Source organism: Podarcis raffonei, chromosome 5, assembly GCF_027172205.1.
Source record: "Podarcis raffonei isolate rPodRaf1 chromosome 5, rPodRaf1.pri, whole genome shotgun sequence".
Classification (NCBI taxonomy): Eukaryota; Metazoa; Chordata; class Lepidosauria; order Squamata; family Lacertidae; genus Podarcis; species Podarcis raffonei.
Genome location: NC_070606.1, coordinates 50,519,966 through 50,664,144, shown reverse-complemented (window position 1 = coordinate 50,664,144; position 144,179 = coordinate 50,519,966). Strand labels below are relative to the sequence as shown.

The window sequence follows — 144,179 nt, the reverse complement described above, 5'->3', positions numbered from 1 at the left end:
TCATCTTAAAAAGCAGAGACATCACCTTGCTGACAAAGGTCCATATAGTTAAAGCTATGGTTTTCCCAGTAGTGATGTATGGAAGTGAGAGCTGGACCATAAAGAAGGCTGATCACCGAAGAATTGATGCTTTTGAATTATGGTGCTGCAGGAGACTCTTGAGAGTCCCATGGACTGCAACAAGATCAAACCTATCCATTCTTAAGGAAATCAGCCCTGAGTGCTCACTGGAAGGACAGAGCCTGAAGCTGAGGCTCCAGTACTTTGGCCACCTCATGAGAAGAGAAGACTCCCTGGAAAAGACCCTGATGTTGGGAAAGATGGAGGGCACAAGGAGAAGGGACGACAGAGGACGAGATGGCTGGACAGTGTTCTCAAAGCTACTAACATGAGTTTGACCAAACTGTGGGAGGCAGTGGAAGACAGGAGTGCCTGGCGTGCTCTGGTCCATGGGGTCACAAAGAGTCGGACACGACTAAATGATTAAACAACAACAACAATGCTGAGAAAATACGGTACACCCACAACAGAAGCACAACCTTGAGGGTTGGTATATGGACAGTGCACAACACAGGGATAACAACTGCATTTATTTAGCTAAATGCAACATCTGAAATCAGAAATATTTCAACAAGCATGGTTCTCTGTCAAAGAGAAAGGAGTCCTTCTACACCATCTAGTGGCTTGAACTGCTATGTAAACATTAAATCCCAAATCTAGTATCCTCCATCTGGTACATGAGAAACAAGACCAGGATTCTCTGAACCAGCCATATTCTGAACCAACTGATATTTCCAAACCATCTTCAAAGGCAGCACTATGTTACACCAGTTAATTTTAGATGTTACTAGAATATCCATCATCATTATATCCAAGTTATTTCTGTTAAGGAAAGGCTGTAGCTGATGTACTAGTCTCTGCTGGTAAAAGGTGCTTCAGGCTACTGATGATACTTGGGCATCTGGGTCTAAAACCACCCCGTGCTATGTCCTGTTCTTTAAGGGATGGGGGGAGGTGCAGCTGGGATAGCTCAGTTGGTAGAGCATGAGACTCTTAATCTCAGGATCATGGGTTTGAGCCCCATGTTGAGCAAAAGATTCCTGCATTGCAGGGGGTTGAACTAGATGACCCTCGTGGTCCCTTCCAAGTCTATGATTCTAACTCTGATCTATAATGTGTTGGCAACAAAAAATAGTATATTTGCAGGTTTGCATTTTTATATGATGTTTTATTTTAAAATCATTTTAAGACAGGCTGTTTAAGATTTTGCAAGAAAAGGAAGAGAAAGCTAGAATCAAGGTGCCATTCCCCTTTCTGAGAGATATAACACCACAGCTTCATCTTAGATGTTGGCTGATGTATATTCATGCTTCGCTAATTTCCATCTGATGGAGAAGAGATTCTGAAGAGGGCAATGGATGGGCCTTTGGTGTTCATCATACTCTTTCTTTAGAATGAAGACATTTGCTTCCTGGCCACTGCGAGTAACTAATTTCACAAAGGACAATTTCTTTCTTTGCCTATATTTATCCCACCTTTCCTTTCAAAGAAGGCCAAAATGGCAAGCAAAATTAAACACACACACACCCCACCATGGGTCTTTGGCAGAGAGCCATAGAACTCAGTATTCCAGGGGCAGTCAACATGGTGCACCCCAGAGGTTGTCGGACTCCAACTACAATCCGCCCCATGCAGCGCAGCCAATGGCCAGGGATGCTGGACCACTGGGTCCAACAGCATCAGGAGGGCACCACACTGGCTGTAGTGGATCTTGCAGTAGCAGATCTTGTGGTCTCAAATTTCAGTGGCATCCTGTGCAACACCAAAATTTGATGCCCCTCTGCCTCTCACACTCCATTGTAAATCATAGTTGTGGCACCCTCAAGGCTCCATGCCCACTGCAACCAAACCAGTCGCACTTCCCTAAATCTGCTACATGTATTCTGTGGAGGAGGACAAACACAACAAAAAATATCATAATTCAGCTATACATAAGAACCTAAGAGCCTGCTGGATCAGGTCAAAGGCCATCTAATCTTGCAACCTTTATACACAGAGGCACCATGGGAAACCCATAACCAGGACATGAGTGAAACAGCAGCCCCATTTTGGTCTTTACTTCTACAGCAGAGCTGGCAAACATTTTATGTTTGGGGCTGCATCTCCTTAGGGCTAATCTGCCAAGGGCTGCAGAGCAGCAGTGAGTAGGGTTGGAGTCAAAAAACAAGCAGTGGGTGGGCCCACCCCCTTTTCTCTCAACCCCCCTTCACCCCTTCTTGCCACCCAGATGAAATGAGGCTATGGGCTGCATGTCACCCATCTCTTGCGCTATAGGAAAGATAATAAATAAAGTTCATGAAAGGATGCTGCAGCTTCCTCTGGCTTAAGAGATAAAAAAGCTTTCTTAAAAGTAGGCCAACAACAGTTTTGAGACTAAATTGTGGTGCAAACTATCCTGAAAGAGATGGAAGCAATTCAAAGCTTCATTGTTTAACCCCCTCCCTTCAAGAATCCACTTATCCATGAAAGCTCATTACTGTAGTAAAAGGCAACAGGCAAAGAAACAATAAAACAGAAGGCAGGCATCCAAAGCTCCAAGGAAACTGACAGAAGCAAAGGATGAATTTGAAACCAGAAGTTATATTCTATACAACAACAAAAAGTTGCAATTGTATTCAAGTGCTTTATTCAAGATTGCGCTGAGCAACACTACTCAGTAAAAATAATTGAACCATTTACTGAAGACGGTCTTGCTGATGAAATAAAATGACTCTGTGGTTTATGTCTAATAGTTGATATGTTTTATGTTTTCTAAGGCTGCAATCCTATACCCACTTATCTGGGAGTAAACCACACTGAACTCAGTTGGACTTACTTCTAAGGAGACATGTATAGGATTGTGCAGAAGGTTTCCAGAACAAAGAAGAAAACACATTAGTTGGGGATGAATCTCAAAAGGCAATCTAGCAGCAAGTAGGAGTTCTCAGCAGAATCATCCTATCACCTCGGGGAAGCTCACAAGCCACTACCCAAAATCCCTGCATCAATGCAAGTTTGGCTAAGGGCAAATGTAGATTTGCATTTGTAATGCTTATTTGCAAAAATGCAAGAACAACCACTGGAGGGAGAATGATAATTACTGGGCTTGCAGTGAGAGCCATAGCTAGGTGATCTTGTGCCCCTGGCAGAACTGTCCAGATTGCGCCCCCTTGCCACTGACAAATTGGCTGTTCTTTCCACCTCTCCTTCCAACCCCCCCTTCAATTCACCCTCTATTTAAAACCTTTTCTTATGAGGCAATAATCAATATTTTTATTTATAGACATATTTATGGACATATTTTTAGTGGGTTTTCCAACCTCCTGCCTGCGCCCCTGGCGGGGGCCCAACTCACCCCCCCCCTAGCCACGGCCCTGCTTGCAGCTGGTGGAGAGGGGAGTTTCACTCTTTCATTCCCTATTGTGCCCCTGACTGCCACCCAAAATAGATTCACCAAAACGGCTACTTGCTTTGGGAGGGGAATTCTCATCAGCTTAAAAAGTTCCCCAAACATGTCCAAAGGGCTCATACACATTATCTTATAAAGATGTAACTGTGTCTGTTTGTTGCCACAAACCAGAGCTCTGTTGTTTTTGCTGCTGCAGCATGGCTCTTGTAATTGTCACAGCACCTGGTAAAGCTGATTGGTATTACCATCCCCAAATTGTGATCTGAGGCTGAGAGGCTGCCTGGCCTAAAGCCATCTAGCAAGTCATAGCAGAGGCAAGATCTGAACCAGACTGGTTATAATGCATAGCTCACAGTGCAATCCTATATATGTTGACTCAGAAGTAAACCAAACTGAATTCATGGGGGCTTATTCCCAGCTAAGTATACAGAGGACTGCAGCTAGTAAACCCCAATAGATTCAAAAGGTCTTAGCCACTGCAGTGAGCTTCTGATAGATTGCTTTGAAAGGAAATGGGAAGCCCTAGTTACTGCAGTCGCATTCCCTCCTCCCTTTAGGTTTGTCCAGATCAATGACCTTAGGGTGCATCACTCCACCCATAGTGCATTCAGTGTGATTTTTTTCTCTCTCTAACTGAGGTAGGAGTACTGTAGAGAAGTTGAGAGATAACGTTTTGCTGTCAGCTTGCAGAACGTTACCATCTTAAAGTGTCAGCAATGTACTGTCCGTGTAATCAGTCAAGATGGATGACATATACTTCAAGATAAGCAGCAGCACAATGCTGTTAGCGTAATCTCCATCTAAAGGGATATAAATTTATCATAGCATTCAAGATATTGAGTGAACCTCAGCTCCAGCACTCTCTGCATCCCAAATGAAATGCCTCACTTTCCCTAATGACAGAGAACACTTAGAATAAGTATATGTAGGTGTACTGTCTGGGGTCTCTGATGGAAATTGACAAGCAACTTGTCTTTGCTACTAAGGCTGAAATTAATGCTCTTTGACAGAAGGCATGACTGTTGCATCTGTCCCTGCTTGTTCTTGTTATTAGCTAAACCTATTCAGCAGCTGTCAGTCAGTTCCTACTAATACATTTCAAACTTTTATGAAGGGAGCAACAACTGTGTCAGGCTAGGGCACCCAATTTCACCTTAAGTATATATTAGGAGCAGTGACGTGGAAAACACTTGCATTTCTTTGGAGATGTGCAACACTCTGCTTCAGAATGTTTGCCACTATATAAGGGATGCGGGTGGCACTGTGGGTTAAACCACAGAGCCTAGGACTTTCCGACCAGAAGGTTCGCAGTTCGAATCCCTGCAACAGGGTGAGCTCCTGTTGCTCGGTCCCTGCTCCTGCCAACCTAGCAGTTCAAAAGCATGTCAAAGTGCAAGTAGATAAATAGGTACCGCTCTGGTCGGAAGGTAAACGGCGTTTCCGTGCACTGCTCTGGTTCGCCAGAAGTGGCTTAGTCATGCTGGCCACATGACTCGGAAGCTGTACGCCGGCTCCCTCAGCCAATAAAGCGAGATGAGCGTCGCAACCCCAGAGTCGGTCACGACTGGACCTAATGGTCAGGGGTCCCTTTACCTTTACCTTTAAGGGAAGTCTAACTCTAATACAGTGTTTCCCAAACTGTTTTTGGACTACAGTTCCCATGCTCCCTAACCACTAGTCCTGCTAGCTAGGGTTGATGGGAGTTGTAGTCCAAAAACAGCTGGAGACCCAAGTTTGGGAACACTGCTCTAATGCTTCCACCCTTCCTTCTGGGCCATGGCTAGAATCCTCTTATAAAAGGAAGGTTATACCAACAACATAAATTGCTAAACCCTGTGTCCATAAGCTTACCATCTGAAGTAGGCAAACTTCTTCAGCCTCAGGGCTGCATTCTATTCTGGGGGCTGTGTGCCAGGAGTGGGTGAGGCCAGAGACAAAACTGGGTGGAACACTCGCCTTCTTACAATAGGATAGTTTCTGCACACTCATATACCTCTCTGCCCTCCATCCAAGTATTATCAGAGTTCAAGGCCATAGCCCAGCCCAGCAAAACTCTTGAGGAGGTTGGAGAACAAAACCAGTGAGGGTTGTGACCTGGGGAGAGGGTGTGTAGCTATCAAGTGGGTATGTTCTGAAGAGAGCCTTGGGGGCCAGATAGCGAGGGATAGCTGCATTTGGCCTCTTGGCCTGAGGTTCTGAATACACGACTTACATGATTAGAGGTAACCTAATCCATTAGCTGATACAATTGTCAAAAGTGAGTGGCAGAGTAGGGTGGCAGCCACCACCAAACCTCCAATACAAGAATGGAAAATGGGATGGGTGAAGCACTAGCACAGCCAGCACGGTGCAAATGCACCAGCAGGAGCACCAAATCGGCCCTGCCAATGCATTTCCGCCATGCTGACCTCACCACTGCCTTGCCCCTCTCCCTCTCTGCTGGGGTATGGAGCAGCAAAGCAGGTGACTGGAGGTCAGGTGAATGCCCCCTCCACCACCCGCTGCTTCCAGTAACTGTCCAACAACACCTTGATGTCCAACAACACAGAAAAGGATGAGAGGGCCAGAATTAACGTAAATGCAGCATTTACATTCACTGCTATTACATATCACCACATTTTACATGTCTCAAATGCAATTCTCCTGACATTATTACCATTTTAATGCCAAGTCATCTGCTGTAATGTCATCAAAACCTGCATTGTCTTAGGGAAAATACGCATGTAAGAGAACAAGAAAGGGTTTTTGCAGCTTAGGGACTATAAACCCCAGGAGACAGTGTGATCTGAAGTTAAATATATGTGAGCAGGACTCATACAAAACTTCATGCATTACACTTACAAGTGAGATTTTGCACACTAAACTATCACAGGGCTTGTGAATGACAAAGCTTTGACAGAATGGAAGTGCAACCAGAACAGGCTAAAAATGTAATTTGTCAAAGGACTTTCTACATAAATCCACCACTCAGGGACAGGAAAACAACTGAAAACCAAACTCCTGCTGCAAATTACGCACTAGACTAAATGTGATATTTAGCAATCAAAGTCTAAATGACACTATTTAATTGGAAACATAATAGTACTGACTCATGCCTACAGGAGGCTGCCAATTTTCTTATCTCTGGCAGACATACAAACTTGTTGAGTGAAGAGTGTCATTTTTAAATGCTTCACTGGCAAGGGGTGTGGCGTGTGGATAATCCTTTCTGATACATTACAACATGCATTCAATACATAGGACTGTTTACTATTCTGCAGCAATTTACCCTTGGATAACAAAGTAGAAGCTTTTAGGATTTATTCATTTTATCCTTAGGTAAATTAATTACTCCCCCCCCAATAGGGTATGAGAAGGATTATTTTATTTAATCTTCTATCCCCTAAATTAGAACTCTTTGCCAAGTAACACCTAGCTGCAAAGGGCTTGAGAGACATAGAAACTTAGAATGGGACCTCTTTACCTTAGTTCTTACTTATTATTAGAATTCCGCACCTTATTGTTATTTCTTTATTGTTTCAGTATTTTATTAGGTAGAAAAAATAGGTTTTCTTATACTGGTTGTCTGAGATCCCTTTTTTCTTTAATATACTGTATTTTTCCGTGTATAAAATGATTTTTTTTAAATTAAAAAATGTTAACAATTGGGGATCATCTTATACACGGATAGTGCAGAGGAGGGACGGGCAACTGGGGTTAGCTGCGAGCATGAGTTTGTATGCGGTGATTGGGCAGGTGATTGGTGGCTGTGGCAGGGCCTGCTGGTGATTGGCTGCTGCTGTGGCAGTTGGGCGGGTGATTGGTGGCTGTGTCAAGGTCGGCTGCATCCCCCTCCCAAAAAAAGCTTAACAACTCTGGGCAATCTCCTCCCATTTCCTAAATTTGGGGTCGCCAAAAATAGGGGTCATCTTATACACGGGGGGGGGGGGTGTTACACACGGAAAAATACGGTACTTATATTTCTTAGCACACAAAAGATACTGTGAGCTGACATGAGTCCACCTAGTGGGGAAAAGTAGAATATAAAGTCAGATGCAAAATGTAATTCAGTGTGTGCATTATGTGGATATTCTTGTTGTTGTTCTTGTTTAGTCATTTAGTCGTGTCCGACTCTTTGTGACCCCATGGACCAGAGCACGCCAGGCACTTCTGTCTTCCACTGCCTCCCGCAGTTTGGTCAAACTCATGCTGGTAGCTTCGCGAACACTATCCAACCATCTCGTCCTCTGTCGTCCCCTTCTCCTTGTGCCCTCCATCTTTCCCAACATCAGGGTCTTTTCCAGGGAGTCTTCTCTTCTCATGAGGTGGCCAAAGTATTGGAGCCTCAGCTTCAGGATCTGTCCTTCCATTGAACACTCAGGGCTGATTTCCTTCAGAATGGAGAGGTTTGATCTTCTTGCAGTCCATGGGACTCTCAAGAGTCTCCTCCAGCACCAAAATTCAAAAGCATCAATTCTTCAGTGATCAGCCTTCTTCATGGTCCAGCTTTCACTTCCATACATCACTACTGGGAAAACCATAGTTTTTACTATACGGACCTTCGTTGGCAAGGTGTTGTCTCTACTTTTTAAGATGCTGTCTAGGTTTGTCATTGCTTTTCTCCCAAGAAGCAGGCGTCTTTTAATTTCGTGGCTGCTGTCACCATCTGCAGTGATCATGGAGCCCAAGAATGTAAAATCTCTTACTGCCTCCATTTCTTCCCCTTCTATTTGCCAGGAGGTGATGGGACCAGTGACCATGATCTTCGTTTTTTTTATGTTGAGCTTCAGACCATATTTTGTGCTCTCCTCTTTCACCCTCATTAAAAGGTTCTTTAATTCCTCCTCACTTTCTGTCATCAAGGTTGTGTCATCTGCATATCTGAGGTTGTTTATATTTCTTCCGGCAATCTTAATTCCGGTTAGGGATTCATCCAGCTCAGCCTTTCGCATGATGAATTCTGCATATAAGTTAAATAAGCAGGGAGACAATATACAGCCTATTATGTGGATATTTGCATGTGCAAATCTCAGTCTCAGCTGCCTTTGCCTTGTCAAACCAGCTGTACCATCCCACCCTGCTGCCATGTTCCTTCCAGCAATTGATCACAACAGCATAGGGTGCTTTGTGGCTCCTATCCACAGGCGTTGGAAACTTCTCCTAATACAGTACCAAGAAGCAGAAGCAGCACAGCAGTGGAATCAGGTGGTGATGGCTCTAGGCATGGAAAGGGTGGCAAAATCTGTTGAGCATTAGTGGAGATCAGAGCTAAGGTTGTAATCCCCCCCCCCCCGCCAGTTAGACTGCTAAGATTTCTCCAGAGCATAAAGTACCCACCTGCTCTTCAGTTGTCCCACTTCCCTCATGTTCTCTGGAAGATCATGCATGGTTAAAAATCAATAGCTAACTAGAGGGGACTAAGCACCGTGGCTGGAAGACCAAGCCCTTTCCGGGCTATATATCTATATTATCTACAATCTATAGTCTATATATCTATACCAGTAGGACTAAAATTATGCTGCAGTATCTCAAACTTCTTCCACCCCTAGATAATGGTTGTTGAGGAGAGGAAGGCACACTGATGCAGGTGGCAACTGTATTTCTGTTGATGTGTATTCCACTGATGAAAAGAGGCCACAACATGATGCCCTTCAAATATATATGTGTAAAAGTATCTATGATCTGTGAAAGGTCGTGGGGGGCAGTGTAGTGAGTGAGACCGGTCTCATTTTACAGACTGTTCAATACAAACTCCCTTCCCTACATGTGGTTCCCTCCAAAGAACTTGTTAGAACCTGAATCTTGCCTGTGTAACAAGTCCTCGCTGCTGTGCTGAGTTGCTTATGTTGCTCATGGATAAACACAACTACTGAAGCTCAGACTCCTGATGCTTCCTGGTATTAGGCAAGGTTTCCTCACACAATGAGGATCTTTTCAAAACTCACGGGATATGGGTGGCCATATGTCCAGTCCCTGTCCAACTTAATGATGAAGAACCCTAACAAGGGAGAGTGGGAGAGCCTCTGAAGTTGCCCATCATCAGTGAGCACCTGGACAGCAAACTGAGTAGGCAGGCACACAAGTCACCAAAGTTACAGTTTCCTCCATGATGGTGAGATGTATTTCTATTTGTATTGCTTTTATTGTACACTGACATAATTTTTTTAAGAGTTGGCAGTTTAGAAATAATCTTATAAGTAACAAATAGGTAAATATTTAAATTATAGTAAATGTGCATCTATACACATCTATTAACATATGCACATTTTATACAAATCTGTTTCCTCTTTTGTCCTGTTTTTAAGTGACGCATCAAGTGTCAAACAATAACTCGAGATGACTCAGAAACTTTGCCATTATAAAACCAATGACATAATTGAATGCCATTTCAAAAATAAAAACAAGCAAGACCTAATGTTATAATTAAATCTATGTATAGTTCTGAAGACTCATCATATGTTGGCTGAAACACCTGTGTGTATGTGTGTCCCTAAATTGGACCTCCCATAATTCTCCACTTTTCAGATATAATTTGCCAATATTTTTTAATGTTAGCACTTTACTGAAGATACTATAATCTGCAGTGTGGCATAAGACCCACCAAGTGGCAGTACAGACATGTATCTAGAGAGAATTTTCTGCATTAGCAAATTGTAAGAGCTTTGCAAAATTCTGACCGGAAAGATTGCTCAACTCTGAGAAGACCTAATATGTAGAAAGTTCAACAGTCCATAAACTGTTCACAGTCTGTTTTTTGTACACTGTCATTGGCATAGATCTGGTTGAAAAGCTTTTGAGCAAACTTATGTTTCTGAACTGGTGTCTCTGATTTTGGTACAGCTGCCTAAAAATGGTCCCCCCATTTCAAAAATTTTATGGGCAGAAAGGGGTACAAAAATGTTGGGGAACACTCCCCAAAACATTATTTCCTTTTTGTTGCTCAAGATGGGGGTGCTTCAATCAATCAAGAACATTCAGATACCACTCCTCGCCGAAACCTAGTTCTCCTCCACTATGACTTCCCAAATCTAGGGCATTCAGGCAGTGATTGATCTCCAGAATAAGCTCTTCACAAGCTGATTGGCCTTCACTGATGTTGCACAACCACATCTAAAGGCAATTGGTGAAGCCAACAGCAGAGAACCAGCAGGCAAACAGTAGGCTTTTGGAGAGGGGAGGAGAGGGAGAGGGGTTCTCATCTTACCTAAATATTTGTGGGGGTTTTTTGGGGGGGAGGTAGCAAAAATGTTCTCACTGAACATTCAGCTCCACTCCGTATTCTGCAGTTTGTGTAGCTCATCTCTATTCCTGCATATTTGTATGTTGTTTTCATTTATTTTTATGGACGCTTCCCCCCTTTTGTACACATATTTCCCTGGTGGATTATGTAAAAAAATTCAGAGAAATGTGAAACATGAATTTTTGGAGGCTCATAGAATTGTAAGGGCTGGAAGGGATTCCCAAGGGTCATCAAGTCCACAATGCAATGCAGGATAACTGTGTTCAAGTTTTCCCTTTTTTTCAGGAGGTGCAAATTAGGATATGTCCCCATTGAAAGAGGAATTGATCCAAATCTCTGCCCAACTCTTGTGTAAGTGCCCATGCAGTACGAAAGTCTCATCTGTAGGGCAATGGGTCCAGAGGCTTTGGCAACTGACATCTTAAGGGCAAAAGAATAAAACCAATGCATATTGAGTTTTTATAGTAAGTTTCTCTCCTCTTTTAGATAAGAGCACAAGGTGATCCTGCTGGATTGGGCCAATGGCCCATTGAGTCCAGCATCCTATGCTCAGAGTGGCTACTCACAGAATCATAGTGGCGCGGGGGGGGGGGCTAGTCAAGTTTTTTGCCCCAGGTGATGCCTCTAGAGGGGTGTCATTGAGGCTCCCAGTCCCCCCCTCTGTGTGTGTACACAAATGCATTTGGGGGAGGGCTGCCAAACTGGGTCTTTGACCCAGGTGAAATAAAGCCCAGTTTCAACCCTGGTGACCCAGGTGCTCACAGGAAGTCTGCAAGGTGGATGTAAGTGCAACAGTGCCCTACCCACCCACCCACCCCCACGATTCCCAGCATCTACTATTCAGATGATTTGGTGCACTGTGGGCAAGGAGATCCTGCTGCTTAGCTATAGTTTCCCCATGCCCATGTTGTTGCTCTGTGTGTACACAACACGTTATCAACTACTTTGAAGATACAAATCACAACCTGATTACAGGCAGGCAGCTGGTTGTCAAATATGCCTCTCCCTCGCCATAGGCAAGTACTCCCTCTGTTTTTGTATAGTTGCCTTCTGTGCCTTGTAGTGCTGCTTCCTGAGTTACAGTGCAGTCCATGTACATGTCTACTTGGAGAATTAAGCCCCATGGAGTTCAAGGAGCTTTCTCTCACTGAGATGCTTATAGAGTCATAATATTTGCTCTACAGTGGGGTGAGTGGTATGCAGGGTCTTGAAACCTTAATTTGCAGCCGGGGGAAATGGGGAAAATGGAAACATTACTTTTTAAGACAATTCTCCCCTTCACAAATATTTAAAGAAGGGGTAAGATGGAGGAGAGGTAGAGAGATTAGGGTAAAAGTGGGAGGAGGTGGGTGGGATAGATCTTGTTGATTACACTGAGGGCCCTGTCTCCCCCCTAACTGCTTGAAACTAGCTTTGTGACCTCCAGCTGTTTTGGACTACAATTTCCATCAACCTCAGCTAACATGGCGACTGACTGATAAGAGAAAATAGGAACTGTAGCAGATTGAGAAAGGCTGGACAAAACAACTGGACAGTATGAGGTTGGGGGAGGCTGTTTTGGAGGGAAATGATTGCTGGAGAAATCTATGGAAAACATTGGGCTCTGATGAACAAATTCAATTCATATTTTGAGGAGTGAGTGCATTATAATTAATAAGGAAAACAACCTGCACACCTGTGTGCTTTGAATGTAATAATTATGATTAACAGTGTAGTTATTTATGTGGGTGGAGTCTTGTGGAAGCTGGTCTGGACCTGTTGAGTGTATCCTTTAAAATATATTAATACAGATCAGTGAGATTTGATGGAAGTGTGGAACCTTGTGCTCACATGAGAGAGAGAGAGAGAGATCAGAGACAAACCTAATAACTAAAGGCAAGACTAAAAATGGCAGACTGGTGGGTACTGGCACAACCTTTGTTTCATGGGATTGCTCTCTGCAGGCCTTATGCATAGACAACAGGTATATGACACCGGGTCTGTTTGTTTTTGGAGCATTGCTCATTAGGCAGGGTACAAATATGTTTGTAGCACTAGCCTCTGCACTTTTACTCAGAAGGACTTATGCTCAGTAGGGCTTATTCCTAGATATCTGTGTTTGGGTTGCAGTCTTAATTATTAATTAAAACCGTTGCCCATTGTTGTGGCAAGTGTGAATTTAATTGTGTTCCAGAATGTTAAGTTTTCTTTGGAATTTAGGAGTACTTGAGTTTATTTGATGCTAATAAGCAAGCAGATTTCTCTTCTCACAGACAGGAACATAGCAACTGCCTTATATTGAGTCGGACCATTGATCCAGCTCACTCAATATTGTCTACACTGACTGGCAGCAGCTCTGCAGGATATCAACATACATAACTCAGCCACAAACTTTTGACAAACTGCCCGCTTGGTTCCATACACTCACCCCCAGTGCCCCCCTACACTATAAAAAGCATTATTCAGAATAGTGGTTTGCACAACCCACTAAGGAAGATAAGAAATTCAAATTCAAAACAGTAACAATTAATTGCACATCTCTTCAAAATCCTATTAAAATTATTTAGTTTAATTAACTCAACAAAACCGATGAACTTCATCCAGTGATTCCAGCTTTTCAAAGTCTGATAGTCATGTAGACCTCTTGCCACCCCGTTGCCTCTTAGAGCTCACCTAGGTAATTCCTCCCAGTGAGGAAGTTATGGTTTATCTAAAATGGAAGAAGTAAGATAATGGTCTTCATGGCCTTGTTGTAGGAGGAGAGAGTAGGGTCTGTGAACTTAAGGCAAGACTCACTGTGGCTCATCTTTGTGCATTTGAATCTAACCATTGTTTTACCAGTACTGTGTATAGACATAAAGAGGCCTTATACAGTGGTACCTCGGGTTACATACGCTTCAGGTTACAGACTCTGCTAACCCAGAAATAGTACCTCAGGTTAAGAACTTTGCTTCAGGTAGAGAACAGAAATCGTGCAGCAGCGGGAGCGGGAGGCCCCATTAGCTAAAGTGGTGCTTCAGGTTAAGAACGGTTTCAGGTTAAGAACAGACCTCCAGAACGAATTAAGTACTTAACCCGAGGTACCACTGTACAAGGCAGCTGCTGTATACATTTCAGTGGATAGGGCAGCTCTGTGCTCTTCAACTGAATGCAGTCTGCTGGGGACTCTGTGTGCATTTTGGAATACCTTTGGGGTATCAGATTTGTGATACTGTATTAAGGCATTAATTGTATTATTTAGGATTATCTTACTGCACCCCAGCAAATCTTGACTCTACAGGCTTCCTAACCTCTGATGTGGGCAAGTTTTTTTTGTACTGCACAGGAATCACAATGGATGAAATGTCTTTGCATAAATGCATAGAGTCTTTAAAAAGAATGTGCTGTGCTTATGAGATTAACATCATCTGCCTACAGGCAATTATATTTAAATACATGAAGCTAATTCCATATGGTGTAGCTTCTTTACGTTTAATAGAACATTAAACCACTAATCTGTGTGAAGATTGACGTTGAATTGCCTTTTGTGATTGTAGCCCAAGGACTAAAAGCATGATTTTGCATTTTGGGTACAGCGTTTATCATTCTCTCTAATAGCACTACCAGTGCAACCTGAAGGTCTAAGATGAGTTGATGAAAGGGAGAAGACAAGTTTTCCATATTATTGAAGTATACTTTCGATATTTTTTTTAAAGGGGGGACCATTTATTTATCCTGAAAAATATTAACTCAATAGTTGTTGTTTTTATTTGTAGATCTTGTATTTTGTATTTTGATCAGGCTGAAATTTTGTATTTTGACTACACTGAAATTTAGCAAAAACTTGCACTTTGCTGAAACACACATGAGCACTTTGCATGAAGCACACATTTTGCCAGCTGTAACTGAGAATGCAGAATAAACTATTTTTCCTTTATAGGTGTCATTGGTCAGTTCTTTTAAAAATGGGTTCCCTTAAATGTTTTGTTATAATCATCACTAGAGTTATAACTTTCAGAACAAGAGGGCCTTAGATGGCCCATTGCTCGAGAAAGGTCCAGCCTTAACAACCACAAAACCTTATGCCACCATAATATTTTTACTAATCATGCAGGGGTTTTAAAGGGTTTTTGGTTTAGGTATTTTCAGAGGCGTAGCAGCCAGTGCTTTTTTTCTTTAAAAAAAATGTTTAAGGGTACTCTAATTTTCCTACTCATATTCAAATACTGCCCCTCAATGAGGCCAAACTTAGATTCACAAAATGTTATGGGGTATGCATCCCCGCGTCCCCCCAGAAAAAAGCACGGCGTGTAGCTGGGGTGGGGTGGGGCGCACTGCTTTTTTGAGCAGTGTGGGGCTTGTGCCTGCCTGCCGCCTCCCCCTCAGCCACTCTACAGCTCAGAGGGCGGGGGCGGGCGGACTCCCTGCAGTCTCCGTGCTGCTCGAAAAAGCAACATGGGCCTGCAGGGCGCCAGAGCAGAATGCAGCTGGGGCACTGAGGGCGTCTCACCCCACCTCCACCCTTTTGTGCAGCAGATGCGCCACACTGGACACCCAAGTGGATAGCTACGCCGCTGGGATTTTTGTTGTTTTGCTATTGTAGGTTTTTACAAAAATATTCTTCCTTGTCAGTTAAATGCATCACTTTCACCACTAGAGGGGCCCTTCTCCAAGTATTTCATTTATAAACTTGTAAAATGCAAGTTTTTCATTTCAACAAGTAATCGTTTCAGGCTGTCTCCTCATATGGATTGCATGCCCATTAATATTAGAACAGCTCCAAAAGACCCCACATTTTTAGCTAATGCATTTGTGGTATCTGAGGCTTGGTTTAGACTATGTGTATGCAATAGACACCTGTTTTTCTGCTTCTCCATTGTGTATCTCTATACTAGATGAAGGAATGCTTCATAATGTTTGACAGGGAAAGGCATAACTATAAATACTAGAAAGGATATCATGGAGCTGTAGTGGGTCATGTTTCCCCCCTCCCCAGTGCAATTTTTCTAGAAAAAGAGGTGCCAGAACTCACCATGAACCCCTCTGTTGTTCTCTTATAACGGCAATGTCACCCAGCTGAGTACCCAGAACTGTCTGGCAAGTTCCAGCTGGGGGAAAAATCCCTGTCATCTCCCCCACCATACATCCACCAGGAGTTTACAGATATGTGTACTATTTGAAATTGCACAGCTGCATAAAGTCTCCATTGCCCTAAGTACCTTAAAGATAATACTGAGAAATGACAGCTCTTCAGAGCAGACATAAGGGGAAAGTCTGTACTTGCTTACATACTGAAACAGCTCCTTGCCATCGGAAACGTTTCATTCAAGCAGGGAGACCAGGGAACAAAAGCAGGGTCTGCAACATGCCCCTGTTTCAGTTCTGGGCCCTACTCTTACTTTAGCAACACTTTTGTTAAACTTTAAATATAAGCCAAATCACAGGGAGTTAATTCAACTGCCTGTCCCTCAGTGTGGCACATGTTTTATTGCAATGAACGCCACAGAATAAAGCCACAGTGTTTGTTTGTTTAGTCAGTAAGCATTCTACATGTTTTGAACTCAGCTCTTTACAAGGCAAAATCTACAATACGCTGAGGAAGAGAGTACTTCAGGTGAAACTGCCTGAAAGATAATTGTGGGGCTAATGAACCCTAAGGTGGTAACTCAGGCATTTATGAAAGAGCTGCCACACTCAAAATGCAAATAAAGTTTTATAAGCACTGACTGACTTATTTTGTGTCTGAGCTCATTGTACATGCCTGGCTACCTGAACTCTCTGTGACAAGTTGAGTGATCTGAGGGGTGGGGTTATGTGTTGAAATGGCATTCAGATACACTATGAAATGGTCACTTGAGCATTCTACCAAAGGCACAATGGCTGGACAGGAATTAAAACAGCAGCCACACACTCGAGAGAAATATGCATTCGTCTTGAGTTTGTCGCTATTTTAGAAATGGTAGGCTTCTGTGACCCTTCTCTAGATGGATGGAGCCTTACCTTTTGGGGGCAGATGACTTGTGCTTGTTTGTAGTTATTTTGTGCATTGTACCTATTTCTCATTCCCCAGGTTCATTTCTCCCTTGATGAAAATGATAAGACTTAATTATCTGTTGGTCGAAACAGGTATCCCTAGCAAGGCAGATAATGTGTTTAACAAGGAGCCCCATACCGTGACTGTTGTCATATCAGTGTTGCATGGGTGAGGTTATTAGGCTTCTATCAGCATGACAAACAGAAGGGCGTGAATGACATCCTGAGGCTTACAAAGTATTGCAAAGAAGCAAAGGCCTCATTAACCATGGGAACAGTTGCAAAACCTTAGGAGACCGTATGCATCAGATGTTTGTAAGTTTTAGGGCTGACCCAAGGTGAAAGGCAAGATGGCATCCCCTCCCAATTCCACATTCAGAAGCCAGTCAGACTGGCAGCTGAATCTTCCTTCAAGACTGACGAAGGCATTCTCCACCATATCTGTGGGCAGTGTGAGGTAAACTTAGGACAGCCCACATGTAGTACACATAGTCCTGTACCACAACATCTTAGTATCACTCACTGCTCCCCAGTGTCTGCTGCCTGAGGAAGACACTCCACTTTGTCTAATGGTGAGGCCAGCCCTGGGTATTTTAAATGGCACTTAGGACATTCATACAGTTGTTTACTATCTATCAACTGTGAGACAGGAGATGTAACCTCCGCCACCCACACTCTCCTAGACTGGATGGATGTCATATAATGCCCAAAGCAAACCAGTAATTCGAAACTGCAATACTACACATAAATGAAACACACTAAAACTCCATACAAAGAAAAATATGAACATCATCTCCCCCTTCCACTTCCCAGATGTCAAATAAGTATTCTTATTCATATTATATTGTATGATCCTCACTCAACTTTCTTCACTATTATCCGCTAACTGGGGATTCCAGTGTGGATGGCTGTTGCTGCATGGTGCCTCCGTAGTGGGTCCAGGGAGGCTGCCATCTTCCAGTGCGGCCAGGGGAGGAGATAGCTGACACTGCCAACCTCCAGCTGCATTGGGCCCCCTTGTAAGGGTGGGCAGTGACCACTTAGCCAATTTCTCATTCCTTCACCAGGGATCTTCTGTATCATATTGTTACACACCACCTGAATCCCCACTGAGTGACTATATGAGATTCCAGGGGTTCCAGATGCTTATTATACATTATACCCCAAGAGTGTCTCTCATTGGTCCTCTAATAGCTTCAGCAAACTTAAGTGCAAAGCAGTCATGGCTCCCAGTCTCTCAGTGCAGCCATCTCCAGCCGGCACTGCATGGAGTTCTGCCTACTTCCTCCTACTTATTCTAAGAAGTCTTTGCAGAAAACAACTCATCCTGTTCTGCTTCCAGCACCCCACCATCTCTCTGTGACCTCCATTTCAAAAGACTCCTACAAAAGGCACTTTTTCCTGTGGAGACATCATGTCCCCTGGTAGCCTCCCCTTTCTTGTCTCACCTTTTGTCAGGGTAATGGCTCTGCTATCACTTGCCTTTGTTGTGAGTCGAGGACCCACCACCCGCATAGGGATAAATAAGGCACAAGGACACATGTATTTTAGGTTAATGGGCTAAAGAAGGCCACAACTTTATTGGTTACAGCATGTGAGTAGTATTGGCTTAGGCAATGGATCAAACAATCTATATATGACTCCACCCCGCTCAGCAGGGAGTCATCCGAAGGTTAACAACCAGTGGTAGGAGCTTGTTGCTGCAAATACAACTGGAAGCTCCCCCTGATGTCACCGGGGATCGTGCCATGGCCTTAGCCACCAGCAGGGCATCGGACAGGATCCATGACTGCCGGATTCCTTTAACAGAATACCCAACAAAGGGAGGGGTAGGTGATGGCCACAACTTGCCCTCCAACACATAACACATATTCCAATGCCTAACCACCAATACCCGAAAAGTTGTGGCGATTTGCTACGAGGTCGGTGAAAAACCAAGAGGCTGTTGCCAGTTTGCCAAATGGATAAAAATTCCTACCAGGCCCCCAACCAGGGCAACCAACCAAAGTCCATAGCAAGGTCAAAAGCATAAATATGACCTAAAGGGAGGGTGGGCAGGTGATCCGACAACTCCAGGCAGCAGGGCACGGTGCTGCTGCGGCCGCTTGAATGTGGCTAAAACCCGCCCCCAAGCCAGCCCTATTGGCTGGATGATGGGCGCGGTGCGGCAGCCGGGAAACTGATGCAGTGGGCCGAATACGCCCCCCTGCCAATGCGGGAACCGGCTCCGGCTCACAACTCCTCCCCTCTGGTAGGAGGAGAGGCTTTCTTAGACAGCACCTCTCTAAACCAGCTCCTGAGGAAGCTGCCTTGACTTCAAGCCCCGCATTTACAGTGGAACCTCGGGTTGCAAACGTGATCCGTGCGGGAGGCATGTTCGCAACCCGCAGTGTTCGCAACCCACAGCACCGCATCTGCACATGCGCGGGTCACGATTTGGTGCTTCTGCACATGTGCAAAGTGTGATTTTAGTGCTTCTGCACATGTGTGATCGCCGAAACCTGGAAGTAACCAATTCCAGTACTTCCAAGTTTGGCGTGGTGCGCAACCCGAAAATGGGTAACCTGAAGCGTCTAGTACAGTGGTACCTCAGGTTACAATTTCAGAAATTATGGGGAGAATTTGGCACCCAGGAATTTTAGTGGTGATCCTTGCCCCCTGCAAACCCATAACAATATCATAAAGGTAAAGGGACCCCTGACCATTAGGTCCAGTCGTGACCGACTCTGGGGTTGCGGCGCTCATCTCACTTTATTGGCCGAGGGAGCCGGCGTACAGCTTCCGGGTCATGTGGCCAGCATGACTAAGTCACTTCTGGCGAACCAGAGCAGCGCACAGAAATGCTGTTTACCTTCCTGCTGGAGCGGTACCTATTTATCTACTTACACTTTGACGTGCTTTCAAACTGCTAGGTTGGCAGGAGCAGGGACCGAGCAACGGGAGCTCACCCCGTTGCGGGGATTCGAACCGCCAACCTTCTGATCGGCAAGTCCTAGGCTCTGTGGTTTAACCCACAGCGCCACCCGCGTCCCAAAGCATATCATAGTAGTCTTCATAACCCAAAGGAGATAAGGCACAAACAAATAAACATAATTTTAGAAAGAGAAAGCAATCAGGAAGTCCAGAGCTGTACTGATGCAGCAGGCACAATGTTCTCCATTTTGGAAATATTAACATACAATATGTAATAAATGGCCACCAACTCACAGAGAAAGCATCTGGTTTCTTTTTTCCCCTTCAGTATTGCTACACCATGAGTTATTTTCTCTGCAAGGGCTATTCACAGCCGAAATTATTTTTAAAGGACTAGGAAATTATGCAACCACATCTAGAAACATAGAAAGCTGTCTTATCTTCTTTGGTGATCGCTTGTAGCTGAGTAGGATTGTCTTCCATGAAAACAGTCTTAACAGTGAGTGAGTCTGTAAGTGACTGTGGAGGCCAGTTTTGGATCCACACGTCCTTCCACAGTGGGGACATAGGTTTCTGGGCAGAGTTGATCATTGTGAGGGTCTGCCAAATGTGCCTTCCTATTAGCTCGTTTCTCCTTTTCGCCCTGAGCTTGTTCAGCTTCAAAGTCCATGACACATTTGGTAAAGCCTGTTCTCCAATTGGAGTGCTAGCAGGACAGTGTCTTATACTGTCAAACTGTTGGCCCACCCAACCCAGGATGGTCTACACTGTGTGGCAGTCCAGGATTTGAGACAGGCCTTACCTGGAGAGGCTGGGGATTGAACCTGTTGCCTTCTGCAGGCAAAGCAGATGCTCATACCACTGAGCTACAGCCCTTCCCCATTAAAGTTTCAAAAGTAGCACAGGCCCTGGGTCCTAACTGGATAACTTTTTACTCATAGATGAAAAAGCATTAGGTAACTCCATATTTCTCATCCCCACAGTCTCATTCATCAATTTAAATACACATGTGACTTCAGGAAGTATCATACAAAATATTAGCTCCTCCTATGTCTGTTGCTGAAGTAAATGGTGAAACTTCAGAGGGAGTCGGTCCACAAACAATGAGTCAAAGATGACAGAGGCAGGAGGATGAAGCAAGCAGGAAGGAATAGCAGAAGCCCAAATATTACAAGCTGCCTGGCTGTTCCATGCATATAAAACTGCATGATTAGCATCCATAGAGGGAAAATACACTCCTACCAACTTGGATCTTCTCCAGGCATATCATTTCCGGAAGAATATTCTTTGTCACTTCTCTCTCTCTGCGATTCTTATGTGCACAGGAGATGGAATAGCACAGCAGCAGGAGAGAACCATCTGAAAGGGGATTTCACAGCATTTTTGAACTTCAGGCTTTAGAATGGTAAGTGAATGGTTATACATACTGATGTTCAGGGTAATTTATTTGATGTGGAAAAGACTATTTTCTGTAAAGAGAATGGAAATGCAACTGGGAAACTAGGTTTTATTATCCAGTCTTAATATGGAAAGACAACCAATGATATTTTAATAAATAGAAATAGAAATATCTTTATTGTCATTGCCCCCTCTCAGGGACAACGAAATTACTTGACTGCTCCATAAAAACACTAATTAAAACAATACAGTATAATACAGCAAGGAAGATTAGATGACTTTCAAAGTCCAGGCTTCCCATTCAGGGCTGAGATCGCTCTGGAGAAGAAGCTGTTCTTAATACAATGGTACCTCTAGTTACGGACTCAATCTGTTCCGGGGTGCCATTTGCACCCTGAAAAGTCCGTAACTAGAGCAGCGCTTCTAAGTGTGTGGCGCAATAGAACACTTCTGCACATGCGCAAAGCACGCAGAACATTTCTGCACGCGCACACATGGTGAAACCCGGAAGTATACACTTCTGGGTTTGCCGCGTTCACAAGCGGAAAAGATGCAACATGAACCTAGCGCAACACGAGGTATGACAGCAGTTTACTGCTGTAAACTGATCCAAAAGGAAATGCCAGAATTCCTAGCATTTGAAGGTTATATGGAAGACTATGTGGAAGACTAAGGCTATGTGGTGGTGAACTAATGACATCTCCACATTCATGTGCCTTCTGATTCATATCAAATATTTTGCAGTATGATTCTCACACCCACCCCATACTATGCTTCTTAATTGCTATCTTGGTTCAATTCCAAGAAGCACTGCCATAGTGTAGGAGGCCAGGAATGAGGATTAGGTATTTCATGTACTGCATTTGATACTACTGCCTGCCTTGGTTTACAAGTGCTTTGCTGGGTTTTACAAGCCCAAAGACTTTTGCCACACAAGAGGAGGGTTCCTTTCCATCATACAATACAATAAAAAATAAATTAAATATAAAAAGTAAAGAGCAAAGAAAATAAAAAGTCCTCCCTTCTCACAGGTGAATCTTAACTCTTATCCCACTCAGAACTCTCCCAGCTCTCACCTGGGAGCTTCCCTTTCTTCTTCCAACTTCCCAGTCTGAGATATCTTCCCTACCCTGCCTCTCACACATGTTCCTTTACCTTCATGTGTGTACAATCCCCTCAATGACCCAGAGTAGAGGACACCAAAACAATGAAAAAAGAAGAAAAAGAAGCAGGAATATAAAAATAATAAAATAAATAAATAATAATAATAATAATGGCGGCTAAAAGATTGGGGTTGAATCCTGACAAGACAGAAGTACTGTTTTTGGGGGACAGGGAGCGGGTGGGTGTGGGGGATTCCCTGGTCTTGAATGGGGTAACTGTGCCCCTGAAGGACCAGGTGCACAGCCTGGGAGTCATTTTGGACTTACAGCTGTCCATGGAGGCACAGGTCAAATCTGTGTCCAGGGAGCTGTTTACCAGCTCCATCTGGTACGTAGGCTGAGACCCTACCTGCCCGCGAACTGTCTCGCCAGAGTGGTGCATGCTCTGGTTATCTCACGCTTGGACTACTGCAATGCGCTCTACGTGGGGCTACCTTTGAAGGTGACCTGGAAACTGCAATTAATCCAGAATGCGGCAGCTAGACTGGTGACTGGGAGTGGCCGCCGGGATCACATAACACCGGTTCTGAGAGATCTGCATTGGCTCCCAGTACATTTCCGAGCACGATTCAAAGTGTTGGTGATGACCTTTAAAGCCCTAAACGGCCTCGGTCCTGTATACCTGAAGGAGCGTCTCCACCCCCATCGTTCAGCCCGGACACTGAGATCCAGCGCTGAGGGCCTTCTGGCGGTTCCCTCATTGTGAGAAGTGAGGCTACAGGGAACCAGACAGAGGGCCTTCTCGGTAGTGGCACCCACCCTGTGGAACGCCCTCTCATCAGATGTCAAAGAGATAAACAATTACCTGACATTCAGAAGACATCTTAAGGCAGCCCTGTTCAGGGAAGTTTTTAATATGTAACGCTGTACTGTTTTTAACACTTGATTGGGAGCCGCCCAGAGTGGCTGGGGAAACTCAGCCGGATGGGCGGGGTATAAATAATAAATTATTATTATTATTAATATTATAATAATAATTTATACCCCACCCATCTGGCTGGGTTTCCCCAGCCACTCTGGGTGCCTTCAGATGTCTTCTAAAAGTTTGGTAGTTATTTCTCTCTTTGACATCTGGTGGGGGGATGTTCCACAGGGCGGATGCCACTACCGAGAAGGCCCTCTGCCTGGTTCCCTGTAACTTGGGTTCTCACAGTGAAGGAACCGCCAGAAGGCCCTTGGCTCTGGGCCTCAGTGTCCAGGCAGAACGATTCTTCTTAAAGAAGAAAAAGGGAAAGAGGGAGAAATAAAAAGGGCTTCCAATTCTCTGTCAGTTATATACATATAAAGGTTATTCAAAGTATTCATTCCAGAATGAAATGCAGCTGTTCCTCGTTCTGCTAGGTGATATTTTCCCAGTCTCCAGATGCAGACATCTCAAGTTGGTTCACTTCCCCTTTCAAACAAAAAGTCTTAAAGGGCTTCTCCAATTATTATTATTGATAAGTGTCAAAAAGTCTGCCCCAGTCCAGCATAACAACTATACCTCCAAAAACTTCAAGATCCATTCCTCCATGTTGAAAAATAATATATCCTTCATCTTTAGTCACCCAGAAGTCTCTCTGCTGTGGTCTTTTATTAAAACAGTGATCCATAGCTAAAACAGTGATCCATAGCTGGACTGTTTTTGTTTTTTTAACTCCTTCCATTTTCACTTCTTTCATTCTTTTTTCAGGAATGTTGCCAGAGGCTTGGTAGCTTTTCCCTCTAAATTCACTCCAAATTGAGCACACAATGCTTTCTCTCTCAGCTCTTTCTCTACCAGCTCAGAATATTTCTTAATCTCTCCATCCGTGGTTTCATTGCACTCCTCTAACATCGTAACTCCACCCCTTGATTGGTTCACTCCTCTAGGCACCTGTGTGAAGGTCCTCTCCATTTCACCATCTAATGCCTCTAGCTTTAGCATTCCACTCTCCTGTTCTGGCAGTCCTTTATCAATATTATTCTCCAAAGGATATGTGTCTTCTTTAACCTCATCTTTTCTGGTCCATTTTCATTCACCATCTTGTCCAGTAATTGCCACATGATGCAAACAGTCCAACAGTGTTTTTGTCATACTAAGTATTCTTGGTATTATTAACAACTCACTCTCCACCTTAGGGACTTACAGTTTCCGCCTTAAAAGCTTGAGTCTCCCATCGAGGCAGGTTTTGTTTTTGTGTGTCACATATCTAAGGCCCAATGCATCCCTGTTATGTCTGCTACAGAGAAGAGAATAAACAGCACCCACAGTATTTCATGTCTAGCTGGGAAGGCTATAAGGTCATGGGGGAAGGGGACCTTGTACTGTGCTGATATTGGCTGCACTGTTAAGCAACTTGTTTCAGCAAATGAGTGGTTCTGGAATACTAAAACTGCCATTGCATAGATGTGTAACATCTATTGCATAACATATATATTTAACATTGCATAACATGTATATTTAAATTTATTGCAGATTCCTGTAGTTTGGATTGGTGCTTTCCTCCTCCTTGGCACAGCAGAAGGTGAGGCAATACTTTACACATTATGTATTTCAAGAGAACAATTTCATGATTAGACAAACTAAGCTAAAGCCTCTCCCAGTTTGCCACCAATTGGCATCAACATCCTTTTGACTGGCAGAGAACCAAAGACTGAAACTTTCTAGAAACTCACTTTGCAATTTGTGGCATGGCAATGTGACATTTAGGGGATGCGCCACAGCTCAGTGATAAAACGTCTGCTTTTCATGTGGAAGTTTCCAGATTCAATCCACTAAATTGCTAAAGCAGGACTGGAAAAGAGTCCCTTCCTGAAAACCTAGAGAGCCGCTGCCAGTCAGTGTAGTGAACTAGATGGACTGGAGGCAATACTTCTAAGATGTTTGACTGAAATTTAGTGACAACCAGGCTCTTTTGTTACAGTTCTGTGTGGACAACCTTTATTCCAGGATAGTAAACATATGGAGGAAGAATAGGCTTTTATGGTCAACCTCTACACATTTATTAGGCTTCTGCATAGAACCTATGCATGTACACATTTACAGCATCCAACCAGAGACATCCTTAAAATGATCTGTGGACACACATTTAAACATATGCATTCTTACAAGAGCAATGGGTCAAATGCAGACTATACTTAAGTAATGTCTAGCCTATCCCATTGATTTTAATGGGAATTAAGATATGGTTAACTTCTTTATAATTTATTTTAATTCAACAGTTTCTATATTGCTTAATTACAATTGTCTTTAAGTGGCACACAAGAAACTCAGTGCATAAAACTGTTGATTATGATTGGTTTTGGTTAATAAAAGAAGAATTTCCTGAATCCCTGTCTGGTAAGAGAGCTACAGCAGAGATTTAAAATCACAAAACTTCCAGCAAAGTAAAGATGAGAATGCAGGTAGCTAGACTTTTAAAATATCCCTTTTTAAGTTATTTACAAGGTTCCCCCTGTATTCCCCTTTAGCACAGAAAAGACCATGCAGATTGGAAAGTTTAAAAAAGTTTTTTACTTACAAACACTTCCAAAGGTCAGATTCATGTGCTTTTCCATACAGCAGCAAGAGAAGAGAGGCAGTAAAGCTTAGCTTCAAAACTGGTGGTAAAATGGTTCTAAACATGTGGTCTGGGCTTGGAGTGATTAGCCCAAATGTCTTCTCTGGTCAGATTCACATGGTGGAAGGGAGTGAATAAAGAAACTTGACTTCCTTCGTTCCGAGTTAAGCGGGCGTGACCTAGTTAAGTCTAGCAGAATAGTTTGATCTATGGTCTTAACCCTTTCATGCATTAACTAGAGCTAAGCATGTTGGATATATGAGGCTAATTTATACCACTAAAACTTAGGCAGTAGTCCTAACCACATTTACCTGTAAGTGTAGATCAATCTCACTATAATAATATGAGACATTTGTAATATGTGATGCTATAGGTGATACAATGTCTGGTGAATGCCATGTACTTAACAATTTGCCTTGCATGCTCTCTAGCCAATGAAGTCTGCTATAAAGATCTAGGTTGCTTTTCTGATAAGCCCCCTTGGTCAGGAATACCTGGGAGAAAGCTGTTTGGCTTACCAGCATCTCCTGAAAGCATGAATATATCTTTTTCGCTTTTCACTAGAGAGACTGGGAATCTTTCACAGGTGAGACAACATTTTTTAATTGTTTATTTAATATCTGTGTATGCCTGTATGTGTTAGGCTTGATCCTGTCTAATCAGACAATGGCATTCGCTAAGACAGAGGTTCTCAGCCTCCTTTTCTCACCATTTGTATAACAGCAACCATCTGACAGGGTTGCCATGCCTGTGAATGACAGAAACTATGAAGCTCTTTCCACATTGAAAATGGGATCTCAGGCATAGGCAAACTCGGCCCTCCAGATGTTTTGGGACTACAGTTCCCATCATCACTGACCACTGGTCCTGTTAGCTAGGGATTATGTGAGTTGTAGTCCCAAAACATCTGGAGGGCTGAGTTTGCCTATGCCTATGGTATATAATTGCTAATGAGGGATGGGAGAGACAGTCAATTCAGTTCTCATTTGAAAGTTAACTCACCTGTCACGCTTTCCAAAACAAATCACAAACTGAAATGCAGCTGTGCTTTGAAATTCACACTCCTCTGAATTTTGCAATGCAGTTCTCCAGCCAAGAATGTGCACAGAAGTGCATCTACTCATGTAAAGTGTGCACATAATTGCATATATTACTGAAAATAACATAGAAAATGCATCATAATAGGAGAAAATGCTTTGGAAAAATGTGTACTTTGGGCAAATTGCATACAAAAATGTGCCTATTAGGAGAAATTGGCACTAAAATGCTGAAGAAGTTTCATGATAACTTTTTTATATTAAAAAAATAGCTTGCAAATGTGGAAATATGGAGAGCTGAAGACTGGGAAAATGAGGAACTGATATAGACATATTCACTCATCCTGATGGAGAACTAATCATTACAGTGGTAACTTGGGTTAAGAACTTAATTCGTTCTGGAGGTCCGTTTTTAACCTGAAACTGTTCTTAACCTGAAGCACCACTTTAGCTAATGGGGCCTCCCACAGTTGCCGCGCTGCTGCTGCGCGATTTCTGTTCTCATCCTGAAGCAAAGTTCTTAACCCGAGGTACTATTTCTGGGTTAGCGGAGTCTGTAACCTGAAGCGTATGTAACCTGAAGTGTCTGTAACCCGAGGTACCACTGTATAGGAATTGAGATATATACGCTTGTAAAGCAGGCTAGAGATGAGCTAGCACTGAAATCTGTATTGCCAAGGAGCATATGAGGCACTTGAGGATTTGGAAAACCTCAGATTCTAGGATCTTTTCACAAGACATTAGTGCCAACAGTTGAAAAATCAAGCACAATTCTAGACAGTAGAACTTTGAGGATGTTGGTACCTGAGAATAAGTGAGAAAACATTCTTTGCTTTGAAGATCCTTAAAATAAATTAATTTTATATTTTAAATTCCCAACAGAAACTGTTATACACCGAAAACTCAACTGTACAAAATTCTTATTTCTCTCCATCGAGGAAAACTCGCTTTGTTATCCATGGATTTACCAGCACTGGAAAATATGGCTGGGTTGTGGAGATGTGCTTGGTATGAGATTTATCTTGACTAGTTTCCTTCTTCAGTTACAGAATCTAGGACATGGGGAACAGGTGAACATTATGCAAACACACAGGCTCACAATAATAACAATGGGAATCAGTAGGTCATTTTGCCTTCTTCAAACTCGGGGGATGCATTGGTTTGCAAGAGTCTTTGGTGTCTTGCTCTAAAATCACACCTTACTGTACAGTTGCTGTCTACTTGTTGTGCACTGTGACCTGGATTGTGTAGGCTAAACTGTGGAAGGTGGGGAGAAGACTAGCCCTGCTTCTGGGTATGAGATTGGACTACCTAGTTTTTGGATCCTTTGAAACTGGTGATCAAGTACATTTGAAAGAACCTCCAGTGTTTCTGATTGCATTAGCAACCTCTAACATATTACTTTTTCTGAAACATACATGTGATGCAGCTGCTGGTGAAGGTGGAGAACATAAACTGCATTGCTGTAGATTGGGAAGATGGTGCCAAATGTACCTACTTCACAGCCGCAAGCAACATTCGTGTTTTAGGGGCTGTAACAGCTTATCTTATCAACACTTTAGCAGTAAGTATGATGTTAACGTTTCAGAACCAGATACTATATCCTACCAAATCAGCTCTTTTAAAAAAATATATTTTATGTTTTTCTCTATGGGTATAGAAAATAAAAATGCATATAGTAGAAACATTATACATGCAAGAAGATTCTAAGCAGATAGCAGACCCAAGTATATTCAAATAAAATCCCAAATCTATTTTGTTATAGTAGCACCAACTTTCCCATATGAATTCAGCCAGGTCAAATGCAGGTGCACCTCATCTTACGTAAGAGTTCAGTTCCAGGGATTATGCATAGATGTGGAAAATGCATCTTGCCAAACCCTTGGATCCACCCCACAACTAGTCAGCCTGCCTTCTATAAGGGGGGAGGGAAAGAGAGGACCCTCAGCATTCCCACAGCCAGTGTGCTAAGTGGGCATTGTCCCACAAGCAAGGCTAAGAGCTTCAAAGCTCTTTCCACACAAGGACCGCTTGGAGTTACCCACTGTGAAAAGTGCTTTGAAGCTCTTGGCCTTGCCTCTTGGGGAAGGCCTGCTCACTGTGCTGGCTCTAGAAGTGTTAGGGATACTCTTGCAAGATCTTGCAGGAAGTCGAATTGTTCCATGGAGTCTCAAGAGAACAACCCTACCAGTCCACCTTCAACTGTGTATAGCCGAAATTGTGCAAGTCAAATGTACTTGAGATGAGGTATTACTGCATGCTATAAATGGATACCAACTTTGTATGTAGCGTCCTAGATTTCATTCCGTTCCCACTTTATACCCTTTTACGTAATTTTTGCATTCATTTTTTCACATTCTGTTTTTATTGCACTGCCAACAAGTTGCACATACTGTACAGTTTTATTCATCTTTTGAAGCAAGGGCGGTATGTCTCGTTTCACTGCTTGAAGCAAAACAGGAAGTGCCCCCCACCTTGCTTCTGCTGCCCCTGCCGAAGAATCCTTAACTTATCCAGTTCACTCAGTGCAGCCAGTGTGAATATAAGCCCTGAGTCCATGTCAATTGCATTACAGTGCTTGTGCAAAACTCTTTGCTGCATTAATGTAAGAATGATGTCTCCTTTACTGATCATTTAAGCTTATATATTCCCCACCCCCATTCTTGAATCACTAGAAAGTGTATCACTATTGTCCATCCAAGATCCACCTCATTGGTCATAGTCTTGGTGCTCACACTGCTGGAGAAGTAGGAAGACGACTTCGAGGCACTGACAGACAATTTTCAGGCATTGGCAGAATAACTGGTATGAATTCCTATGAAACTGCATTTTAATCTGTGTTGTGTATACACCATACATTTAAAGCACATTTTCCCCAAAGAATCCTAGGAACTGTATTTTAATCCCACAGAGCTACAGTTCCAAGCACCCATAGCAAACTACAAATCCCAGGATTCTGTTTGGGGGACAAGGGATGTGCTTTAAATGGATGGTGTGAATGCCTCATGAGAAAGCTTAATTGGTGAAAGGTCAGTGGGAAAATGTGGGATCTCATCTGATTGATAAAGGCCAACCAGATGCTTACCTATGGCCAAGCTCGTTCAGATGCAACATCACTAGGAAATGCTGGAAGTATAAGGACCATTGATAAAAATGCACAGTAACACAATTGCAAGGCAAAGCTTTACATCATATCAGTATAGCTGACTGAAAAAGATGTCCTACATTCTGCATTTCAGCTTTCTCACCACATTCCAGCCATGCAGAAGATTGGCAAAAGAAGGTGGGAGTGAAAAGAAAGGAGCTAGGAACAGGGAGTAGATGTGCTTTATCCTGATTTTTAGGACAAAAGATACTGGGTGGGCAAGGAGGTTTCTATAGTTTCATGTGATAGCAGCATCTTCATTTTGAGCCTTGTTTACTGTGTCAGCATAATGGCCTGGTGTAGATGTTACTGTTGAAGAAATTTAAAAGGGGTTCCTAGACCGGAGGTAGCGCTTCCAGAAACCCAAAGAAAAGGGTGCAGGCTGCATGTGAAAATACAGGCCTTCATTGAAATAAAAATGTTCACAGGGACAGCCGAAAAAATAAAGAGGCTATGAAGTGACATACAGGAACATGAACTCTTATACACTTCTATGCTAGCCTGTGATTACAAACAGCCAATCAAAGGATTAGAACAACTTTCCCATAGCAATTACAATCCATAGTCATCATTCTAAATCAATCAGAGATCCTTAGCTAACCTACCCCAACCTTCTCATTACTGTATAATAATATGTCATTAAACATTGCCATCCTTCAAGAACTAATTTAATTAATTTCTGATTAATTGAACTATTCTTTACCTTTCTACAAACATCTGTTATTAATAATCTATTATTAATATATCCTTTCTCTATGTTAACTTAAAATTAAATGATACTGTTTCACCTAGCCAATCTCCTTTCATCTATTCTCAATTTCCATCCTTTCATATTCGGATACAGAATTTTCTTAATCTCCACTTAAAACAATCTGTTTGTTTTTTTTCTACTAGGAGGAGTTGGTGAGGGTTCATATACGGTTTGCTACAGAGCACTGCTAATATGTCTGCTCACGTTTTCCAGTGGGTGGTGTTGCATCCAGGCATCCAGGCTGCTGCAGTGAACTGGCGGGGGGCAGAGATTGACCCCCCCTCGTGCCATCCCAACCACGTCACGGGCACTGGGTGGAGCCACACCCAGGGGTGGCCCTGCTGTCCAATCAGCACTGATAGGGGGTGTGGCCGTGAAAAACATAAACCACAGTACAGCCAGGGGCCTCTCCTCTCTCGCCCTTTGCCGAATCTCCCTACCCTCTCTTTTTTATGCTTTGCAATGACACAACCTTGCTATGGACAAATGTTGTCTGCAATACTGTTGGGATTGGGTAGGATTTTTTTCCACTTGGCAAATTGGCACCAGCCATTTGGTTTTCGCCTACCTTGTAGCTATCGTCACAACTTTGTGAGGTTAGGCATTGGGTAAGCCTTTGTTTGGATGGAGGGGAGGTTGTAGCCTCTACCTGCCCCTCCTCATTAAGGGTATCCGGGGGTGTGGATTCTTTCCGGTGCCTGGACGTGGGCTAGGGCCATGCCATGACCCCAATGGGGACCCCTCAGGCTGTCCATACTTGATGTAAGTCATAGGGCTCCCCCTATTGGTGGTTTACCCTTAGATGGACTCCCTTCAGATGGGCAGGAGTAGAGATATAGTCTGGCTATGCCCAAAGTCTAAGCCAAACCACTCACATCTGTAACCAATAAAGTTGTGGCCTATTTGAACCCATAAACCTAAATACTTATGTCCATGTGTTTATTAACCACTAGGGAAGTGTGGGTCACGGAGCCTTGGCACACAGCAAATATGGAGCTTTAACAAACCAAATAGAGTCCTAACACAGAGATAAAGGGAGACAGAAAAATCTCCTTCATTACCATTCCTAGTCAGGATGCAGAAGTGTCTCCCAAGCTTGGGATCTCAAATGTTGTTGGACTACAACCTCCATCAGCTCCAAGCAGCAAGGCTAATGGTCAGGGATTTGATGGGTTGAATTCTTGGACCCAGAAAAAAACAAAACAGGTTTGCTAATTCCTAACTGGATTATTTTATGTTTATTTAGGCTTGGATCCAGCTGGGATAGGTTTTGAAGGTTTCCCTGATATGGTCAGGCTGGATCCTTCTGATGCTCAATTTGTGGATGTCATACATACCAATGCTGGAAACTTTCCCACGATAGGTAACTGCCAAACACACATGAATTTTGTGCTGAAAGTTGAAGCATGGACCAAACCATTTATTGCCCTATGAATCTGTTTCAGGATTTGGTATGTTCAATGCCACTGGTGATCTTGACTTTTACCCCAATGGTGGAAGGGTTATGCCGGGATGTGATGATAAGAATACAACACTAGTTGAAACTGACTTTGAAGGCTTTGATACAGGTAAGCCTGTCTGCATTGTTTATAGCAGGGGCTGCCAAACTTTTTGGACCAGTCGGCATAGTTCAAGTTTTGAAAGTGTGCTGGGGGCACCCGTCACAAGTATGGCTGCTATGGGGAGAGTGTCATATCATAAAATTAGAGAGACAACCACCCTGACAACTTTATGTTTACCTTGGGAAGTCAGCTGTGTCCTACTGGTTCTAACTGTGGAGATCACATAATAATGATTACACACAGAGGTAACAACAACACCAAGAAGGTGGTCACATCACACACATTCTGATTTCACAGAAATCGCTTAGAAAGTACTTGCACATTTTGCACCATAACTTTTTTTCTAGGAGGGCTAGAGATTTGAAAGAAAGAAAGAAAGAAAGAAAGAAAGAAAGAAAGAAAGGTCAGAGTCCAAGGCAAAGGAACCAATGAAGGTGTTTGTGGGTACCATCTGCCCTGGTGAGCCCTGGTTTTTAGCATATACATGCAGAGTCTGCTTATATAGCAAGCTTATACCAGAAAGGGGGCAACTTGCTCCATTCCATGTGTGGCTTCTAATGTATATTTGTAATTTACTTTACTTGTGCTTTCTCTGCCATATTCTGTGGTTTATAGGAAACAACTCTGCATCCTGAGCTCTAGGATGGTGCTGTAGCATGCAAAATATGCTATTCTTACATAGAGCCTTGAATTTAGTAGACAAGATTTGATAAATAGAGCACAAAGACCATCCACCACACTTAAATGTTACATCCATATTTGTCCTGTATTGCATAATTTGTTGTTTGTTGTACCATGAGTGATGTTGGATGGGGTTGTAAAGCTCTTCACTGAGGCTTGCAGCTTTTCTTTTTTCTTTTTGGCAGAAATGGAGGGTGTTGGAAACTGTCACCACTCAAGAAGCCATGAGTACTATAGGTACAGCATTCTCTTTCCTGGAGGATTTCTTGCTTACCCATGTGAATCATATGAATCCTTCCAAGAGGTAAGCATGGTGGTCTAGTTTGATTAGATTATATCAGAATAGCAGGGCCAATGCCAGACCTGGCAAGGGAAACAGGACTTGGCACAGTGCCAATGAGGGGCCCTCCACCCCACTCTTCAACTAGGGCAGGGCCAAGCATGTACTACAGATCGATGAAATCAATAAGTATTCTGCATCTAAATTTTATTCCATAGAAGAATTGCATTTTCAAAGCTTTACTAGCAGAACTCAAGTTTCAAATATTAATCTTACAAAACTTTCTCACAGACTGAGCCCAGTGTGAGACTTGAGAACATATTTTACTAAAATGTAGTTAGGAATACAAAACACTCTGTCTCTCTTTCTCCTTCCTGCTACATGCTGAGCCAACGCCCAGAGAGAGAGAGACTACACATAGTTTTTGCACACACAAGCAATTTTATTAGCATATATAAACATTTGTAATGGTATCCAAACCTTGTGATTCAGTCACAACCTCAAGCTGCCTCACCCTGAGTGGAAAAAACACCAGTTCCATGGAAAAATACTGGCCATTTGCTTAAACATTCTTTACAGTAACTTGAATACAATGCATTTAAAATAGCCAACATTTTATGTAATATTAAACATAAACTTGCACAGACTCCATACACATCAAGGGTTAGGCACAAAGACTTTCAGAGCAGAATGTGAGTGTCAGGCAGCCTTGAATACCAACACCTCTCACTGTAGAAATTAAGGCAATTCAACTATCCCCATCCCATCAGTGCAAGGATTTCTGCTTGCACAACAGGACTTCCCCCTCCCTCTCAGATCTGCCCTGGAGAGTTGGGGGAACCACTAGAACAGAGTTAGGGAGTGTGCAGGTGGAGGAGAGGGGAGAATGATCCATTGTGTAAGCAGAAACCTTGTGTTGATGGAACAAGAAAGTTAGAAGTATGTTGGTTACAATCCCATGAATCAGCTGCACTCCAAACCTTGTTTACCAGGGATTAAGTTCCATTGACTTCAACCAGACTTGCTTTTGAATACTCAGGGTTAGGATTGCAGGTATTGAGTACTCCAGGTTAGTATGGGGGAAATTGCAGAACAAAAATAATAATTCATACCCCTCATAGTTTGAGACAATGAGGCGGAACAGCAACAAAAGATACTTGAACTGACACCATAACAAATGTTTGAATGGAAAAAAGCAAATTCTCTCTTGACCAATGCATAATTTTCTCCTAGGGAAATTGCTTTCCATGCCCCAGAGAAGGCTGTCCAATGATGGGCCACTATGCTGATCGGTTCCATAATAAACTGAGGAATAACAACCCAAAGTACTTTTTGGATACAGCACCTAAGAAGCCATTTACCAGTAAGTGCACAAATTAAAGTCAGTTCAGTACAGATACACATGGGTGTCATTGCCGTGAAATCTGTTGATATACAAGACTCTTTTCAGCAGTCCATGCAGTGATCACAGTTTTGGGAATCAAAACAGGACACATTGCTGTGACTTCCCCATTGTTTTCCATGCAGAGAAATGAACACGTTTTCAACTGGAATCATTTCCAAGTGCCAACACACTGCAGGGAGGATTGCTGTGGATTTTCTTATCCCAGGTGACCTTGTACAAAGCCCCAAGAATGTGTTTGAAGTTGCAAGGAACAGATTACAAAGTTCCTGGTCAATTTTCTCTCTCTCCAAGTGTGAAACCTTCGATAGGAAACATAGAAAGCTGCTTTATTCTGAGGCAGACCATTGGTCCATCTAACTCAGTACAGTCTTCACTAACTAGCTGTTGCTCTTCGGGGTTTCAGACAGAAATCCTACCTGGAGATGCCATGGATAGAACCTGGGACCTCCTGCATGCAAAGCACGTGTTCTGTCACTGAGCTACAGCATTTCAATGTGTGAAATGATTAAAGATCACATATCAACAAGCACAGGAAGCAATCACATATGCATGGATAATATTCACACATCTTCATGCTGCAATCCTAATTATGCATAACCAGGAAGCATATCTCTCTGACTTCATTGAGATTCATTTCTTAAACATAAAATTCCCATTCCTAATTAGGATTGTCTAATTGGGCAATGTTGATGATCGAGGTACAAATAAATGCTGTTTTTCATGGGCAAAATACATGGGGAAAGGCAATGAAATACTTCACACATTTGGGCACTGCACATTTTCCTTTTTTCCCTTTCTTTTTGCTAGTTTTAAAATTCAAGAGGGGGGATAACTGGGCCAAATATAGCACCAGCTTCTTAACAATTAAAGAAATTAAGCTCTTCCCACACTGCAGTGGATTTAAAATCATACACCTTTAAATTTATTTTAATAATCTAAGCTTCAAACCAACACAGCAACAGTGGCCTGGATCCAAATTTCAAGTAATGAAAGTCTTGTTCAACTCGCCTCTTCCCAAATTTCTTAAATTAAAGGCTTTTAAAGTAACCACGGTTGCTTTTTCATTTGCCTCAGGCATGAATGCTAAATGCATAGAATTCTTCCTCTCTATTTGCAGTTCTTGCTCTTCCTACTTTCATATCTTGATTTATTATATATTTATTGTGTAGGCTGGCTATATAATATATCGGTCAAGCTATCTGGAATGACAGGCGTGAAGGGAGAAATGGACATAGCTTTCCAAATGAAAGATGGAAAGACAAAAGAATACCAAATTGGGAGGTATGTTTTATGATATAGTGAAATAGCAGGTTTTGCAGTTTTGCTCATACATGAATCAATTAATCATCATTATACATGTTTATAAGTTATGTGCAGATATTTCACAAGTCAGCTGTTCTGTTTATATGCTGTGACGTTAATGTACACTTAGTTTCAGTTGCCTGTCACCAGGGCTGTCTTAAGCATATGCGGCGCCGGGGTGCAAAGATCCGCCCGGTGCCTAGTCAGAGGAATTGGCCACTCTCCAGGCACCCGGCTTGAGTTCCTTGTTGACCTCCCCGTCTGCGACTCCCGGCAAGATCAGGCGAGATCTCAATCGGCAATCCTCCTCTGACGTGAGAAGAACACACCACTCCTCCCCTCTTCCCTGCTATCCCCAGGGAGGGGAAAGAGACAGACAGAAATGTATTTACATGCCTTTATTTCTGTCTTTCCAGCAGTACAGAGAATCGTGTCTGCACTCTCTTAACACCAACAGCAGAGAGAAAAAACTCCTCCCCTGTACTTCCAGTACAGGTCAGATGACACTCTGAGCTAACATCCGGTGCTCAGAACAGTGAATAGACTGTTCCTTTGTTCCCACGGTACAGTCCCAAGCATCAACATCCTGTTTGGCTTTCCAGCCATCTGGAGCTCGCTGCTGCATTGCTCCTTTTTCATAACATCCTCCCCCAAAAGAATCAATGCGTGTAGCGGCGAGCAAAGCGTGATCCAGAGAAGAAAACAAACAGTTGTTATACACATAACACTCCCCTGTTGTTACAGTTCCACCCTTGGAACTCCTCGCCACTGGTTTCCCCAGTGTACCTCTCTGGTTGTCTGGCTTCCAAGGAATGAGTGCATCTGCATTACCTTGGCTAGCAACTCTCTGCTGTGTCTTTGTCTCTGACTTAGAAACAGCTCCAACCTGTCCTCGGTTGTGTACAACAGCAACACATGCAACAGCTAAGTTAGCAAACTCTTTTGAGTACCTCTTGGGTGGTACACCCTTTGTAACTCTCTCAGACCTTCGTATGAGGTGCTGATCTTCTCTGCTCACTGGTTTAGCCTCTGGATTCTGTTGAGAACCAGTACCAATGGTAAACAGTGGTTTATCCTTCACCTGTGAAGGTCTATCCATTGTGTGAGATTTCCTCTCAATGACTGTGTCAGCTGAGCTCTTTGAGCTACCACTGTCATCACTCTCAGTACCAGTAAAATCATCATCATCATCTGAATTGTCCTCTGTGGGAAATGTGTGTACTATCACTCTCTCCTGTTCAGGAGCACTCTCTAGAAATTTTGTGAGAATCACCTGACCAGATTCAGACAAAATTACTCTGTAGAGACCCTTTTCATATCCCACAAAAATGCCTCTGGCATTCTTTACTCCACTTGGAGCTTCTGTCCTCACATGAGACCCAAAAACCTTGAAATGGGCAACAGAAGGTTTTCTATGGAACAGTTTCTCAAAAGGAGAACTTCCCAACTCTTTTGAAACCTTTCTCAACCACGTATAACAATACGACATTAGCGACTCCGCCCAGTACTCATGTGGCAGATGTGAACTAAGCAATTGCGCATTCATCCCCTTTTGCAATTCTTTGTTCACCCGTACACAGACACCCCTGTTCCACGCTTCCGCTGAAACAGCAACCTTGTGTCTTATCCCTTTCTTCTGCAGGAACTCCTGAAAATCCTGTAAAAGAAAAATTTGCTTCTCATCTGTGAAAAGACAATCAATGTTAGCATCATGCATATTTTCAACCTTGTCATAAAACTCCTGAAACCTTTCTAAGGCTTCTTGTGGTTTCTCTAACACAGAGACAAAATTAGAGAAATGATCCACACACACAAGATAAAATCTTGCATTGCCTCTAGATGGTGCTAGAGGACCAATCACATCAGCATACACCCGCTGAAATGCTCTGTCGACCCTGGTCACCTTCTTGGCGTCCGTTTTGGTCACACCTGCGAGAGAAATCAAGTTAGACTCAGATGAATTACATTCCATGTAATCACTTTGTTCATAAGTCAACAAATACAGTCCATCTTTCTCTCTGGCAGAAAGATACAACTTTCCATCTTTGAAGATCTTGCAGCTCTCAGCATCATAGGACAGTTTCAGTCCTTTCTTTGCAATCTGTGAAACACTCAGCAGATTGAACTTCAATTCAGGAACCAAGTAAACATTGTTTATAGTCAAGTTCAGACTCTCAAGATACACAGTCCCTATCCCGGTCGCTTCCAGCTTCTGACCGTTGGCCTGTTTCACAGCGAAGCTTTGCTTCTTAAACGTTGAAAATAGTTCTCTGTGTGGGGACATATGAACGGTGCAACCCGTGTCGATTACAAACACGTTCTCAACATCTGGCGTGGTTCCTTTCGACATCAGAGCCTTTGCAGGTTTCACCGTAGACTTGGTATGACTTTTGCCTGATGCCTCAGGCTTTGCTGAGCGGCCCTTAGCTCCTTTTGGCTGGCGTGGCTTCTTACAGTTCCGCTGAAGATGCCCAGCCTGTCCACAATTGTAACATCGGACAACGTTCAAAGCTACAGCATTCTCTCCAGTAGCAACATCAATGGGGGAATTAGAACTCCGTTCCTCCCTCCCCCTGTCCTTTACTTCCAGTGCAGCAAGCCAGTCGTGTTCATTCAGAACAACGGCACACACTCTCTCCGTGGTCAAATCGTGGGCCGGTAGGGAACCAAGCTGACTGGCAACGGTTTTGTAAGTCCGATTTAGGCTGTTTATCATCATGAAGCAAAACACTTCCTCCTGTAGACAGAAATTGCGTTCCACCATCTGTTGGCGCAGATATTTCATCTCCGTCAGGTGCGCTTGAACATCTCCATCAGGCGCAAGCCTCAGATTGGTCAGCTTCTCAAAATACAGCAACGCTGAAGAACCAGCATCCCTCTGATGTGTTCTACGCAGCCTTTCCCAAATCTCTCGCGCATACTCTAAATTCTGAATATGCACCAATTGGCAATCTGAGACACACAGAATTATAGCCGTCCTGGCCTTTACATTCTGTGACTCCCAACCTCGCGTTGGTGCTGCAGGGATGGGGTTCTCAATCACCTCAAAGATCCTCTGATTCTGCAGCAGGGCCTTCATCTTTACAGACCAAGATGAATAATTGTCATTAGTCGGGGGAGGTGGATAAGGTAAACCTCCCCCCTTCTTGGCATCCATTTTGAATCCAAGTCTCAGCTCTCACTCTCGAGCCTGTTCCTTTGTTCCCACGGTACAGTCCCAAGCATCAACATCCTGTTTGGCTTTCCAGCCATCTGGAGCTCGCTGCTGCATTGCTCCTTTTTCGTAACAGGTTGCCCAGTCCCAGGCATGCAGGAGGGCGGAGCCATCCATCCGCCCCAGCATCTCACTGGCTCAGTTGCCCCCAAACTTGTGGTGCAGAGCCGCCCGCACCAGAAGAGTCTGCTGCAGCGCTCTGACCGACGGGTGGGCTCTTCCTCGGATTCTACTCTCGGGCCCCAGACTCTCGGCCTGGCATCCCTGAGAGCTTGACGCCTGGGTGCCCCGCGCCCTAGCACCTATGGGTAAGACGGCCCTGCCTGTCACAGTTAAATAATTGCAGGTATGACAGCCCACAGCCTGCTGGTGCTCTGAGGAATGTATAGGGCTGCTATGGATACCAACAATTTTTAACCTTAAACATGGAAGCTACTTTTACTCTTTTGACTGTGCCTCTCTCTTTCTCTGTATGTGTCTTTTGCTCCCCCTTTCTACTTCACTTAAAAGAAATCCTAAACAAAAACAGAAAGTTGTCAGATGTAGAGAGGAAGCTGCTTCAATTTAAACTTATCATATGATGCCTAAATAACACCAACAACTAAAACAATTAAATGATCAACCAGTCCTAACAATGGAGAACGGACAGCACTGTAAAAGTTCAGAGCAGATTTTATAACACCTTGATGCCCTCTTTTAGAAGTTGGTATGTAATAATAATGTGCAACAATTTCGTGGATTTATTGGGTGATCTTTAACAAGTCAGGCTTTCAGCCTCACCTGCTCATCCATCTTGAAATGTATGTACATGAGTGACATGAAATGTGAATGAGCAACAATAATTCTGCAGATTACCTGACTATTAAATTGACAATTGCAAAGCACAACTGTTATATTGATGCTCTCTAATGACTTTCATTGCTTGCCCATTTTCAGTGGCAGCCTTAACCAAGGGCAAACCTACTCAAAGCTCATCAGCGTCGAAATTAATCCTGTAAAAGCTTCAAGAGTTGAATTTATTTGGCATAAGAAGATCTTCACTTCATTCTGGGCTAAACTGGGAGCTGAAAGGGTGCGCCTAGTCCGTGGAAAGGATGGGCATGAGTAAGTATGGCTATTCTGAATGTTTTGATTTCATGATTTATACCATCAGGGGCAGGAGGTGTCGTAATCTGGGCAGCCCAGGACCTCCATGCAAACTGCCCTGGCTTGTGCCCTAGAGAGGTCACTTTGGTGCTGTGAATGCAGCAAAAACAATGCAGGAGGCAGAAATTACAAGTTACCAGTCCCTGCAGTCACAGCATCCACTGAGATTCTTCAGTAGTCAGGGCCAGAGCTCCCTATTCCTGCTTTAAAGACTACTTGGATGATTAACAATTCTGTTGGAACAAACCACAACTTTCCAGTTAAGAAAAGCATGTACATTCCTTAACTTACCAGTCTTATGCTCACACTTGGCTATCTCTGCTTCTTTTCAACATTCAGCGAAATATATTGAGGAGGGGCAAGAAAAACTTATTGGAAGTGAGAGATTTATTGACATGGGGGTTTCTGCCTTTTCTCTCCCAGATCTTTCTTTTGTGGCAGTGGGACAGCAACACATGGAGTTCCTCAAATACTTACACCTTGCTGAGCATTAAAAGGAAGCAGATTATGTATATGTAAACTACAAGAACATAGAACTGCTTTTTTCACTTGGCCACTGAAAGAGCTTGAAGGTTTGAAACATAGTTGTGCTTCTTTCTTAGTCTGCTCTGTGCAAAATCATGGTTTGTTTTTAAAACAAGAAGTCATTGTTATAATTTCTATCTGCTTTCTAAATACATGAAAATACTGTACACATAAAAAATGGATGTTTTGATGTATGCTGGGAGTTCATTCCAGATCCAGAATTGAATTGATTGAGTTGATATGTCCAAATGGTTGTGTGCATGTGTGTATTTATATGTGTATGTTTAGTAGGAATCTGTTGCTCACATTTCTACAGAGACATCCTATCTCACATTTTGAGCATCAAGTAGCACAGCATGATATGTACATAACAATAGCTGCTCCAGACTATATTGAACCCTCATGCAAAATATTGTATTTAGTGCTTCGTAGAGATGGTATATTATTGTCTGTTACAATAGCTGTGTGCCTTTTAGCTGAAGATCAGGGGTATGTATGCATTTTTTCTCAGGCTGATTAATGAATGGCTGCAACCCCCCCCCCCCACAATAAAGGAATTGCAACAACTGAGTAAAAATGTTGCTTGCTTTCTTATTTTAGTACCCGTGATAGAATCCCAAACTCTCTCTACAAAAGTCTATAAATGGTGAGAGAATTCCATCTGTCTGTCTGTCTGTCTGTCTGTCTGTCTGTCTGTCTGTCTATCTATCTATCTATCTATCTATCTATCTATCTATCTGCTTCCTTTATCCAGTAAATTTATAAACTAATTCCTCATAAAGAAAGAAATTGGTGTACATATCTGATTACACATGACTAAAAAACATGAGTCAGTTATTCTTTTTATCATTTTTTGCCTGATTATTTCCATACACACTACCCACACATGTGCCCACGGGAGAACACTTTGGTGCTGCAGATGCAGCGTTTGACTTCACCCCCAGAGGTGCACTTCATTATCTCTCAAGACAGATGGATGCCAACAACAAAATCTTCAACACAACACAATAACTACAGTCCTGCCATATTTGAGTTTCAACTCCTGAAGGTAGTAGTCCATTACCTTCCTTCCAACATGGTTCTTTGAAGACTAGTTCCATAAACTGAAGGTCCTGTGGGACCTCTAGATTAAGTAACTTGGAGGGCACTGTAGCTTAAAATATGTTCATTAATTTCACCCTCTTTATTCCAGTACTTTAGCAACTTGGAAACATGTCAGGTATATTAGGCCACATCTTCAGAGTTACCTGCTCACTCTGCAGGTTACAGTATGAACTGTTGACCTAAAACTCCTACAAGTCAAGCGGGTGGGTGGGTGAGGGTTTCAGGTTTTTTTTAAAAGAGAGAGAAGCAGATAAGCTGCTTTTGTACATAGCAGAAGTCCAATACACGTTAATGGTTTACTTGCTTCCAACATCTGACAACAGCTGACAAATGAACATATATTTCGTATATATTAAATGATACCCTGTGCACGTAAGTTCAGATATTTTGCAGCAGGTGAGTTTTGTCTCTTCAGCACATACAAAAGCCCAGCGATCAATGACTTGCACTTGTTCCAAACCATTTAGCCCCCATCACATTGTATCATTGTGTAAGTCATGGGGCAGAGCACTGTGGGCAGAGCATATGCTACAAATAATCAATGCTAAACATCATGGGGGGCTTCAGAGGGTGAGCTCAGTCTGTCAAAATGCAAAGTCCCCTATTACCTTTACAGATTTTGATTTGCTCCTCATCAGGAAAAACAAAACAAAACAAGCTGTAGCAACATTTATGAACATACGGTTCTTTCTGCTCCTTGAAGACAGAGCCATTGATAGCCTTATCCTCCATGAATTTGTCCAATCCTTTTTTAAAGCCATCCAGGTGGGAGTGTTTTTGGAAGATGCTGAAGACTTATGTTTTTCAGTTGGCTTTCCAGGTATTATGTGTATTAATTAGGTGGCAGTCTGGTTGAATTATGTTTTTATACACACACACAAACAAAATGTTGCTGAGTTGTGGTTTTCAGATTTGTGTTCTTTTTATATGTCATTGTTTCAAACTATAGGTTGCTTTTGAAGGACGTTTGACCAGAAAAGCAGTCTTAAAATATTTGCAATAATCTTAGCAACAACAAAGGTATATTTTGAGAAAATAAGGTGAAGGTCCTTCCATACTTGCTAAACAACAGATGGAATAAGTCCCTGAATACAAATCAAAAACAGCCGGCTGGTTTTAATGGAACTTTTCTTATATAATTTGGCAGCTTCGTATTTGTGTGCACAGGTGGTGTCCTTTTATTCCTTCACACATCTAGTGACTGGAGCTACCAAAGCCTGCAATAAAATGCAATTCTAGGAATACTGCTTCTGGCTATAAGACCACAAGTGAAATTGAATCCCCTGAAAAAGAGGAAGGGTATATGTACCACCTTATCCCAAGCATATCAGTGGGGTGTGAGAATACATGTTTATTGTGTAGTGCCTCTGTACAGGATATTAATTTGCTGTCATCAGATCACAATTTTGCCTGATCTTATCCATGTTTACTCAGTTGAACTTAATAGAATTGATGTCTAGATAAACATGCAATAGAAGTGTATTCTTACAGCACAATCCAACACATGGCTACTCAGGATGTAAGTTCTATTATTACTCCCAGGTAAGTGTATAGAGAATTGCAGCTTCAGTTATTTTTTTAAAAAAACTTTCTTCTTCCTTAATTCTAAAATAAAGCAACTGGGAAAGTCCTCTTTAAATACTTCAGAAATCCTGTACGTGTTAGGTTTTTTCAGATGAATGCAGGTCCCCTATTACTATGGTAGGATGTGAGACTGATGGTTTGCAAGCACAGGCTGAAAACTGACCCCTCCAAGTTTTAGAAGCTTCAGAAGTGAAAGCTGTGAAGAACAGTCAAGTATTTTTTCCAGTAGAACATTTCAGCACCTATTAAGGGAGTTGCAGCAAAACATGCAATCCACGTTTTTAAAAGGTTACTTTTTGCTTTCTTCCTTACACATTGTGGAAGCAGAATGTATAGAGTTGGCATGAAAGTGAGAAAGAACATGAAAGAATGAAGAAGTATGGAATGCTGGAAGTTTTGACTTCAGTAATGGTGCTTCTTCTGTGTTTTTCCTATAAAGCTAATTTCTTGTGCTTTCTTATTAACTGGGTTGTGATAAATTTGTGATCACTATAAAAATGCTGTTAGCTCACTTTACAATCAGAACATCACATTGATCAGTTGAGAAGAGATTCTGACTGATTGTGGTCTTCTCCAATGCCATTGCCTTGTCTTTATATACAGTTTTAATGAGGCCTTTAATCAGGAGTGTGAAGGCTTGATTTCCCCCCACAATATATGACACCTTGAATACTCCTTCCCATAGGCAGTCCTGCTGATTGCCACTTACATTCTTGATATTTTGACCATGGGAGTGCAATGAAAGGAACTTAATTCCCTTTTAAGAAAATCACACACAAAAATAGAAGCTGCTCTCTTAAATATGCCGGGGTGGGCATATTGCAGCCAGCATGCCCCTGCCCCAATTGGCCTAGAGGGTCAGGCCAACCCACCTGTTGGCCTCCCTGGACCACCTTCAGCCACACCGTGCAGCAAACCCCCCCCCCCAGAGCCCCAGGTGAGTGGACAATATCACTTTCCCTAGCAAACCAGGATCTTTGCTCTTACATTTATATGTAATTCAGTAATGTTGCCTGGTCACTCAGCCCATTTTATCTGTGATATGCTTGCCGTGCTTTGTGTATTTATGATAACCTTAATCAGAAATACACGTCAGTTTCTATCTTTGTACACTTTTTTGCTTTCAATAATAGCCCCCAAGGATATGACACTTTATAAAAAGACCATGTGTAGGTAGTGAAGACTTGGCTGGAGGGATTCATCCAAAGACGGTGCGGTAAGTCACATCTTATCTCATCAAGTCAGCGCTGCAACTGATGCATTTTCACTGTATGCTAAGGCTATTGTAACAGTGGGAACAAAATCAACAATTTCCATGGGGTAGCTGTGCTAGTCTGCAGCAGCAAAAACAGGCAAAGGGCCTGTTGGTCTGTACTAAACGGCCTCGGTCCAGTATACCTGAAGGAGCGTCTCCACCCCCATCATTCTGCCCGGACGCTGAGGTCCAGCGCCGAGGGCCTTCTGGCGGTTCCCTCATTGCGAGAAGCAAAGCTACAGGGAACCAGGCAGAGGGCCTTCTCGGTAGTGGCGCCCGCCCTGTGGAATGCCCTTCCAGCAGATGTCAAAGATATAAACAACTACCTGACATTCAGAAGACATCTTAAGGCAGCCCTGTTCAGGGAAGTTTTTAACGTGTGATATTTTACTGTATTTTTGGTTTTTATGGAAGCCGCCCAGAGTGGCTGGGGAGGCCCAGCCAGATGGGCGGGGTATAAATAATAAATTATTATTATTATTATTATTATTATTATTATTATTATTATTATTATTATTTGAAGACTAAGTGCAATACCAGGTTGTTTGCATTATTAATTGTCACTGTAACCCTTTTCCTTTATGTAATTATCACTGATATCAGTCTTCTAATATATATGTGCATATATTTGTCTTCAATGTGCCATTGAGACTCTGACAAAATTAATACTGTTTGATGCCTTCTTTGGCCCTATCTTTTTACTCTTTTAAAAATCCATTTCAGATGTTTGCCTTTTGGAGCTTGGCACTTTTACTGCTCGATGCAACAGCAGGTGAGATCCAATTGTTACTTTTAATGTGGCATTGCATGATCCCCAAACTAATGTTGGTTTGCAGCAATGTGCCTCTGAGATACAGTGTGTCAGGGAAAGGGAGCTGAGCAGTGTGATACACATCCCAGTAAGTCTGCTGAAGGATGCCAAATTGAAGTAATACTGTAGTAAGACAGACTAAATGTTTTTAAAAAATTTCTTTTGGATTTTTTGTATGTGGGGGGTGGGGGTGGGATGGATGTTTGGTTGGGCTTGGGGAATTATTATTTTTATTTTGATGTTTTTGTAATTTTTACATTTTTTGTTTGTATTGTTTTATTGGTTTTGTTTGTTTGTTTAAGGTGTTATTTTGTTCTTAGGGGGAGGGGTCAGGGCTGCCGGGGAGTGGGCCCCAGCCCACAAAATGGCTGGGGCATGTTCCACAGGGGGGGATGCACTGGGACAACCGATCTCAGTGATCACGGGTAGGAGGAGGAGTTACGCTAAGACTAGACCATGTCATTACAGAGGGGGCAGGTTTAGTCGTTGTCTGAGGACTATTCCTGCCTCCGGGTCTGGTCCTGACCGGATGGATACTAGAATCAGCAAGGGATACCCAAATGACCTGAAGGTGCTGCTGTGCAATGCCAGGTCAATGATTCATAAGACCACTGCCATCCATGACTTGATCATGGATGGAGGACTTGACCTGGCATGTGTAACAGAGATTTGGTTGGATGAAGCAGATGGGCCTGTCCTTGCCGCTGCTTGTCCACCAGGTTTCTCTTGCGCACAGCAACCCAGGTCATGTGGGCGGGGAGGGGGGGTTGCAGTGATTTTTAGGAAGTCATTAGTTTGCACCAGGCGTCCTATTGGGAAGACCCAGTTTTCCGAGTGCATGTTTTGGAAGTTGGGCAATAGGGGCAGTACAGGATTCCTTTTGGTGTACCGACCTCCCCGCTGCACCAAGGATTCCCTGCCCGAGCTGCTTTAGGTCATGGCGGATGTTCTCCTGGAGACACCTAGCTTGGTCATCCTAGGGGATTTTAACATCCATGCCGACACGACCTTACAGATTCGGGAAGAAGTAGACTCCACCGTGGGAGCAGGGCCGGGGCGGGAGAGTGCTAGAGTTCTGTCTAGTCAAGTTGAGTGGGATCAATTCCAATCTGTTACCTCTGAGGATGTGGACAGGCTGCTTGGACGAGTGAAACCAACCACCTGTCTCCTGGATCCTTGCCCATCCTGGCTTATAAAAGCTAGCCGGGAAGGACTGAGCGATGGGCTTCGTGGGGTAGTGAATGCTTTCCTCCGTGAGGGAGCCTTCCCAGACCCGCTGAAAGAGGCGGTTATTAAACCGCTTCTTAAAAAACCATCTTTAGATGCGGCCACGATGGCCAACTATCGCCCAGTCTCAAATCTTCCATTCTTGGGCAAGGTGATTGAGCGAGCGGTTGCCGAACAACTCCAGGCACGCCTGGAAGAAGCGGATCATTTGGATCCCTTCCAGTCGGGATTCAGGCCTCATCATGGGACTGAAACTGCCTTGGTCGCACTGGTTGATGATCTCCGGCAGGCTAGGGACAAAGGTGAGAGCTGTTTCCTAGTTCTGCTGGATCTCTCAGCGGCGTTTGATACCATCAACCATAACATCCTTCTGGACCGTCTTGAGGGGCTGGGAGCTGGGGGCACTGTCATACAGTGGTTCCGCTCCTTCCTCCTGGGCCGTGTTCAGAAAGTGGTGGTGGGGGATGAGTGTTCAGACCCCTGGGCTCTCACTTGTGGGGTGCCTCAGGGTTCTGTCCTCTCCCCCATGCTTTTCAACATTTACATGCAGCCGCTGGGAGAGATCATCAGGAGGTTTGGGCTGGGTGTTCATCAGTATGCGGATGATACCCAGCTCTACCTCTCTTTTAAATCAGAACCAGTGAAGGCGGTGAAGGTCCTGTGTGAGTGTCTGGAGGCGGTTGGAGGATGGATGGCGGCTAACAGATTGAGGTTGAATCCTGACAAGACAGAAGTACTGTTTTTGGGGGACAGGAGGCGGGCAGGTGTGGAGGATTCCCTGGTCCTGAATGGGGTAACTGTGCCCCTGAAGGACCAGGTGCGCAGCCTGGGAGTCATTTTGGACTCACAGCTGTCCATGGAGGCACAGGTCAAATCTGTGTCCAGGGCAGCTGTTTACCAGCTCCATCTGGTACGTAGGCTGAGACCCTATCTGCCTGCGGACTGTCTCGCCAGAGTGGTGCATGCTCTGGTTATCTCCCGCTTGGACTACTGCAATGCACTCTACGTGGGGCTACCTTTGAAGGTGACTCGGAAACTACAACTAATCCAGAATGCGGCAGCTAGACTGGTGACTGGGGGCGGCTGCCGAGACCATATAACACCGGTCTTGAAAGACCTACATTGGCTCCCAGTACGTTTCCGAGCACAATTCAAAGTGTTGGTGCTGACCTTTAAAGCCCTAAACGGCCTCGGTCCAGTATACCTGAAGGAGCGTCTCCACCCCCATCATTCTGCCCGGACGCTGAGGTCCAGCGCCGAGGGCCTTCTGGTGGTTCCCTCATTGCGAGAAGCAAAGCTACAGGGAACCAGGCAGAGGGCCTTTTCGGTAGTGGCGCCCACCCTGTGGAACGCCCTTCCAGCAGATGTCAAAGCGATAAACAACTACCTGACATTCAGAAGACATCTTAAGGCAGCCCTGTTCAGGGAAGTTTTTAACGTGTGATATTTTACTGTATTTTTGGTTTCTATGGAAGCCGCCCAGAGTGGCTGGGGAGGCCCAGCCAGATGGGCAGGGTATAAATAATATATTATTATTATTATTATTATTATTATTATTATTATTATTATTCCTCACTGCAGATAGAGAGATTGTGAGAGAGAAATTAAGGTGCAAGTTAGTGTTGGGATTTAGATCCTAATTATGTATTATTAGGAACGGGAGAGAAATTTGATTTAGTTCACATTTAAAGGTGAACCTCCCTAATCTGGATTTTCTGAAACAATATGCAAACTGAAAGCCTATGATACGGCTGTCAAAGCTGTTAAGAAGTCTTACTTCTCAGCTTCCATTGCATCCGCTAGCTCTCGCCCGGCACAACTTTTCAGAATAATTAGGTCTTTAACGTCCCCAGTGGCCCATAGCTGTGAGGTCCTGCTGCTCCGCCGTGACCTCCCTGCCAATTTGGATACTGTAATAGAACTGGAGGCCCCTTGACTGTCCTTGGGTCCAGTATTGGACCATTTCAACCGGATACTCCCTGCCGATGTGAACAGATTCCTCCGAGCTGGAAGGCCCACCACTTGCCTCCTCGACCTGTGCCCGTCTTGGCTGATTAGAGCGTGCCCAGACAAGGTGCAGGTCCCCCTGGGTGAGATCATCAACTTGTCCCTTGGCACAGGGACATTCCCAGGGGAGCTGAAGGAAGCAGTGGTGTGTCTGCTCTTAAAGAAAACATCGTTAGATCCTTTAGATCTATCCAATTACCACCCAATTTTGAATCTTTCATACCTGGGAGAGAGCGGTTGCTGAACAGCTTGGTAGGTTTCTGGAGGAAACATCGGCTTTGGACCCATTCCACTCCGACTTTTGCCCTGGTTATGGGACCAAGTCGGCTCTGGTCGCCCTAACAGATGATCTCCGTAGACAACTGGACTGAGGCAGGTCAGGACTGCTGATTCTTTTAGACTTGTCAGCAGCCTTCAACATGGTTGATCACGATCTTTTGGACCACCACCTTGCTGATGTGGGGAGGGCATAGTCCGACAATGGCTGCGTTCCTTTATCTCAGGTCGGGGACAGAGGGTGGTGCTAGGGAAGGAGATGTTGTTGCGGCACCCCTTGGTATGTGGAGTGCCGCAGGGCGCAATCCTTTCCCCAATGCTTTCTAACACCTTTGTGCGCCCCCTTGAGTCAGCCTTGGACACACTGACCAGATATCTGGAAGCTGTGGCTGGATGGCTGCATAGGAGCCGGTTGAAGTTAAACTCTTCGAAGACAGAGGTCCTCTGGCTGGGTCGGAATGGCATGGGGTTGGGGGGCCAACTCCCATCTCTTGCAGGAGCTCAACTTGTGCCAGTGCCTTCTGTCAAGAGTTTGGGTGAAACCTTCGACGCCTCCCTCTCCATGGAGGCGCAGGTTGCAGCTACTGCAAAGACAGTATTTTTCCATCTCCGCCATATCAAACAGTTGGTCCCTTATCTTTCCCGCCCTGATCTGGCCACAGTGATCCATGCAAGGGTCACCTACAGGCTTGACTACTTTAACTCGCTCTACACGGGACTGCCCTTGAAGTTGTCCCAGAAACTCCAGCAGGTGCAGAATGCCGCGGCGAGGCTCCTCACAGGGTCCTTGCCATGGGACTACATTCACCCAGTGCTTTTCCAGCTGCACTGGCTCCTGGTGGAGGACAGGGTCAGGTTTAAGGTGCTGGTTTTGACCTTTAAAGCCATTTGCGGCCTAGGACCCTCATACCTATGGGACCGCCTCTCCTGGTATGCCCCGCGGAGGACCTTAAGGTCCATAAATAGCAACAGTCTAAGGTTCCAGGCCCTAAGGAATTCAGATTAGCCTCAACCAGGGCCAGGGCCTTTTCAACATTGAAATGAGGCTGCATTTTAAGTTGTATTTTAATCCTGTTTTTAAGTTGCATTTTAATCAATTGTTTTTATACCTGATGTTAGCCGCCCTGAGCCCAGTATTGGCCGGGGAGGGCGGGGTATAAATAAAATTTATTATTATTATTATTAAACTGTAACACAATCATTCTTCAAAATTCACGTCTCCAAATTTTGAAATGCAGTTGTTCAGCTAAGTGATGTGTACAAAAATGCATATACTAGGGTAAAGTATAAAAGGCATTTGTTATTGAAATTAACACATCATAGTGCAGTATATTAAGGAAAACGGCTTTACAAAAATGTTTGCATTGGCCAAATTACATAAAAGTGTGTATTTTTGGAGAAATTTATGCTGATGAATTTTAATTTTAAAGATTGAAATTTAAGATTGAAAAAATGAAAACAGAAAGAAACCAAAATGGAAAGATGAACCTATCTAAACATTTTATTCACAAACCAATTGCTCCGTTAACACGTACAAGTCCTTCTGCATTATATTGTGCCACTATTCCCCTGCCCCTATTGCAGGTGTTTGTGGTGCATCAAAAAATGTTTTTAAAGCTTTCTTGGGTTTCTGGAGTGTTTCTGAAGATGAGACAATTGCTGGAAGCAGTCTTAAATAACTGTCTTATTTCACATGAGTTTGCCTGAACATCAAAAAAGGACAGACTGTGAATTCTTTGGTCACTCACACTTTGGTTATTTGCTCCCCATATAACAGGAAAAGAAGTATGCTATGACCGACTGGGCTGCTTTTCAGATGATATACCATGGGCTGGAACTGTACAACGACCAATCGCAAAGTTACCTTGGTCCCCAACAAGAATAAACACTCGCTTCCTTCTCTACACAAAGCAGAACCCTAATAACTTCCAAGTAAGGCCCACAACCATGTAAAATTTCAAGATTTCCCCATACACAGAATAAAAGGGGATAATACTCTAAGGGCACTTCCAGGCTTGCTATTTTCAGGTAGGATTTAATCACATATGAGCAAATTCAGGTGGCACAATTATAGTTGACTGGGAGGTCTTGCCCTGCAGACCCACTTCTCCCAAAGTATCAGATTTTTTTGCAATAAGGAAAGTGGCAGAAAAATGAACTGGAAAGTGTTGAACAATGTTGTCTAACATCCCTACATTCAGATCTTAATGAATGCCTGTTAAATGGCCAACACCATCTAATCTCACTGCAAACAAATCAGGATGAGTGCTCAAAAAGCAGGTCATCTGGAGGTGGCCTCAGAGAAACACCTCTGTGAAACATATAGAAATTCACAGACAGTGTGGGTGAATTAAAACACATCTCAATCATTATGGATGGTGTTTGGTACTTTCACTCAGTTTTAGGTGGGTTGGGAGAAGCAGTTAAAGTTTATATTCTTTCATACCTTTCACAGGAAATCACTGCAATTAATCCAGAAACGATTGATTATTCAAACTTTAATGCCAGCAAGATAACTCGCTTCATTACCCATGGATTTGTAGATCAAGGTGAAGAAAACTGGCTATCAGACATGTGCAAGGTACAGTACAATGTAATGTTCATGAAAAAGCTCTGAAATACATTCATATCCAGACAACAACAACCATAAGAATTATGAACTTGCACTTCATTGTGAGTTCAGATTTTCATTTCTCAGGATTAACTAAAGTATTTTCTTGGAGGGATTTAAAGATCATGTCATCCAGTACCCTAAAATGAAGCCAGATCTGTCATACTCAAATGCTTATGAGGCTCTGATACTTAAAATATGAAGTGATTTTCCTCTTACTTGACTCACTTGCAAAACAGTTAGGCCATGTGGGGCCTAGAAATGCTGCAGTGTGGAGTGCTCTTGTTTAGGGTTCCAGCCAGCCAACCCTGCCATTTTCTAGGATACTCCGTTCCATTTCCCCTCTCTTCTCCAGTTTCCACCTCCTCAACACTCATCATTCAGTGATCATTGGACTCGGAGGGTTTGAAAATCAGGGTTTTATGTTGCATCTTTTTTGTATTACTGGAAACCTTGGGGTTTCTACAGGTATGTTAATACCTCTCCCTAGTGTGCAGTGCCACTGTGGCTACTTAGGAGTAGCACCTGCCTCCAAACTTTGCTAGTATAGGGGAAATAGATAACACAAGGAAATGAACCATGAAACATTACAAAGGTAAAATGGCCTAAGGCAGCTGCCAGCCAAGGTGGCTACAGTAGCACAATTCTGTGAATAATAGGATAAATGGTGCTTTAGCACAAAGAGAACATTCAGGATTTGTGGAGCCAGGACGCTGTCCCTCAAGTTTGTTTTTACTCTGTTTGCATCAGAGGATGTTTCAAGTGGAAGATGTGAACTGCATCTGCATAGACTGGAGTAGTGGTTCCAGGTGTCCATACACCCAAGCATCGAACAATATCCGTGTGGTGGGAGCTGAAGTGGCCTACTTTGTAAATGTCCTTCAGGTAAGAGCAGTTCCATTCACTATGCCATAGTTATGAATCCTACAGATACTGGAAGGCATCCATGACAAGAAAGATTAAATCATTTGATAAAACCTGGGCAAAAACCCCCACCCCAATACTTTCTTTTATATAAGAAACAATTTATTATATCATCTGGTGGACAGAGTGAGTTTAGTGTCAAAATTCAGTTACCTATTTTGGGAAGATGTTTTGTTGGGGAGAGGAAAAGGTTGTCACCTGTAGCTAAGCCAATATTGAAATTTTAGCAAGGAAGTATAATCCTAGTATTCAGTTTTAAATATGCATTCTTGACTACTGCAAGCACTAGGGCAAGATTTGCAAAGCCATATATTAATTATGCACTTGATTCAAATTTAATGCAGCAATATACAAAGCAGTCAGACAAAAATAGAACCCTTAATATAAAATAAATACATAGATAACATACAAATCGTTTAGAAATGAAATAAAATAACAATAGTAACTTTCCCAACGCCACCAAGCAGAAGTCCACAGCTAAGAACAGAATTCAGAACTCCTGTGTCAAAATCCAAAAGGTATTATATCCATTGAGCTACAGACCATCTCAATATATATTATTTGTGCTAAGAAACAAGTACCAGTTAAGAGCCGATGCTGTCTTCACCAATGTTGTGGTGTCCTGCTGTTTTGGACTACAACTCCTATCATCCCCAGTCAATGTACTGGCTAAGATTGATGAGAGTTGTGATCAAAAACAGCTGGAGGGCACCATATGGAGGAAAGTTGATCTAACCTAGATGGCATCTTATTTAAAATATATGAAATCCAAAGATATGCTATGTCTTTCTTCAACTTTGTAGTTTTGCACTGTACTTCAGCACCTTTAAGCTACCCGTAAAGTCAGTCTCCCTCCCTCCCCCCTCCCCCTTTCTCTCTCACACATGGAGTGACTCCAAGCTGAATTCAGCTTGTAAGGATAAAGGTGCGTGTAGATTGAGTTACAAACTGAATGAACCATAACACACATCTACCAGTATGTATGCTGTTTTCTTTACAATTGCTCTTTTTTTAGTCAAAGTATGGATACTCTCCATCCATGGTTCATTTCATTGGCCACAGCCTTGGGGCACATGCAGGTGGTGAGATGGGAAGAAGAGTACCAGGAATTGGAAGAATAACTGGTAGGTTGGTGCAATGCAAATTGGTATCAAGACAATCAATATGGATTTTGAATCTTATCTGCCATGTTGTACTTATGTAATTATAGTAGCTCATTATATTGGGGGGAAGTGTTTAATGAATGGGAAAGTGTGAATATACTTTGGCATGTGTTGCTGTTGGGTGTAGCCTAGTCTACTGTAGAATGGCATTTGAAAGCCCAGCAATATAACACTGCCTTGGAGATACAAGGATAGGGCATATTTCAGGATCAGTGCAGCTACAGGTGTTTTACAATCCTGCACAGGTTCAGATAATTTGTCTGAGGGGATTTCCTGGCAAATAATTGAATGCAAAGTTGTTCTGATGGGAATCAGAATTTTCCCAGCTCCGCTCCCATTTCCAATAATATGTTGTTAGTTGTTACTTCAGTTAACTGTGGTTCAACATATTCCGTAAATTTTCATCTCTTTTTTTAAAATAGTATTTATTAAAGTTTTAAAGATTACAAAAAGAAAAAATAAATACACCATATTAAACAAAAACAAAACAACACATCACAACAAGTAATAAAAAGAAAGAAAAAGAAAAAGAAGAAAACGAAAAAATAAAAACCATTAAAAAACACAGCGAATCTTCCCATAACATATCTTTCATTTGCTTGTTTCCTTGACCTCCTCACACCTCCCTTTTTTGTATTCTAGTTCAGTTAACTATCTCAGCAAATCCTTTCCATCTTTTCTAATTTTTGTCCTGCAATTTATCTTAATATTAATGTAACTTTACTTTCCTTCCTTTCACCAATTAACCGTCTGTTTTTTCCTAAACCTTTATAACATTTCTGCTAAAACCGCATAACTTCATTCCAACATCCTTCTAACATTCATTAATTTTACAATGTTTCTGTAGATAGTCTTTAAATTTCTTCCAATCTTCCTCCACCGACTCTTCTCCCTGGTCTCGGATTCTGCCAGTCATTTCCACCAGTTCCATGTAGTCCATCACCTTCATCTGCCATTCTTCCCGGGTGGGTAGATCTTGTGTTTTCCAGTACTTTGCAATAAGTATTCTTGCTGCTGTTGTAGCATACATAAAGAAAATTCTATCCTTCTTTGGCACCAATTGGCCGACCATGCCCAGGAGAAAGGCCTCTGGTTTCTTCAGAAAGGTATATTTAAATACCTTTTTCATTTCATTATAGATCATCTCCCAGAAAGTCTTAATCCTTGGGCATGTCCACCAAAGGTGAAAGAATGTACCTTCAGTCTCTTTACATTTCCAACATTTATTATCGGGCAAATGATAATTTTTTGCAAGCTTGACTGGTGTCATGTACCACCTGTAGATCATTTTCATTATATTCTCTCTTAAGGCATTACACACCGTGAACTTCATACCTGTGGTCCATAACTGTTCCCAGTCAGCCATCATAATGTTATGTCCAACATCTTGTGCCCATTTAATCATAGCAGATTTCACCGTTTCATCCTGAGTGTTCCATTTCAACAGCAAGTTATACATTCTTGACAAGTTCTTAATTTTAGGATCTAACAGTTCTGTTCGTAAATTTTCATCTCTTGAAACAAACATTTAAATATTTATAGGACTGGATCCTGCTCAACCCTATTTTCAAGGCACACCAACTGAGGTCAGACTGGATAAAAGCCACGCTGATTTTGTTGACATTATTCATACTGATTCAGCCCCAACCATTCCATACATGGGTAAGTTGACTGCAGTATACAACATGTGCAATAATATGCATGTGATCTTTCAGATTTAACATATACTTATCTGCTATGAACTTTCCAGGGTTTGGTATAAGTCAAGCTATAGGACACCTTGATTTTTATCCAAATGGAGGAGAATATATGCCGGGATGTAAGAAGAATCCTATTTCACAAATAGTTGACATTGATGGAATCTGGGAAGGTATGTATCAGATCAGGGAAACAGGGACAGAGGGACAGAGGTGGGATGTGTGGTCATGAATAGACTGGAGTCCAAAGGCTGGATTAAAGATAGAGATGGGGAAGGGATTGCACAGTTACTTCAATCAGTTGCTGACTGCTAGACCAGCCTATAAGGAAGAGCTTTATAATATCTGTTTCCTCTTGATTGCAACTGCAAGATTCAGTGATGGTCACCTACTTGAATGTCTTTAAAAGAGAATTCATGGAGGATAAAGCTATCAATGGTTATTAGCCATGGTGGCTGTGCTATACATCCACTGTCAGAGGAATACCAGTGGCTGGGAATTACAAGTGGGGAGAGCACTATTGCACCCAGGTGCTGCTTGCAGGCTTCCCACTGACATCTGGTTGGCCTCCATGAGAATAGGATGCTGCCTTTGGCTTAATCCTACAGGACTCTTTTTATGATCTTATGATTGCTTTACATGGTGAGTTGACCAACTTTAGGCTGTTGTAGGGCAGGCATGTCCAAAGTCTGCTTTGGGGGCCTAATCCAGCTGGCCGGTTTAATCTGCCCTGTGGCAGTTTATTTCCTGGCATAAAATCCTAAAAAAACCTCAACAACTTCAATCCTAAAAGAAGCTCAACAACTTTGGTCGGCCCTCACCGCCCTTCATTTCATCAAATTTGGCCCTCTTCGAAAAAAGTTTGGATACCACTGCTGTAGGGTCAGCTGACAGCAATAAACACTGCAGCCTATAGGGGTGCCCTCTATCTGATTGGCTGACTAAGCTCCAGAGCACTGGTGCTACAGAAGGTTTGGCACCAAAGACTGTCTCGAGGTTACAGTTCAATACCTTCTTTAGTTTTTTATGTTATGCCACCAAAATACTTACAACAGTAGATTCATTTAGCCTTTTAAATCCCACTGATTTCCATGAGAGAATAAAATACATACTCAAATCTCTTCTGCTGAAATTAATAGGAATTTAGTATGCTTAAATCTGTGTAGATGAATGGGTTGTTTCCAACACTGCTGTTATGTTCATGCATCAGACTTTGACTTGTGTTGTGGAACCCTCAGCCCACTGTGCCCCCTAGAAATCTGATCCTGAGGATTAAGGGGGCCCTTTGGAGTAGATTTGGTGGGGGGGCAGAAGGAGAGGAAAGGAGACTTTTCAATGTACTCTTGATGCAGGAAACATGTTGTATTGGAGTGCACTGAAGCCAGAATTAATGGTAATGTATACACAGCCTGATTTTTACTCAGAGCAGACCTATTAAAATGAATGAACCTACGTTAGCCATGTCTATTAATCTCAGTTGATCAATTCTGACTAGCATTGGATACAACCCATACTGAAGAGATAAGCAACTTTCCAAAATATATAGTAGATAGGAAGATAATTTGTGTACATATTTTGTGTACCTATTTTGATAATTAGCAAATATGTATATAAGTACATGTGTGATTATTTCTGATTTTTGAATTGACTATTAATTTTCAATCTTTGTTAATTTAAGAAAATGAAATATAGTCCAGGGCTAGAAATCTTGACACACAAAAAAACAGTGTGTTTTCTTGTCAACCCCACAAATCAAGATTGCATTATAGAAGCATAGCAAGTGTTAATGAATCTTCCTTAGTAAAATATCCCAAACCTTGTCATCCTTATATGTCCCCAAACCTCCTGTCTGATTCATTTATGAAAAACTTGTTCCATTACACTGATTCAACAGGCATAAAATCTGTCAATATGATGGCAGATATAAAAAAGACACCTACTTAATTATAGTTCTGTTGCATCCAATATTTTCCCTAATTAGCATACAGAATAGAAACAAACAGGAATTAATTCAGTTGAGAAAAGCTGCCTATGATAGAAGTAAATACAGCTTAAACTATTCCAATGATTTGAAGATTGAGGACAGAACATAATTAATCTCTCTTACTTAGTTTCTTGGCAGCAGTGCTAGACAATGGTGTTAGCATATGAGGAATGACCTTGATATTTGGGTATGTTGCTGCATTTGTGATTATTGCTTTTGGCAGTGAAAATAATCAAATTCTATCATGTCTTTTTCTATTCAAAATGGAATTGAAAAGGAACAAGGGATTCTACTAACAGATACAATGAGCTAGGGATGAAGCAGATCAGTTTTCCATGCTTCCGATTTCACACATCACTCAAGGGGAATTTTGAATGTTAAGAATGAGATTTCACGCCTCAACATTAATTTTGGTCATAGTACCCAATGCTGTTTGTGCACTATTAATGAAGCACAGGCCACTCAGAAAGATACAGGGACCAATTGCAGGGTTAGAATACTTTCCAGTGGCTTTTCCTATGAGTGTCAAAGACTGAAGAACTGTTCAATACCAATTTTGTTACAAACACTGACTATCAAAGTTAAAACAGAATCAAGAATCAAGGATTATATTAGCAACAGGTATTGACTATTTACATACAGGATATGAAACCTGGGATACTACTAGAAGTCAAATCTCAGATTTAAGATTTAAACATAATGCTAAGCCCAAACCATGGCTAAGTATGAATGAAGAAGTGTGCTAGTGCAGTTTTTGAAAACTATGGATGCTTTGCAGTAGTTTTCATGCTACTGAAACCTGAGCCATGGTTGGGCTTAGTATTATGTCTGAACTTAGGCTCATGGTTTATCTTCCCCAAACGAACCACAAGCAACAAGCTGAGAACAAACCTTAGAGGCAACTAACTGTTGCTGTTTTGCAGCAAAACAAACATGAGCTACAGTAACCCAGTATCCCACCAATGCTGTGCACATGATACAAAGAAGAATCAAAAAGTAAACTATAGCACATAACAGCAGTTTCTTTTGCACAGGAACCCGTGACTTTGTGGCCTGTAACCACTTGCGAAGCTACAAGTATTATTCAGATAGCATTGTCTTCCCAGATGGATTTTTGGGTTACCCCTGCGCAGCATACAACTTATTTGAAACGGTATGTTATTTGTGTATCTCAGGAGCAACACCTCATGTTATTGCTTCATCATGCACATGCAGTAGAATGCAGTTTTCCAGTTTGCTAAGATCCCTTGACACTAGGTTATGTGTGAAGAAAGAGACTGGTCATTTGTAATGCCAAACCATGCCTTAGGAGAACGGGAACAAGATCTGTGCTCACGTGGTCTTCCTCATCCTCCTTCTTCCCTCTCATATGCCATTTAATTTGCTTCAAATCATTGTTTGCAATTACCAGTATATCCAAATAAGAAAACTGGTTTTCAACTACCCTCCATGCTGGGACTGCAAACTAGTTGCAAATCATGAGTTCCATTCCTGGTTTGGAGGGCAAGTGCGAACCATAGTTTGCCAGCTGGGATGCAACTGTAAGTTGTAGTTTGTCACAAACCAGAAAGTAACCAATTAAGCACAATGAATGAGAGGAGGAGGAAGCACATGAAGTGGAGACTCAACCATGTAATGCCAAGCCATGGGAACCAACTCACTCTGAGGCAGTTGTACCAGTACAACAGGTCATGGTCCATAAAAGAATAATTGGAATCTTGGGAATAGGTTACTGGACTAGTAGCAGAATGATGCAAGGCAGTCACAGTGAGAATTGAAGACTGATTAACATTAACTTCATATTACTATTGAAATAAATAGTAGTAGTTTTGGGTATAAGCTTTTGTGTGCATGCACACTTCATGGCTACCTACCTGAATCTAGATTCATATTACTATTGTCATTGTTTTCTGAACAGGAACTGTCAACTTCTTCAAATGTAAAAGTGCTAAAATAAACTCTAGGGTGCTATTTTCCCACGGCAAAGGGAAAGACATGTACAATGTAACTTCTGTCATCTTAAACTTAAAGGGTTATCAACCATGCAAACATTCTTATAATGTAGACCACTGAGAACAACTTCAAGGGACACACACAATTAATGCTTGCAGATTAGGTGAATTGTAGAATCAAGGCTTAGTTAACAAAGGCTCTATAATGATACTGCGTTTTGACTTTTATAATAGGTTTAAGGACAGCAGGCTGCCTTAATTCTCTTCTATGTACTAATTTGCTTCTGAAATGTCTTGAGAATATGGCATGGGTCAGGTGTGGCATCCAGGAGGACTTTTGCACCAGCCCTGGGTGTCCTGCCTTTGCAAAACCTTTTAAAAAGCACCACTTCGCCTACAGGACAACTTGGCACACTCCATAGTGCAGAGCTTAATTTGCCAAAGGGAATCTGTACATAAAAAGTAGCATATGCAAATTTGTGTCATGGGTCTGTGTCTTGGGCCCTTAAAGTACCTGGCAGTACCCCGGCATGTGGCCTCCAAGTTGATCTTTGAGCCACAACAAGAAGTCAATTGTCCAGGGCAGGACAATGAAAGAGGTGTTGAAGAGTTATTAAGTATGGCTTCCCAACAGTGCAACAAATGAGAGAAATAATTGTTGCAATATGAATAAAATGAGTTTTCCTGTTTTCACTAGGATGGCTGCTTCCCATGTCCAAATGGTGGATGCCCTAAAATGGGTCACTATGCAATTGAATCTAAAGGCAGATTCACCTCTTCATTTACAAAGCTTTATCTGAACACTGGAGATGCCAAGGATTTTGCTCGTAAGTTCACTTTTGGAGTAAACTCTGAAGGCTGACCTTCAACCTATGTTGGCAGCTCAGAGAACTGTATGAAACAATAGTTCACTACAAAGATTACAGTTTGCTCTATTGGTCTGGATTTCCATCTTGTATGTGGAGCAAAAAAGATCCTAGATAACAGGCAGCATCTTTCCCAAAAGCCAAGACAACACTTCAGATGCTGCTAAATTGTGCCTAGACAGGTGTAGTGTTTCAGCAAGCAAGAGCCACACACAAAGCAAGCTTTTGTGCACAGAGATCAGAAACAGATGTACACCAAATGTGCCATAATTCAGAGCACCTGTGTTCTGATTCACAGTGGTCTATCTAGCTCAGTATTGTCTACACAGTCAGCAGCTCTCCAGGGATTCAGTCAAGAGTTTTTTCCAGCTGTTCCCAGCCGAGATTCCAGGGATTGAAACTGGGACCTTCCGCATGCAAAGCAGTTGCCCTAGCCAGGAACTATAGCCTGGAGCCATACTCTTTGCCTAGACAAATATTCAATTAATTCCACAACTTGAAGTGAAAGAGGATATTGCATAATACATTTGGTTTTGCAAATGATGTCTAAAGTTCCTCTGGTCTGAATCCTTCACATAAAAGAAATATCTGATATCAACACACAAAATTAAGACAAAGTAAGAAGAGTTAAATGTCAAGAATCATAGGAACTTGCCTGATGAAAATCAAAATCTTGCTATTTGTATTGTTCAGGTTGGAGGTACAAAATATCAGTCACTCTGTCTGGAAGAAGCAGTGTCCGTGGATACATAAATATTGCCCTATACGGAAGTGGAGGGAACACAAAGCAATATCAGATTTTCAAGTAAGTACAGTGGGTAGAAAATTAGATTTTAAAATATGTGTTCCTACTTGACACCTGCTTTTCTGTTTCTCTTTTTCTACTTGTAAGGCACTCCAAGATGATTTGATATATTTTTCTTTTCATATGGGGTGAACAGAAATGCAAATAAAGCTAAACAACAGATTTATATTCCATTACAATACATTCTATTTCATCTTCTAACAATTTTCTAGCAACTGGAGTTTTCTACATTAACCTCAAGGGCTCTTTTCTCTTTGGTTATCCTACTTGTTTAATGAATTTATGACCCACCTTTCTGCAATAAAGCCTCTAAGGTAGTTAACAAAAACGCAGATACAAATGAAAAAATAAACACAAATAACAGAGCAGCAAAAACCCAGTTTGCTTCTCAAGTGTGCTCTGCTCAGCTCTACTCTGCCAGGCTCTACCAGTGTGAGGTGCACCCTTCCAGTGTGAAAAGCCCTCTTATGCCTGCCAAAATGTGGGCTGGCAGATGCAAGCAAAAGCCCCTGAAAGAAGACATTTGTGGGGGCAGAAAGGGACAGAGCTGGGTTAGCCAAGGATCCACTGGATCCTAACTCAGTAAGGTATAGTAGCTGATAAGCCTAAACCAGCCCTCCAACCTTTGTGCCAGGAATTCGGATTGCACACTAAAGGTTACAAAATTTACTAATTACTGACACTTTAGGGATCATATATATCAAATCAGGGTGTTTGTTTTCCTAATCCACATCAATTTGAATTACAGTAAATCTTTTCGGCCATTTTGCTGCCCAGTCACCCTGTTGTGGTGGTTTTCACAGTACATTTGCAGTTTTAGCAACTCAAATGAAATAATTTAAAATGGGTGAGTCCAAAAGAGCACAGGGCTTGTGCACCTTTTTTGAATAGTTGTGTAGAAGTCATGCAGGGTACACCTGCTGAAATTCCCACTTCAGCTCAGCTGTAAAATTGCAGGAGTCCTGCCCTCTTTTACACTTTTCTGCCCCCAGTTTAACGTCATGGGCGAAGTTGCACATTTCCCTGTCAGTCCCTGGCTTGGAATTATTTATAATCAGTATAAAACTTAAGTATAGTTTTATAAAACTTAAATACAGTTCTTCAGGTGACTGAGGAAAGGGCGGAATAAATGACCCAGCTCCCTGTCACAGTTGGTTGCTTGGCAACAGCCAACAGTGACCCATCCCTGACAATGGCCCTCCATGGCCTAGCCTCAAACCACTGCTGGTTAGTTGGCAACTCAAATTTCTTGAAAAAGATCATCAATGATAGGGCCAGCCCAATACATTTTGCCCCTGATGCAAATGACAAGAACCCTCCCCATGTCCATAAGCCAACTGGTGTGGCAGTTGAAATTTACCTCAGCTCTGGCAATGGGACAGCCATCCCCCACAGTATCCAAGGGCAGCGGCCCAGTTTAATGGATTTGGGAGAGGCCATGTGGAAGACCCAGTTCTGTCTTCCAATGGAGGAGAATGACCCAAGGTTTCAGGAGGAACAGCCAGCCCTCCAGTATCTGCCACCTGAGGCACTTGCCTCACTCTTTCTAGCAGAAACTGATCAATAATGTCAGTTAACCATTGCCATGTAGGTGGTAGTTTCTCTCTTTGAGAGTTTATCAGAGTTTGCCTTTCTGTTTTCTTCACTGCCAGCTTCATTCCCTTCTTTGTTAGGTCTCTCCCTTCAACTTTCGCACAACTCTTTTGTTTCCCCTCCTCAACGAAAAGCCCTTCCTTAATTGACTCCTGTTTTATTTTCTCACAGCTCGTTTTATAAGGTGCCCAGGAGGAGGCAATATATTACCCCCTACACACAGGGGGAAGGGGGGAGAGCAGCATCTGCCACCCTGAGGCCATTGCTTCACTCCTCCTAATGATAGAGCCAGCCCTGAGAACCCACCAACAATTTTGGATGCAAAAACTGAACCATGGCTCAGTTTTGTGGAGTTCCCTCCCAGCTGATATCAGAAAGATCCCCTCCCGGTTGAAATTCCAGAATCTAATGAGGCCCTTTTAAAATTTTATTTCAGTGGGCATTTTAAGTCAGCTTTCTCATTCCACAGTTAGTTTTAAGTCGTTTTATCTTTATTGCATCATGTTAACCATACTGCACAGCTCTTAAAGATGATGATGCTAAGCAATATATAAATGGTTGAAAAGACAGAAAGCAATTCCTAGTAACAAAACTAGAAATGGGTCAGGGTTCTAATTTAAAGTGATATCTAATTTTGTGATATCATATTTATTGACATGGATTTTTCTGGGCATTTTAATTTCGTTAACAAAATGTATATACTGCTTGATTGAATCTCGTTTCTAAGCAATTTACAATAAATATTACAATTATCTATATAAATAGTTAAAGACAAGTAATTAGAAACATTTTAAAAACAATTAAAATCAACAGTAAACTAAAAAAGAAATTAGAGCACACCAACATTTATGTGTCTGGATAGGCTAATCCAAGTGAAAATGTTTTAAGCAGGTGCTGAAAGAAATAAAACAACGGTGCCTAATTGATGTCAATAGGCAGGGAGTTCCAAAGTTTCCAATGCTGTAGAATTTTGTTTGTCGAATACTGTCCTGGTCTCATAAATTATTTAGAACACATACTACCCACACTTTTCCACATTAGTCACTCTATTTTCAAATGTCATCTGCGTTAAGAGGGAGAAAACGCCCCTCTGGTATTTTCCGAAATGTGATTTTAAGCTTCCGCTTTTTGTTTGCTGTGACTGTCTGAGCTAAAAGCCCTGGTACATTATAGCTATTCAAAAATGTCACTTTCCAGCCTGCTATTTATTTAGTTTAGCCAGCAGCAACGTGTTTTAGTGCTGAAAAGTAGATTTAATAGCAGGGACATTTTAAATTATTTCTACAATAAATGATTTTAATCTAAGCCAAATATCACCTGTCTATCATGCAATATAAGGATGGTGGAGGGGAAAGAAACTCTGGCACACAGTAGTAAACAAACCCACATATATATAGTGCACATTTTTGGTATCCCTTTCATGCATTTGGCCCTCATTCTTCTCCATCGTGGTCTAGACAATACATTATCTACTGGGATTATAGCACTCCTTTGGCAGGTTTCGCACCTCCCCAGGCAATACTGTATAATAATCTGCTCCAAATCACCTGAAGGACTGTAGGCTTTCTTAAATTGAGCCTATGCTTATCCAACTATATATGCTGCCCATGTCATGTCTTCCATGGATGCAGAGTTGAGGGCCCTTTTGAGATCTACATGGATAAAGCTGTCATAGTTTTTAGGATCTTTGTTTTTTTTCAAAGAGCCTTTGTGTTTACTGTTCCATTCCAATCTTCAAATGCAGGGCAGGGGAGGGGCTGCTCCCCTCATCCCCTTCTCCTCTCCCCATCTTGTATAATTTACACACTTTAAAGGTGCTAGTTGGCTGTGGTGATTCTAACCATGTGGAGATGTGGTAGGTTGCCTCCTCTTGAAATAAACTTGCCTAGAATCAATGCGGGGCATTGGAATGCACCTCAGAGCAACACATATCAACCTATAGATCTTCAGACTTACCATATGTGCACACAAAAATATTTGGATAAGATACTTTCCTGTCAATAATTTTTCATCAGACTAGGGTTTTTACCTTAGTCTGGTAAAGTCAGGTCTAGTCAAACTTGTATACCTTACAGGTCAGCTCACGATATCTATAAAGACCAGTCAAATGATTCACCTCAAGTAACATTCAACATTGAGATTTGTATATACTGACTCAAATGGACTATCTGACATTGTATAAAGCAGTTTTCAATTTATGAGGCATTTCAAAGTCTATGGCCTTTTAAACTGGGGTGGGTGAGGTATTGTTTTTGTTTGTTATTGTGGTAATTTTTGTGTTTTGTGGTAAACTGCTCTGTGATCTTCAGGTGAAGGGTGGCAAATAAATAAATAAATATTACAACAACAACGATAATTTCTGAGCAAGACCACTAGTGTATTGAAATGCATCTGGGTCTTGGTATTGTTGCTGGTCACATGATTTTTGGTTCTCAGCATTCTTGCTGGCTACTTGTTATCTTATTACATTTCTCCATATTTTTTGAAAGTTTAAAGTTGAATTATATTCTTATGTACATATTGCAGTAGTAATCCTTGCATCTTTTGCTCATCATCCTACTTGAGTAATCCCAATTTTTCAAAACAGTCGACGGAGGATGCGAACCCTAGGCTTACCATGTGGGCAAGAGCTGCAGACCACTCTTGCAGTAAACTCTTGCATTCCTTCTTCTCAGTTAGTGGTTGTCTGAATTTACCCTTTCTGCATTGCAAGTGAAATTCTCAGGAGCTGATGGAAAAGAAGCTAGATCTATGTGTTGGTATCTTCAGATGTGACAATACCAATGAGATGTTCAAATCTGATTATGTGTGTTACCTCTTACAGTGTTAGGTACTGAATAGTACATGATGTACTTGTGAACACAACATCCTAGAAACCACAGTGGCTGGACCAATGGCCAACACATCCTCTTGTGTCAATTAGCCTTCACCATGACACAGCATGATCAGTCAATAATGAAGGAAATCACTTACCTGTTTTTATTTTTCAAGGGGAATGTTGAAGCCTGGCACTATACATACCACCTTCACCGACATAGACGTCAATGTTGGAGCAGTAGCTAAAGTTAAATTCCTTTGGAACAATGATATCATAAACCCAACCTTTCCCAAATTGGGAGCTTCAAAGGTTCAGGTGCAAGATGGAGAAGATGGAAATATGTATGTATAAGTGTTTTTTTTAAAAAGAACCTCTTTGTGTATATGTATCATATTTTTTCTCTCCAAGGGGGAAACTCCAACCTGATGAAACTTATACCCACCTAATTGATGTACAACTTAATGTTGGATCAGTTACTAAGGTTAAATTTCTGTGGAACAACAATATCATAAACCCAACTTTGCCCAAACTGGGAGCAGCAAAGATTACAGTACAGGATGGAGAAGATGGGACAGTGTATGTATCCATTTGCTGTTTTATACAAAAAAGCACCAACCCATAAATATTTATTAAAGATATACAATTATCTTCAAAACAGACCAGAGGCCCAACACTGTTGCAGGAGAGTTTTGAGGAGAAAGATGCTAATCAGTAGCCTGTTTTTAGTATATTTTGAATACTTTAAAGACAAATTTAGGGGTGACTAAACCTGTGGTCTTTCCATTGTTGCTGGACTGCAGTTCCCAGCAATCCTGACCCGCGTAGTAAATGGTCAGGGATGATGGGATTTGGAGTCCAGCAATATCTGGAAGGCCACAGGCTAGCCATTCATTCTACACAACCAGTGGTGTAGTGCTTAGCATCGGATTAGGACCTATCTGAGAAACCAGGGTTCAAATCCCCACTCGGCCATGAAGCTCACTGGGTGACCTTGGGCCAGTCATGGTCTCACATCTCTCTTAGCCTTAGCATTGGTTGGGTACATGTTTAAAAATAGTATTGGAAAGAGTGTGTATGTTGAACATAATTTGACTCTTGTGGTTTTGATTTAGCTATTGTTAGGGTGTTGCATCTAAAACTGATAGTTGTGCAGGGCAGATTTAGACATTCTTACACAGAAACCCCCGGGTGTCCAATGTGTCATTTAAAATTAATTAATTTAATTTTATAACAATAAATTATATGAACAGCAACCATGTGACACATAAATATATTCTCAAGTAAGAATCTTTAGGACCACCCCCTGCATGTCTACTCAGAAATAAGCTCCATTAAGTTTAGCAAAGGTTGCTCCCAGATAAGTATCTTTAGGAATGGACATTTAAATGTAAGTTTTTCAGTTATCATTATTCATTCAGTTAGGCAATGTTAGCCGCTGAAGTGAATTGCCTTATGGCCCTTCCCTCTGGACTTTGTGGTCTTATGGGCCTCCCTTGGTTAGATTGTAAGGTGTCTAATTTCACTTAGTTTAAAGTGCAATCAAGCAGCCCTACTGTGTTTGGGAACCTTCCAATTATTTCTGCTGAGTGTGCCCCTAAAACCTTCCCTTGGTGCAGATGTGGGAAATTTTTGGTTCTCCAGATGTTGATGAACTACAGTTCCCATCAGCCCCAGCAGCTAATGACTATTGATGATGAGAATCGTGGTTCAGCAACCTCTGGAGGGCTAATGATTCCTAACACCTGCCTTAGTGCACTGCTGGGAATTTTGTAAGATGTTTACATGGACGTTGCAAATATGATCAAAGTATAAGAATGAATGAACATGGGTAGTTCCTTGCAGGAAATAAGTACTTTAGTATTGGTCCCAGCGACATAAGAAGGCCCTGGAATGGGATACAATGTGGTGATGTATAATATTCCTTTTGCAAAAACCCTGGGCCTTAAATCCCCCCCCCCAAGATTCTTTAAGTAACCTTTTAGAATGTTCTTTAAATAACCAGCATTTTTCTAGCATTAGAGATATTCAATAGATGAAGATAAAATCAACACAATTATAAAAAATGCTGATACAAAATTAAATAAATGCACACTCTGTATTTATTACATTTTCTGGGAGCGTATGATGCAAAATTAAAACATCCTACTAAAATGGACTTGCAATAAAAATGAAACATTAACACTTTTAAACTAATGAATATATATGTGTTTTTTAATCCTCAGATACAATTTCTGTGGTAGTGACACAGTGAGAGAAGATGTTCTGCAAACACTTACACCGTGCTGAATAACAAGAAAAAATAGCAAAAGCTTTTATGCAAATCTTAATAAAAAGTCATAATGCTCCGCAGTCCACTTTCTAGGACTTTTGGCTGTTAACTGCTTTTGTATTATTTTATGTGATAATTTTTCTGTACTAGAATGTGAAAGAGATGACTAATTTATAAAAAAGAAAATGTTGCCTTTTCCATTTAAAAGACCCAAACATAGGCATTCTAAGCTGCAATAGTCCACAGCAGCAAAACTGCAGGGGAATTCCAGCCTCATGCGCTCTTGAATATATGAAGTGCCAAATTAATTGTAATGGATGGCACAGATCCCTTTGCATAAAATGCAAATATATGTGTGTTATTCCTATCAATATGAATAGAGCATCCTTTGCAGGTTGAGGAACTGTATATGCACTGGTTACCGGCCTTTAATCCAGCATGCTACAGTATATAGTTAAGCTCAGTGCTTTTCTTCAAGGAAAAAGGGTCCCAGTACTCACCATGAAGTTGTTACAGTAATTGTCACACTTTTAACCAGTGCTTTTCTTCTAGAAAATCAAAGTGCCAGTACTGCATAGCCTTGAGTACACCCAGAAGAAAAGCACCGGTTGAGCTTAACTACTTGCATCCAAATACACATCCCATTGGAGGAAATGCAGTGGAAATGGACAAGCAGGTTGATGGACTGTACCTAAAGGGCGTTCATCAACAGCAAATTGTCAACCTGGAGAGAAGTAGCAAGGAGGGTGCCTTGGGGTTTGGTCTTGGGTACTGCATTGCTCAATATCTTTATAAATGGCTTGAATGAAAGAGTATGTTAATCAAAGCTGCAGGTGGCACCAAATCAATGGCATAATACAGTCTCTTGCTGTCCACCTCCCCTTCGCATGCAGTACTCTCCCTCCACCCAAGCTAAGGATTGGGGAAGGACTGGATTGGACTGCAAAGCTTTTAAGACAGCCAAGAGGGATATTCAGTCACAAAGCCAAAAATTGATTGAGAGGAAGAGAACCCCAGGGCTATTTTTAAAAAAACAAATTTTCTGTCCCCCTCAAAAATGTTTTTGGGAATTTTGTGATTGTTTTCATCCAATGCAAGGCTCTTGTCACTTTTAGCTTTCCAGGCCAGTCCTCATTATGTACCTAGAGAGCTATAGAATAGCTGTTCATGAGTATGTGAGGAAGCTATTTCGTTGTGTTTAACAATTTAGTTGCAGAATATAGTGGTTCAATTATGAATATGCAAAAAAAAACCCATGAAAGACTGTTAAACTGTTCATTGTTTTCTCTCTCACACACACATCTCAGCTAAGCATAAAGTGTTAGCAAGAGCTCCTTTGATCGGGATGTAATTATCTGTGTATGCCTTGAAAATGGACTTTTAATACCCCAAGAAGCGTCGATTATTCACACAGGAGAAAGCCACTTAATTTAGAAAATCATCTTCCCCACAGAGTTTGATACAGACAATTGTTGTTTTATAGAAACAAAGATGTATAAAATGGGTCTGGTGAGAACAAAGAACTCATGATAGGTTTAGACAAGGTTTTGAGATATACAATATAACACCAGTCAAAAAATGCGAAAGTAGCTAATTCACACCTGTAAGCAGAGCAAGGCAAGCTACAAATGCATGTATTTTAGGCTGCCATTCTACACACACTTAACTGGGAATAGCTCCCGCTGAGTTCAGCAGTACATCTGAATGTCTCAATAATACATAGGATTCCACTGTTACATCAGAGAGGAGTTTTGGTGCTTCAGGCAAGTACACTCTGGTTCAATTAATATACCAGTGCTATGACAAATGCTCTTCTTCATGTGATTATCTGGTTTAATAGGTTAATCCACCTGAGCTGCCAAATTATAGCCTATGGGAGTTCCCCAGGAACTTCCAGGCTGTCTCACTTTGTGTAGATTACTTCCTTTATGCTTTAAGAGTACATGCTCCCAAAGAACAACAAAGAAAGTGGGTGCAATGTGATACATAGGCGGTAGCTAAATGGGGCTCTTGTAAAGCACATCCACTTTGAAAACACGTGTAGTAGAGGCAGTTAGTGAAATGGGTGAACAAGCCTTAGAAAATATTTAAGCCCACATTTCCACCTCTGGGAAATCTGCATCACATTCTGGTCTACAAAGATTGCTGACTCTATTAGAGAAAGATGGATTGGGAACCAAAGTTCTCATGTATCACATCACAATAGGAAGTAACCAAGGAAATATAATGTAAGAGAAAACCCTAAGAGCCATGTTTTGTGCTCCTTTCCCTGTGATTTCAAATGCATATTTGCTGCAGTGCATAAACATTAGATTGATTACGTGCACTTAGAATACATTTTTACTCCTCCTAAGAAAGTTGAAACATCTTTTGCCTTTGCTAATTCATTTAAACTCAAGCAAGCATTACATTTGCCTATACTGTAATAGTGAAAGGGATTTCATATTTAGAAAACACCCAGCATTATTCGGGCTGCTAGTTTTCCTGAATTTGGCTCCTATGCCTTTATTTTACCTTTGTAGTAAGAAGAAATTTGATAGGTGATCTTTCTTTCCCCACCATAACATTTTCATGCCTGGAAAAAGCTAAATTTGTGCTTCTCATTAAGGCTGCAATCCCACAGATTTGCCTGGAAATAAGTCCTGCAGATTTGTGTGTAGACATGTACTGTACAGTGGTGCCCCGGGTTACAGACGCTTCAGGTTACAGACACTTCAGGTTACAGACTCCGCTAACCCAGAAATAGTACCTCGGGTTAAGAACTTTGCTTCAGGATGAGAACAGAAATCACGTGGTGGGGTGCGGCAGCAGCAAGAGGCCCCATTAGCTAAAGTGGTACCTCAGGTTAAGAACAGTTTCAGGTTAAGAACGGACCTCCAGAACAAAGTAAGTTCTTAACCCGAGGTACCACTGTATATGGTTATATTGTAACTTGTTAACACAGGAGCACCTGGGAGAAATAGAAAAACACACCTGATGACATTATGTGGATTTCAAGCGTCAGTCTCACCTTTGGTGTAGCCACTTTTGCAAAGTGTATAATTTTACAAACATTTCTTGGACATGGGTAGCACTGGGAGCAGAGTGGGGTCGAAAGTGTGTTCTCTTCTCCTCTCTATTTCCAGATCCTCCATAGAAAACCTCCTCTTCCCGCCTCTGGTGCAATTGCTCCTAACATCAACGTATTCACCGTTAACTATGGGTTACCAAACGTCTCTTTTAATAATGAAGTGCAACAGCATTCACTTTGTTGAGTAGTGTTTAAACAAACACTTTGGAAAGCTATCACATAAAATGCAAAGTTAAATGAACATCAAATTACTGTCCATTTCCGCAGCTTTCAGTGCTAATGGAGATATTTTTGTGACCATTTCCAAATGCTTATTCCCACCCCCCCCAAATAACACAAAAAGATTTGTTGTTTGAAAATGCAAGTGGCTGTTAACCATATATTATTTGTAAATACAACATGTTCCTGCATCATTCATTTCAGTGTCTCATTGAGGACTAATTGGTATATATTTTGGTTGACATGTATTGTTCTCTTGTAAAGGTGTCAAATTCCTTAGCTATGTCAGTGACAAAAGCCCCCACTGCTTGTGATATATAAATTATGCTCTTTACTATATAATCAGCCCTATCTGTTAGAATGCTATTTGCAACAAAACATGTTCAAAATATGTACCAGGCAGATTGGTCTTTCTTCATTTTAATATTGTGTTATTCACAGCAAAGTTTTTGATCTGAAGGCTAAAATGGAACATGTTCCAAGATTTGATCAGCATCGTATCAATTAAGAGGCATTTGATTTCAAAAGCTGGTGAGGCTTATTAGTACAGTTCAGACTTCAAAATGTAGCTTTCACTATTAACATCTGAAAACATTGCCACTGTGGTTACAGAAGGAACAGTGTGATAACATCCTAGTATAGATTGATAATCTGGTATGTTGTAAGTATTCCTATGCAACTAAACTTTATTTCATTTACATTGTATTGTAAGGTATTTTTCGGGGAGGGTGGGCAATTTGTGGAGACATTTTGGTGGCTGGTGGTGTTTTCATTTTTTTCAAAAGGTGTAGGTGCACGGGTATAGAAATGCCCAGCATGAAAAAATATAGTGGAGAGCCGAGTGAAGGGGTGACTGGGGAGACAAACACAGCTCAGATACCTGCACTCAAGCTCTGCCCACCAGTGCAGATGGGAAGTGGTGGAATAGCAATGAATATCAGGACTAGGGGAATGGAAAATGTGGAAGCTACTTTGCTGAAGGCACACACAAAAGACTTAAATCTGAATGGGCTGTTTGCAGTATAAGGTTATTTTCTTCTCGGCCACTGAGGTACAGCCCTTCTCTATCCAAAGCTACAAAAGCCAATGTCTGATATTTTCCTACCTTCTGATAGCTAGGCAATTTTAAATCTGTAATCTTTCAATCTCTCTCTCTTAAAAAAATAAAAAATATTCAGAAGTATTATCATTATTTTATTTATTTACACTCCACTTTTCCCCCAGAACCAGGACTCAAGGCAGCTTACAAAAATTAAAACAATCACAGAAAGCTAAAAAAAATACAGAAGATAATTGTTTAAAAGTAACTAAGCTATAATTGAATTAAAACAATGTAAACAACAACAACCAAATCTATTAAACTACAGATAGTAAAAGCACTAAAAACAGCACCATTTAAAGCCCTTTCCTCAAAAGCAGTCAGTTCCCAAAGGCCTGCCGGAATAAAACTTCCTGCCAGTGGAAGGAAAACAAAGAGGGAGCCAATCGAGCCGCACTAGAGAGTTCCAAAGTTTGGGAGCAGCCACTTGGGAGGCCCTCTCAAGTGCCCCCACCAAATGGGCAGGTTCGTATGTTGAAAACCCCAAGCTTTTAGCCTCAAGAGGTAAAGTCCAGGATGGGATATTCCATTGCTATTTCTGTGTATCTGAACAATTTCTACCTATTAGTTCAGCTGCTTCGGTGGCCTATGCCATTTCCCCATACATGGCTTTACTGGAGTAGCACTATTCCACCAAGAAGGAATTTTAAGAAGTAGCTTCTAATGGAAGTAATGTTAATGATTATAATTTGTAATATAGCAGATGCCGTCTAATTTGCCTCCCTCTTCTGATGGCAGGCTGTACAAATTATAGGCTGAGGAAGAAAATCAAAGTCTAAAGGTTAGGAGATTAAGTCAAAGATTTAGAACTTAAATGCTCAACAAGGTACTATACAACACCCTCACACACTGCTACACCAACAATCAGTGTAATTAAATTAACACATTTCTTTAAAAAAAGAAAACCCACCTCCCACAAAATCAAGTACTGCAGATACACACAAACCCTTCAGATATTACGGGACAGATTAAAGAGAGCTGAACTCAAAACGTTTCCGTCAGATTTTAGATAAAATAAATGGGGGGCTTCTACATTAACTAAACAGATGCAAGCAAAGGAATACTCTAGTGAAAAAGGAGGTGAAAATAAATGTACCTCAGTTGCGATAGGAAATCTGAAAAACTCCCCCAAGGTAATTTTGAAAAATGCACTGAAAGCAAATCTACATATTCTAAACGTGCCTCAGAAACCCACTGGAACAACTCTTTCAGATGCCTGTTTCTTTGTACCATTGTTGCAGGGAACCCAAATGTCACCAGCGGCCCCTTCTGTTGTTAGAAAGCAGCATTTCCCAAGCACTGACTGGTAGCAGCTCTCCATAATTTCAGGCAGGAGCGTTTGTCAGCCTTATCTGAAGATGCTGGAGATACTGGAGACTGAACCAGAAACTCTCCTGCATTCAAAACAAGTGATCTACCACACCAGCTGTATCAGACACATCTACACCTGAACTGTGCCAGCTGGTCATTAAAAGAATTGGTGCCTGAGTTTTATTTTTTCATCTTCCTTCCCTGTTCTTTTCTCCTTGTGTGTCACTTTTCTTTATATAGAGAGAGATTATAAATCTGCAGGCAGGGATTGTTTTGTTCTAACTGATTGTATGTTAGCCACTCTGGGTGACTTTTTGGCTGAAGAGTGGGGTACAAATGCTCTAAATAAACTACAGCCCTCCCTTTACATATTTGTATGTAAAGTTCAGGCCACTGAACTGGCCTGTATCACCACTTCTGTCAACCTGTGAAGGATGCATCCTGTCACTCACTCAGTCCTCTGCCTTATGATCCTTTCAGTCGCTTTTGTAGGCAGCAGTAAGCAGTAGCCCTACTCAAGGCAAACTGTCTGCTCCTTTTCTGGCTCAGTCTGCAGTCCACCTACAGCTGTGACTGATGTCACTTCCAGATGCAAAGGTCAAACCAGGCAAACTCCATGGTGGCACTGAGCCAGGAGATGTGCAGTTCATAGCTTGAGTCATCACCCACATCTGGACAGGCTATCATACTATGGGAAGCTGACAGCTGCATGGCAATACCAGGATAGGAAACTAGTTGAACGTCTTACTATGCTTTAGTTCAAAGAGTTTTTAAACTATGCATCTTAGCATCTGAATGACCTTCCACACAGACTCAAGATCTCTGTGCCAGCTCAAATATATAAGATATAGGGTGTGAAGTCAACAGCTAGAGCGGTAACTGATGCTGCAGCTGTGTTCCAGATGTGCTCTAGGCAGAAATACATTTTTTTAGGGTCAGTTTCAAAACCATAATCATCTGTCTAACAACTTGATATTTTAAAATGTAAATAATATTATTTCATACCAAGTGGTTAAACAAACAACATGATAGGATTATTCTCATATAATCTCAGGTATTTCTGTATATTTTTAATTGTTTGCTGCAGTTAAGGGGATCTTTTCTTCCTTGATCGGTTCTTGAAACTTTACAGCCTTCCGTTTCTTATCAAGATAAATGCCATAGCTCACTTCCGGGTGATTGCAGACAGAACAGCTTCTGCTCACATTACCAAAGGTCTTTCCGATGCCAGAACGTTCATCTACAAGACAAAAAGGCCTATTTCAATGCTTAAAGCCTTGTGACAAGTACAGTCAAGGGGTCTAAATGTTCATTGCAGTTTATGGGGAGGCTCAGATTGGTGGGCTCCCATCCGAAGGCTGAGTACTTGCAGGGAGATAATGTGGGAGGCAGCAGGGCCCATAAGCGTGGGTGCACAATTTTGAGGGGGCACAACCCATGTGCACACACACAGGGATCATGAGGCAATAAACTCTTTATACTTTGAACTGAACTGTGTGGGAAAGGAGTTTTCTTAACCAGGAGCTCTGCAAAAGGCTGGAAAACAGGAAAACACCGATGTTCTGCTAGATGGCTTTGCTGGAGCTGTGCATACCCTGCTGATCATAGTGGTCAAAGTGTGGTGTAGTATCAGCAACAGATGGTGAGCCCAGTATAACAGGATATGGGCCAACTGACTTCTACAAGACTAACAAGGTCTTCTTTGGAGGCAAAGGGGCTCTTGTGTGCCCTGCTTCAGAACACCTGCTCAATCAACTCAATGAAGATATAGTAGAAAGCATGATAACCTTTGACTGAGTTATTTTAACTCACATGCACAAGCAAGGCATGTAAAGACCCTTTTCGTCTGAGGACCAAAACAAATCGAGCAATACCCCTCTCATCACCAAGCACCAGCTTTTTTTTGGTGCTGACTCTCTTCTTCTCCAGTCCAAGAGTTGAGACAGGTGAACATGGTCTTGTGAACAGGCCCATAGCAAGTGACCAGTTTCAAATAATGCACTCCTAAAGCCTTACGTGGAATATGCCCAGTATACTTCGGCATCATCCCTTCTGGCCTGTAGAATCTCTGGTATGGGCGTGATTCTTTGAGTTTGGTTGCAGGGATCTCTTTTCTACAAAATAAATAAAATAAATGATGTTTTGGTGCTTGCCATTCTCCAACTTTCTTGACTGTAACAACATATTATATGCAGCTTTGCATATGACTGAAACAGTGCATGTGATAGTCTTATCAAATGCTTCTGGCAAGGCAGAATGTCTCTGGTTTTCATATGGCTAAGACAAGTCCAGACCCTCCAAGTGTCCCTATTTTCCAGGGGCATCCCTGATTTAGAGAAGCCATCCTGGTTTCTGATTTGATCCTGGAATGTCCCACTTTTGGCCATATAAGAACTGCTGCTGCTACCCAGGAGGACTCCCCTGCTGAGCGCCTGGGGCCCCCAGTCCTGCCACTCACCACATGGCCTAGGTTGTGACTCACAGCATCAAAAGTTATACATAATTACAAAAATATAACCACAAATTAAGCATCTCCAACAAAAGCCCCTAAACAATTTCCACCCTGATATTTTCTCATCATCCTGAGAGACAGGTCTTGTAGGATTCACAGCGACCAAGATCTTGTCTTATCATGCTAACAGCTGCTCATGCAAAATGATCAAGGTGTTTAATAATAATATAAAATCACAGGAGGAAAAGATATAAAAATAACACAATGGTTGAGAATAGATGAATGAGTAACATTATGTAACATTATATCCACATGATTTCTCAGCTGCAGCATAGCCCAGTGAAAGATCTTTATGCCAACATACATGGATTCCTTGGTAGCAGGATCCTGTTTGGCTCTGTCCAAGGAGTTCTGAAAATCTCGATAGCAATTTTCTGCCATCACATGGTAGCGAGCTCCGTGACCAAACTCTGTAACCTTAGACCTGGGCACAAAGCCAGTCCAGCCTGGAATAGGTGGCTCAAGTAGACTCCTTTTTGTTTCCACAGGCCCTGCAAAGTGATGAAATGGGCAAAACACAACACAAAGGAATACAGATAAATAAAGAAGCACAAGCTCACACAACTCTGTATGCAATTATGTAGAACTTACCAAAGACCAAATATAAAGTGATGAAATGGGGCATTAATTGAAAGCTTACTGAGGCTAAAAATAACCCTACATAGAGTGAGGAGAACAGCATAAATGAGGTCCATTGCATTAGCACCATGTTTTTTAACTTGCACCATGTATTTTCTGCCTGAATCTGGTTGGTAGATCTTGGGGTTCTATGAAAACATGAAGTAGATCTGACAAGCCTGTAATCTGTGAAACCTTGTATTACTCCACCATTAGCCAACCATTGCAAAGAATTTACTACAGGAAGAAAGACAGGCGCTCTTTAAAACTTTCCAGTTTCAAGAAAACGGGTCTAAGTGGAAAAGAGTTGTATACAATTCCCATCAGTGAGAAAGAGAAATAACAGTTCTATATAGCTCATGGGTTGGATCAAGAATCCGAATATCCTGAGAGAAGACCACTGAAGAAGTCCTAAGGAAGGTTCAAAGCTAGAGGTTGGAAGCACTGTTAGTTCTCCAATTACAGTATTTAGAGGCACCCAGTGCTGGCTGCACTCCAGCAAGAGTAGAACCTAAAGCAAATTCCACTGTGCTAGGTAGTAAGTAAAACCATGGGTATCAGTCTGTGTTATGGCAAATTTGCTAGATAATCATATATACTAATAGCAATCTAAATTATTCAAGTACAGCCAAAATACCATGACCCATGTACAACAGGAAGGTATCAGGAGGCTTTGAAAGACCAAATTTGGCAAAAGTACAAACATAATTTGGGGGGGACCCCAAACAGCCCAATGAAGACTGACCATGCTCAGTGGCCATGGACAGCTGACCAACTGCTGTGGTGGATGTGGGGGGACAGAAAAGCAGGTGAGAAGATGAATGGAATGGAACATCCTGAATGGGAGTAAATCACACTGCAATATTTTGTTGCAAGTCTTATGGTACTTGCATATTAGGTTTCTACAAGTCTGAAGCCTCTCTTTTGAAAGAAATAACTCAGAATGCACGTTGCTTCCTTTCTATTTCTCTAGCTGAGCTTTAGAGGTCGTGGGGCAGGTCCATGTAGCTGTAGATAAAAAACTGAAGACAGAAAGCAATTTCTGTTGCTCTTCATCTGTAATAACAAAGCTATTAGAGCCCTTTGTCATGGTTTAGTGCTGCTAGTTGCAAAGATAGAGTTTCTCTCTCTCAAAAGACCTGGAGAAAGTGACTGGTACTTTTCTCAAAGAGGGAACCGTCATTACCCCCTTAACCACCACAATTCATCAAAACAGTCTTAAGATCTCCTCTGCCTTCCCATGCAACATTCAGGCCACATGTGGATCACTGCCGGGAGCTCCCCCTATGGCAAAGCAAAAATGCTTTTGCTACTAGAATTTGTCATCTGTGCATGACAGCAGAGGAACAAAGGTCAGTGTTTTGCTTTAAAAGAAAATGAAAAACTGCCTAAAAGTTTCCACATTCTGTTAAAAAGAAAAGAAGAGAAAACATTCACAGACAGCTTTTTGTGTGTGCAATGACTCACATCCAACAGAACTTTTACTCCACTGCTCAATCGACTGAAACTGCTTACAAAGTTACAGGAATGAAGATGGAAATCTGTCCTATGGCAAAAAGCTGAAAGCTCAGACTTATCTCTGTTACACCACGTTGGAGGGAGTTAGGAAACAGAGTCAAGAAGGAAAGTTTGTTTCAAGACCTGGATGTGGGCTAGTCAGGCACAGGAACAAAAGAGTATAGCCACAAGTGGAACATGCCCTGATCTAAGGTCAGGTTACATCAGTGGCACAACCACCAGTTTGCGGGTTTCTTTTGAGACAGATATGGAATCGCTAAAGCATTAACGGTGGTGCTCATGTTTCAGGTTAGGGTTAAAGATGATGCCCTGGGTCTGTTGTTATTAATTAATTTCAGTCATGAAGCATTTCTTATGAAGCATTGTGAAGCAATTTCACAAGACTCTGTGTATGTGTGTATTTGTGGGGTTTTTAAAAGTTACATATATAAATACAACTTCAAATCCAATATAGATACAGACTAGGATAAAAAAAGATCTCAATTTAGAAGGCTTCTTAAAGGTGAAAGTCTTCAACAGACAACAAGAAGATGGAAGAGATGGTGCCTGTCTCATATGTAGCCAGTGAGACTTCCAAAAGGCAGGTGTGGAACAGACCAACTTTGTATGGCATAGGCCTCCTGGCAAGACAATGCCTGCAGGATGCCCTCTCCTGCAGAGAACACAGATCAGCTGGGAATATGAAGGGGGAGAAGGTATTTTAGGAATCCTGGTCCCAAACTGCACAGCGCCTTGTATAGCACCTTGAACAGAGCCTGTTCCTGAAAATGTTGAAGCAGGCAAACATGGTGGATAAGTATGCTTATCAGGGTGGGTGGAAGGTTTCATTTGGAACTAAATTTCACCTGTAGATCAGCAATGTGTACATAAGAAGCCAAACCAAGCTTCTTTTTCTTCCTTTTTTTCTTCCTTTCAGTTGCATGCCCTAAGCTAGCTCACTGCTAACATGACATCTGCTCCCTTTGTAACCCTGTATCTCCTCAGAGGCCAAGCATCATGAAAAAAGGAGGCTTCCTCTTGAATGGGAACCATACACTTTAACTCAGTCTAGCAAACCAGCCACCAAGCTTGCAGCCCCTCTGAGTCTCGCCTTAAATATTCCAGCCTGCCACATATGACAGTGACTCTAAGGGTGCTACGTGCAATGAGTTTTCTAGAGTGGTAGCTTGTCTCTGACCCACCTCCTCTCCACACCATATGCTTACAGCACATTCAAAGTGCATGGCTCCCCTTCAAAGAATCCTAGGAACTGTAGTTTGTTAAGGGCACTGGGAATTGTAGCTGTAACTGGTCAACTATAGTTTTGAGGATTCTTTGGGGAAAAGAATGTTCTTTAAAGGTATGGGGTGGATGTGAAAACAACATGGACTCTGCTACTCTGCAGAAACTTGGGATCAAGAGCTGCATCTCCAATAACTGTATCATAGTGGAACAGGCCTCCTGGCAAGACAATACCTGCAGGATGCCCTCTCCTGCAAAGAACACAGATCAGCTGGGGATATGAAGGGGGAGAAGGTATTTTAGGAATCCTAAGCCCAAATTAATTAGAAATGAGGCATACTATACCCAGCACATTTGGATGGTGTTTGCTATTATAGTCATCAAGTACGTTTATTATTTCTTCATTCGAGACAAGAGGTGGCAGCTGGGGTGCTGTAGCCGCTGTGAGCCTCAGTTCTTCCATTTGGTCACATTTTCTCTGAGTAGCCTCACGAAATGCATTCACACACCACACAGAATCATTTCCGAAGCTAGTTCCAATTCGGTAGAATCTATAAGGGATGTAGCCTGGAAAGGGCAACAGAAGTTCACAACCATCATGAAGAAGCCATCAGCGGTCTAGTCTAGGCTTTCCTTCAACAAAATTTCTTGTGTGTGTCTGCAGGACTATCATAAGGATAATCCCACTGTTTACTTATTATTTGTGTATACAGGTTTCGTACAGTCCATGGTGGGAGCCAACTTAAGATTCTGTTGCATTCATAGTAAATGCGTCAAAAGGATGATCTGGTGGGTCACATGCATGGGCTTTCAGCTCCAGCCCTTTTCAGAGTGATCATCCTTACCTGCCCATCGCCAGCTTGTCACTGTGACATTTGTTGCCATTTGATTAATTTGCACAACATGAAATTTGGGTGTTTCCAGAAGCAAAGTTTTGCAGCTGCCGTGCATACTGATTTAGTGTCTGATGTCTGCAAACCTGGGTGCTGTTGATTCCCAGGCTTCTAGTCAGAGGGTAGGTATGAGTGTTGGAATTCTTCACAAGAAAGTGAACATCAGCTTTCTGTCACCTTCCTAGCATTTCAAAGCCTACTGTCACACTACCAACCACTGAGATTTATACCCAAGCAACTAGAAATTTAGCAGATGTCTGAGTCTCAACATTTAGTTTGCCAAAACAGCCAGTGTCATTTGTAGATAATTAATAAAAAATGTTAGAATAGAGCATGTATTAGCAAGATTTTGCAGAAGTGCCCACTGTACCTGCCTATTTTATTTAGTTAAGCGTTCTGTTTTTTAATTTTTATTTAAGGTATTGTATAATGTCAGTCATGCAAGGTAACTCAGCAGAATAAGAATTTTCAATAAAATAGTTATGGAATCAAAGTACTACCACCACTCAAAGTTGTACCCTGAGAATTCAGAGAATTCATAGCAATATTCTAGTTCTCATTATCACTCAGAGGCATTTCTGCAAGAACATACTTCTCTCTCTCTCTCTCTCTCTCTCTCTCTCTCTCTCTCTCTCTCACACACACACACACACACACACACACACCCTGCAGGTAACACACTCTAAAAAATACTGAGTGCAGAAGAGAGCCTAATTTGCCAGTATAAAATTGCTAACCAGATCTTCAGAAAGAGAGCTAGGTATGTGCTTGTGAAATCTGTGGTGCAGTTAGGTAGTTGTAGACTCTAGACTTAGCAGCCTTATGAAGGGACCTATTTAGATAGTATTGTGTACTGTACAGTATTACTGTTGTTCTGCATTTGGGGCTCATCCTATCAGTCTGCTAGTGATGTCAGTCAGCAACTTGTAGATGTGAGGCGCATAAGCTTCCCACCCCTTGGGAGAGAGCCTGAGATTGAAAGGTGTTTTCCCTCATTCATCAGGCAAGACTAGGGTGCTGGGTCAATCCTCACAGCAGGCATAGGCAACGTTTGGCCCTCCAGATGTTTTGGCCTACAACTCCCATGATTCCTAGCTAACAGTACCAGTGGTCAGGGATGATGGGAATTGTAGTCCAAAACATCTGGCGGGCCAAAGGTTGCTTCTGCCTGCCTCACAGCATACAATAGCAAATAGATAGCTTTAACAGGCTACTAAAATCATAATCCTGTTTATTACTGCTATATTGAGTACAAAGTGCATCAAAACAAAGTGGGAGCTGATGTGAAAAGCTGTGATTATTTGGCTGCCCCTTTTAGCATGTTATTTTGCTCTCTGCCAAGTTATCAGCTGAGAAATGGGAACAAAGCTCAGGCCAAGACTCTCTGTTTTTTTACCTGTATATCCTGGTATCAAAGGGTTGCACTCATCTACTTGTCGCTGAAATGGTTCCATGCTTTTTCAAACTCTGATGAAAGAAAGTTAAGACTTTCAACTGAATCTAGACTTTGATATTAATAAGCCGGTTGTTCAAGAATTATCCCAATCAAAACAAATTGGTGTTTCAGGCTGTCAGAACCTTTAAGTCAGAGATTGCAGAAGTACAGTTCCCAGACCTATCCATCAGCCATGCTGCCTGGGGCTGATGGAAACTATAACTTGGCAGCAGCTAGAGGACCACAAGGGAGCCACCCCTGCTATCAGCAGTCATCCATTTCTCTGTGTTAAAACATTAGGAAAGAACCATCGCCTCTCTGCATACGAACAAACTATGGCCAGCAAGTCATCCAAGCAGACTCAAAACTCTTTAGACTTTATTTCCAGTGCAACTCTAGTTATCCTGCACTTGCCCAATCAGTAAGAATACAGAGTTCAATGGGACTTGTTGGGATTGCTGCATTGCTTGGTCAGGAAAGCCTGAAAATTTAACGGAGGAACAAAACCCCTCCAAATGAGAACAAGGGCCTATTATTCTGTTCCAAACAGCAGCCAGCCTCTGGGAAGCTCACAAGCTGTGAGTTAGACCCAAGCTTGCCTTCTGGTTTCTCCCCAGTATTTGGTGCTCAGGGATACAGTGCCTCTGAACATGAAGGTTTCATTTGGCGATTTGATAGGCTGTTCCTATGCTGTTGATAGCGATAGCAATGAAATTGTGTAATCCTTTAAAAAGCTATTTATGTTCCTGGCTGCCACAGGCACACATCCTGCGGAAAGGATCCAGCAGCCTTGTGTTACCTTACTAGCGCCATTGGCTTCTGCTGCTGCAATGTTTCATGTCCTCAGAGCACAAAGGAGATAGGAGGGGGACGACGACAAAAATAACAGTATTGAGATTGGCAATAACAAATGCAGACACATGAGGGCTGAAGACAAAGAGTGTAGCGAGAAAGGCAGCAAACAATGGTCAGCTACCGACAAGAAAGAGAAGAAAATGCAGCAGCCCTGGAAAGACTGACCTGTACAGGAGAGATCCCCCAAACGAAGAATTCGCTCAGGAAGCCGGGCCTGGGCCTTTTACCATGACAAGCTCTGCGAGCAATACCATCCCCCAAGCTGGCTGCTTCCTTGCGACCCTTTACAAGAGAGCTCAAGCTACAGTGCCCCGTCCCTCCCATGGCATTGTGACCTCATCCACACACGTGCAGGGAACAGAGAGGCTTCCGGAGCGTAGCTGCGATGCACAGGACTAGGATCATCTGTACAAGAGGCCTTCCTTTCTGCTGGATGGTGCATCATGTTAGAAATAACTTTTAACACAGGAGCCATAAATAATCAGCAGAAGACATCTTCCCTCACAGTTTACTGTGTTTTATTTGACACTTTTTGAAGAGCACAGTACTCAGGAGATGCAACAGTGAAAAGCTGTGATCTGCTCCAGGACTTTAAGTGAGGTTTGTAGTCTTGCACAGGGAAGAAATTGAATGAGATTACAATGATCGGATGTTTATTTATTTTTTTACAATATATTTGATGAATTATCAAAGCAGAGATGAATATTGTAGCATTATGCCCAACAACCTTTACACAATGTGCTGTGGATTTTAAAGTGTGTAAATAATGCAGTTTTGCTACTGCAGTTACATCACTGCAAGAAAATTACATCTTTTAATAATATATTTCAACGCTTGTTTATTTGGATTACTGCAAGGTGCTTAGAGCATTGGTTGAGTTTTTTTAATAGCACTGGGATGGATCCAGTTTAAGACTACAATCCTATACCAACTTACCTGGCAACTCAACAGGGCCTACTTCTGAGTAAACATCTATAGTATTGCACTTAGTTGAATTTAGTTCCTTTTGAAATCAGTATGAAACATCTGTCATGACTTAAATCATGTCGCTTATTTCAATAGGAACTAAATTCAACTTAATCCACATCCAGCTCACAGTATTTTATAAACTCTGCCATCATTTTTAATTTCCAGGTTTATGGTAAGTTGCTTTGGTTTTCCATGATTGGGTTCAGATGGAAACTTCCAGAGAAAGCAAAGCAAGTTTTGCTGTCAGGGTAAAAGTTTGGGTCTCTGTAATATGGCACAGAGCAGAACCTTTCCCTTAAATTTCTATTGATCAAGATCTGTAAACAACAATCAACCAACCCTGCAGCAGAAAAAACATGGAAAAATTGTGTTTCTTACTCTCATCTGGCAAACATCTATCACTTTACCAGTTTCTACGGTACTTACAAGTGAACATTCATGTGCCACTTCCTTTAAATTTAGCATAGGGCTCATACAAAAGCCTGTAGGTATAGCATCACATTCTATTTCTAAAAGGTTCCCTTAGACACCAAACCTAATTTGCTATTATTTGGGAGAATAGGGATGGATTCTAAGTGGCAGAGAGCATGCCCAGCAAAATTATACTGCTTTTGGGGGGGCTGATGAAGATGGGGTGGGGGAAATAAGCTTTTTTAAAAATTATAAACCTCACAATAATAGCAACAGTGCTATAGCAGAGTTTTAAAAACTAGTTACTGAAGTCTGATTATATTTAAATATTCAGTACACATAACAGCCAGTTCAGTAGCCCAAACAGTACTTCAGCCAACATATTTGCAGTTGCCTTAGTTTCATGTACTTCAGAGGGATTCAGATGGGCAAGAATACAGCCTTAAGAGGTTGGTTTGCTGCATGATGTATTTCTAAGGAGCTGCTGCCATCCACGAGTTATCTCCCTTCATTGGCTGCAAGCACACTGAGCAAATTACATCAAGGGAATTAATCAGATCACTCACATACCTCCATCCGAAAGAAGTTCTTTCTTGTAAACCACTGTATTGCTATGCAAAATTTAGCTCACCTAGATTAATATAATTATCTTACTATCCAAGTGAAATAATATCCCTGTAGAAGTTTAGGGAACAGGATGGAAAACTTTAAAAGTTTGGTATGATAATTTTGTGGATAATTTATAGACCGAAATCTCAGGATTGCAGGTTTATAGCACTTTTAACCTGAAATGACAGCTATTTTGATAAGACATTCAAATGCGCTACTAATGCAGATATGCTAATACACATAATTTTTCTACATACTTTTGTTCACAGAAGAGAAAGCGTAAGAGGTTTTATAGTACACTTTGTAGTGTTCTTCCATACAGAAAGTGGAATCATGCTTCTAATAACAATGTATTAGGGAAACACCCCATATTTAAAAATATATAGATGCAATGGCTAAAGACAATTTAGTGAGAACATTTTCTTGAACGTATGCTAGAAAACTGAAGAATTCCACATTTAAAATTTGTCTGTGTGATGAAAAGGGAGTTTAACATTTTAAGAGCTGATTTGTCAACTTAAATATATAATGTAATCTGAGGACTGGCCATCTAATCATGTTTTGTGACTGGGAGAAAAGAAGCAAATGAGACTATCTCAGTTATGGAAATGAGAAAATGAGCAAGAATATAAAGATAGCATTCTGCTGTTGTAAAGGATCAGAAATGACTGACAGTTACAGAAATAATGGCTGGATAGTGTCTTAGGAGATTCTCACTACCAGAGATCAATTTATCTATATCCTTTTTGGATCCTCCTTGCCACCTTGGCAGTTTCCAGCAGTGGGGACTTAATAGTGTTTGGTAAGGATTTTGCAGGAGTCCCTGCGGAATGAAATCTCTTCCCAGTGCAGCACCTCCCAGCTGGAGACAATAAGGTGTTGGGTTACTGCTCTTTTGCTTATTGCTCACTCAGAGAAGGCAGGTGAACAGGGACAAGCTGCAAAAGGAAGCAGTGCAGCAGGGCTAGGAAGACTGGTAGTGGGATCCTTGGCCCTGGCAGGTGCTCCGTTATACCAGGCCCCTGTTCCTTTGATTGCGTGTATGTCGAAGATGCAACAACTTGAAACAATGCTTTTCCAAGACAACTGGGATTCTGGGAAGAGCCATGTCACAGAGCAAGGAAGCAGTCATGCAAGATGATCTTGTGTTGTATCTTCCAGGCAGCAATTGCCTATCAGAAGATGTAGCAGACCGAAAGGAGTCCAACACAATTAATATCAAGCAATCTTTTGCCATTCTAGCTTGCCACCCCTGGTGTTCTAGCTTATGACATATGCATTCTGTTCTAGTCTAGTAGGGGCCTGCACGGCTGGCAAATCACCAAGTCAAATGCAATGAACAGGCCATATTTTGTGGCCATTCTGGTACTTGAGAATCCCTCTATTTTTTAGAGTACCTGGCAGGCAGCAAGCTGCACTCTCCATATGTGGCCGGTGGTCTGTGTTTAGCCTGAATCTAGGAATAAAGAGATATCATTGAAATAAAACATACGGTTTGAAACTGGAGATCATTTGGGGTAATAAATGCCCCAAATGATCATCTAGTTTTCAGGTAGGAGAAGAAGACCTGATGTACAAAAGGCCTTTAACCATTGTCATTCCTATGCATTACGGTACTTCAAGTGGAACTGGGGCTGTTAAAAAGAATTCAAAACCCAAAGGTGTTTCTGTATGCTATTCTTTGCATAGCAAGAAGAGTGTGGGATTGTCTGACACTCTTCATGCTCCCCTCCTGTTATTACAAGATCATCATTGTGCATTTCATATCTCACCATCTTTAAAAGCCTATAATTACTGAAGCAGACTGTGAAACTATGTTATTTAAAATTAACCACTGAATGCAAATCAACAGAGGTAAAGAGCACTCTGTACAAGAAAATAGCACTTTAGAAAGAAAGCATCTGTACAATATTTAAATATTGTATATACATCACGTAATATTGTTCATAGCTCACCCAAAGGAGTTGCTTATTTGTAAACCATGGAAGGCCACACACACTTACACATACAGAAAAACAAATCGTTTGCCTTTAAAACACAGCAGACAGGATGAAAACAAAGGAAAGCCAGCATGCACACTTTCTAATTATTCAGTAGAATAATTATTTAAGGAACAGCAAGCTAGATACTGTGACTAGAATTATCCAGTCCATCCCTGTGATAGCTAATTCAGCAAAGCTTATTCACATTCTATCAGGGAATTATATAATGGATATAATGCAAATGGGGCCCCTTTAAAATTCTTCACTGAATTTTTAAGCATTTGCACAATGGCCCCTAAAACATAAGTGCCTGATCAATAATCTTACATTTTTAAAAGTAAAAAGGGTCTATGGCTTTTCACTCATGCATAGCTAACTGGAAAAGGGTGTAACTACACAATTACGGTAACGTTCTGGTGTGTTGGATGCATGACTGGGGTTCAGTGGATCACAATGTGTTTTCAAAATGTTGTGGGCGGGGAAATATGGCTGACCTTCTCCATCGGTGTTGAGGGTGTCTGGCTGCAAATCCAGTCTATCTGGAAGTGACTACATATCAAAAGCCCTGCATTGTGGCTTTAGACTGCATGGCATGGAAGCTGCCTCCAAGCTGCAAATTGCCAGTCTTGAAGGACCTGCAGCACAGAGAAACGTATTTCCCCCAAGCCACCTCTAATCACATTTGGTATGTAGTAATGGCAGAACTGCAGGCCATGTGCAAATCCAGGAAATGGTTAGGTGGACGCAGCCACATCACACCACAGTTTAAAGCAACTTCTGTGTTGGGGGGATTTCTTATGTTCAGCTGCTCTAATTCACACCGGGAAGGGAATCTAGTTTGTTGCCTAAAGCTTTTGAGAGTTTTGAAGCTGGCAGCGCTCAAGATATGTGCCATGTTCCTTTCTTAGGTTGTGTGGGAGCAGGGGCAGGAGAGTCTCTCATTTCTTGGAGAAACAGTGTTCATGCTCCCTCTGCAGGCCAAATGCAATACAGCTGAACTTCCTGTCCTGCCTATATGTACAGTATCTCCTGGCAATTCACCCCCCCCCCAATAGATTTTAAGCTTCTTCCGGATGTACTTTATCACAGAAGCTGGTGAGGAGGAAAGCTGGAAATTGCCCACTTCATGGCTAATGTTTTTCAGGGCTGGGTATACAGTTACATCAATGGAAGAGAATGGGAAAGCAAGTACCGTATTTTTCGCTCTATAAGACACACCAGACTACAAGATGCACCTAGTTTTTGGAGGAGGAAAACAAGAAAAAAAATATTCTGAATCTCAGAAGCCAGAACAGCAAGAGGGATCACTGCGCAATGAAAGCAGCAATCCCTCTTGCTGTTCTGGCTTCTGGGTTAGCTGCGCAGCCTGCATTCGCTCCATAAGACACACATACATTTCCCCTTACTTTTTAGGAGAGAAAAAGTGGGTCTTATAGAGCAAAAAATACGGTATTTTGGATGCAAATGAATGACAGGTACAGTAACCAACTACTCTCTATAGAGTTGTGGATATAACAACCTGTTTTCTTTTTTCCTGATGAATCATTCTAAATAACAATAAGCATTTTATATAGTTCTTTCATGAACAGGTGAAATAAGTTGGCCCTGTATAAAGGTATCCCTTTTCTTTTACTGGATCTCACTTTCTAGGACCAACACAGTATATATTTCCTGTTTCTTAACAAGTATGAGAGAGGCAATGAAAATGGCTTCTTGCTTTCTCCAACCTGAGAATAGAGGTGCTTTCTGGGCAGCTACTGCCACCATACCCCTTCATTTCTTTTGCATGAGGTCTGCCCAACAGCTAGCTGGAAGTATGTTTTTTTTTTAAAAAAAAAATCCCTACCTATCACATAAAGTCCCAAAGTAAAATATGAGGTGGGAGCTCTTAAATTTGTAAAAACTGTTGAAAAGAAAGACTTTTAAAAAACTTCTCTTTCCAATGAACAAAAAAGAAGAAATACTCAAATACTTGGGCTGCAATGTTAATGGCTAATCCAGGGAGAGCCGTTCAGATGTCGTTGGACTGTAACTCTCATCATCTCTGACCATTGGTGATCTGACTGGGACTGGTGGAAATTGGAGGGCTACAGGTTCCCCTATTCCTGGATTAATCAGGTTAGATTAAAACTTCGGGTAGATCCACTGGAATCATTTCACTTAATCAACTAGCCTGTGCCATTGATTCCAGTGGGTCTGCTCTAGATATCGCAAAGTCTGGATCCAACACATCGTTTTAAATACAATGTGTATTTATACAAGCTACTTATACAAACTGCAGGTGGCAAACATCATCCTTTTCCCCTTCACCTAAAAAGGGTGTGGCTGTCCTAAGATGAGATTGTGTATCATATCTGCTAATTTGAAATGTATGCTCCTTGCATTACTTAGTGAATGTTTTGCAGATTTCATTGATTCCTTTAAATGGGCTGCAGCCTTAACAAATCTGCTTTGTGGCTTGGAAGTTTGCTAAAACAGAAGCAAAAGCCACCAGAAGCAGTCATCATATATTCCCAAGAAGTAAATGTACTTTGCCTGGGTGGTAAGTGCTGTTTTTTCATATTTTACAAAGAAAGGCTAGATACTTCACCCCTAGCACTCGTATCAAAGCATATAAATAAGAGAGGTCTGGTTTTAAAACTGCTAAAGACCTATAAATCTCCACTGACAATTAACAGCAGCACTTGAGAGGACCACTTTAATTTAGGGCTGCAGTGATGACCTCCTGCTGTCCAAAGCAGACTTGTTGGTATCAGTGAGACAGCTTGCCATTTGCTGTATTAGGGTCTTCAATGTAGGACCATGAATATGAGCTTTGACATTTTGGGCCCCAAATACAGCACATGTGGAATACTTCCAGTAAAACGATTTGTTTTCCCAATCAAGAGGGCAGTGATATTTCAACGACTAATTCTCACAATGCATTTAGCCATTTTGGATTATTCCGTTCATGTTTAGCACCTGATAACCATGTAAATTTCGGATTCCTGAACAGATAATTTTGAGAACAACAACAACAAAAATGCCTGACGTTTCCCTTCTAATGGTTCTCTCCTTTTTCCGTCTGGCTGAAATGCAAGTCCATTCTGGTGACGCATGAAAAATGAGAGAACAGAGTGTTGGACTAACAGGTGGTGGGCAGAGGAAGAGCATTAGTAGTTTAGGAAATCAATACCAGCTTTGACACTTTTAGAAGTGGCAACGTCAATTGCCATGGCTTTGATCTCAGTGTCCCCAAATTGCATTAGTGTTTTGATCTCCCTCCTGCTTGGCGCGGACGTATCAGTTCCTGTGAGATCCAGGCGCAGAGTGCCACACTTCTTCACCCCTGGCTCAGTAATGAAACTGACGTGGTCATGTTCCGAGCTGTAGATGTTGATCACAATGACCAGCTGCGAAGGCTTGGCAGGTGTATAGCTGCGCGACACAGTCTCCCCAAGAGCCACCGACTGGTCAGCAGAAATGAATTTGTCAAAGACATCCGTGCACCAGCGGGTGCCATCTTTAACTAGCAGCTTTTCTGCAGGGTGCTTGCCCTCCACGTAACGATTCAGGACTCCTACCCCGTAGGTCAGGGGAGAGCGGCGCACTTTAATGACAGCCGGATCCAGACCAAATAAGACTGCTCCTTTGAGGATCGTGAGCCCCACATCCTGAGGAATAATGATTCGGCATTTGGAGCCAAAAGCATTCTGGATAGCTTGCTGTAGTAGCGGAGCTTCAGCAAATCCGCCCACCAGGAAGAGGAACTTCACATTAGTTACTTCCGGCTTTTCAAACAAATCACCTTGGTGGAGAGGAAAATCCACATGGTCAGAATAACAGTAATACCTTTGCAGGTATTAAGAGAACACAATGACAAATGACAGGAAAACTCACTAAATGGAGTGAGAGGAATCCAGTATGATTCACAGAATAACATTGTGAAGGAATCAAAGTAGGCTAGGTGCTCTTCAGATCTAGAATGTTGTATCCAACTAAGTTCTACTCACTTGGCATTCTTGGCCACTGTTAGTTCTCCTCAGAGTAACCCCATTGACTAAGTTAGGTCTGTTCATGTCAGTGGGTCTTTTAAAAGTCCTTAAGACATTCAAATACACCCTTAATACTTACTGAGGTGTTGTATGATTTCATCAATGGTAGGCTTGAAGAGAGCATTCATTGCATCAGGACTCATCCTCAGCATTCCTTGTGATGACCACTTCACAAAATCTACACTGTAAACAGGACATGATAAGAAAGTTTGCTTTTAAAAGAAATGCTTTTTAATGAAATGCTGCTCACTTAGCAAAAATAATGTTACTAACTCAAGATGTTTCAAACAGCTGGAAATGAAAGGATTCCAATGTCACATCCTCACTATGTAACCAATGAGATTTTTTTATTTACATTAGCTAAGGCCATGATAAATAGAACACCTTCATGCAATGGGAGAGTAAGTGGGAGACCACCCATGCTGAAGAAAAGGCTGCTTTGGTTTGCCTTCTGTCAGTTTTTTATGTCTACCATGATGCTCAGGTGCCAACCAAAAATGCTTTTGTTTTAAGAAAGTTGACCCCTGAGATATTGTAGAATTTGTTTTAGAATTTGTTTGGGGGTTTGTTTGGTTTTTTTTTTTGGTATTTTTATCTTTGATGCCTCAGGCCATGAAGCAGTTTGTAAATTTCATACAATAGAATGCCATCTCCTTCACATATTGCCAGGAATGAATTTTCTTCAGTCTTACTTGGACTGATTATTCCTTTTTTGCGTGTGTGACAATGAACACAAGAATCTCTTTGGATTCTGTTAACTTAAAAGTACTTACTTGCTTTTCCTTAAGGCGTGTTCCACACTGTGTCCTCGAAATTTCTTGTAGTAGTCAATGAACGAGAAAGGCAGGGTGATGTTGAGTGGATTAGTCCGATCTGGTGCTGCCGCCCTTTTGCGTGATTCAAACGCTATCATCAGATCAACCCAGGCAGCAGGCCGCTTGATCTTAAATTGTTCAATAAAATCTTCTCCAAATATTTTACACAGGAGTCTTTCAAATTCATAGTCTACCCCTAAGGAACCATGCGGCCCACCTGCATCAGAGACCATTAGAACCATTAATCAAACATATCACTTAAGGAATGATGCAACCAACATATTTTAAATATTGCATGGGCATTGCGATATGCTCTCGAAAATCAAGCCATAGAAAAACATACTGAGTGCAGCTGAGGCAAACTTGGAGCTGCAATCTTAAATACACTTAGTAGGGATTAACTTCTGAATTCAGGGAGGTGATTACTGAGTAAGCAACCTCAGGAGGAGCATGTCATAAGCAGAATTCAGATACATGGGTGGAATTCAACTAACTGTTGCTCAGAGGAGACCTACTGAAATTAATAGACCTAACTCAGCCATGTTCAATCATTTCAAACACCCTATGCGTTTGCTTGGAATCCATGAACTTCTGAAGTGGAGAAGCTTCCTATGGAGTGCGCACTTAAAGACACGAATATGTAACTAATGTACTATGTAGTCTGGTCCAGGCACACAATTTTAATGTACTATTTATAATCTACTCCCCCTTTCCTGAAGTTCCTATTTCTTGTCTTCTGGCTTCAACTCCTCCTAAAACTTCAAAACCTCCCTCCTCTCTTTGATTACCAATGCTCTTTGCCTTTCCTGAAAAACTGATGGGGGAAGCATGTTAAATAAAAAGAAACCAATGTAAATTTACTTAACACCTGAAAGACTGGCTCCTTCCATAAAACACTTCTCTGGTATTACGATCAGCAGCGGAAGCCCTCTTGGTTGTTCTTCCAACCTCAGAAGTTTGGTGTGTAAGGTCTGGGAAAGGGCATTCTTTGTGGTAGCCCCTAAGTTATGAACATCCCTCCCCTCAGACACCTTCCCTATGCAGTTTTCAGCTAGCTTTGGACACCTGAGATGTGTGTTTTCAGGACCCACCCTATTCCTGTGACTGTGATTTGTTTTAACTATTTTTAATATTGATTTTTAGATTACTGTAACCTGCTTCAGAATCTGCTGGTAAAGGGTGGGTGGCGGTGATGATAACAACAACAACAGCAACAACAACAACATCATAATCTGCTTGTTCTTGGTACAGAATCAGAGTTCCCTTGGTACAGAGCATACATATGTCTGTGAACATTGCCATGAGTTCATTTAATAACAATGAAATTCAGTGGTGGGCTGCATGATACAGAACCACCACTCACCTGACCTCCGGTTGGTTGTTTATCAGGAGGTAGAGAGGCGAGGCAGTGGCGAGTTCAACACGGTGCAAACACACCAGCAGAGCCAATCTGGCACTCCTGTTGGTGTGTTTGGCAAGCAGTAGCTATGTGACCCACCAGAGCACAAGTGAGCAGCACTGCCCTGCCGTGCTGCCCTCTACTGGTTAAATGCAGATGTTCTACAATGAGTAGGAGTGAAGAATGCAACTTCACCTGTTGCCTTGTAGAGTTCCTTTAAGTGTCCTTCAGGTAACCTTATCTGGTGGACTGTAACATCAACTGTCCCTCCTCCACTATCAACAACTATGTAACGGTCGCCTGTTAATACAAGAGGAATCACAAGCCATGTATTAGAGTCAAATGATATAACTACATTTTTGAGCAGATGCTGCTGCTGACAGGTCTAACCAAAAGGCAGCAAGGGCCAAGGTGCCTCAGGAAAGGACACTACCTTCTTCCAACTCGGACCAGATCTCTCCTATGACATTTTCAACCATAAAGGTGCGGCTTTGACGGTTACGCCGAATGTGTTCTTTAGCTAGAGGATGACAGAGACAAAACACTAATTGTAAGAAAGCATGAACAAGTTGGATGTGTACCCCGCAGACCGCAAAATGGAAGAACACTGAAAGCTGGCTAGTCATCATATTCCTGAGCACCTGTCCTAATGTTTTGGGGATAAAAGCCATGACCCCAACTCACAGACATTCCTTTAATTCTTACAACAAATTGGTTCTAAACAGGACAGTGGTAGCAGCTAAAGGCTTTTAACTGAACAAATCACAATCTCTGTTGGGATCCTTGTTGGTTCTGAATAAATCACAATTCTGCCAGCAGAGGGCGCATCAACACAGAATTTGAAGTCTGACTAAATTAAATCTGTATTCAGGGATAGTACTTGTGATATGAATATATATATATTTAGAGGTGATCAGGTGTGTTACCAATTTTGCAAATATACACAGCGCCAGGGACACTGTGTTCTCTGCAAAATTGCTTGCTGATTTTAAGACACACAAAAGTCATGGTAGCATAAAGGCAAACTCCCGTCTTCTATTTTGGTGGCCCATAAGAGAGTTGCATACGTTAAACAAACCATCTGTGAATTGGGGACTCAAGATATGCACATTGTTTGTTACGATCACTAAAAAAGAGAGAACAACTGTTTTAATTGCAAGCACTCTTTGTACTATGAATGAATGTGGCATCATAGTATACTTTAGATCAAGGAAAGCAACAGGTTGGAAGTTACTCTTTTAATATCATGCTAGGAGTAGCATATAACCACAGAATCGGAATGTCATGTACTCTAGTCCCTTGCTTAATGTACAGCTGTCCCCAGAAGTGCAGTCTTGCACAATTCCTGGTTGTTTTGATGGAACTTTCCCATGAGAATGTCTCAATGGATGTTCAAAACATTTGTTTCCCCAGTGCATGGAACAGGTAATCTGGAAGAAATAGTATTCTAATTTTATGCTCACACTTGTCAACAGAGATGTTATGCCGCACTTTGAATCCCTTTTAGGCAAGTGGCCTGTGTGCTGGAGCAGAGCCACCCACTCAAGGCTGGCATCACTACAGCTTACCCTAAACAGGGCTGGGGTGAGATGATGGCAAGGGGGAGGCTGTGCAGGCACATAGGTAGAGCCAGTGTGGTGCTCCTGCTGCTATGTCCAAGCAGCCCTGATCTGGCAGCACCCTGCCCCACCCCTGTCCAGATAAGCTACAGCCATACAGGTGTTGGGTTGGCTGCTCCTCCCCACCCAGCCTGACACAGATCAATTAACCTAAGCATGTTTCCATTCTCTTCCATTCATAAAATCAGCACGGGTATAGAATTCCCCTATCCATCTGGAAAACATTCTCAGAATTTTTATTCCACCTTTGGCACCAGCTCACATTTGATAACACAGTTCAGAAACACTTAAAACTGTGAAACAGCTGAAAAGTTTACACTTTAATGAGCCTGACTGGGTAGTTTCTATTGTTGGGCTGGCAATTACCTATCCAGGTTCTCCCAGTATGAAAATCAAGAGTTGGCCGGGAAATTTGGAAGACATATTGCTATGAAAGATTTTGGCAAGAAAGGGTGAGTAGAAAATTAGGTTGAGCACTAATCATAGCTCAATTAAATCAGCCCTACCTGGTGTAAAGCCAGTGGCAATGGTCTCACTTGGGTTATAACCATTGACAGGCCCTTTGCTGCTTAAGTCTATCATCTGATGAAGGCGGAGCTTCCTGCAGTAGATGGATGCAGCCTCTGGCTCCAGGGCAATTATGAGCTGCTCAGGGTTTTCTGGGGATGCCATTCCTGCCTGTGAATAAAGGAATCAAACAAGGAGGGGAGAGGAAATGATCAGCTGCCTTCACAGTGAAGTAGCTTTGTGAATCCTGAGGCTTTCATTCATTCACCTATGCTTCTTTCTTTTCACTTCTCATATTTTCATATGCTAAATATCATGGTTGGGGGGGAAGAACATCTAGTTCATTTCAAGGATTCATAGCTAGGAGAGATGCATGCACTTCCCCTACTGAATAGAATGACATAGCTGCATATGATATAGCAAGATAAACAAAAGGTATGTTAAAAAGAGTAAATTCATCTCCTTTTCAAGCATCTAGTTCAATTTCATGAAACAGTTTCCCCAAAAGAAACAGACAACTAGCTTTGGCTTCTCTGCCTCATCAGCATTAAAACACAATTACATTGCTCTCACACTCTTCCTAATTGTAAGGAATATAAAATGCCAAATCATGTAAAGTAAACCTAATCTGTTCTGCAGGTTGCCTAGTGCGATGGAAATACCTGGGCTGCTAACATAACAATCCTATATGCGTCTTATTATATAGTTTATTAGGGCTTATTCCCAGATAAGCAGGTACAGGATTGTAGTCTAAAATACCTGCTATATTCCTGGGTATCTTAATTTTCTAGATTCTGTGCTAGCCAATAATACTTTCAAAAACATAACCATGCACTTGTGAATGCTAGACACTTTCCTGCCAGAGTTATGCACACTGAATTCACAGACCTAATCCTTGAATGCTGAAGATTCTATGTATCTAGGGTTGCAATCATATACCCACTTACTTAGGAGTAAGCCTTACTGAAGTCAATGAGGATCACTTCTGTGCAGATATACAGGACGGAACTGAAGGAAGACTTGGCATCTGAAATACTGCAACTTCTATCGCTATTGTTTTTTAAAGAGAGTGTAAAATATTCATAGCATGGCATCAGATAATGCTGTATGACACCAACGCACACAGATTTCCTGATTTAGTTTTCCTTCTTTGCAGTGCTCATTGCTTGCCATGCTCCATTCAGGTAGAAATAGTTAACCCTAGAGAGGGGAGTAGCAGGCTATTTTTTCATGGAAAAATGAGAAGAATCATGCCTCTACATTTTGCTTCATAACACAGGTTCTACAGATAATTGACACTTAATTTTAAAAGAAAGCTGGGGATATGGAGATCATGGTTCACTGGGAGCTGGAGACCCAACTGCCCCATGCTCTTTCCATGGATCCCCATGGTCTGACCTCGTAAGGCCCCTTCCACCACTGAAACCCTCAGCAGCCCTTGACATACCACCAGCGGTAGAGGTCAAGGTGGGCTTGGAGAAGGCTTGGACCCAACCCCCACCCTGAAACAGTAAGAAACATACACAAGCCCTGGAGCTGATGTATGCATTTCAATTGGAAGCCAAGGAGAGTGATCATAAAACCTAAAAAGGAATCCCCTAGATAGGAAAATACCATGACACTCTCTGGCCATGTCCCCAGGAGTGCTTTGGGTATTAGTTCTCCTCTGATCTACCAGTAAGGTTGTTATGTAAGCACTGTACAGTGCACATAACCGTACACATTATTTACCGGCACATAGATAGTGTTTTATAAGATTATTCTGAGCACAAATACTATTTGCAAACATTTTGAAACAGAGCAGCATTAAAGATTCCTTATTTCTCTTTCAGCAGAAGAGGCATAATATGGCTTAAATCAAAATTTGTGTATGGTTGTATAAATTTGCTTGCGCTGCCATAGTTACCCTTGCTTCCTAGTCCCACACAAGGCTGGGGGGCATTGCACTGTCATGTCATGGCTGTCAGTTGCAATACTTACCAGAGGCTCTACTTAATAGCCTTCATCACAATGTGTCACAAGCACAGAGAAACAAAAAGAAGCATCACGATGTAGTGCATGTAAACACGCACGCACAGTCTTTGTGGGGAACAGCTTGAAGGTTTTATTATGTACTGTATGTATGATACATAACATACCACAGTATTAAGGGTGTGTGTGGAGAGAATCTATGGCAACAGCAAAGAGGCAAGTCAGCATATTCAACGTAGGAACTCTCAGCATTTTAGCGCTAACCCCTAAAGCAGGGAAGGGGAACCAGCAGCCCTGCAGATGTTGCTGGACTACAACTCCCATCATCCTTGACCACTAGAAATACTGACTGAGGCTGATGGGAGGAGTCTTACAACAAGTGAAGGGCCACAGGTTCCCCATTCCTGTCCTGAAGTACAGGAAGCAATAACCAGCAAAGGAAAGATGGTCAAATTAGCTCATCTCAAATTATAGTGTTAAGAGTTGGAGAGATCTGAGCAATGGAGACTGATTGGAAACGCGGAAAAATATTGAAAACTTTGTGAATAACTTTGGAAGCAGCTGAACTCCAGACTTGCTGGGGACTTTGAAACAGCAAGAACGTTGAAGCAAAGTACCCTCTCTGGGATCAGAGATTCCTACTTGTAACAACTTTACAGAGTGTGTTTATGTCATAGTATGTGCTTTTGCATGCAAAGTAAAAGTTAACTCTGCTAAGCAACTGCTGCATGTGCTGAGCTTAACCACTTGACTGAAGCTTCTGTGGCACATGCACTCAGAACATACCAAACATGCCTGTGACATCCCCTCCTAAATTTGTTTCATCTCTAGCTCCTGCCTTTCCTGATGCCTCAGAGGGAGAATTTTAATTTTTGGAAAGCCAAAAAGCAAATGCAGTCCTCACTTTTGTCTTCTGTATCAGGTGAGATTCACCGAAATTGCATCCCAGAGAGTAAAAGAGGTGGTGCCTTGTTGTTGAAAATTCTGTAGTTATTTGAGTGCTTTTGTAATGATCACTGAGTTGAATAATATTTTTAGGTTAAATTTTGTAGGACCAGAGATATAAAGAAGGAAAGTCTTCAGGATTTGTGGTATTTTGCAGCAATCATACTTTTGGAATGAACTATTTCAACAGAAAATCAAATAATGCTCACTGAATTATGCCTAATATATGGCAGCAGTGGTATTTAGCCCTTCTGCTACCAATTATTTTCATGTCAACATGAATATTGATTTGACAGCTCATCAGGGCTAAGCTGAAAATAAATTCAACCAGTGAAGGCAGTTGAACCAGTTTTTATCTGACATTAATTTCTGCTCATGTGTGTAAGAGAGGGAAGTATGCCTGAACTTAGTCTCCTGGATCCATTTAAATTGGTGGTCTTCAGCTTGTCCTGAGCTCAGACCTGGAACCCTAAACTGCAGCAAGGGGACACACTTCCAGGTGGGGCCCAGTAGGAAAGGACTGGAGCCCATATATCTGAACCAGAGTGAAGGGACAAAACCTATAGGAAAAAAACTACATTAAGGTGTACAACTCTTCCTCCCCATGCCATATTGCTAGTGACGATCAAAACATATACCTGCCCCAACCCCAACCCCAGTGTATCTTAGGACATAAGACTCTTCTCAAAAAAGAAAACTGCTTTAAAGCTTTGGTTTTGGGAGTTGTTGAAGAATGTAGTGAAATCTGAGCAGGCTGGGAGCTTCCACAGGAAATGGCTTTGAGGAAATCAGTACATGGAAAAAACGGGCATGAAAATTGACCTGGAGTATCAACAAATCATGTTCACTGTGTTATTAGCCCAATGTGGGATGCCAACCACTTATTACACAAATACAGAAGCCTTGAGATTGCTTTGCCACTGCACCTATGGGATTTATAATGCTTCTGAGGGTGGTTGTTGTGCATGTGACAAGCTGATATACCAAGCACCCCAGACCAAAAATGAGGCAGCCTGTGCTTTTCCTGTGTACCAGGATGATCTAGAAATCACTGTTTACAACACTTCGTCCTATTTTGTTTTGACCTTAGGTATACAAATCCTTTAAGGAAAACCTCTTAATGACCAAATCAGTAGATTCTGATCCTGTCAGGTCCGTCCCCCCCCCCCCAAAGCTGGAAAGAGCCATTGCTCTACCCAGCAAGAACTCTGTTCCACTGCAGCAGTGTGGCTTTTACTCCTTGCAAACCACAGCTGCTGCAGAAACGCAGACAAGATGCATTGGTGCAATGGATGAAGTCATAGTACTAAGGGCGTCATCAGTGATGCATTTTATTTTATTCCATGAAGCGCCGAGGCTCAGTCAAACAGCTTTTATAGATAGCGCTAACACTTGATAGCTCATTTAGTCTGTATAAGCCTTTCAGTTTCAGAGGTCATATTTTTGCACGAATGCTCTAAAATGTTTCTGGTCATTTACAGGTCCTTCGCTGCTTGAGTACCTAAGCTATTAGCAGTTTGCTGCGCTACATGTAAAAATGAAGGACCGGGGGCGGGGGGGGGTGTATTCCATTAGCCTGGAACGTATATTTGTGCAAACCTAACCACAGCAATTAGCAAATGTAAATTGAAATTTGTTAGCACGTGCTTCTTGCTCTATGCATTTTAACACCATGATCAATTAAGCTTCCTTAATTAATTATGGCTTCAAAAATGCTGCAATCTTATAGCATATTATAGCTTCATAACAAACATTAGTGCTTATGCAGAAAAGATAATTTGTAAGTATCAACCAGAAGAATCACATCCACAGGAACTTGCAGTAATAACACCAATCCATTCTCTGACAACAATCTGTCTCTACCAACAAGTGACAATTAAGTGGATTTCTCCATTTCCCCTAATACTGCTAATGTGTCTCATTTGCACTGCTTTTGATATTCTGCAGGCAGAAAATGAAGGCAGCAGTGAGGGATTGCAGCTTTAAATCATCACTTGCCTTTGTTCCCTAATATCTTTTCGCCTTTCTACACCATATGCAGGAATTAGCAGTAAACTGATAACAACTATAATATGCCTGTTGCAAATATCAAATACATTAGCTACCCTCCAAAATACTTCTTTAGTTTCTACTAATAGAAAACACTAAATTAGATATTTGGGGGGGGGGACCCTAGGAATCCTGCATTGAAACATTCCAGTTCCTTCAAAAAGGAAAGCTGCATCTGCAAATACCAATCACAAAAATGTTTATGTATACAAGCTAAAGGAAGTGCAAACATAGTTCCAGCTTCAGAATTCCATCATATCTTGCCATGAAATGGGGGGTGGGAATTCCTGGAGCAGTGGTACCAGGGCAGGGGTGCAGAACCTGTGGCCCTCCAGATGTTGTTTGACCACAGCTTCTATTATCCCTAACCACTGGCCCTGCTGGCTGGGTCCAATGGGAGTCGGGGTCTGTAGTTTGTTCAGGGTGCTGAGAGTTGTTAGGCGACTCCTATTCCCCTCAAAGAGTTACAAATCCCACAGCAGTTTAACAATCTATCCAGGGAACTCTGGAAACTGCAGCTCTTTTGAAGGGAATAGGGATCTCCTAACAACTCTCTACATCCTTAAGGAACTAGTCCCTGGGATTATGTGGGGGAAGCCACAACTGTTTAAAGTGGCATTGTCCTGCTTTAAAGATCTAGTGCAGGTAGCACTGGTGTTTGATGCTGTATGTGGCTAGTATGTCGCTAAATATATCCAATTTTAAATAACATTCAAATTACACACACAAATTTAAAAAGAAATAAGATACTTTCTAATTGGTCAGAGTGTTGAGCTATCTGTCTGCTTTCAGCAATAACGAAAACCAAAAGTTTATCTTTAACGCCATGCCTTCCTTCGTCTCAAGTTGAGGATGCCATTCTGCTCATGCATATAAAACTTCTTATTTGTGATGTAAGAGAGGACACTGTCATGAGGCAAAGGAAAAATGTTGCCGCTTAGTCCAAACTATATGGTCAGGTACATGGGACATGTTGAAAACAAGGGACAGTGCACTACTTTTCAGAATCGGGTTTGTAATCTGAGGGGAATGGGATTACAGGATTGGGTTGAAGGGATTGTAGTCTTGCACAAACAAGATTGCTGGGTAAATTCAAAAACTGAAATCCAATTTGGTCTTTAACTTGCTAATGACCTATACATTTTTGGTCGGATCATCTGTGTTTGTTCTGTTCTCTGGGGTTCTTACTAATTATAACCTCAGTGTGTAGTAAACAGCATTTTTCAAGCTTTCTTCATTGTCCCCCCCCCCCCACATACTGTATAGACTGAATGGTAAAAGCTAGATAATACAGTTAAGGCAGGAAAACAGATAAATATGTAAGCCCTCAATACCTGTCAAGAGCATTTCCTCAAAAGGAGCCTTGCAGAAATTACCGGACAGGATAATTTTCATCAGATTTCTTCTCTTCTCTAGCTGTTTCTGGATTAACAGGGTTGAACTTCCTCCCTTCAAAAAAACATTACAGCCCCTTCTGCAATATTGTGATTTCCACTGGCATGTGACAGAAATTCCAGGCAGTGCACATGCTGTGGTTGAAGTATTTGTAGTGAAATGGGAGCTGAAAGAATGTCTCCCTTCCAAAAATAAAAAAATAAAATTGTCGAGCTGAAGAAAAACCCTTCTGACCAAGAGCATTCAATCCCTTTTTCTACAATCAAGGTTAAGCACCTGAAGCTCAGTTCAAGGAAGAGGCAACACCAGAGATCTCAAAGACCATCCATCATTTTATAGTGGATTTTTGACAAGAAGTCTGGAGCCTTTTAAAAAACTTTCAGAGCAAGAGATCAAAATAAACAAAAAGCCAACCAATTCTTAGGGGTGCTGAATTTTTTTTATTACAATGTTTCCTGAAGGGTTTTGAATGTAGGGCAGGAAAGGGGAACCTGTGTTCCTCCAGCTGTTGCTAGACTCCAGGTCCCATCAGCCCCAGGAAGCATGGCCAACAGTCAGGGATGATGGGAGTTATAGGCCAACAATATCCCATCAAACTCCCATCAACCCTGACCATTGGCCATGCTTCTTGGGAGTTATAGGACAACAATATCTGGTGAACTACAGGTTTCAGCATCCCTTCTTCAGGGAGAAAAGATGAAGCAAGCAATCACAACAGGATATAAGAATATTCTGGCTAGCTCCTAATGAAAAAATGTAAACTTGCCAAAATTTCTCAAGCAAATATATGCAGATGTAATTTGCATGTGTGTCCATTATGATCCCTTTCATTAGCCTTTTCACATGAATAATCTTCTTATTGCCCATCCTTTCTTAAAGATGCACTAAGATATATCTTTGTATGCCAGCAGTCACAAGTATGAAAGACAACATGACGCTACACAGCATTACTGCTCTGGAAAGTATCTGTGGAAGACGCCATTATCTTTAAGGACATAGGGGGTGTAATTGCTTGTGTAGCCCACTGGGAGAGCCAGTGTGGTGTAGTGGTTAAGAGCGGTAGACTCCTAATCTGGTGAACCGGGTTCGTGTCTCCACTCCTCCACATGCAGCTGCTGGGTGACCTTGGGCTAGTCACACTTCTTTGAAGTCTCTCAGCCCCACTCACCTCACAGAGTGTTTGTTGTGGGGGAGGAAGGGAAAGGAGAATGTTAGCCGCTTTGAGAGTCCTTAAAGGGAGTGACAGGCGGGATATCAAATCCAAACTCTTCTTCTTCTTCTATAGGACTTTGTCATATTGCAGACTATTTGCCTAGAGGCAAACATATCCTGGGTAGCAAAACACCATTTTATTAATAGTAAACAGGATGGCTTTTTTGTTTAGTGTGGGGTATGTGCATGGACAACTTCCACAAACCAACAAGTGCCATTATGGCTCACTATAACTAATACATTGCTATGGACGTCATGCAAAATATACTCCCTTCTCTTCCAGCTGCACCTTCTGCCAAATATATTTTTCAGACATAAGATGACTTGTTTTTCTTAAATCTGCTTATTTGAATGTAGAATACTATTAGTCTGGAGTAGTTTTAAAATACGTTTCAGAGTGCTCAGTGTGACCTATATCTGTCCTTTGGGATCATAAATCACTGTACTGTCGACTGCTAGTCCACAGCATCTCCTTCCTTCTTTTAGTCCTATCTGCCCAGTATCAGAATTTCTTATTTTAGTTCCTCCCTCCTGTCCATTTCTATTCCGCTTTTCATCCTCAAAAGTTACAAAAAGTAGCTTACAACAATACACAACACAATTGTAGACATGAACTGCTACGGCTTTTGTGGAGTCACCTCCCTGCGATTTCTTCCTAAGCTCTCTTTCATCACTATTTATTGATCTGTTTGGTAAACACACAATCACAGACAAAAAAAAATTACCACAGATGCGGACATTAGTCAACAACATTCCATTGCGCCACAGATGGGAAATGCTGCAAGAACATTAGTCTATTTTTTCTCCTTTGGCTATGAGATAACCATTCCATGGGTACACATGCACACAAACAACAGGCAAGCGACAACAGACAAAGATAATACATGAGTCTCTAATGTTTCAGCTTTACCTACAACCGTGTCCTTCCATGAGAACCTTTAAGTGATTTGCTTCTGGCACTAGCATTAGCAATCCCACACTATAGACTGTTGAGAAAAATGTTGCTCAACATTAGAGACAAGTACAAGATATTCAAAGTGATTGTGAGGGTCTAGACAGCATTTTAGGAGGTTACTCAAAATACCCAAACAAACATTTGGAAAACATGCATTGCATAGTTGTACTGCCCCTTAGGGTGGCCAAGTGCAAAGAGAGGATATGGATTCTGCCCCATATAATAGGGAATTTCCTCTTCAATACATGTGCTGAGGAGGGAATTTTGCCTTCACAAAGGATGCATGGATCCTGCCCTCTTTTACACCTGACCACCCTACTGCCGGTGGATTGTGTAATTCTTCCTAGCTGCACACAATCAAATACGCGAAATCCAAGTGGGAAAACGGTATGCAGATATGGCAAATACAAACATATCTAAAATAAAGGACAGGGGCACATTTATGTCTGAATAAAACCACTTAACTGAAGCAGGATTGAACTCAACAAAGGATCATCAATTTCCTCTCTTTGGATTTACTAAACATTGAAGAAGGAAGTGATCAAAAGGTGAGAGGGTTGGCATGTGCTTCTTTAAGCCACAAAGTGAGCACCACCTTTCTTTCCCCTCATTTCTACATCACACCTTTTGCCATTTACTGCCATCTTATCAACATAGGAAGCTGCCTTATGCTGAGTCAAATATTATTCCAGCCACCTCAGTTTATTTTCAGTGCTGGCTGGCAGCAGATGTCCAAGGTTTCAGACAGGCATCGCTTCTATTCCTATCTGGGGATGCCAGGGATTGGACATGCAAAGTAGCAAAACACTACTGAGCTAAGGCCCTGAAATAGACTCAGGTGGATAATGAGACCATATGAAATATGACCATGAAACAGGTGCTTGTGCATGCAGATACAGCTTCCTATCCTCTTCTGTATTTTGGTTTCAGAAACCAAAATATAATCCCTGTGGTGTTGCATTCCCAACTGTCAGTGAGCAGGAATTTTGCAAATTACACAGCTCCCTCAGACACCACAATTTCTTTCAGCCACTTCAATGTCCCCCACCCAATAATGTCTATTATCTGAATCCCCATCAATAACACCAAATTTTGCACAACCCTCCCTCCCCACTGGAATAAAGAGGAAAGTCAAAGTAGGCAATCATGACTAATTTGGTTTGACTACAAAATTATTCTTTCTGGTTTGAGAATTTGGCATTGCTGAGTAATAATAGTTTATTATTTATACCCCGCCCATCTGGCTGGGTTTCCCCAACCACTCTGGGCAGCTAGAAATTCTGGGTGGAGTAGAAATTTAGACCTTTTCTGCTCACTAGACACTGATTAGGAACACAGGCTTTGCACCCAAGTATTGCCCCATCTAACGATTCCCTACATTGACAATAAGCTGGGGTTTCAATCAGGGAATATTCCCAGACCTACCTGGAGATGCCATGGATTAAACCTGAGACCTTATGCTTGCAAACACTTTGCCACTGAGCTACGTCATTTCTTCTTTGATTACTTGATCAAAAGCATCATGAAGAATCTGAGACTTTCTATGGGGTTTTAATGATGAATGCTCCTACCATTCGAACACTCCCCTCTACCAACATGAATGGAATCTGCACAGGACCAAGTATTCTTCCTTCTCCATCACACTCATAATGACCTAGGCTTTTATCAGCCCGCTTTAACTAACTTTCATTTTAAAGGGGACAACACTCCAATTTGGGGAGTCAGAAAAGAATGCAAACTAACCAATCCTAACTAGAATGCATGGTTGTTCAATTCCCTTTGTGTTCTCCTGCCTGTCACACACCTTTCACCCTAATCAGGTCCTTCCCGGAAGTGTTTTGTGTATTATCTGTCTGCATGAACCATTAAATCTCAATTTAATTGCTAATCCGCCTTGCTTGCAGGCAGAGCTTGTCCTGCCAATGATGCATGATGTCATTTTTCTAAGCCAGCTCCCAATTGGCTTTTCATAAGCCCTACCTCTTGTAATCATATATTTCAGTGACTGGTTCATGTTCCAATGGGGTAGGTAGAATACAGGCAGCACTTTGACGGTCATGAAATTCAGATGGCCTTTTTTTTCTGGGTCCAGACTACTGTAAAAGTTCCTGTCTGGTTTTATTCTAGAGAACAACTGCTTTTAAAGTTTTCTGCTTCCAAGTCTGTGGGTGTGGCTTGGAAACATGATTTTAATTCCTAGAAGTCTGCAACTTAAGCAAGTTTGTGCCCATCAGAGTAGGGAGCTGTTTAGAAACATCTTGTTTCCTTCTGCATTTTGGATTCCAAATGAAACAACTCCCTAACAATAAACCTACTTTTTATGACTTTTGAAAGAAACATTTAACAAGGGAACTGACTGAGGATGCACAGTTCAGAGGCTATAAAAGCTTCCCTCTGCCTGCCATTTTGGCTGATTGTCACCTTCAATACTTACCTTGTACGCAGCTTGCCTCATAAACTGCTTTGCCGGCTGCTTCCAGATAGCTGGCACTGTGATGACCCAGCGCACTTCTGAGTTTTCAAACCCGGAGTCCTGATCGCTCAGCTCCTGGAATAAAAGAAAGCAAACTTGTGGTGAGAGGCAAAATTGACACCAGCTGTTTCTAGAAGTGATGTTGTTTCCCAGTGGCTCCTGTGAAAATAATTTGACACTTTTCATGGTTTCTGTTGCTATGTCTATGTCAGGCTGTTGAAATAACTGGCTGACATGCCAAAAATGCATAGAATGTTGAAACCTGGGTTTCAGTTACACCTTCAAGGAGGTCCATAGGAAAACATACCACGATGAAGGGCAAGTTCTTCATCTTATACAAACAAAATCAGGCAAATACAAGAGTGTACCTTATGCCTTTGTAGTGAAAGCGGTAGGTGGCTCTAAATTAATGCTCCTAAGCATTAATCAGGCTGAGAAATATTTGCTGTGTTGAAGCGGCATGGGAGTGTTCCCTTAGTTTAGCCATGTACGCGAAAAAGGCTCTGCCACTATAAGCCTCTATAGTTTATTAAAAATGGCATCTGCTTAACTTTTGTAACTTAGTACTTGGTACCCATGATCTACTTGATGAGGTCTATGAATGTGCCACATTTCAAACCAATCTACTAAAAATGGCCTTAGGTCCAGCATGTTTAAAAATGTTTCTAGAGCAAAAGGCGGCACCAAATGGTGTTTTTAAGTGAGGAAAGAGTACAGGGAGAAAAGTCCTCCCCTCTCCCCATGGTCCCAATAATAACAGAAACAGTTAACGGATTCTTCAATCTGCTGCCAAGACCTGTCTAGAGATTTCATCAATTTTACTGTATCTTGGTTTGTTTCTGCCCTTCATTTAAGCAAGTGCCATACATTTTAATTCTATGTATGTTAGAAATTGTATGGTTTTGGTTATTTGTTTTCGGTTTTGGTTATTTGTCTGCGGCTATATAATAAAATGTGTTGTCATACATATTGAAGTTTGGTATGTCTATGGCGTTTATAGAGACCCTGCATGTATCCATGATGCTTAGGAAGACCCTGCATTTGTGGAACTGTTGCAGTGGTGAACCTCCTCAGTTACATATTATTTTGTTCTTTTATACACGCTCCCTCGTGTTTCTCACTCATCCTGATAGTACTTGCCAATAGAGCTATCTTGTTATAAAACACAGTTTCTGCTGAAACACAAGCCAATAACTAACATGGGTGGGCTCACTTTATGCTGGCAACCATTTCAATGAATCATAATGCTGTCAAAATGAATGTGATACGTTGCTATGGCAATCCTTTGTAGAAATCCTTGCATCATGACTTTCATTTGGGTTATGTGCTATTCGGGATACTTGCCGCTATTTGTATATGTATTTGTAATTGTATGGTGTGCTGGCTGTTTTGGTGTAAACAAGAAAATTATTTTATTTGAAAAGAAGGTACCAGGGATGTTGTACAAGCAAATCATATCCCGAGTTTGGTATTCCTGCCATTGTGTAGCATATTTTTTCCTATCTTTCTTGCTGTAGTTGTGGGTGGGGGAAAGATGTAACAGAATAAATTAAGCCTACTCAAAGCACACACAAAAGCAGAGTAGGTTAATTTTTTAGCAATCTGCTTATTTAAGCTTGGCAAACATGAGACTCTTAATATCAGGATTGTGGGTTGGAGCCCCAAAATGGGCAAAGGATTGCTGCATTGCAGGGGGTTGGACTAGATGACCATCAGGATCCCTTCCAACTCTACGATTCTATAATGTAGAGCTGGCTCTGCAGCAGACTAGCCTTTAACACCACATGAGCACCTGCTCTGTGACAAAGAATTGGAACCATGGCTGGCCCATTTAAAACTGCACAGCTTAGCTCTCCCATCTGGAGAAAGAGTAGAGAGAACAGAGCTAGCAGGTACTTCACTACCTATGCAGGAAAAGGCTGAAGGGGAGCACTTCTCCTGGCACCTGATTCTCTAACTAATGGGGAAAATAGTGTTTGGGCTTTGTGGGCTAAGTAATCATATGCTGGGCAGACATGGGCCAGCCAAAGACACTGTGCTGCCTAGTGTGAAAGACAAGATGATGCCCTCCTAACACAAATAGAAGACAGCCAAGCTGGCAGCAGAACCTAACTTCAGCACTGTGGAGGGGACAGCATCCTCCAGCTGAGGACAGCAGGCTAACTTGGGAGGCAGATGCCACAGGGCACAGACAGCTCTGTCTGACAACACCTCGCTGCACCCTCTCCCTGAACCATCCGCCACCTGAGGTAGCCAGCCTGTGCTGCCCAATGGTAAGGCCAGACCTGCCTGGTGAACGAGGAAAATGGGTGGTGGGTGGGGCAGCAGAGGAAACAGCTAATTGAAGAGAATCTAGGAAGGAACAAGGGAAATTTGGGGCATTCATACACCTTCAGCAAGCTCACAAACAGGACACGAAGGTGATGGCCTTACCTTGTTTTATCCCCAGAATAATCTAAAACACAGAGGTATTTAAATACAGAACTATTAAGGCTATCTTTATCAGCCCCATTGCCACTTCTTGTGGCAGGGAGTTCCATAGCTTAACTATATGTACATGTGGAAGAACAAATGTATTGCATTGTGAGGCTGCCTGAATTTGTTTGTCTGCTCATTTCTGCAAAGACAGGGAAGTCAGGGGGGCAGGAAGAGAGGAGCAATATAGCACAAAGTATACCACAGCATAGCAACAAAAGTTGGGATTTAATTTGGCAGGTCGTTCCCACCCCCACCCCCGGTTTTGAGCACTGAGCTCATCTCTGTCCTGGACTCAAGTTTTTCCAGCAGTAGTCAGTCAAATACGTCTAGAAAGCTTGCAAGCAAGACCAAAAGTTTACCTCTGGCAGCTGGTACACAGTGGTAAACTGGCTCCGAACATTGAGTAACCATGACTATTAGAAGGAGCTCCTAGAATAAAGCCAGAGTGGAGCAGGTAGGAGGACCTTTGAGGGGTAGCCAAAATATTCTGGTTACTTTAAAATTATATCAGAAATGGCTTTCATTAATTCCTACAGAGCTAGAGTACAACCAACAGCATATGAATTATGGAGTTCTGCAGAAATGTCTTGCTGGTGAGGAAGAAGGTTGCACCTAAGTATCTAGGACACCTCATCACCATCACCGTTTCTGCATCTCCTGCAGCTGCTCCACTTTGTTTACATCAAGAACTGCTGCAGGCTGAAGTATGGCAAGGTTAAATTTGTTGGGCCAGCATTTGTCGCAGTTATAAATACAAAGAGCTGGGGACAGGAAGTGTTCCTTTACCTTTAATGCTTGTTCCTTGAAGTACTGCAGAGCATAAGAAAATAGTTCAAGTGCCTTGACTTTCTTGCCATTTGCAGCTGTCAGGTCTGTTTCCAGATTGAGATTCTAGGGGGAAGGAAATGTTTAGAACATGTTTAAAAGGAAGTGGTAAGTGTCAAAATCCATCCCTCTGAGGTGGAGAGAATGGAATTTGCTATTGCTGAGCTCCATCACTTAGGTAAAAATGTGACTCCAAGCATTGCACCTTTTCCTTTTGACAGTGAAGCTTAACCATTCAGCCTTTTCCAACCTGGTGCCCTCCAGATGTTTTCAACTACAACCCTATTCAGCCCCAATGGTCAATGGCCAGGGTTCATGGGAGTTCTCATCAAAAAACATCTGAAGGCCACCAGGTTGCCGGTGTCTAGCTGTGCTATCTCTGATTTTCATAAAGGATCAAGCTTTTTGCTTGTTGGTTGTGGTTTCGGTGTGCCCAGCAGCTATTAAATATTATTTTAATTCCTAAAATGTATACGCTGGTTGATTGTAACCCCCCCCCAAAAAAAACCCCTCAAAGCACTTTACAAAAGATAAATCAGTGAAATTAAGGGAAAAAATACAACCCTACTTTAAAACATATGAATGTACTAAAACAGCGTAGAATTACTTCAACTTTCTAAGCATCTAGGTAGGCCTGTGTGAACAGGGGTGTTTTTAGCAGGCACCCAAATGAGCTGAGGGAAGGCACCTGCTTGATCTCAATAGGCAGAGAGTTCCAAAGTTAAGGCGCTGCCACACCAAATGATCAAGTTCTTACAAAGGCAGAACAGGTATTATGAGGCACCTGTGGTGGTGCCAATTCCACCGATCAAAGAGGTCAAGTGGGCACATGTAGGGTGAGGTGCTCTTGTAAGTGTCTGACATGGCATGCAACTGGCGAAAATGTGAGCACAAGAACCAACAACTATGCCAAAGGCTTAGGCTCAGAATGCACAATATTATGAAACCAGAACCTATAGATCTTTTGGCTTTCCTTCGTTATAAAACACAGGAAAGTGTATTGGAAAGAGAAGTGTCAGAAAAGCCATAGGGCTCGACTCTGGTTACTTTCCTTATCAAAGTGCTTTCCTCTGCCTGGATCTGTTTAAAGCACAGTGTGACTTCTTTTGGATGAGGGTAGAATTAACACGTCAAAGAGGCTCTGTTATACATTAGAACTTCAGAGCTAATAATATGACTGTCAGGAAAGGAAGTTGCCGAAATCTCCCAATGTTTCTTCCTTTGGTTTGAAAGCAAAGACTCATTTGTTCAAAGCTTACTGTGAAGTCTGCCTGTAACATTCCCCCTTGTCTACTTTTACCATTTTTCAGCCATCTCTGCATTACTCTGCTCCAAACAGTTGTCACTTTCTTCCCAAAGATTAGGGAATAGGTGCCTGGAACTCAGTGAACCAAGCTAAAAGATGTTATATGCCTGAATGGTCAGTTTCTACCTGTGAATTTAACTCTCACTCTGCTTATGGATGAAATTACATCTGTATTTTTTAATAACTCTAGGATGATCCCTATACATGCAGCCACACTGTGATTACTGGGATCTGTGAGATGTAATCCATTAGTGCAGTCAAGTGCAACATTCCTTATTTTCCTAGAGTGGGCACAGGAAGGGGGACATCCAGTCAGTGTAACTTCCTGTTCCACTGGTCCGGAGCTTCCTCTCCCTGCATGTGACCTGGGAGATGGGCAAAAGAGCCAAGTCACGCAACCATTTTTCTCAGTCTTCTTATGTCTTGTCTTGCTTGCTTATCTTTTGCTGCCATGCTGTTCTCCTGCAGCCATTTTGTTATATTAATTTAAGTTTGCTGTCTGCAGGCTCTCAGCCAGCAGCACATGAGTTCAGTCTCCATAGGAAATGAACTCACACTTTGTTGTGTAACCACTAAGTAAAGCCTGCCTTTCAGGGATCATATCGTGACTGAAATGTGAGTAAACTTTTTGTTACTTTACTAAAAAAGGCTCTTGTGTCTTTATTCTCTTAAGAGGGATTAAAGGGGACACCTGGAAATAACTAAGAGATTCAAACAAATCTGCAAAATAGCTTCCAGCTATATTGAGGAGAATTTGCTCTGCTACACCACTCACTAGCATGAGTGCGGGAAGGATAATACTTATTCAATATATCCTTCCCTACTATCCTTAACATTCCCACGGGATCAACATGATTGAAGTGTCCTATATAAATGCACACTAAATGCAAAATCATTATTCATACAGCAGATACACTAGCTCTGCATATGCCAGTGTTTGACATAGTGAATGCTGCAAGATATAAGATGTGCCTAAATGTGGTAGTAGACGAGGATATGGAGTGAACTAAATTTTAGTCATAGTAGACCCACTGAAATTATTGAAAATGACGAAGTTGGGTCCATTAATTTCAATGGGTCTACTCTGCCATCCATGGCCCCTACCTGCCCCTGTATTTCTGCCAAGACATTATGTCTCCTTCATACTTGATGATGTTCACTGGGAGACACATCTGCCACAGAAAGTGGTCTGAACCAACCCTACATATATCAGTGAGAATTCCTGCAACCTGCCTGTATTAAAGGAAATTCCACCTCCAGGCATGACATGATGTGTTGATGGCTTGTGAAGAGAAACAGAATTTAACTGGTGGTGACATGAATGGTATTAATTTTAAAAGGCTAAATAACCTTTCAGATAGAGGGAAAAGAAAAATACTGCAGAAAAGTATTACGTTACCAGTTTCACATATTAAACAAAGCTTAGCTAGAATGTTGCGTGCATTATGATAACATCTGCCTAGCACCAGGAAAAAGAAATATTTATGCAGAAGCAGAAATGAGCAAATCTGTCAGCTTCACTTTCTCTCAATTTCCTACTCTTAAGTTCACTTCTCCACACTTCCATACCAGTTTGCATTCCGCCCCCACAAAGCAGTCCTCATGAAAATTCCTTGGCATTTTATTGTAACATTCTCCCAATAAGCCATGTTTATGAAAACTTTGAAGAACAGCCATATTGTTTTGGAAGGTGCAAATTACGTAGGTTTGCCTTTAAATGTGAGCTGAATCAAACATTTCCCCTATCTCTAGGGGAAAGTATAGAATTCATCTGCTACTTACACCAGTTGTGTGAAGCTTCATCTTAAATTTCTCAAAATACAACCAGTGCTTTGATTCATTAGGATCTAGGTCATGATAGAAATCCCTGGCTGCGTAACCAAAACTGTGGAATTTTCTTTCTGGAGTTAAAAGGATAGTGGTTGGTGTTTTCTGATTCGACACACCAGGATCTCCTCCTTCCCATCGCCTAAAATACAAAAGACACCACTTAAAATCAATGAAATTTTATCATATTTTAACATGCAGCCCAGAGAACACAACAGCTGTTTGGAGTGTATGCATTTATTTTAAAGCATTTCTAAATCACTTAATAGTTTTTATAAAAATCCCTAAGTGATACATCCCTAAGTTGTATACAAAAATCACATAAAAACAATAAAACAGGCTCATCAAATGAGTAAAACAGCTTTATAAAATCAGGTACAGGTAAAAAGGGGGAATTCAGAAAAATTATGAAAAGCATGTGGCAGATGATCACTCACAGCATAGCTTTAGGGTGGTGACAGCTCCGTAACCATGGTTAAGGATGTGATTCAGGTTTGCATGCAATATGTAATGATAGCCAAGATTTATAAACTAATAAACCTTCATGGACACGTGTGGTTTAACCATGGTTAAGCTGCTCAGATGATCAACTAAACCATGGTTTAGTATGGTTAACTAAACGGTGGTTCATAAACCATGGTTAGCATTCCATGCAAACAAGCCTGGAGAAGAGAAAATGGGGAGGGGGGAAGAGGAAATCTCAAGGGTGCACAGAAATCTACATGTTACTGGCCCAACATATTTCAAAATATTAATCTTCAAGGGCACGACAAATAAGAACAATGAATGTTATACTCAGTACAAATCAACGTGATAGCACTGTTAAATTGTTGCTTATTTCTAATTTGTAGAATCATCATCAAATGAGTATTTGATGCAATATATTACTATTAAAACAATTATACAACAGACAATATAACTAGTGATTCTTTGTTTTAATAGTATTGTATTATATAATTTGTATTTTTGTACAATTATTATTATTTGAGGCCATGGAAGAAGAAATGCATTTTAAAATGCACTGGGACACTGAAGTCTTTATTTTTGTGCACTCTTTGAGCTTTCCATCTCCCTTTCCCACCCCTTATTAATGGAGTGTCATCTGGTTTTTCTAGACACAGTGGGAGAAAAGGGATACTGGACCAGAAGACCTTTGGCATGATTGACAGGGCTTTTCTATTCAGGTTTGCTGGAGGAGCATGTAGGGGATGAAGCAGGCTGCAGAAGCCTGACTTTTCCTTAGCACTCATGAATCTGGCTGGAAGCATATGAATACACCAAGTAGTGACACTGTTAATGAGCTTCAGAGAAAAAGTAATGAGATTGAGATCGGTGGATGTTAAGGGGCCTGAAGAAAATCCTGGCAGTGCACAGAGCCACTTCAGCAACATCCAGCACAGATTGTCTTCCAGCTGCTTTTGCTGTCACTTTTCACTCATCATTAATGCACTAGCTAGATATCACAGCCTTTAAATTTGGTTTAGTTAGTGAAATCGTTAATAGGAAAAGCACTCTAACACATCAGAGCTTCATCACTCTCAGCACCACAAGAAGTACAAGAAGTTCCCCGGGTATATACACTATCATCCGTCCCCAGCCTCTGAATTCCCCTTTTACAAATGTTCATTCAGTCTTGCAAAGGAATGAAGTCTCCATGCTTGCAGAGATCAGCTTTGCTGAATGATTACATCCAATTCTTGAGAACTATCTCTATGAAGGCAAGCTCCGTGATGATAAAACTTTCCTGATTTCTCTTCCTGTTATTTGGGGCTACAGATCTCAGACCAGGTCCACTGGCTATATTTTGGAGCATCTTAAAATGGCTCTAACAGGAAGTCATAAGCTACAGCGTCTAGGCATACTGCTTATACAAATGGACTGCTATGAGTACAGAATGTGGCCCAAGACATCTCTATTTTTATTTATTTCATTATTACAGTCATACCCCATGTTATGTTTGCTTCACGTTACTTACGTTCTTTCATGTTATGTCCCGCGGCGACCCGGAAGTATCGGAAAGGGTTACTTCCGGGTTTCGCTGCTCACGCATGTGCAGAAGTGCACAATGACATCACGCACATGCGCAGAAGCAGCGAATCGCAACCCGCGCGTGTGCAGACGCGCCGCTGCGGGTTGCGCTCTTTTCATGTTGCGAACGGGCCTCCGGAACGGATCCCATTTGCAAACAGAGGTACCACTGTATTTATTTATTTCTGTATTATTATTATTTTTACTAAAACCTATTCACTTCTCCCTTGTTTGCTCTATGTATGTAAGAACCTGCCTTGCAGTGATTTAGACATTTGTTCAATCTGTATTTCATCTTTCTGAAAAATAGTGAAGGCAGCTAACAAAAATAATATAAATACATAAAATTTAACTGTTGTAGATCCCACTCATATGAGGAATTCATTTTGTACCACCTGATTTTCAAAAATTCCTGATTTTCAAAACACTTACTTTCTTCTTCTTTTTGATGCTATAAAGTTATTGTTATAGACATTTCTATAAACTGCTAATTCCATGTTAGAGAAAATTCCATGTATAATTCCTTTTATAGGGATACAAATATATTGAGTGAGTTTGTTTGTGGTCACCAGAATGTACAAAAATCCTATTGCTCAAAAGGTAAATGGCATTATGTTAAGATGGCCGATTTCAAACACTTTAATTAGATTTTAATGAGCCTCTGATATTGGGGGGGGGGGGAGAGAGAAGGGAAGAACCCAGGTAAGAGGGCATCTATTCTAAACTGAATTGTTCAGAGACAGAACCAAAACTGCTGCTTGTTAAATCCTACGCACCAGCTGCACGTTCAACACAAGAAGAAATATACTGTTTTGATTGAGAGTCCTTAATGACTGTAATTTTGACTCATTCATGGAGTGTTATGTTAATAGAAAGTGCACTTACGAGTTGAATAACTGTGACAGCCATCTATTCCTTCCTAAATAGAAACTGCATTAGACCCCTTTCTGGGATGAACATCTTTGAACTTTAGTTCCATCAGCATCAGTAATCTCACTGGTATCATGGCTAATATTTGCAAAGATTTAGTCTTTGGAAAACACAATTCCTTTAATTTGTAGTACACACTGGATGCCAAAAAGTGATGCTACAGCAAGGCTGTGTGCATTCAGTGATTGTACTGAACACTATACAAACCAGTACACAGACATACAATTCAGCTGCCATATAATCTCCCCCCCCCTTTATACAGTATAGCAGGTTTCTAGTCCATAAGGATACAAATATGAGGGTGAAAATATGCAATGCCTCATGACATCATAAAGAGGAGAGGGAAGGGGCTGAGGAGGATTTGGGGGGTAGAGCAGGGTTTAAGACTTCAGTCCTTTACACCACAGTATGATAAGGAAAAGAAGAACAAATTGTGTGTAAATATTCTTAATATGCCCATTTCTTACAGAATATTATTGTTGGCATGGAACAGAAGCCCTGGGCTAGGATTATCAACTGAAGGAGTCTTGTGCCTTTAGTGCCATGTTTCATTTTTTAAAAAATGTATCTAATGCTACTGTTTTGTTCTACTGTTTTGTTATTACAGGAATATTTCCTTCAAAGCCATGTTCTGGCAGACCTAGCCTCTAACTCATAGTGATGTTTATGTAGACGAAGATAACCCTACTGGGAAATAGGGCTTTAAATGTCTGTGATCCCCAGTGAATACATATCTGTGAGCTCACCAAAAGCTGCAGTGAGCCATCCATACAGATCTCAATATATGATGGCGTGCAAAGGTTAAAAGCGAAGAAAATTCTTCCAGAAAGGATTCCACTGGTGAAAATTAGTAGCATAGCAATGCCTGTTTACGTTAGTTAGCAGAACTTTTGGACTTAACTATAGCAAGAAAGGAGAACCTAAAGGGCATGTTTTAGGCCACGGTGCTTCCGACGGTAGAATTGTTCCTCTCTTTATCCAGCTACCTTGTCACATACAGTGGTACCTCTGGTTACGAACTTAATTCGTTCCGGAGGTCCATTCGTAACCTGAAACTGTTCTTAACCTGAGGTACCACTTTAGCTAATGGGGCCTCCTGCTGCCGCCGTGTTGCCAGCTCACAATTTCTGTTCTCATCCTGGGGCAAAGTTTTTACCCCATGGTACTACTTCCAGGTTAGTGGAGTCTGTAACCCAAAGTGTTTGTAACCTGAGGTGTTTGTAACACGAGGTACCACTGTACCCACCTCTTCAGTAAAACCTTTCTGGGACCTTATGCCAAGACAGACCACTTGGTCCATCTAGCTCAGGGCTGTCTACACCAGGCATAGGCAAACTCAGCCCTCCAGATGTTTTGGGACTACAACTCCCATCATCCCTGACCACCGGTCCTGTCAGCTAGGGATGATGGGAGTTGTAGTCCCAAAAAATCTGGAGGGCCGAGTTTGCCTATGCCTGATCTACACCAAGAGTAGTCAACCTTTTTATACCTACCGCCCACTAACGCATCTTTCTTGATGGTAAAATTTCCTTACTACCCACCAGTGCTTGATGGAAGGAGGATTCAGCTTGTGCTGTAGAACCCCCTACCACCCACCTAGAATCCTGAAAAGCCCACTAGTGGGCAGTAGGGACCAGGTTGACAACCCCTGGTCTACGCTGAGGGGCAGTGACTCTCTGCAGTTTCAGTCAGGAGTCATTTCCAGCCCTACCTAGAGAGACCAGGGATTGAACCTGCAATCTTTTCCATACAAACCATGCACTCTACTACTGAGCTACAGCTGTCCCTCACCATCTCTGCACCTCTGTACTTTCCTGATTCTCCGTCACCTCTTCCCCAACCCTGAGCATCACCGCCTCATCCTTAATGCAGACTAGGAGAACACTGGAAAGGGACTTCTTCTGTTCTCTGCAGACTATTCTGCTGGTAATAAGGAAATGTTAAGCAACAGAAGAAGGATTCCGCTTTCTCTTCTGGTTCTTTGCAAGGTCATGCTCAACTGGAGGAGAGGACCCTGTGCATAGCTTTCTTAAAGGGAGGCTTTCCCTCACACAAAATATCAGATGTGGGCCCGCCAATCCAGAATGTGGTCGCAGTCGGGGTGGAGGGCAAAGGGTTAAAATTCCCCATTCCAGGGCCTTAATTTGGACTCGAGGTCCCGTGCCTGCAATTTACTTTTAAAAAGTCATTCCCACAATTGCTAGTTGCGTGAAGGGCAGCACATCTGGTACGACAATGCAGCACACTCCTACCCCACCCCCACCCCTCCCTGCAGGACCAGCCGTAGCTGGTGAATCCAGAGGACAGGAGAAAACTTTTTGACCCTGGTGGAAACAGAGTGAGACACTGCTGTCCAATCTTCGCCCTTGCATTGCCAATGGGTGCTATGGCAGAATGTCTGGGCAATGAAACAAGTTGTCTGGGAAAGTCATAAAATCTTCCCTGAAGGTGTATTCCCCCCCCCTTTTTTTTTGGGAACGGGCGAGTGAATGTGCATCTGTCAGGAATTATTTAGGTCTAACAAATCGGGCTAGCGCAGTGGAATGGATTACTGACCCTTGAATTTCCCTCCAGCTTTATGATTCCATGATTTTGGTTGGCTTCTTGATTTCTCATTTGCCTACTGTCAGTGCACAGTAAGCTTCACACTCGATTATCTGTCTGTGTGACTCACTTCATTGATTTATGCTGTTGCTGTATTAACAACTAAAGACAAGGAAGCATTTTTTAATTTTTTAAAAAAAGATCTGGAAAGGAAATATCAGAAAAAGGATCGATATACACCAGGAGGAAAAGCAGCCCATTTTTAAACTGAAAAGAGCAGGGCTATAACTTTGAGATTTCTCAAGAGCACTGCAGATAGAAATGTCATTTCCTGTACATAAATATTATATTGCAAATGATTCTAATAATGTAAATATTGTCTTTAAAATACCCTCTACACTACCAGTCATCACGCAGCTTGTATGTCACAGTTTAAATGTGAAGGCCCAGTAATGGAATTCCTTGTTTGCCTGACACCCACATCACAACCCTTGAGTTAGCCTGGATATTACATTCACCACCCCAACCTCTCAGCAGTTCCACCGCCAACCATTTGAAGACCTTCCCACAGGGTTTTCTCAAGCTAATGTTTTGAAGTGGTGAAAACAGGGGCACCTTAGACCCTAGGGTCAAATGCTGCCCTGCAGGATTCTTTATCTGGTCCACAGGCCATGGACCCTGCTAAACCACACACCTATGCCCTGGGAAATGTGATTTTCTGGCTAGAATGTGTCCTTAAACTATGGTAACTCCTCTTGCTTATCTGAATGGAGGATGGAGAGGTGTGTGTCAGTGTAAAATCCTCTGCTTTTGGCTAGAATGTTGCCTCCTGCATAATGGGTGTAAAAGTAGCCTATCTTGCCCTGCACACCGTTTCTTCTGGCCCTGCCCCACACTGGAAAGAGGTAACTGGGAGGAACGCAGCCCTTGCACAGAAAAGAGCTCCTCACCCTTGTTGTATACTCACCGGCTCTGCACTCACTATGCAAATAAGGCTGCACTGGTGACATTTACCTCATTACATGAATGCATTCTGGTTCCTTGGTGAAGCTGTAGGCGTAGCCGCTGGATGTTGTGCCAAAATCTATAGCCACAACAACAGGATAGGACTGCTCCTCTGCGTCATTTGCATCAGAGTCCTTCTGTCAAAAGAACAGAAATATATTTGCTGTTGTGTGATTTCAAAAGAAAGGGCTGCAAGCGTTACTAGCTCTATTTAAATGCCAAACACGACACTAATAATCTCCTCTGGAGGGACCGAAATTGGCAATCTCCAAATACCAGCAGGCCCCAGATGCTAGCTGGAACGGGAATTTAGCACATCACTAAGCCAATACTTAATTTTTGTGACTGTGATGCTGCCTCAGAAGAATGATGGCTGCACTCAAAATTCTTTGTACGTTCTGCAAGCTAAATGGGTCAGTCACTGATTTCAGGAAAGGGTGAGAAAAACACAACAGCAAGCTCCAGCTTGCCAATGGCATGTAGTTATTAAATCAATGTACTTTCAACGTATATGTCACCTAAGCCTAAATGGTAGCAGGTCAAATAAGGTAGCTCACTTCAAATCAGAACCTGCCATGAGTGGGGGAAATGTTTATCTTCTTTACCTCCTCCTAAGAGCCTGTAGACATTATTCAGAGAGAAGGACCTTGGAATCAGTCTTTAGGGGGTGTGATCTAGATTCTGAATGGGAGAAGGAATTGCCTTTAGGATCAGTCCCAGATGTGCCCTTACTTCTCTGGCCTACAGAGACTGTGATGCCTTTCTCTGGCTCCACCTCAGGTGCCCTAGAGGTGCCCCTGTTCTGTCGGAGCCACCAACTACTAAAGCAGGCTGGGTCCATTTAAATAAAAAGGGCTCCTTTCAGGCAAGATGAATTTTAGTCTCTCATATAAGACTTCTACTAAAAGCTCAGTCTGGGATTGGCTGCTGAAGAAACATCTGTTCTTATGGAGTCTCTAGATGGAACGAAATTTCATTTGAGAAATGAACTTTCACAGAGAAAAAAGGGCATTGAAATAATTGTGAAGTTATATACAAAGCATGAAGCATACTTCTCACTCACCATCACAATAAAAACTGTAAATGACCGTTAACTAAGCCACACAAAATGTCAAAATAGGGCTCTCTGTGGAAGATTAAGCCTGACTTTGTGAAATTTTGCAAGCTCAGAACATTCTTGGCCTTGTCATGCAACACAATCACTCAGTCTAGTACATTACCACATTGGTCTGCTATTCCAGGCCTTGATAGACTGAAGGTCAGTGCTGCTGACACAAACTATTTTCATCCTCAGCTTCAGGACAGTAGCAAAAAGGATCTATCCCAAAAGTTCTCCTCTACCTGCAGCAAACTCAACCTTTGTTTATTTATACATTTCGTACATTTACACTATTCTTTCCCTCCCAATTTTTCACCTTACAACAACCCTTTAAGGGAGTCTAGACTGAGAGACTGACTGGCCCAAGGTAACCCAGTTACTATAATGCTATCATTTTAGTCTGTAACCAACCTTGTGATTTTTTTATATGAAAGTGTGGTTTATAGATTTTTTTTAAAAAAGAAATAAAATAAACTCTTAGCCATGGATGGGGAGAAAATAATACCAGTAATATACAGGCTACATTTCTCACCGCAATGTGGGATGGGGACAGAGGTGTTATCCCTGGGTCTCCCAGACTTCTAGCTGGAGATGCATAGGCAGCTGTTGAAGCGACATCTGAAAAAAAATATGAGGAGCCTTTTAGTCAGCTGAATGTTCTTCAGAGCAGATAAACAAGTGAAAAAGACGCATGTTAGTTCATGACACCAACTTTGTCAAATGTGACAAAAACAGTCACAGAAATAAAGACATCAGTGCTATGTTACTTGTCTCTGTTATTAATGACATAATTATTTAAATTTGACAATTAAATTACATTCTTCTAATAACAAATGAACTGAAACTAATTCATTTTGACTGGTCTTCAAAGGCAGCTAAGCCCAATGATTCACAGAGTGTAATGCAAATGGCAGCAGAGATGGAAGCTCTTTCTGGAACCTTCTTAGTGCAAATGTTGCATGTTGCACCAGTGCGGTGTAGTGGTTAGAGTCCTGGACTCAGACTTTACCTTGACCTGACACTTGTCTATTTTGGAAAGGACTTGCATGCCTCATCCCTCTTTTCCAGCTCAGAGGGAGTTAAGTGGAGAAATTGGAGTTGGATCACAGGTTATCTGACTGATCTTTTATAACTGTGAAGAACCATCTTCAGGATACAGTGGTACCTCGGGTTACATACGCTTCAGGTTACAGACGCTTCAGGTTACAGACTCCGCTAACCCAGAAATAGTACCTTTGAAGAACTTTGCTTCAGGATGAGAACAGAAATCGTGCTCTGGCGGCGTGGCAGCAGCAGGAGGCCCCATTAACTAAAGTGGTGCTTCAAGTTAAGAACAGTTTCAGGTTAAGAACAGATCTCCAGAACAAATTAAGTTCTTAACCCTAGGTACCACTGTATAATAATATTTTTGTAGGTAATTTAAGAACTGCGCTGGTTGGAGAGTGGTGATGTCATGTAACCAAGATGGCAGTTCAATTTTTTCTCTCCCCAAACCCTGACAAACAAATGGCAAAAATCAACATTGTTTCACCTTGGAAAAAAAGTCCTGACTTTAAATGAAGTATATTGGATATGACTCGGGGATCCCAACTTGCAAGGAAGAGATCTGAGGAACCATTTTGAAGCTTGGAATCCCATCTTGACAGGTAACAGGGAAACTGACACATCCATGCTTAACATGGTACCAAAGAACCCTAAAGGCAGAAAACTTGATCTGGACACGATGACGGGAATTAACTCTGCTTTGACATGTAGAAAGATGGGTCTAATGCATTATTACCTCTTTGAACAGAATTGCATTGGTTTCTTACAAGACTTCTCTCCTAATATTTGGATCTAAACATGGAACGTATGATTGGATTAGATGGATATGTTTGCCACATGGTTATAGATCCCAGGTTTCTTTTACTTTCAGAAATACAAGCTGGGGCAGCTGAGATCAGAATCAGGCTGAAATAGCAGTGCATAGGGAGCGTCCATTTACCTGCTGGCCATGCTGCTAATTGCCCTGAAAAGATGTTATTTCCTGCAATGGCCTCTCCAGGGAAACAGTAATTCTGGGAGGGAATGGGGCAGGGGGGAATGGCTTGAGAGGGAAGCATCAGTCCCCTCTCCCTGCATGACACGGATTGTGAGAAGTGACACAGCTGCTATTTCTAAAAGGAAAAAATTGCCCAGATAGGCAACAATGTGGCAATCCTGTATTTCTTTTGGCACATATCATACATTGCAAAGCCACACGCGATTGCACATGACTCATTTCATGGACTATGATGCATTGATGCTCCGACTATGACAATTTCACAAATATTGAAACCTGTGTGATGATGTTTGCCATGTGCCTGTTACTACTTTATTTTTAACACCTCACAAGAAGGAAGAGGTTGATTTGTATTCCAGTGTAGCTTAATTTAGCTAATATTGCACCTTTTTTCTCTGGGGTTTCCATGGACACCACAGAGGAGCACACATCCTGTAATCAAAACAGTGGGGGGTACTGCTTAAAGCTTGCTCTGCCATAAGAGGCTTTTGCATCCAAGAAACAAGCTGCCACGACAGCATTTCCCCTTTCCCTCCTTTTGCCTCATCAAGTCCTCAGTAGCCTGGACAGTGAAATCTAAAGGTCATTATTTATTTGGGAGTTTTCATATATGTTCAAAAAAACATTTAGTTTCTTCCACTGCATCAATGCAGTCAGGCTGATCTTAACAAAACCGTATTTCTTCATCTTATTTTTATGGCATTCTTCATTTGCAGAGCTTTGAAACTTGCTTCCTAGAAGCAATCTCAGGATTGTTGTCATCCAGGTTGGAGATCCGATGTACAGTTGGAAAAAAGCAAGTCCCACTGAATAAATGTGGGGGTTAGAATAACCCTGTATAGGTTCACATGGTTAAATCTCCTGCTCCTTCTGTGCAAAGATGATGGCGCACAGCAATGTGAACACAAAGCAGAAAGGACCACTTCAGCCCATGGCTGAATGTCATGTAGAAAGCCTCCTCAGATATTCCACCATCTTCTAAGACAAGAACAGGGAATGTTGGTGTTGTTGAACTCCAACTCACATTAGCCCCAGTCACCATGGGCCACTGCTCTGGGATGATGGGAGCTATAATCCAGAAAAATCTGAAAGACCAATGGCACCCCATCCCTGCTATAAGAACTACCCACTCTTTGTGGCTATTCCATCATCCTGTAAGAAGTGAAGACCAATGTTGCCCTCCAGAACATGAATGATCCATCCTACTTTCTTACAGATGCAAGCTCAGAAGCTGGAGATCCTCTGCAGCTGCTGGCACCCGCAGTGCTCTTTCATTTTAGGGATTTAAAAGTCACAAATTGCTGCTAAAGCAACTTGCATTGGGTTTGTTCTTAGTCTTTAATCCCCCTTTCCTCCTAATTTTTATAGCACTACCTGTATCATCAGAACTGCTGCATCATGAACAATGGCAGAACTATTTGCTTGTGTCATTCCAAAATGAGAGGGGGAAATGCTTCTACATACTGTTGGGAATAGTAAATGTTATGAGCAGACCATCTTTGTCAGGAAAACCGCATGAACAGATCTTACCCAGAGAAATAGCTCAAAACCACAAACTCCAATTGGATGAAAGCTTCGGAAAAATAGTCACACTTGAAAACAGAGGTCAATAAAGACACTTTACAGCACAATCCTATACAGTGGTACCTCTGGTTATGAACTTAATTTGTTCTGGAGGTCCGTTCTTAACCTGAAACCGTTCTTAACCTGAGGTACCACTTTAGCTAATGGGGCCTCCTGCTGCCACCGCCACATGATTTCTGTTCTCATCCTGAGGTAAAGTTCTTCACCCGAGGTACTACTTCCGGGTTAGTGGAGTCTGTAATCCGAACTGTTTGTAACCTGAGGTACCACTGTATATGTATGTCTACTGAGAAATATAACCTACTAAGTTCAATCAGGCTTTCTCCCAGTAAGTGTATACAGTACAGGATTACAACTTCAGAGAAGAGATGGTGGCTTTAAAGATGCAATTCTATGCATACTTCCCTGGGAATAAGCCCCATGGAACACATTGAGAGTTCCTTCTGAGTAAGCATGCAAAGGCTCAGCCTGCAAAAGTGTTACAATGCTTCCTAATGGTAATTGCTGTAACTGCCGCCCTAGATTTAGATGCCCCTAGGGTGAAATGTGCTTTCCATACCAATGCAACTTGAATCAGCCTTTTTTGGACTGTCTTCGTAGTGATTTGGGAGATTCCTTGAATAAAGAAGGGGCATCTCTACTCTCTTAATTGGATTGCCCCAGTTCAGAACCTGACCACTTCAATCTGCAGGACCTGCACTTTTACAAGTGCCATATAATGTCCTGAAAAGATGGTGGCACTGTGGGTGGATCAGGTTCCTAGTCCAGGGAGTCTTTCCCCTTCAGTAATTGAGAAGTGGGCGACCTCAACCACCTGTCAAAGTGGTCTGCTGGGCTTGGGAGGGGTCTGGATCCAACCCACCAGTCAGATCCAGTTCCTCACCCCTGCACTAGAAGCACCCATTGCAGGCACGGGGTGCATTGATGCCATCAACCTATGCTGCCACAGCTGCCTCTGCCTCCCTTGCAACACTCTCACAGCAAGAACATGGGCATTTCTCCCTTTAGATGCTCCTAAGCAGTGGTGGCCCCATATTTCCTTTCTGCCCATTGCACCAGTTATTATCAATTGTTATTACCAGTTATGGATAATTATCTAGCATGCTCTTGAAAGTAAGCCCCACCAAATTATGTAGTACTTAATTCCTGGAGATTTGAATAGGATTGATTAGATGTACACAGACCAAATAAGGAATAAAGCTTTGTTAATAAAGCACTGTAGTTCTACTGGGTCTTAAATGAAAAGGTTTTGGTTCCTTTCAAACCTTTCTTTGTAAAAGCATTTAATTAAATGTAATAAACAATGATTCACTTCATACAGTGTCAATTTCATAATCATACAGATATGCATTATGAGACTGGATGTGCAAATGCAAGGTCTATGCTTGAGTACTGGAATACTTCTGTTGCAGCCTTAGGATAGAGGAACTCTATGCTACGTTCTAGCTCAGGGATGTTTTGTTGACATATCCAGGGCAAATGCTAGAACAGCATCTCTTCCAGCTGTGCCTCACTTGCTTCCAGTGGTGGACATTGTGCTGGGCCATCACCGTCATCTGGTCCGTCACAGCTGCTGTTTACCATGGGGGGGGGGCAAGGTGAGCACAGTGCAAATTCACTGGCAGGAGCTTCAGATTGGATCCACAGGTGCGTTTGGACACCAACCTTTCCCCTCTCCCAGGCAGTAAGCAACAGCGATGCCACCAGGTGTCAGGGGATAGCAGCATCCTACCCACCCACCCACTACTGTTTCATACTACCAATTCCCCATGCCACTTCCACCCCTTAATCTGTTGCTGAACTCCAGCTCCCATTACCCCTGCCCATTGGCCATACTTGCTGGGGCTGATGGGAGTTGTAGTTCAGCAACGTTGGGAGGGCCAAAGGTTGCTCTTAGTCCTGCTGCAAGTTCTGATAGGATCTCACCAGGGCCTTCTATCCTAGTTCCCAGTGGAAAGGGGTTCCCCAAGAGTGGCCCACAAGCAGTAATTCAAGCTTATATTTAGACTCTGGGGAAATAATGGGAAGGGAGCTTTATCTGTGGATGAGATCCTGCCCCTAAGTCTTTGACACCACAGTTAATAGCAATGGAACTGACGGCCTATTGGAACAGAGGTGCTATTTCTCACAGGAAGTTCTGCCACTTTGTTCCAGCCGGAGAGCATCTTCTCCCATCACCCAGCAGGGCTCCTGTGCTTGGAAGCAGGAAAGGGGAAACTGTGGCCCTCCAAATGTTGTTAGGCTCCAACTCCCATCAGCCCCTGCCAGTAGACACAACGATCAGGGAAGATGGGCACCTTAATCTAACAACAGCTGCTGGGCAACAAGTTCCCCCACTCTGACTTTACAAAAAACAATTCAAAGTTTCTGCAAGCCACTAATTGCTTTTTTCACTTGTACAAGGCAAACTCCTTTTCTGTGCTGTGACTTCAGAGAGCCACTGCAGCTGATGTCCTTGAATCTCACTCCCACAGAAGACCACCCAATAAGCATCGCACAACACTTTCCAGTGTTTCTGGAGAAGGCAGACCAAACAGGTTTTCCCTAGGTTTCTTTGGTTTGTTTGTCTTTTTTTTTTTACAGTCTGGACCTCTGTATTTGTAAGTGCTATGTTTCAGCTAAAAGATCTGCTAAACAGACACCATTCAAACCAAATGTATTGCACTTCTTTGGGTTGGTGGTATCTAAAGCTACAGGGGATCAACTCTGTTCTCTGTCTGAGGCTTATGCTCAAAAGACCGCAGTGCTGTAGGACCTGGAACCATAAAAATAATTAATAGCAGATGCCTGCTGCAATCTTTTACTGCTTGAGTTTGATTTAGGCAGTTTTGTCTTCGTAGCAAAGTTTTTACTACAATCAAATTTCATCACCATTAGTTCTGCCATGTAACAGTTTCACAATGCAACATCATTATTTACATTTTTAAAAAACAACAACACTGTTGTTCACTACGTATATCAGTGAATAAACCAGATGTCAGCATTGCATGTATGACAAATGGGTACTCTACTGAATCACATTCTTGAATACCATAGAAGCCTTCCTACTTGGCTTTCTTTTAGTATCAGTTTATACTAGATTCAATCATCATGTGGGGGGAAATATGTGACATCCATCATATGACAGCTGAGTAAACCAGCTTTTCCACTTTTCTCATTTCTCCAGTGCCATTTCTCTCTAATGCTGTGAACATGTTCAGCCAAAAAAGAGCAATTTCCAAATTGATATTTGGGAAACAGATTTAAAAGAGCAACACTCTTTTAAATTTGCGGGAAGTAAATAGATATTATTAGCTTCCAGCACTCTTCACTATCAGCAAATAAAAACCAACTATCTTAAAGATTGTCCCCCGCCTCTACTTTTCACAATTCCACTTTCCATAAATGATGTCCTTTCCTCCCTGCTTCAGGTGCCCTGCATTTAAATAACTTGATTATGCACCACTTCCTTGCAGGCTGCATACAGATGAAGCGGCTCTTAGATATTTAAGCCTCTCCTTAAACTGTCACCACAATGTAAACGGGTACAAATTTAAGGACTCAAAGACAAAGGATTTCCCATTTTCTATGAAACTCACAAAAACAAAGCAAATTAACACAGGTTAAAGCATCACTATTACCTGCTTGTGTTTTATTAGTCCAGCTAGCCCATCAGCTACATCAGACATCAAGAAGCACTGGTTTCTTCTGAGAAACCCTCAAGTAGCCCACAATTCTTCACCAGCCATACCTACACCACAGAATCTTGAGAGAACAGGGCCAGGCCTAGGGTTGTGCAATTGCCCATTATGTCCACCCCCATTTTAGTCCCTTCTCCTTGATCTATTAAATAATATCCATATACTACTTAATTATTTGCACTTCTCAGTGGTGTACAGCCCATGGGAAATGGGACAATTAAAACAATAAACCTTTATTGTAAGATGCCTGCTGGAACAAGAAAGTCTTAGTCATGCACCTGAAATTTGACAACCAAGAGGTCTATCTAATCTCAATCTGAAGGGGGCTCCACAAACTGGGGACCACCTCATTGAACGCCCTGCTTCCAAGCAGTTACAAGCTGTGCATCTGAGCCATGGTCCCCCATGGTCCCTCAGTGATGGGGCTGGGACATGAGGGGCCAGGTAGGCAGATAGAGCAAGCGAAAGGGGGCGCAATACGCATAACCCCTTAGAAAGGAATGTACACCACCAACCATATGCAAGTTGCAAAGTGACATTTTCACCTGGAAATTATACTAGCCGAATTGCCGTTTGGACCAGTGTTGAAAAAAATGGAGCTGAAATAATACTAAGTGGTGGCGTATGCTCTACTAGGTTTAGATTAGGGAAACCTGTGGCCCTCCAGATGCAGGCCGTCCATGCAGGCTGGGCTGAAGGGAGCTGCAATCATAGAATTGTACAGTTGGAAGGGACCCCAGTGGTCATCTAGTTCAGCCTCCTGCAATGCAGGAATCTTGTGCCCAACATGACTCTGAGATTAAGAGTCTCACGCTCTACCCACTGAGCTATCTACAACATCAGGTGGGTCACAGCTTCCGCCCGCCCACCCACACTGTGGAAATGCAAGGCGGAGCACCCAATGGATCCATCCTATGGGTGCCCCCTTGCGGACCAGCTCTTTGTAACCCCACAGAGGCTGCGCAAAGTGCAGTGTCACTGTGCTGAATGGCATGCCATCTTATAAGTAAGGAATAAGTGAGGACTAGGGGGAAAGCAGGGCCCAGCAGTGAAGGAGAAAGAACCGGCCACTGCAGCTAAGAGAGGCTGTCAGCGATTTGGGTGGTGCAACTCTAGTGTCCGAATCCCAAAAAGGAAAGAAAGCCTGCAAAATGAACCGCTGGAAGAATGAGGTTTCCCACCCATCCACTTCCAATCCCTGTTCACCGTGATCTCAGTCGCTTCTGTCTGCTCCCTCACATATCCTTCCTGAATCCTGAGAATTAGAAGCCCCTCCCGCTTTTTTTTTTTTCCTGGAAAAGATCCGCAAGAGGCAGAGGAGCAAGGAGGGAGCTGGCCATCGCAGCTTCTGGGAAATTTTCGCTGCACTGCCAGCCTGGGCGATCTCTGGCCCAGTGCCCCGCCCAGCCGCAGAGCACATGCGGAGAGATGGGGCGCACCCCCTCCCTGCAGCCTGGCCGGAGAGAGAGAGAGAGAAACGCCGCGGAGGCGGGGGACGTGCCCGCCTCGGATTCCTCCGCATTGTTTTTTCACCTGGATCCTATAGCCGGCCGCTTCGCCTCCCCATCTGGCGCAGTCGGTTCCCCCCGAAGCCCCACGTGACGGCAGGCCGGCTTTTGCAGAAACGGGGCGGAGGCACTTTGCAAGTATAGTAACTCCTGCTCTCTTCTGGGAGCGCAATTTGCAAGGAAGAGAAGTGGGGCTGGGTGGGGGAACTAAGCGTGGGAGTAGGGAGGAAAAGCACCTCTCCAAAAAATCATTATTAGCCTCAGGGCATCCCCCCCCCCACCGCCCAAGATCACCTCCTCAAGGATCTTGCCCCCGCCCACTTCCTACTGGCTAGACGGTCCCGGAGGCTCAGGATGGTGGAGTCAAGTCATGGGCTGCTAACTGGACTACGCGCAGCAGCCGCGCAAATATAAAAGGCTGCTTGCGACCATCCTCTGCCTTACGTGCGCCGCGCTGCAAATTCATAGGTAGGTGTTGATTACTGTGCAAGGTCTGCTCACGAATGACGGGAACTCCTGCCTTAAGGATGCCTTTTGCGCACAAGCAAATCCTAAAGCAACATTTACACGCCGACCCCTGTAGTATGCTCCTTCCTGCCGCCATATGACTCGTACACAAAACGTTGCCACATCCCACGTGTGCATAAACTCATGCATGCATGCATGTGGGTGCATTGCGTTTTCTGCACATACCCTCCAGATATGCAGCTCAGTCTGCTGACACGGCGGCGTCCAAGCCATACCTGCCTCTGGGAGGGACTGCGCATCCATTACCCAGAGACTCGGCTTCATTTCTGAATCTAGACGGTCTCATGCAAGAACCACCCAAGATCCAGCGCTATTGATAGTTTCCTTGATGGGGCGGAGAGAAACCGCGACGCCGGCATCCGGCTCCCACGATGTAGCCGGGGGTCGATCGCGGCCCTCAGCCCCCCTCCTGCCTCCCGCCCGCTCCCTCGTACCCCACGAGCCCAGACCCGCAGCGCCTTCCCAGCTGGGGCTCCCCCCCCCCCCCGCATCGCCTACGACGCGCATTTTGGAGAGGTGCGCTTTTCCCGAAGGCAAGCCCCCTCCACGCGAGGCGCGCTGCCCCCGCCTGCCCACCCTCCCCGCAAGCCCCCATTACCTGCCGTGACGCCTTCCGTCCCCGCCATGGCTGGAGGCGTTCACTGCGCCCTCGGCTCCGTCCTTCAGCCTCGCCAGGCGCGTTCAGCCGCCAGGGACCGAGCTCGTCGCTCGCTTCACTCGGCAGCCGGAGCCATTGGGAGCGCGGGCGAGGTGGCTGTGCTGCAGTCGCTCCCTTCCCAGTTCTGCAGGCGAGCGGCGACGCCAAGGCTTCTTTCTGCTCGCGTCCTTCTCCTTCCTCCTCCTCCTTCCCCACCCACGGCTGGCTGTGTAGACAGCCAAAGGGACGGGCTTAGCGTTTGACCCCTGTGTCTATGTCTCTTTCTCTGCGTGTGTGTTCACCAGCCTTTTCTTCCCTGCTGCAAGGCTCTGGCTGCTCGGATTTCTGCAGAGCCCCTCCCCTTGGAAGTGAGCGGCCTGTCCCCCCTCCCCTTTGCCACCCCACCTCACGCACCGGCGCGGGAGGGAATCGTGGCAGCAAGTGACAAAGGAGATCTCCAAGGAATAGGCTTGGACGAGCCCAAACCAGAATGCTGCTGTTGCCTTAAAAGAATAAAAAATAAGTAACACTTCTTAATTCCAAAGGTTGTCCCTTGGGCTTTTATTTATTTAAATCGCAGCTACAATTAGGATCCCTGTACCTAATGCATCTGACCACTTAAGGCATCTTTCAGACACATTGGTATCTCCATGCATCTGCCAGACGTGAACCGGTTCCAGTCTGCGGGCTTCCTCACATGATCATGGAAGGTGCATCAGAAAGTGTCTTGGAGCCACTGCGGAAAACTGACATAAGAGGGGATGCAGTGTCCATGGCGAGATGTCCCATTGGCCCACCAGGGATGAGATATAGGCTTGTCATGTGGATGGAGAGGCAGCAAAAAATCTGCTTGCTGCTGTTCATTAAATGGATGTGCACTCCTATGCAGTTATACGCACTGAAGCGGTGTGCAGGGTTGAGAGAATTAAGAACAAATAAAACATAAATGGTGGTGGTGACCGTGGTGGTGACCGTCTTGGTTTCGGGTGTAACGTTGCTGGTTATGAGTTATGAGTTATGAGTTATGTCCTGAAGACTTTGCATTCCGCATAGTGTAACAGCGATGGAAGTGCTCTCATGCATCATTTCCTAGGCTAAAAAAATACTTTGCGTTAAAAGCCAACACACCACATCCTTGCAATGGAAAAATGCATCTTTATTGTGCAAAGGTGTCTTGCTAACAGCTTAACACAACTCTTAGAAGGAGAGCTTCCCACAGTTAAGGGGCAAATGACAGGGTTCTTGCATCTTACAATGTCTTGTGATCATGTTGTTGTTTTTATATAAAAAATACTGCTTTTCACAGAGATACTGTAGGATCAAATACAGTAGACAAGGAATCACTGGGGGGGAGAGATATTAGGATCCAGTACATGCTTGGTAGGCAAAGCTGTTTATTTGTCATAAATGTTTGCATTCAGAAAAGATAGTTTCATGGATAGGAGGTTACATCTCTGGGGGGAAAAATCTGTATGTTTCCTGAAAACAGCATTTGGGAAAATGAGTCCCAACTGTGCCAAACTGGCATTTTTATTTTTATTTTAGACAATGAAAAATCTCTCAGAGGGCCATAAAAGGCTTTACTAGAACCTAGCATATGATCTTTACATAACAAAAGAAAGATACATTTGTTTTATCTGCTTGTCCTTTTCATAATCGGCATCAGGGGACAACCAGTGGGACAGAAGCTCACAGTGCTTGCTTGGAGCAGACAAAATTGTTGGAAAACTGAAAGCTCTGTCCTTAAAAACACACACACAAAAACTCCACAAAAAACAGCATTTTAAAAGGGGGCCGACTGTTGGCGAGGGGTATCTGCAAATGCTCAGAAGGAGATTCTCTCTGAATTAACCTCAGAGGTTTTATATTTCCAAAAACTGAAGATTATCACAGCATCCCTAGGTGTAAACTGAAAGTTGCATAGCACCTTGGGGAGTCCATTGAAGCCAGTGTTGTGTCTTCAGACTACAGCTCCCATCACCCCTCACAATTGGTTATGCTGGCAGAGGCTGATGGGAGTTTGAGTCCAGAAAACATCTACCTCCCCCTCTCCTTCAGTGAACCCTGCCGCTGAAAACATGGCCTTGGGTCAAGTTAAGCCCTGGGAACAACCCTAGCACAAAAGGCTGAAGAGACAAATTTATAGGACAGGAGGCAGAATTGTGAAACGTCTGCACAAATTGTTTATATAAAAAAGCTTTGGAAATATTTATGTGTTGAACATCAGTGGTCATAAAGGATTTCAGCCTCAGCATTTAAATTAGGCATCAGCTGCTCTGGCAATGGAGACCCTGCAATTCATCATTATGAGAGAAATTCCCAGGGAGATAAGGACAGCAGGCTGTGGAGCTCTGGGTTCCCTTCTCCTCCCCTTCGATACCACACAGCAGGGAATAACATCTGGCCTTTAGCCTGCCACAGTTATATATTTAGAATCTGATGGCAAACTCATAGGAAACAGGAAACCAGACAACTTTCATTTCATGTTACAGTTTCCTAACAGCAAAAATAAAAAATTAACAGACCCCTGGATACATATTACATTGTTGGCTTTAATATTAGATATTTGAGAACACCAACAATAAATGTAATAGGAAGTACAACACAGAGACAGGCATCCTTCCCCCCCCCCACTTGAAACAACCCAAATAGCCACATTAAAATGGAATTTGTTGGATAGAGCCATCTTTCTGAATGTCAAGCACACAACAGTATTAATCTGATTCAAGTCAGGTTTCCTAAGTTACAAGCCTGATTGTAGGTGTTGTGAATAAGGCAAGAGGCGTATGGTTGCATGTGTGTTGCAAGTGGGTACAGAAATAAAACATTGTTCTTGGAAGCTTAGCAACTTACTTTTTTTAAGAAGGTATTTATGAAACTAACAGTGATTGGGTTTGTTTGACTTAGCAAATATGGGGAAAGGGCAACTGAATAAAACTCAGGAAGTTAAGTTGAAAATTTTGCAGAAAATACAGACAAGTCGTTGGCTCCAGAAATTTTCTCCTCTGGCATCAGTGCTTAATGACATAGCCTTTCAGGGACTGAGAGAAGCTCTCAGACAAGACATTGTGCTGACTTTGTAGATATATAGTAGTATAGCAATATTGTACCTACCTCTGTGTTTTGAGCACAGTCCCTGTAAGCAATCTTTCTTGGAGTACTACCAGTTTTGTCCTGGTGTGTCCAGAAACAACAAGATAGATATCTGAGCCCCAGAAATCTACCAGTGTGTGAATTATAGACTCCAAGTCAGAGACTTTAAGGTCCTCCACTCCTTGGGGATGGAGTTGAGCCTAGGAGAGGTAGTCAGTTCCATGAGAAGCCCAGAAGAGCTTAGGTAAAGGTAAAGGGACCCCAGACTGTTAAGTCCAGTTGCGAACGACTCTGGGTTTGCGGCACTCATCTCGCTTTACTGGCCAAGGGAGCCAGCGTACAGCTTCTGGGTCATGTGGCCAGCATGACTAAGCTGCTTCTGGCGAAGCAGAGCAGCGCACGGAAACACCGTTTACCTTCCCGCCAGAGCGGTACCTATTTATCTACTTGCACTTTGACGTGCTTTCGAACTGCTAGGTTGGCAGGAGCTGGGACCTAACAGGAGCTCACCCCATCGCAGGGATTCAAACCACAGACCTTCTGATCAGCAAGCCCTAGGCTCTGTAGTTTAGACCACAGCCCCACCTGCATTTAGAGCTTAGCTGAGCTCTAAACATTATTTGAACAGGTGCTCTGCCTGGAGCTATCCAAGGTCCTGCAATTCTAGCCTGATGCTATCTGGCTGATAAGCCTCCCTCAGGTATCCATCAGGTCCCATAGCTTGTGGTCAGAACAGGGCACATGGTAACTAAACCACCTCAGTTCAGCATTCTTAAACTACACAGAGATTTCTAGCATTTAATGCCACCCTCCCACAGCAGTACTCAGGGCAGTGTGCAAATTAAAAGGATGCAAGGGATGATGATGTGACCACTGCATGCAGGCTGCATTAAATCGCTCCCCGTGGCATTTCCCCCCATGTGCTGACTGCTGGTGTGCATTGGCTCATCATGCAGCTCAGTGGGGAAAATCAACCAAACTGCTTGTCAAGACAGGCACAGAAACATTACATTAGGGGGAGACAGTTGCCACACACAGCCGTTTAAAGCAGCCTCCACATGGTGGAGTGTGGGCTAATGTACACTGGCCATCAGGGTCCAGTTTAAAATGAAGTAGAGAGATATTCCTTCTCTAAATAAATAGGCGCTTCTAAATAGAAGTGAAACATCAAAAGCACTTGTTAAAATTAATGTGTGTGCAAGGGAACAAAGGAACAAGCAAGGTGTATCACACCAGGGAGGCCTGACAAACAAAGGGAAAAAAATAAGAATGGCTTTTTTAAAAAAAGACTTTATACAGACACATGTGCCTGCATGTAGCAGAAGTTATCGATAGCAGACGTCTACTCGATTTCTTTCGGTTTCAACAAGGGGTACTTCATATCAAAGAGTTTCTTATTATCACTTTCTGATTTGTTAAAATGTTAGAGCTCATATTTCAAGTCTTCTGATTTGTGTGGATGTCATCATCATTTTGTATGACAAAAGTGAACTCATTTTCAGAGTGTGCATTCTTATGTAGTCAAAATGGCACCAACAACACACGAAAGGGAGATATCCACAGTCTTGAGGAAATACCAAGGCTGGTAAAAGTACATAAAAACTTTAGGGGGAGGAGAACCTGGGGGGGGGACTCCCCCCCCAAATGTCTTAAGAAGAATCAAGCATACTTAATGTCTACAAAGTGCTGGCTGATTATTGGGAAGGTGGTACAGAAAACTGAAAAGGGGGGAATGAAACTGAATGGAACATTCTGGAAAAGAGCATGGCTGGCTGGAACCGTGAATTGGAACAATGCAGACTGCAACATTTTGTTGCAGGTCACGCCAGACCATATGAGCAGCATACTAATTTTCCAAGTCTGGCTTCTTCTGTAGACTACATGGCACCAGACATGCACAAGGAGGAGCTATCAGTGGGACTCAGTAGGGCTTAAGGAGAGGTGAATTAAAAAGATTATGAGCCTTAGTAATGATTCTTGCAAGCTGCTCTGAAAGCCTTTTTGGCTGCATTACCTCAGTGGGAAGTTTTCTGCTGCATGTTTCAGCAGTGGGTGGGGCTAGACCCAAAAGTGGACAGAGCTGGACATGCACAAAATCATACACCCTTAACACTCATCACACACCCTCCCCCATCTAGATGAGCTTTTGACATAATATATTACGTGCTGCCAAAAAAATTTAAAATTCTTCCTTTAATGGAGCTTTATTTGGCAATGCAAATGGCAGTTTCTGGAAGCCTGATCTGCACTGGGACCATAGTGTGGGTGGTAGCGGGGCTTTAAGCCTTGCTCTCACTCTGGTCTTGATCCAGATTGGGGTATAAAATGCTTGTTTACAAAGCTATTGTACCACCAACTTTACTGTATGCTTGTGAAACATGGACGACTTATAAACGCCATCTCCAATGCCTTGAAAGATTCCATCAACGGTGTCTCCGAAAATTTTTACGCAGAACTTGGGAAGACAGGCAAACTAATATCAGTGTACTGGAACAAGCAAAGATCTCCAGTGTTGAAGCAATGATTCTTCAACATCAATTTCGTTGGACTAGTCATATTATGCGGATGCCTGATGATCGTCTTCCAAAGCAACTACTCTATTCCGAACTTAAAAATGGAAGGCGTAATGCTGGTGGTCAACAAAAGAGGTTTAAAGACTGTCTCAAGGCAAATCTAAAAAAAAATATGTTTTAAACACTGACAACTGGGAAACACTGGCCTGTGAGTGTTCCAGTTGGAGAACAGCCTTTACCAAAGGTGTCATGGGCTTTGAAGACACTTGAACTCAGGATGCAAGGGAGAAACGTGCTAAGAGGAAGGCATGCTTGGCAAATCCACACCGTGATTAACTCCTGCCCAGAAACTAATGTCCCCAGTGTGGAAGGACGTGTGGATCCAGAATTGGCCTCCACAGTCACTTACGTACTCATTGTATAAACATTGTTTATGGAAGACAATCATACTCAGCTATGAGTGATCTCCAAAGAAGAAGAAGATATGGACCTGTGATTTACATTGCTGAAAAATATTCCCTCTACCTAATGATCCAGGAGTAGGTCAGTGCAAGGTTGTTGAACTGGGGAAACTCATTTTCAATCAATCAATTCATTTGTATGCTGCCTTTCCAAAGTTAAAACCATGCTCAAGACGGCTTACAACATATGAAAAAATTACATAACTACAAACATAACAAAAGTAGTCATAAACAATAAACAAAGCATCAAAAAGTACACAACCAAATTGAATAATTTCCACATAAATCATAAGATAAAAAATAAAGATGCAAAAAATTAACAGCAACAGCAGCAGCAACAACCCCTGAACAAGAGCCCCTGAACAGTACCCCAGCCCAAAATTCTGCTCAGCAGCCCCAGCCCCAGTCAAGGCCGAAAAGGTCTGCAAGGCAGGTAGCAGGTCTCCCAGGACTCACAGCCAATAAGGCTCAAATCACCACTCAGACAAGAAGCTCATGGAGCAGAGAAAGGGTATAAATGTAATGTGGTGGATTTCAGCTATAGGGGTAAGCAAACTGTATCATACGAGGTAACAAGTGCTTTCCGCATGCATCATCAGGTTCATTTAATGTGGATTAAGTGCTTAAGCAAGAGTAGAAGAGTGGATTTCCCTCAACTTTCCACTATATGCTTATTACAGATGAAGTTGGGATTGGCCATTGAGACTCTTGTTGATCTCAACGTCTTTGGGGAAACTCAGTCAGATGGGCGGGGTATAAATAATACAATTATTATTGTTATCATTTAGTTGTAACAGTTACAAACTAGTTCATCTGTTATCTATTTACTTTCACTTGTTTCACCCTAGATGTTACTTTACCACAACGTTTATCACCGTGAATTAAGTCACGACATTTCACTCAGTGTAGACAATGAGATGGCTTTCAGTCACTGGAAGCGTGCTCACCAACTCACATGCTTTCCTTTAGCTTTGATGTGAAATGGGACTCCATTCAGGGAGTTTAGTTTTGTTTTTAAGGGAGGAAGTGAGCTGAAAATGAAGACAAGATTGACTTCATAACCCTGCAGTGGCTGCTGATCTCAGCAAGGACACTTGGAAACCCAAACAACCTGAAAGCACAGCGCCTCATCTCAGAGCTTCTCAAACTACTGTTGCTGATCCAGGGTTCCCATAGTTTTCAAAATAGATGTTTTCTGATGTGAGCATAAATCTTTGCTTCCTGAAATTGTCTGCAGAATGCAAGAGGAGAGGGAAAGAATCAATATTTGGACAGGGTGAATGTACAGAAAACGGATTACTTCCCGGCAAGAAAAATCCCTGTTTCGACAGCATAAGTAAACTGAAATAAAGAGTTATTAGCAGCCAGTATTTATATACCATGCACTACCCTTGACCATACTGATTATATAAGACATTATTACAGTTTGCTCCTTATCTCAGTAGGGATGTCACTTGTTTCTGGCTACCATATAGATTGCTACTGGTAATAATATTTCAGTTTTAAAGTGAGGGGAGAGCAGCGGGTGAGAAACATTTTAAAAAGAAGGAAGAGCCAATTTAATATTACTGCTTTATATACTGAGGTTAATGGCCCACCATTTAGACCATTGCAGTTGGTTTGGAAAACTGGGGGACCAATTCAAAGTTGCCCACAGCCTCTTGTAACTTTTCTCCAATGCTTTTTAAAATGCTAAACCTAAAAGCAGCCTCAGGAAGCTGTGAGTTTAAGCCACAGGAACTACTAAGCCAGCAGGAAGTAGGAAGTCTGCACACATTTTGCTTTTTCCAGTGGTTGATGTCACCTCTGCTGTTGTGGGCAGGGGACTCTCTCTCTCCCCCACACACCCCCACATGGCACAGCTGCCTTTACACCCCCCTCAGCGGTATCTAGATTGGTGACTACCACAATGCGCTGTCTGCCTGCTTTCTTTGCGAAGCTTGGAGTCTGCTGTCAGTGTTGTAGTTAAATGTATGACCTGCCCATTACCAACAGGTCCCAGAGTGCGTCACAATTATTATTTTTGTTATTGTTTGTTTGTTTGTTTATCATCAATGTACATGGCTCTGTACACACTTAAAATAAGAAATTCTACCCCAAAGAGCCATGCGGTCTAAAACAACAAATATAAACAATGCAATAAAAACCAATAGTTTAAAATGCTATTTTAAAAGAATTAAAATTCACAAACATTTGCATTGGGTATAATAAGAGTAGCTAAACAGACCCAAAGGCCTCAGAAGAACATTTTCAAAGAGAGATTTGAACATACGGAGTGAGGGGGCAGCCCACAGATGTTCTGGAGGATGATTCCAAGTGATCCCAAGCATGCAACAATTTAAAATTCAAGATCATAGGAATAGGGTGGGTCCTGGAAACTCACATCTCATGTGTCAAAGGCCGGGGAAAAGAGGTGCACCTTCAGCATTTGCTGCGTAATGAAGAAGCCGGGCACACTTCTGTGGGGAGGGAATCCAACAACTTGGGGGCTGCCACAAAGAAGTCCCTGGGCAGGCCACAGGCCTCTTATATACCTGGTAGGATTGACAAGGCATCTGACCCTCACCTGAATCTAATAGCTCTCCTGTAGCTGCCTCTGATAGTTATCATTTAACTCTCGGGGGAAATAATTAGCATCACACATCATGTGCATGGAAGTTGCTGAACCAATTCACCAACTAGAAGGATTACTGTTAATAGCACCAGTTTTCCTATACTGTAACTTGATATTGCTGAATAATTTTGATGAACTGCAAAAGCATTTTTAGTTTGCTTTCTGTTGCCACCCTGGAACTTTTATTTATTAGTGCCACTTGGTTTTATATGATTCCTTGCAAATGAAGGAAAACAACTTTTCTGCTTGTATATGTTGCTAATATAATTTTGGTTACAGAGGACAAACAAGATAGTACAAAAACAAGTTTGGGTGCAGGTCTGGCCAGGACATAGGCGTCCTGACTGTGACAAAGGTGACCTGTGTGCTTGCTTGCTTGCTTGCTTAACAGTTGTTGGGAACTTCAAGGTCCCTGCTCTCCCTTCTTATGGTCTTTGTACTGGACCTGGAGACTCTTAATAGAGAGCATCCCATGTCAAGAAGGAGGGCAAGTGGGCACTCTATCAAATGATAGGGCAGGAGTTACATAGAGCAGGGCCTTTTCACTGGTGGTGCCCATTGTATGCTTCACTCTTCCTAGACGTGCTCTCTTTTGGCCTGTATTTTGGAGCTTTATAATTTAGAAAGACTTTGGAAGAACTGGTTGAAAAGTCTTATCAGTCGCTGATGTAGGAGTGGATTTTATTTGCTGCTATTCTGGGCTTCTGGTGCACCAGGGTTTACACCAGTGTAATAGAGTCAGCCAGGATGCCAGAAGGGATACAATTTATGAGCTTTCTCCATTATCTGCACAGCAGGGGGTGTTCAGTCAACAATGCAAAGGCTGAGCTGAAGCATTCCCTGCTAGTTACCTGCTTTCAACAATAGGGGTCACTGTTTGGTAGTACCCAATTGGTCAGCTGTCAGATTCTAGAGCTCCCTATTGGTGGCTCTTAGGTAATTCACAAACTACAGAGTCCATTCATAAAACACAGTGTTCATTCATAAAGCAGTAACATAAATCTCCATTGCTATATATTGGGTGTATATTTCAGCAGTTGAACATACAAGTTTATGGCCATACTGTAGTGTAGTGCTTATGCGATTGTGAATAAAAGCTGGCTGGGCTCATTGTCTCGGGGTTTGGGGGGAAGAGATGACAAAACTGATTTCCAATAAGTGCCCCCCTTTATTTCCTTAACAAGTCCTTCAGTCTGTACTCTGAATGGTGACACCAGGGACCTAGAAGCTGCAGGGCTTGTCAGTCCAACCCCTGCACAGTCTCATCAGGGCTGACCTTAAGGCAACTGGGCCAAATTGGGCTCTGCATGCCGCTCCTAAGTGGGCCCCTGCACCAGGGCAATCTAGATGGATTTTATTTATAACTATAAGATTTTGCAGACTTTGGCTGTGAACTGGAGCCCTACAAAATATATATATATATCAAGTTGTGCCCCACTGCTTCAAATTGGGCCCCACTGGCTAGCCCTGAGTCTCATAGTTGCTGTGCCTGAGTTGCCCTGCCCTTGCATGAAGTCTTGGGTTTACAATTTTGGGAGAGGGGAGACTGCGGCCCTGGGGAGTGGGCAGGCTGGTGAGGCCCCCTAGATTTAGAGGCCTGAGTTGCCCTCCCCTCACATGAAGTCTTGGGTTTACAATTTTGGGAGAGGGGAGACTGCCCACTGGGGAGGGGAGGGCTGATGAGGCCCCCTAGATTTAGAGGCCCTAGGTTTCAGCCTACTTAGCCTATACATAAATCCGGCACTGTGGTGACCTTGCACTCTAGGTACGCTGTCTCTCTCAGTCTTTCCTACATCCTATACAGTGGTACCTCTGATTACGTACTTAATTCGTTCCGGAGGTCTGTTCTTAACCTGAAACTGTTCTTAACCTGAAGCACCACTTTAGCTAATGGGGCCTCCTGCCGCTGCCCCGCCGCTGCTGCGCAATTTCTGTTCTCATTCTGAAGCAAAGTTCTTCACCCAAGGTACTACCATATTTCTGGGTTAGCAGAGTCTGTAACCTGAAGCGTATGTAACCTGAGGTACCACTGTAATTGCTATCAGGATAAAAGACAGGAATACCCAGAATTCCTTTGAGGAAGGTAGGATAAAAAGAGTAGTAATGATACATGCTAATGGGGAAGACGAGTGAACAATGGCCATATCCCATTCCTTAGAAATCAAATGCAAACATCTAGCGAAGAGAAATAGAAAAGGCCTTTCTAAAAGTAGAAATCATACATGCTGAGAAACAGCAAAGAATGGCAGTACAGACAAGAAGGAGTACTAGAAGATAAGAATAGAGTTTGCTAAAACAAGGTCACTGCAGGCAAGGTTTCAGATTCCAGGCTAGGTTTGTATCCTTTCATATCCAATGGAGCCAAAAGGATTGAGCTGGCAAAAGTAGAATTTCTCTGTCAGTTTCTGCCTCACCAAGGTGCTTTGCTGTCAAAGCTTATCAGATTTATCATAGATGAAAAACAAAGACATGGGACCAGAGGGAAAGGTGGTGGGTGCTTGCTTTGACTTTTCAAAATGCTAACCAAGTTCTGAGTAGACATTTGCTGAGGAAAATGTACAGAGTATGTCTGCCCAGAAATAGTCCCCATTGAGTTCAATGGAAGTTAGAGAAACACACACCATTGATTTTTAAAGCACTATTTATTATACCACTTTTACAGTCCTGGCTTTCTTAAAAAGAACCTTGGGAGAAAGTTGTTAAGGTTGCTAAGAGTTGCTCAAAGACCTCTATTTCCCTCACAGAGCTACCAGTGTGGTTTATAAATCAGTCTCTCTTCCCAGGGAATTGTAGCTCTGTGAAGGGAACAGTGGTCTCCTAACAATAGGAAAATATTTGGAATAAAGTATGTCAAAGGCCTAGCTATGTTTTGTTTTCTCCCTGAATCCTAATACAGCATTTTTCTTCTAGATAGCTGTCAGAGCCCAGTTTGTTCAGGAAACTGTGCGTCTTTCTTGTCTAGATTGGTGATCCAGTCTCAAGGATCCTAGATAACCAATCAGGGCCGTCTTTACCCAGGGATGCAAAGAGTGCGGGGCACCCGAACACCAATTTTTGAGGGGCACCAAATGTATACCTACTGTATACTGATTCCTCTCGATCAGAGGCAGTGAAAAGCAATGGAGCGAAAATCCCCACCCCCTCCTCCATCGCTCTGTTACTCCATAGCGTCAAATATTCCCGACGAGTCAGGAAACAAAAGCAGTTTTTTCCGATGTGTCGTTGTTACAAATGAGTGATTTCCCCCCTAAAAAAGTTCAACAACTTTGGCTAACCCCCTCCCAAAGAAAGCTCAATAAAAGCTAATTTGGGGGTGGCTAAACTAAATTTGGGGGTGCTGGACAGATCTTTGCACCCCTGCGGCGCATATGCTAAAGACGGCCCTGCAACCAATGGCCACTGTAAACAGCAGTTTGCTTGCTTAGTCCGTCCTCTCTTTGTATCAAGTGCAGCCGACATCCTAACATCACATTGTTGTGGCTTTTCTGCACCCCACACCTGCAGCACCAGCAGCTAATGGCCATGTTCGCATCAAATGCATATTGTAGCATCAAAGTCCTACACTCTGGCTATTGGGTGGTTCTTTATATGGTTTGCCTTGCGTACACTTTTGCTGCTGTGTAAGTTGGTTTGTTTGCTTATGCTGTGGTTTTATTGTTATTTCACAGCAGGCATGCAAGTGTTTTTTCATAGGGGCCTTGAACCGTTCGTAAAGATAATACGAGGGACAAATGTTTAAAACAGAAAAATAAAAATGAGCAATTTGCTCAAGCATTTAATGGAGTCCATTCAGCTGACTGAAAATCAAGGGAAATATTATTACCTTTGGGGCTTAGCTTGTGTGAGAGATGAAAATCAGCAACCATAAATGGAGTTTTCTGAGATTTTCAGATGATAACTACTACTAGGGAAAAAGACACAGACTTACTGTAGATCCAGAAAAGTTAGAGTGAGTATTTTTGTGCAAGAGGACATTGCTGCTGCTACTTCCTCCACCTCCTTTGTGTCACCCGCCTGTGAGTCTTGTGCTGGACTAGATGCGTCTGTGGTCTGACCCAGCAGGGCCCTTCCCAAGTTCTTAAATGCTTAAAAACGTTTTAAACACCCCCCCCATAAATGACCTTCAAAACTTTTCCCTGCACAAAATAAAACCTGACTCAGAGCATGAATAACTGTTTTCCTTATCTTTTATTTCTGGGTTGACATGTTGCTGCTTGGTAATCCATGGGTTTTTTTTTTAAATGGACAGCTCTTATTTTTGCTTGGGGAGGGGTAACTCAAATAGTAGAGAAATTAACAAGCAATTTTATTTCCAGAGAATTGAATTGTGACTCTAGACTTTCCTGTCACTATGAACACCACTGTTCTTACATGCAAATCCTAGCTGTGACTTCTCTCACTGACTACAGCAAATCAACTACATCAGTGGCTAGTTTCTTCTTGCTAAACAATTAGATAAGAATGCCTGCATATTTTGATCAATATCTCTGAATTTACAAGGACTAGAGACTTGCTATATATGTATATACATACTGTGTACACACACACACACACACACACACACACACAAGCTTTGACTCTTAGCCTGGGTCAGCCCCTAATAGAGATGGGAAGCTCAGCAACTACCTCCTTTGTCCATTTGATAAAATGGTCCTGGATGCAAAAAATGGGGCTTATTTAATGCTATACCCCCTACATGAATATCCACACTATACATTCAAGACACAATTAAACCACATGACTTCCCCCAAAGAATTGTGGGGATTATAGTTCACCTTACACAGAGCTACAATTCTTAGCACCCATAACAAACTACAGTTCTCAGGGTTATTTGAGGGAAGCAATCTAATTTAAATATATGGTGTGGATGTGACCCCTGGATGTGGGGCATGTACAGTGGATCAGTGAGAAGGGAAAGTATGCTCTGACTCCCCACACATTTATGGGATGGATCTGGGGACAGACGTCATGTAAGAACACTTCAGCATGGATGAAATGTATCATGGGTTTCCATTCTGGCTGTGTGGTTTGGGTGTTCCTTCAGTTTCTAATACACCTTGTGCTGAGTGTTTTCACGTGGATCCCAATGCTTAGAGCACCACAATGTCTGTTTCCAATTTGCCTGCTTTTATGATCTCAAAACAAACCACCGTCAAATATGGTTATAGCGGCATCGAGATGAATGGCTTTTGATGAGAGAGAAGAAAACAGTGTGAAAGCTTCAATCAAGACTCGAGGCAGAAGAGGAAAACAAACAACAGGAAAGGAAGGGTGGAAAAGAGCAGATTCCCTTTCCCTGAGGTGGTGCTTTTGCAGCCAGCGCTGACAGAGAGGAGGCAAATGGCCAACTGAGGAGCGAAGCATCATGTGCAGAGGGGGCAGCAAGTTATATTCTCAACATTTATCTCTAAGCCACCTTGAGTCTCATCAGCAGAAAAGGCAAGGTAATAATAATAAAGAGAATGGGTAGAAGCAGAAAATACTTAATGGGGAAGGACAGGAATATCCCTCTCTAGTCCCTCTCCGAGCAATTGCTTCTGTTTAAGGTGCTGCCAGCTGTCTCCCTATTTCTTAATTAGGATGTGGATGCTTCTTTCATGCAATGTGCCAGCTTTAAGCAGCACCTCCTCTCTTGCCCTGAGTCATCATGAGTAAATCTGAGGGTGGTGCCCTTAAACGGGTTGCTTTTTAATACCCAGTTAACTGAGTCTCTCTTCTTTATTCCAGGGTATAGC

At 42.4% G+C, this 144,179-nt stretch overlaps 4 protein-coding genes, 1 long non-coding RNA gene and 1 other non-coding gene across 9 annotated transcripts; 4 read left to right on the top strand and 2 right to left on the bottom strand.

Moving 5' to 3' along the window:
- Positions 1-1,019: 1,019 nt before the first annotated feature.
- Positions 1,020-1,092, top strand: TRNAK-CUU (transfer RNA lysine (anticodon CUU)). The gene has a single exon. It is a non-coding gene; the product is annotated as a tRNA-Lys (tRNA).
- A 19,459-nt stretch (positions 1,093-20,551) lies between these two features.
- Positions 20,552-41,234, top strand: LOC128414204 (pancreatic lipase-related protein 2-like). The gene is made up of 13 exons (XM_053389092.1): positions 20,552-20,976; positions 24,570-24,618; positions 26,085-26,239; positions 27,573-27,698; positions 28,120-28,254; positions 29,366-29,495; positions 31,833-31,949; positions 32,032-32,154; positions 33,015-33,133; positions 34,343-34,472; positions 35,684-35,795; positions 39,967-40,134; positions 40,600-41,234. The coding sequence occupies exons 1-13, from the start codon at positions 20,974-20,976 to the stop codon at positions 40,661-40,663; spliced, it is 1,431 nt and encodes a 476-aa protein (XP_053245067.1). The 5' UTR covers positions 20,552-20,973; the 3' UTR covers positions 40,664-41,234.
- A 4,133-nt stretch (positions 41,235-45,367) lies between these two features.
- On the top strand, positions 45,368-67,756 carry LOC128414201 (inactive pancreatic lipase-related protein 1-like). 3 transcript variants are annotated; one of them, XM_053389089.1, is made up of 12 exons: positions 45,368-45,416; positions 50,743-50,897; positions 51,421-51,546; positions 52,327-52,461; positions 53,516-53,624; positions 55,206-55,325; positions 55,414-55,533; positions 58,379-58,497; positions 59,994-60,123; positions 60,856-60,967; positions 65,787-65,954; positions 67,601-67,756. In XM_053389089.1, the coding sequence occupies exons 1-12, from the start codon at positions 45,368-45,370 to the stop codon at positions 67,662-67,664; spliced, it is 1,407 nt and encodes a 468-aa protein (XP_053245064.1). In that variant the 3' UTR covers positions 67,665-67,756. The 3 variants fall into 3 exon arrangements, 1 of the variants encoding a protein (XP_053245064.1); XR_008330607.1 differs by lacking the exons at positions 45,368-45,416; positions 50,743-50,897; positions 51,421-51,546; ... (6 more) ...; positions 60,856-60,967; positions 67,601-67,756 and adding an exon at positions 62,144-62,554 and having other exon boundaries at positions 65,787-65,891; XR_008330606.1 differs by lacking the exons at positions 45,368-45,416; positions 50,743-50,897; positions 51,421-51,546; ... (7 more) ...; positions 65,787-65,954; positions 67,601-67,756 and adding exons at positions 62,144-62,554; positions 65,552-65,658.
- A 6,635-nt stretch (positions 67,757-74,391) lies between these two features.
- On the bottom strand, positions 74,392-82,710 carry C5H10orf82 (chromosome 5 C10orf82 homolog). Its single transcript, XM_053389091.1, has 6 exons — positions 82,564-82,710; positions 81,505-81,575; positions 79,561-79,782; positions 76,163-76,349; positions 75,363-75,460; positions 74,392-74,586 (listed from the first exon to the last, which is right to left on the bottom strand). The coding sequence occupies exons 2-6, from the start codon at positions 81,560-81,562 to the stop codon at positions 74,417-74,419; spliced, it is 735 nt and encodes a 244-aa protein (XP_053245066.1). The 5' UTR covers positions 81,563-81,575; positions 82,564-82,710; the 3' UTR covers positions 74,392-74,416.
- A 189-nt stretch (positions 82,711-82,899) lies between these two features.
- On the bottom strand, positions 82,900-130,122 carry HSPA12A (heat shock protein family A (Hsp70) member 12A). 2 transcript variants are annotated; one of them, XM_053389088.1, is made up of 12 exons: positions 129,725-130,122; positions 120,318-120,403; positions 118,696-118,820; positions 112,135-112,321; positions 109,008-109,112; positions 105,705-105,818; positions 94,743-94,914; positions 93,051-93,137; positions 92,813-92,917; positions 91,177-91,435; positions 90,483-90,586; positions 82,900-90,156 (listed from the first exon to the last, which is right to left on the bottom strand). In XM_053389088.1, the coding sequence occupies exons 1-12, from the start codon at positions 129,750-129,752 to the stop codon at positions 89,522-89,524; spliced, it is 2,007 nt and encodes a 668-aa protein (XP_053245063.1). In that variant the 5' UTR covers positions 129,753-130,122; the 3' UTR covers positions 82,900-89,521. The 2 variants fall into 2 exon arrangements, with proteins under 2 accessions (XP_053245063.1, XP_053245062.1); XM_053389087.1 differs by having other exon boundaries at positions 118,696-118,823; positions 129,725-130,121.
- On the top strand, positions 82,905-93,118 carry LOC128414205 (uncharacterized). The gene is made up of 2 exons (XR_008330608.1): positions 82,905-82,998; positions 92,985-93,118. It is a non-coding gene; the product is annotated as an uncharacterized LOC128414205 (long non-coding RNA).
- Positions 130,123-144,179: the final 14,057 nt, after the last annotated feature.

What these genes read in the sequence shown, in the direction of transcription:
- LOC128414204 (XM_053389092.1), top strand. An exon ending in CCTCCTTGGCACAGCAGAAG is followed by an intron (nt 24,619 to 26,084) that starts GTGAGGCAATAC and finishes CATGCTCTCTAG; the next exon opens with CCAATGAAGTCTGCTATAAA. An exon ending in AAAGAATACCAAATTGGGAG is followed by an intron (nt 35,796 to 39,966) that starts GTATGTTTTATG and finishes GCCCATTTTCAG; the next exon opens with TGGCAGCCTTAACCAAGGGC.
- LOC128414201 (XM_053389089.1), top strand. Translation starts at nt 45,368, where the DNA reads ATGTTTGCCTTTTGGAGCTTGGCACTTTTACTGCTCGATGCAACAGCA. An exon ending in ACTTTGTAAATGTCCTTCAG is followed by an intron (nt 52,462 to 53,515) that starts GTAAGAGCAGTT and finishes CTCTTTTTTTAG; the next exon opens with TCAAAGTATGGATACTCTCC. An exon ending in AAGCAATATCAGATTTTCAA is followed by an intron (nt 60,968 to 65,786) that starts GTAAGTACAGTG and finishes TTTCTCTCCAAG; the next exon opens with GGGGAAACTCCAACCTGATG.
- C5H10orf82 (XM_053389091.1), bottom strand. Translation starts at nt 81,562, where the DNA reads ATGGAACCATTTCAGCGACAAGTAGATGAGTGCAACCCTTTGATACCA. An exon ending in CCTGCTACCAAGGAATCCAT is followed by an intron (nt 75,461 to 76,162) that starts GTATGTTGGCAT and finishes TTTATTTTGTAG; the next exon opens with AAAAGAGATCCCTGCAACCA. An exon ending in GTATACTGGGCATATTCCAC is followed by an intron (nt 74,587 to 75,362) that starts GTAAGGCTTTAG and finishes TTTGTCTTGTAG; the next exon opens with ATGAACGTTCTGGCATCGGA.
- HSPA12A (XM_053389087.1), bottom strand. Translation starts at nt 129,752, where the DNA reads ATGGCGGGGACGGAAGGCGTCACGGCAG. An exon ending in TGAGGCAAGCTGCGTACAAG is followed by an intron (nt 94,915 to 105,704) that starts GTAAGTATTGAA and finishes CTTTATTCACAG; the next exon opens with GCAGGAATGGCATCCCCAGA. An exon ending in GGAACTCTACAAGGCAACAG is followed by an intron (nt 91,436 to 92,812) that starts GTGAAGTTGCAT and finishes TCTCTGATGCAG; the next exon opens with GTGGGCCGCATGGTTCCTTA.